Consider the following 139,269-nt stretch of genomic DNA (forward strand, 5'->3'; position numbering starts at 1 on the left):
TGCTGTCGTAAAGCTTTTTTTTTTTTTTTTTTTTTTTAAGTACATAAATTATTACTATTATATTTTATTTTTTATTGTTCATCAGGCCCCCGTACATTAAGTATTATGTGAATTAAACATAAAAATAACTTAATTACTTGTTATAAAACACATTTACAACAAAAGAAATACTACGGACTCTTTTCTTTTGCTCTTAATATTACAATAACTCTTAATAATATATTACAATAATATAATATTTGAGGGCATCGGAGGCCGCAATGGTTTAGGTGTTGACACGGCGCTCATCACTGTAAAAAAAAAAAAAAAAATGTACAAGAATGCTATTATTCTTGACACCACCTTCATGGACATGGCAGCACTTTGGTTTCCAACAAGCACAATTTTGTTGGGGGCAGCCAAAGTAAACCCCTGGTCACCATGTGCTATAACAATGAGTGTCCTGCAGCCATTACAGTGTCTGTCGCGCTCCAGGAGAAGGTGGTCCTGACTGCAAGAACAAGCAAGATCGGGGGATAATATTGAAATGACAAAGATCTGCCATTTTTCCATGTCCTGTCAGAAGTTGTGTCAGCTTGCAGTATATTCACAGATGAATTATCTGTAAGTGACAGGAGTCTGATGGAAAGAACCCCTGATCAGCTGTCCCTGGATTGAGTTACTCCATATTTCTTCCTATTTAGCCATGCTGTGTTGATTCAGATATCTTTTAACAGCGGATAGAGGAACCTTTGAATATACAAATGGCAAGTCCTCGTTTTGGGAGGCAGCTTTAACCATCCGGTCATGGATCTGACTATCAACCCATTCGAGAGCTTAACTGCAGCAAGTTATTCAGCCTGAGTTTGTGCGCGCGTGCGTGCGCGCGTGTATATGTGCGTGTGTGGATGTGTGTGGGTGCGCGCGCGTGTGTATATGCGAGTGAACAAAATCAACTTAACTTATTAATATTATACTTGCTAGTATAATTTTTTTTTTTTTACTTGCTGCCTGTTTTAATTAAACGTAACATATAGTTAAAACACTAATTATTTAATAAAAAGAGGTTTTTATTATATGTATTGCGAGTTTGTTTTCGCAAAATCATGCCCATAAGTTGGCGGGAAACTTTAAATAAAAATTAAGACCCTTGTAAATTCTGTAGAAGTCATCTTTGGTAGTGACTTGTACACCGAGAACGTAATGGCGGCGAAAACTTCAAAAAAGAAAAGAAAAATTGGAAGGCCAATGCGATGAAAGGGGTCAGAATCGGCTCCTACACTTCATATTCAAACTGAAACGAAAGAAGAAAGAAAAAGGAATAAAAATCTCGTAGTGGGAGAAAGAATCCGATTACCGAAGGCTGTAGAAGGAGAAGGAAAAAGCATGGAGGGGCCCAACAGGACAGAAAGGAAAGAGGGAGAAGAGAAAGTCCAGTTGGCTTTCAGTGGATACTTCAAACGAACTGAATGTCAAATCCATGAAAAGAACTAGTTTTCTTCTTTCATTTCTTCTTTCTTCACGATAAAATAGTTCCATTCTAGTCCTTTTCAATGTACAGTTAGGGTTGATTAAAGTTCTTCCTAGAGCAAAGTTTCAATAAAATGGTGTGACAAAGTATTTAAAACAAATACTTTTACTTACAATGCTTATTTTCATCGTTATCTTATTCATAAGTAAGTAAAACTTTTAATTTTTATAATTGCACTTTCGTACAATTTAAATTTAAAAACGTTATATCACATCTTAACAAGTTTCAAGAGCGCAGGATTTTGTAAAATTAATTTAAGTATTGTTTTACTATTATAAAAATTTATAGATAGTTTAGTATTTTATATAGTTTATAATTTTTTTTAATAGTACACGGATGGGTTTTCAAAATCCGCACGGTTATAGTTGGCAAAATACAGCCGGCCCAAATTTTGCCCACTTTCTTCACGGAACTACCCAAAGATTAGCGTATTTCCCATTTTGAAATCCATTCCAATAATGAATCACATTATCAGCCAGGGGTCAAAACATTCAATTATTTTCGAATCACGATGTTGTTCAAAAGTGGGAAATATAGAATAATTTATTCGCGAAAGCGTGACAGCAGCATTCCACATTCTAATTATAATAATTCGTACCAACTCATTGGTACAGAAATGAAAGTGATCTCGAGATAATTTTCTTTAAAATAAAAATACAATTTGCCAATATTTTACTACTAAAATTACGTGTAGCTTCAAAAGAATTACAAATTAATAGCGTGCAACTTCATTTTTTAACACAATTTGCTTACAACCTTCTGGAAAACGTGTACATTTTTTCATATACAATAATATTTTTGATTACAATATAGGCCGCACAGGTTCTTCGCCAAGCATGCAAATTTCTCAAGTACAAAAACTACAATAATAAAGTTCATTTTAATAACTGCCTTGTTAAAATATGACAATTTTGCAAAAAAATTAGCTCGTAAAAATAATTTAATTACAGTAGGTGAGTTAATCTTGTTTTATCCTTTTGAAAATGAGTCATAAGATTTGTAAATTTTTATAAAATGCTGGTGAAAATCTTTATCTCCAAGATAGATACTACACTTTGATCTTAGCCAAAAGCCAAGATAGATAAAACGACACGGAATGGTCGTGTCTATCGAATCGATCCATTTTTCCTCTAAATTGCCAGAGGATAAATTGCGAAAATCCTTGATCGCATGACCTCAGAATTGCCGTTAGGCCTTGCAACTGGACCAGAAGTTGGATTATCTCATAATATTCTATATCCGCTTAATAAAGGCCCTTGACATTTCCTAGCTGAACTGGGCGGAAAAATGGTAAAATAGGCGGTTGCACGAAATTTTTTTTATCGTGTCGGCTTAATTAAAACTCTCGATAGCTGAAGATAAAAAGGCAGAAGAAAGAAATAGAAGTCCTTTGTGTTTGCGAGATGAGAAACCCAAGTGTCGAAAGGGCCATTGTTTCTACTCTTTTTTTTTCCTCGGTCTTTTTCCATTGTTCATCAGGAGGCCGTCTGGAAGTCCGGTACTTAAAAGAAGATACAACTCTAATCATAGAAGGAAATTTTATTAAGAGTTTATTTTTATGTTTAAATGAAGTAAAAAAACCAAAGAAATTATAGTATCTGTTAACATGAAAAGTAGACCGTCACTCACGCTCTAAACAGAAGTGTGCTACCTTCCCTAGGAATTGAAATCACCTGGATTTTAGTGTTTTCTTTTCGAAAATCCACCTATTTTGAAATATTTTTCGTACATCTATATTTCTTCAGTAAGGAAAGCGTTTTTATTTGTTTTTATACAAAGTAGGGTCTTTTAAATAAAATTGATTTTCGTGATAAACACTTAACACCTAAAAATGTTAACAAGAAGTCTACCGCTTTTTAAATGGTCAAATATGAGAAATTGGTCAAATTATTGGACTATTTTTATATATTAAGGTCTTTTTTATGTTTCGACGAATTGGTCATTTGACATAAATTCATCACATACACCTAAACAACACCCACAGACGCATGTACGCACACAAAAATCAACAAAGTCCACTTTGTGACAACTTATACTTTGATATAATTTATTACTTTCCTGCTTATTTACCAGTGCTTTTAACAAAACGGCCAATTACTGGTAACATTAATGAATTATTTGAGTAGTGTATAAATATGTTTTGCCATTGCATGCAATAACAACGATGAAAACTGAAATAATTATTAAAAAAACACAAAATTTCCCGAATTTGTAAAAATGTTGAAATTGTTCGAATTTAATACTTTTTTTTTTACAAGACACACAAAATAATACTTTATTTATGATTTACATAAAAAAATATGCATAAAGCATAAACTTATAGTCACATGTCATCCTGTGCTGAAAAACGCACAGACCAAGATGGTGAACCATCTGACAGGCTAAACTAGTAGTAAGAAAGTAGACCAGGAGAAGATCAAGCTATTATTTATTTGAGTTACTTTCCTTGGTTGAGGGCTTTATTTTTCTTATGAGGGTATTGTAAGTATGACAGGGCCACTGGATTCAAACCCAGGACTTTTACCTTACAGGGATGTAATTAACCATGTCAATGCCTTAACTGTTATGGCCAGAGGGCCCTAGGGGATTATATTTGGTGAATTAATCAACCATTTTTAATCAATCAATCAAACTTTCCTCCATAAATTTAATAAACAAACAGTTCCTTGTAGTTCTCAACAAAATACCTCATAAATACCTCATAACAAAATACATCAATGCCAAATGAAAACTTAAACTACATGTACTGTACATGATAACATCAATTTATGTAAATAAATAAATAAACTTAAAATATATACTATAATACACCAATATAAAGCACATAAACATTTATTTATTGATTTATTATTGATCATTATGATTTATAGAAATATATAGAAACATATGTAATCATGTAATAGGCACTTATTATATCTGATGAATTAATCAACCATTTTTAATCAATCAATCAAGCTTCCCTCCATAAATTTAATAAACAAATAGTTCCTTGTAGTTCTCAACAAAATACCTCATAAATACATCAATGCCAAATGAAAACTTAAACTGTACATGATAAGCAAAACATTAATTTATGTTTATTATTCATTGATTTATAGAAATTTATTGATCATTATGATTTACAGAAATGTATAGAAACATATGTAATCATGTAATAGGTGGATATGAAATAAATTTCTCCAAGGCATATATTACTAGGCATTCATAGATTATTTTGAAGAAGAAAAAAAAATATTGCAATATGATTTTTCAGGTCTGACCGATTGTGAAGAATACAAAGGGAAATTGATAGGTAAATTGAACTCGTATCATCATCAGGTGGCAGGGGATGTTTATGCAGTCGATGAATTCACGCTTCTCCTGACTGGCTTTAGCTACGATGGAAACGGCGCTGACACGTTCTTTTGGGCTGGAGCAACGAATCGTCCAGGGCCCCAAGGATTCATTGTGCCAGATCAGCATGGAAAGTATGGGAGCGTATTGATTATTTAAACTCAATATAAAAAACTTTGTTTAAAACATTCATTGTAAATATACGGTTGTATATTCATATATTATTTTTTATTTCCAGAACAAATGTTCTAGATAGATACCTGAATAAAGACTTCACCCTTGTTCTTCCAGAAAAGAAGAAATTAACAGATATAAAATGGTTTGCCATTTATGACCTGTCAAGTCAAGTAATTGATTACTCTTTAAAAAATTGACAGATGATGTCAGTTATTAATTGGTTTTTATAACTTGTTATAGAATGCATTCGGTGATGTTTATATGGCAGAGGAATTTGAACCACCAGCTACGCAAACTATCGGCCAGCTCAGTCGGAGATCCCACGGTGTTTCTTCAGGACCTATTCAGATCCTTGATGCTAAAACAATATTGATTCCAGATTTCACATATAATGGAGCTGGAAAAAGTATTTTTGTACCTTAAGTGTATTTTTAATTGTGTGCTGTATTTTTTAAACTCTTTTTCTAGATACTTATTTTTGGGTCGGTGTCGGACCTCAGCCTTCAACTAAAGGCTACAAAGTTCCTGATGAATACGGATAGTGAGTCTTGTGTATATTTTTAGCAATATCGCAAATTCAACTAATTTATTTCATGTAGTCTTGAGCCACTACGATTGTACTCTACAGAGACAATAAGACTAGAACTACCAGGAGATCTCACTATCTTTGACATAGACTGGTTCAGTGTATACGACATTGAAGACAAACAGAATTATGGTGCTGTGCTCATCCCTGATAGTCCTAATGTCCCTCCAAGCCTTGTAAAAATATCCGTAAGTTAAAAAATAATAATATTTAAATTTAATTTTTAATTGTTATAATTGTTTGCAGAGTCATAAAAATGCACTGCCCAATTGCATTCAATTGCATAAAAACCTACAAGCTAGTTGGGAAGTTTTTGGGCCACAAATTACAATTCAGTTAGCAGGACGAGTTGGTAAATATATTTTACTACTGATGATGATAATATATAAATATTTATATAAGTTGTAAACTAGATTTAAGGCTATTCTAAAAATATGAAATATTTATTCAGAAATCGTGAGATGCAATCTGGTGTGATGTAGGTTTCAGAAAAACATTTTCTTTATCGTACCAACGTTTTGACCTTTATTGAGATCATCTTCAGGGCCTGGGATTTACAAACATTGTTTATATTTAACAAATACATGTAGGATGTGGAAAAAAGTAAATTTATACAATGCAAAATATATAGAAATACTTTGATTGAATATTAAAATATATATTTTACATTGTATAAATTCACTTTTTTCCACATCCTACATGTACTTTTTAAATGTGAACAATGTTTGTAAATCCCAGGCCCTGAAGATGATCTCAATAAAGGTCAAAACGTTGGCACGATAAAGAAAATGTTTTTCTGAAACCTACATCACACCAGAATGCATCTCACGATTTCTGAATAATTATCGATTAACGGTCACTAACCACACAAATATGAAATATGTTGAACATTTTTTTAAAATTAAAAAAACAAATTGGGACAAATAATATTTTAGAAAAGTTTTTTCTAAGAAGTTAAGAGCAGGATTATCCTTTTACTAAAAAATATTATGTTTAAAATACAAAAACATTTAGCTCCTGTATGTTTTTTAATATAGCTTTCGTTTAGTAATGAAATACAAAAATGAATCAGTAGAATAATAAAGGAAGATCAGAAAAGACAAACCAAAGGTGTAACAACCAGGGAATTGAAAGAGGCTGAAATTACTACATCCACTTGCAATAAGAATGAATAAATTGTTTCTAAATGGAAAAATGATAACAAAAGATAAAATTATGGTTTTGTAAGAACTGCAAGAAAAGCTATGAAACCATTTTCAAAAAGTTAAAGATAGTAGAAATTAGTGATCAAAAAGTGAAAAATTTACAATAGTGGACTGTTTACTATGAAATGCACAAAAAGATCTCAATTCTGTCACCAATTTTATTTATACAACTATAGAAATGAACTTTTTTTTGTATGTAGAAAAAATCTCTTCTGATGATCAGAAAAAATAGGAAAAACAGAAAGTGGTGTAAAATATCATTGTTATGTCTCTAAGTGAAACCGCTTGCATATTTTTGTTTAAACTAGTGTTTTTGTTGATTCCAGAGGAAGATGAATACATTGCATTTGGCCAAAGCGGTTCAAATCACAAATTGCAAATGCTAGGTGCTGATGTGACTGTAGCATACATAGATGGATACAGAGGATATGCCATAGACTACAATATAACAGCAAATTCACCAGTAATATTTTACCAAATTTTTTCAATAATCTGAAATGATGATGAATTACAATTTTGTATTTAAATCATATAAAAATTGTAACATAAATCATATGAAATTCTAGTGCGTGAAAGTTTTGGGACAGTATAAAGGAGTTTGCAAAGACAGTCTGGTTGGTGGTATGGATGACAACCAGCATCATACATCTTCTAGAGAAGATGGTATAAATATAATAACATTTAGGAGAAATTTGAAATCAGGTCAGTATGGCATTTCATAATGTTATAACAATACATATAGTCATTTATGATCTGCCTATTCTTGCTACTTTGGTCAGTCAAACTAATAACTGAAAAAAATTAAATGGCAAAATGCTGAAACATGTCTGAACAAAGCAGCAAGCTTAAGCAGATGATTAAGCATGACAAAAATACAGGTTTAATGCCTTGCAAAACTTAACAAGGTATTATTTGTTTTTGAAAGAGATTTTGAAACATGGGGGGGATTCATTTTCCTTAGATTATCCTGATCTGGTTTAGTCTGAATTTGTTGAAATGCCCAACATACTTGAAAAATTAAATGAACAAGAATAAGGAGACCAGGATGATCTAGGCTGGGGCTTCCAAACTGGGGTCTGCAGTGAAGTTCAAGAAAAATTAATAATTACAAAAATAAACGTAGAATTAATGAATAATTTCATTTTATTTCACTCTGCAATATTTGTTCACAATATAATTTGATGAACATAGATATATTTACAGCTATTTACATATATACATTACTGGGAGCAAATAATCAATATTATTTTTCCATTTCGCTTCACTAATAAACTTCACCACCTACTCCTCAGAAAGTAGGTCGTGACCTATTTCCTCTTGAGACGTCTTATGGGATTGTAGGGATGGGTTCTGTTGGACATGGCTTAGGCAAGACTGTTGGGGTGATGGGAGAGATTATAAATAAAATTTAAAAAGTAATAACAATGTGTACTGAAAACAAAAGCTTTTTATGTTTATTTATTTTATTCTACATTTATTTTTGCAAAATATGCAAGGTAAATGAGGCAGAAGGGACTAGAGTGGTAGGTTGATCGGTTTCCTAGAAATTTTATTGTTGATACTGGGTTCCTTCATTACTGGAAACTGCTGCTTCTGGAACACCCTAGATTTTTCTCATTTGTTCACAAAAAACCGTTGTTTCTTCAAAATGTGAAATTTCTCTCGCGAGTGCACTACCTGTTTCTCATTATCATTGATCAGTTATTCTTTCCAATATGGGTCGGTGGCTGAAGTCAGGATCTTGCCCTGCATTTTGTTATGTGCAAGGGGTCCGCTAGCTAAAAAGTTTGAGAAGTCCAGAGAAGAAGAATAACTGAGAAAATATTAATATTTGTTTATTCAATGTTAATTTAGCCGACCCAGGAGATAAGGAATACAGAACCGAAGGGAAAACTCATTTAGTTTGGGCAATTGGAAAATTGGATGCAAACCAAGAACCTTCATTTCATGACATCTACCCCAGAAGTTCAGCTGTCGTCGAGTTTGGAAAGACACAAGATAATTGTTTTCCTTTTGCAACAAACGACAAGGAAATCTTGGAACCGTGGGATCGTCCAAAAATAATTGACAAGGGTCTGAGGGTTTTCACCGCGACACTCGGACCCTCAGGGGGGAAACGAGGATACCAGGGGATCACCGGCATGCCCTCCCCAGGTCTATCTTGGTACATCAATGGGTTGCTCATCCCAGAAATATGGATGAGACGAGGTTTTACATATGCTATTAGAATATTTGGCGGAAACAACCCTCACAGTGCAGAGCTGTATAACCCCTTGATTATAACAGATGAGCCGCATGGAGGTTTGGAAAGAAGAACTGAAGAATCAAATAGAAATATAAGAATTTTAGCAGGGGTTCAGTATACTCTCAGAGGACAGCCAAGACCCACAACAGGTAATTTCATAAATAAAGCTTAACAAAACTCAGATTGTGACCACAAAGTTTTGTATCTAGTTGGGCCTCTTTGCCTCGCAAGACACAACGGAGTCGATCGAAGGTTGGATGACGATTTTCCAACTTTCAGGAAATTCAACAAATCCCTTACAGTCACCTGTGAACCAGGTAATTTACAGTTAGGTACAACTTAAGCAGCATGTAATAATAATTTTTTTTTTGTTTTGTTTAAGGGGAAGTGGCGATCCTAGAAGTAACGCCAAACTCCACTTGGCCAGATATAGTTTATTACAACAGCTACACTCACATCAACATGGGATGGAAGATCCATGTTGTTGATAGTTTTGCAATCCAATACACATCAGGGGTTTCGAGTTTTGCAAACCAGGCAATCACATTAAGCATTGCAACGCTGTGCTTTCACGTTTTATTCTAGTTTGAAAGAATTATTTGTATGAATGTGTTAAAAATAAATATTTGTTTTCCATATTTTTACCAAGAATTAATACCTTGATTAATTAATACCTTTTTTTTAAAATTCAATATATATAAATATTATATCTTTATCATGGCACGAGTTTTGAGTGGTACTTGAGATTTAAAAAAAAATCTACGACTAAACAATAAGTTCCTTTTATTGTATTAAGCAATAAGTGAACATTTTTCAGTTTCAGTCTATTAATGGTACATAAACTGTACTTTTAACTTTTTTTGTAGGCTTTTAATCGGTTTATTTCGTAAAGAAAATATCGTCTTTTCGCTCGGTAGAACGAAAGGAAAGTACTAGGTACAGAAGGGGGAACATAGAGGTGGGGCGTTTGGTCTCGATTGTAAAAATACACGGCTTCATTCCAGTAAGAAGCTCGGTGGCACTGAAGAAGAGACCGCGACGTCCATGACTCGAATTCGAAATTACGCGTGACGAAATAAATCGTGTGTGAAATACCAAAGGAAGAAAGATGTACGTTATGGAATTAAAGGACCTCCTCACGGGTATGGATTTCCTTTCATGATTCTTCTTCGGGGTCGAAAAATTATAAAATTTTCGAGGGCGTGGCTGTCAATTTTCTTAAGCATCCTGTCAATATATCTGGAGCACGGAATGATGAAAAGACGTCTTGCAATATCTTTTAACATTATAATAATGTCAGTTAAATTTGTGGTTTTACATGCGGTCACTTATTCTAATCCTTACATAAGTTTTAAACAATTTTTTCTTCTTGCTTCAACGTTCTTCATTGACTTCTTAAAAAAACAGGAAGAACGTTTGAAGCAATTTTTGTTAAAATTTTAATAACAGTAAGGATCTCTTTACCCCCTTCGCAATCTTTCTTTACAGCTTAACTCGCCAAAAAGCACAACACAGCCAAACAGCAGACTTAAAGAGAAATTTCAAAGATTATTACAATTCCTCTCATGTAAAGTTGTTCGCCCTGGATTTAGCAACTTCCTTGGGTTTTTTAAAGAAAGACCGTTTTTTAAAAAAACAACGACTAAATTACAGTTAAAATAATCATCTCAGGATGTGACATTGTCAACGAGCCATGCTCTGAATAACATAATAACACGCCTGTACATATACCGTTTTATGAAAAATAATTGAAGTACTATTTTGAAATAATTGTCACATTGAGAAAAGATTAACCCGATGTATCTATTATTATTATTATTATTATTCAACTTAAAACAAATGAATCCATCCATAATTATTGAAAGTACACAATTGCAATGTGGATTTTTATGACATATTTTTTGCTTTCTAAAATAATTTCATGCGTAAGTATTTGCCATTTCATCAAATATCTTATCCATTCAAAAGTTTGAAATATAGCAAGTTTAAAAAAAATTCAACTGACATATTAACAATTTTTTAAAACATAAATATTTTATAAAGCTTGAAATTGAAACTTTTCATAGACAGAAGATGTACTTGACTTGACCTCAGACCTATTTAAATTTTTTGTACATAATATTTTTTACATTTTTATTTGTAGCATATTCATATTTGTGCATATTAGAAATGTGATCATAATACTTTTTGCCATGGGCATAACACTAACACCAGCGTTACACCCGGAGAAAACATGCCATGTCTGGCAATCAGTGTGAGGGATTAAGGGGCAAGGTCTTGAGACCATCGCCGATAAGGCGACTTGACGGGTTTTAAGGATGGGAATCTGTAGTGTGCTCGAACGGTTAGGATGGACGTAATATGGAGCTTTGAGGATTTGTCTGAAGACTGTTGAGTGGAAGAATTGGATGCGCTGGATGATCGGCTTGGCAGAACCCCACAGTACCACTCCTTATGCCAAAGTGATCGGCAGTAGTCTTGTAAGACGGTCTTGACGGTCAAGCCGGATTTCGGTCCTAGAATTTTCGTAGTTGTCCAAGTCTTGTCGTTGCCTTTTAAGTCTTGCGTGGGGATTCCTGTCTGTCTTAGTAAACCTAAGTATTTGGCATGATTGACGATTGATGAAGACCGTATCTCTTTGTTATTGATGTACAGTGGAGGGCAAGACTTTTTCAATGTGAATGTGCACTGAGAATATTTTTCTTCATTCTTGGCCTTAACTCTTTGCAAGTATCGGGTGTGCAGTTAAGTCGGCAGTATAGATGATATAAAGGATGAGACCAAGAATACTCCCTTGTCGGACGCCGGCTTGTATCGGTTGATTTCCGAGAACTAATTGACGCACCTCACTCTGAAGCAGCGGTCGGTCAGATAGGATTTCAGGATAAGATAATAAAGAGTGGGTAGGAAGCGTTTAAGTTTATAAAGCATGCCCGGGTGACAGACCCTAATCCATAACAAATTGAGCGATTGATCAATCGACGATAATATTGGACCTTCAGTGCGTTTCGTCCAATAAATTTATTTGTTAAATAAAATTATAATAATCTATTTGATAAGTAAAACAAAATAATATAATGCACAGTTTAAAAGTGTAGAACGTTTTAAGATCTAATAATAAACGGATGTGCCAAGGTTAAAGATTATCCCTGGTTTTTATTGCCTCAAGAATATAAGTTGTAATATAACTTGGCTTCAATTTGATCAAAAGTGATGGTACTGCGCCCGTGTAGCTTTCCCCAATTTTCAACGGGGGAATAGAGAAAAAAAATTCTCTGCTACTGATTATTGGTTGTGAAATGAACTGCCCGGTGTGGATTATATGTTTGAGGAAGAGGAAAGTCGCCCTTCACTTTCTTTTTCACTTGGATTTCAAGTAAAAAACAAATACAACAATAGAAGATTCACAGAGATTTTCACTTTCATTCGATTCAAATTATACCGACGGGGGACGGGTGAGTGAAGGGATTCCGATTGTCTGATGGGAAATTCTATAAGATTCTATAAGAAATAAGACTCTAAGTCTTCTTTCTTTCAGAACTTCAGACCTTCAATTTGAAATTCCAGAATTTTATCAAACTGATACTTTCATTTGCCAATACACGACGAGACAAATTTATCTGACATTCCAGATGGGGTGGGGGCTACATTATTAAAAAACATCCAACATCTTAGCGCAATTAGTAACATTAATGACAAAAACCACCAAACATAGACGAGTCGAGAAGCGGACGTTTTAGAAGTAAACTCTTTTAGTCAATCTCTCAAAAAAAGATCGCGGGTCTTATGAGGAAGTAGCGAATATTGTCAGAAAGTGGCCGGGAGGAAAGTTGCATTGTATGAGGATTACAGTGTGATTACAATTTTGGGTGAATTTTTTTTAACCATCTCGCAACGTCTTTAATAAAAGGGATTTTTGAGTACTGTTAGAAACGAAATGGTACATTAACAATAGATCTCAGCGTATATGATTAGCAAGGATTGAGTTTGAAAGGTTTAGTTGAATCCCACATTTCAATTCCATAAGTCCTTATAGGTTTTAGCATGGTGGTATAGATGTCTTTTGTTGTTTAGGGACAATTCGGATTTCTCTTGTCAAGTAAGAGGTTTAATTAGTAGTATGAGGGTTCCAGGTGAGTCCCTTGATTCATCCCAAGGTAAAGGACGAAGTTTCCATTGGAAAGCATTACAATTGTAATACCCTGGACAGAGAATGATGCGCCAAAGATAAATTCCTTTTGGATTTAGAGGTGTTTAAAACCACTTGTACTGCCCTAAGGAATAGAGATGAGCATGTTGGTTTCGTTGAGCTTTGTCGGGATTTGATGATGATATGGCAGTGCCATCAGGAATTGTGAGAATTGTAGTGTCAGAATGAAAAGGGATAAAAGGGAAAGGTGTATACCGTGTTTAGGAACGGGCATAGGACGCTACTCCATCGAACGCCTGAATCGATCCTACGCAAAGGAGAGGAAGCATATCCAACCCTAGCTCTTAAAATATCTATTATCTATACAGGATTTGCGGATTAAAAAGTGTGTAATGAACAGGATGTCCTTGACTTTACAGAATAAATCCTGATGTCGATCAACAGACTGTTCCACATAGAGAAAGCGTCCAAGCAACACTTAGTAAACCACAGGTCGCCGTAGTGTGTGTTGAATAAAGGGAGAGAGAGAGAGAGAGAGAGAGAGAGAGAGAGAGAGAGAGAGAGAGAGAGAGAGAGAGAGAGAGAGAAAGGAGAGAAAGATCAATCGAATATCAAAATTGCCTGCCATATAATTTGTGTATACTTATTATTTGTATTTGTTTGTTTGTGCGTACAGATNTGTGTGTGTGTGTGTGTGTGTGTGTGTGTGTGTGTGTGTGTGTGTGTGTGTGTGTGTGTGTGTGTGTGTGAAATAGTGAGTTAATTGTGAGTGGGTGAAGTATTGAATAGTAAGAGAGTGAGCGAATTAGCGAGTGAGAGAGAAAGAGGAAAGAGAGTCAGAGAGAGAAGAGAGAGAGACAGAGAGAGAGAGAGAGAGAGATCTTATGAACGATGAATGAGTGAATGTGTAAGAGAGTGAGTGCGAGAGATTTTGAGTGATGAATGAATGAATGAGTGTGTAAGAAAGTATGTGAAAAAGAGAGATTTTGTGAGCGATGAATTAATGCCTGAGTGAATGTGTAAGAGAGCGAGTGAGAGAAAGAAAAAAGTGAGAAAGAGAGAGAGAGAGAGATATCTTGTGAACGATTCATGAATGAATACACAAATATAACTTCAATGAATAAATAATTTTTTTTTTCAATTCGAAAATAAGTAGGAAATTATCAAATTTACCAGGTCCCACTTCCTTTAACTTCTGAGTGCGTGTTTGTTGTGTGTTATGGTGGCGCGTGCGTGTTTTAATGTAGTACTGAATCAGTTGATATCCATAATATTCCAAAATTATCATCTAAGGTTGAAATTGGCGTTTATCCAAATTAGCCTTTTAAACCCGTTTAAAACCCCTTTTAACCATTGACCTAACGTCCGTCTATTTTTGGAAAATCAGAAGACCAACGTTGAGTCCTTTTTTTTTCTTCTTCCCGATGTGAACTATAATTACGATTGAAGCGGTAGTGCCCCGGTAAAAAGGAAACGAAGGGACCAACACGTCGACATTCAGACATTCGTCTATTTTCGATTGTTTGGAATTTGTAAACCCAAACAAAATTTACATACAGAACCTTGCCCCGTGGACGGTACAAATGCGACGCGGTCCCAAGACACAAAAAATAATTTGTGCATATGCATAAAAGTTGAACGAGCAGGGAAGATACCAAACCCATCCATTAGTGCTCTTATGGAAGAAAGATTGTCACTGAATTGGAATCGCTCTTTTTCAAAACCTTTTCAATTTTTTGGATCCAACGATTAAAAATGTAATTCATTAGACTGTCAATAACAAAATATTACGTAATAAAACAACAATTTTAGTAAAATTATAAAATAAAATGTCTATGTAGAAGTTTTAATACGGAATGGAATTTGATCTTGTTGGGTGTGGATTTGGAACAACGTATGTTTTGTATGATACTTGGCTTTTTTACTAACATATACATATATAACTATAATAAAAGACTAATTTTTTTTAAGTTTCATTTTGTCTGTACTCTTGCTACAAACATGTTTAAACCTACAAATTCGTTTTTAAAAATTATAAATTTGCTAGCTTAAACTACCGAGGTTCTTTTTCTGGTCTCAACCGAAAATAAAATTTGACTCAGTAAAACACCCTTTTGGCTTCCACTCAAGTCATGCGGTTTCTTCTGCCCTGGTGGATTTTACCAAACGGGCAAAGCTTGTCAAATACAACAAGTTTCAAATCCTTGACATGCATACGATTAATTTTCATTCCTTTTGCTCACTCGTCGCTTACTTTCCTTGACCTCGTCGTACTCAAATGGGACGACTTCGTGTCGAAGCGTATGTCCTATTCGGGGACTTTTTTTTCTCGAGTTAAGACGGCAAAGAAACAAACAATAATAATCTTAAAAGATATAAAATATACTGAAAGAGAAAGAGAGAAAAGAGAAGAAAGCTGGGCAACGGGTAGAGTGTGTGTAAATGGACCATATTAGGCCATAAAGTTGTTAAGTTTATCCTTTTCCGTTTGTATCGAAAGATTGAACAAAAATGGAACAAAACATTGATAATCAACCAATGGATAAACATTACGCAATGTGTAAATTATAATGACTATTGTTTTAAGAAAAGGAATGTTTTTCATTTGTGTAAATGATGGTTTATACTTTTCAAAAAAATACATTTACAAAAAGTGAATCTACATATTCACCCCACCTTCATCATTTCTAGGATCGTTCTTTTCCTTTAATATTTGAAAAATGATTGAATATAGAAGAACACGTGAATACACAAAACCTACAACTGCAATATTCCACACATGTATATGCAAGACTGAAACTTTTTTTTAATACACAATAAAATTATATGCTAAAATTTCTAATATAAAAGTATTCATACATTTGGATTAAAGATACATCAGTCTTTATGATTAGACAACGTGTTTGGTGTTCTTGATTATTAAATTATTCGATTCGATTTAAATATAAATATAAATTCGATTTAAAAACTTCGTTCATTGGGGTTGTTTGGTGCTTTCAACTCTGGTTTGCTGTTAAAGCACAAATGCTTCCTTTCTTTTATACACCTTTGGTTAATTTGATTAAAAATATATTTAATTAATCTTTTGTAACGTATTGATTGAGATAAAAAAGTCAGTGTCACGAGCGGGATTCGAACCCACGACCTTTGGCTAAATACGCCGCTGCTCTACCACTTGAGCTATCGTGGCTTCGATTCACTCGGACACTAACTTCCCATCTCAACCCAACCTTTCGAATTTTCCCTCCTTTTTGCCATTTTTTTATCTCAACCAGTACCTTACATAAAGATTAATTAACTGAAAGGTGTTATTTGGTCAATCGGATCACGAAATCTAATGGATTTAATATTAAAATCCTTTTGACAGACCGGTACCGCCGCATCCCTCAGAGGGCTATCTTTTCTTCTTATATTTCCATTAAAGCGGGTGTTTCTCAGGGCAGCATCCACGGACCCTTCTTATTCACAATATTCACAGCCGACATGCCTGTTTTCCTTAACAATGCAATATGCTTTTTTTGCTGGCGATCCTTTTACCTAATCCTGATCCTCCTCTGGCTAAACAAGACTCCCATTTCCATTTAACTCCAGTCTTGGTTTCGCAAATTAACGAAATTAAAACTCGGAAAATCCACCTGTCCTACGGTTTATTTCAATCAAACCCATTCCACCCTCAGATATTGTGCACTATCTGGGGCTATTGACAAAAGACTGGCGTGGAATCCACAGGAGTGAAAAGACAGAGAAACCGACGCTACAAATTTCTCCTTAGATTACTTGGCCACAGATCTAACTTTAACTCACCATTTAAATGACTACTCAACTACAATATCTAATTCTACAAAAACTCAATACATCCACTCGAAAGTTCCTATTCCTAACCTAAGTTCCTAAATGTCCTTCTAATCCCATTTGTAATTGACATTATTAAATCCCGAAACAAAAACTTTCACAAAAATTTAAACCTTTACCCTAGTGGATACTAGCCCAACAGCTGTTGTCTCGGCCGAGAGATCTTTTGAGAGATTGAGTGACTCAATGTAAGGGAATGTCACTAAATGGGTGACTTCTATCAAGTCTAACATATTAGATTGTCACTTTATATATGTATGTTTTCTCATTTTCTTGTTACCACTAAAAATCGCAGATGTAAAAATCATAATAAAAAACAGAACATGGGATTCTATGAAACAATTTCAACTACATAGACACTAAGCAAAGAGTATTCGAAGGACATTGCCAACAATGAGAAGAAACTTGCATCGGCTATCAACCAGAGAACTTTTTTGTTGAAATGCAGACAACACAAGGCCCTGAAGATGATCTCAATAAAGATCGAAACGTTGGCACGATAAAGAAAATGTTTTTCTAAAACCTACGCCACACCATACCGCATCTCACAATCTCTGAATAATCATAAAAAAATAATATAGTATGCATAAAATATAAAATAATGAAAAAGTCAAAACGTCATCACAAAAAGTTTGAACTTTTATACAAAAAACCTTTTAGCTTTTTAGAAGTTATACTGTTGGTTGAGTGCTTGAATTCAGCAATTATCAACGCAATAAACAAGTAATGGTTGGTATTCTCGGTTGAATATCACCTTTATCGAGAATTTCTCCTTGTACTTCAGCAAATCTTACAATTCAGGATATACAGCGATAATCCGGGGAGTTGATTGTGCCTCCATTATGCTGGGTTGACTCATTGTTTTTGTTTATAATCCGCTCGGCCTTACCTAAGCTAACGTCACCCGGTCCGTTCATCGAATTCTTTTCCGTTTCAGTAATAAGCCCGAAGTTGGTAGACGGTTTAAGAAGAATAAAAAAAGAAAAAAAGCTCACTCTTTTTACACCACTTCTTTCTTCTCCTTTCACAAATTGGTCGAATTAACGGTGTCGGGGACGATTGACCCTTTCAATTAGGACCAAATGGAGGAAATGGAGAGAACGGGGGTTTACTTCCAGTCTACATATCTGCCCCAGGACTAAGAAAGTCCACAATAATTCACAACCTTTGTCTTTGGGCACTTACAAAATTTGTCTCTATGAAAATGATGCAGTTTATGTTTTCTATCATAATTATACAGTGTTATCATTTGATCATTGATTGATTTTTCTAAAAAGTTTGAACCTTTTTATTTTACGCATTAATGGAGTGTTTGTTTTGTACTATATTTTATAGACTTTATAGAATAAAAAGAGCCCGTCGTTCTATATTTTCCATATCTTCCTATTAAAGATAAAGCATTATGCATACTGGTATCGTACAACAGATTAATTGTGCAGTGAAAAGTAAAAGTAAAGCAATTCCTGTCATGCAAGAAAACAGCTTTCAACAACACATCGGACAAATAATTTTGCATTATTACTTGTTAACATCGTACAGAATGCACGCTATAACTTTCTCATCGTCTATTTAAAAAGTAGGTGAGTAAAGTAGTTCCTTGTGGGGTTTTGCGGGATGATGAACCTGTTGTTCGGCCTGTCAATACGGCGATGCTATGCAGACCAAAATGATCTGGATCGACCAAAGTACAAGATCCTTTTTTTAAAAGATAGTTCCTTCTCACAGTAAGTTGTTTAGCAACGATCAGGATTTCGAGCTTTTAGCTCATCAGGTTGAATGGAGAGCTTTAGGTTCAACGTCAGGTTTAGATCGTGCTTTTTCAAATTTTGATTCGTTCAAATTCAAAAGGAATCCTGGAATAGAGCTTAGGACCTCTACGTTACAAAAGACTAGGACGCGCTGAAGATCAAGGCAATTGTAAAATAAGTTTTGAAGTCGCTCCCAAGGTAAAAAAATATTTGTATTGTTTATTATTAAAATAATAAAATTGTCTGCCATCTATCGAATAATTTTTAAATTAAATTTTACAATCGTTCCCTTCCTGTTTCAAAAGATTTGTCTAGGCCCATTGTTCGGCTGTTTCGAAATAAAATTATCCCATTGTTTTTCCACGTGCGTTTTATGGGGTTCCGTCTTTAAGACCTTCTCAAAATCCACTTTGTAAATCCTAGTAGTAATAAAAAAAGTTTTGGCCTTAAAAATTAAAAAAAAAAAAAAAAGAGTAGGAAGTAATAGGTGTGAAAAAGACCGAGATCAGTGAAAGTGGCTCCATGAAAGAAGAAGAAATACGAGTTACATGAAGAACGTCAGTTTTATTAAAACTTTCCTTTTTCGGTTATCGAACTCAGCACAGAAACGTCGTTTGACTTTTTTGTCTTGTTTAACTACAATTTTTATTTGGAACAAATTCGCCGAGTAAAAATTTTATGCAGGTAAAAGTACAATGACCCGTGCAAGAGTTTATTCTTCTATGGCCTTTATTAATTAACCGAGGAAAACACTTTTGTTCTAAAATGGAGAAGGTCAAATGATTTAAACCGTGGGAGATGTTTAAGGTTCTTCCATTCCTCCTAATTCTTGATATTCCAAACTGTATTATTTTACGAATACGAATATATTTTTATCAGGGTTCGCTTTCAAACAACTATGTTTCTGTTATAACAAACAGTTGAGAATGTTTCAAACGTTTGTAATTGTTACTTCGTGTAACCGATAAAAAGAACTTTATATAATAATTTGTTATTGTTTTTGAAACTTGCGGTCAACGACCAATTGAAAGCATAGTGGTTGAAATTAGGAATGCAACATTAGTTTTTCTCTTAGTTAGCAACGAACTAACCCATGCCACTAACTACCGTTATGTACCATGTTTCTCTTCTGTCGCAATGGCGTCCCAACTAATGGGGTTGCACACTACTTTAAAATACTATTATTTATACAATGTTGAATATTTTCGTTGAGCATTTTCGTTTCAGCCCATTTACCTTCGCGTTGTACCGAAAAATACGCAGTTTTGACAAATAACCTTGTTATAAACGGTTTTAAAAGTTTTAATACAAAATTTCGATTTTTCCCAATATTATTTTTGTTTTTAACTACTAACTTTTATAAATTTGAACTCTTTGAATGTTTAAAATTGTGGTAACGCCAAAATTTGTTCCATTATGTTGCTATTTCTTCATAATCTTTTTATACATTTTCTCTTTTTTTATTATTATATGGGTCTCTTGATTGTATAAAACTGGTATTGATAAATATATGCAAACATAATTGAATGACAAATTCAGGCTTTTATTAAAATTCAATATCCAAAATACAAAAAATTCGTTCACTCAAATTAATAGTCACTCATAAACATGAACAACAACAAACACAAAATCAATTTTTTATAAATATACTTTATGGATTTTTTAAAAACAAATAAGAAATTAAAGAAACTAAGCACACCAATTTTTTTCTAGTCCATTTATGCACCATTTTAATCTAGATCTTGGTTTAAAACTAAAGTAATTCCTGTCTTACAGGAATGCTTAATGTCCAACTACATATTGGGTTTTGCAGACGAAGGAACAAACCGCTTTACAATGCTTTCTACACATTATGATCGATTAAAAAATCATGGGTTAAGATGGGATTTGAACCCAGGACCACTAACATGGATAACACGAGTTGGACACCCTAACCACTTAGTCACCCTGAGTCCCCTAGTTCTTGGATTATTAAACAGAAAAATCTTGTATAAACATTTCAACAAATAATTTATTTTCTATTTTTATTTTGAAAATTCTCACAGAAAAATTGAATTTAAAAAAATTGAAAATTTATACATAAGAGAGCGGCCAATGCTGATTTTTGTTGGTTAATCACAATATTAATTTCTTAAGCTGCTTTTATTTATATTTTGTTAATTATATAATTTGATAATTAATTATTTTATTTGTATTAACAAAATATAAACACTTCAAATGTATTCATAAAATATACATATATTTAAATAAAAATTATTAACTTATATACTTAGAAATATTATGTGCGTTTATTGAGCAAGGTGGCTAAGGCGAGGATGTCCAACCTGACCACCATATTCCAGCCCTCTGTCACTAAAAATGCTTAAAAACATGATTAAAAGTATGTGGCAGCATCAGTGGGCCGAATCGGCAGAGAAGCTTTCAAGTATCAAGAGCAATGCTGATAGGTAGCCCTCAGATGATCTTTCTAGTAGAAAACGGGTCGTCCTAACCCGATTAAGAATAGGCCAAGCGAACTTATCATGTCGACACTTAGTTTTGGGCCAAAGCTCATGTATTAAATTAATTAAGGTAAATTAGGCAAAAGCTTGAATTTCCAGCGTACTGTGAGAAGTGATAAACTCATCTGTGTACACAAGTGTATGTATGTGAAGTATATGCAGAGTTGATCTCATATAAATCAGCAATCAGTAATAAGTTTAATGAAGAAGAAAATCATCTTAAAAATTTGCCACTGTCAATTTTGATTTTATTCATTATCCATTTTAAAAATGAACCAAAAATAACTTCTTTTTTTTTAATTTAGAGTTGAGAGTGTACCTGGGAGAAACACTATCCTGTGAGAAACTGAGTCCAAATGCTGAGGAAATTCGGCAGAAACTTTTTATAAGACTGAGTCAAACGACTAACATGCCTGCGAAACCAGTTATGAGCACATTGCACAATAGTGGGACTTACTTAGACATGAGCCGAGCATCCACATTACCTTCTATCTCAACACATTCCAGTAAGTAGAAAAAAAAAAAAAAAAAGAAGAAATCATTTCAATTTGTTTTATTCTTTAAAATAAAAATTCAGTTGTGAGGTAACTGAACTTTTAGCTTGATCATTTCTGATCACCCTCGTCTGCCTGGTTCACACTACACCAGTAGAATTTTCATTTCAAACTGACAAACAATTTGTTTGATTTTACCAACTTATAACTCAAGAGTATCATTACATGTGAAAGAAAAAATTAATAGATAATATTAAATTATAATAAATTAATCATTCTTTGAGCTAATTAGTACTAATTTTTTATATTTTCATTATTCAGGTGGAGATATAAATTGTTACGAAGCAATGTCTGAACCTACATCAACCTCGTGCGTTGCCAAAAGTGGTAAATTGGGTCGAAAGGAAAGGTTTCTATGGTTGGGACAGACCAGGAAATGTTGGGGAGTTCTAATAGGGCAGAAGCTCTCACTTTACTCGTCTCAGGGTGAGACAAGACCCAACTCTGTTTTGAAATTAGAAGGCTACCAAGCCAGAGAGTCTAACTGTAAAAATGGCCTGGTCTTAGAGTTGTTCTCACCTGGAAATAAAACTTATCAGGTAAAGTTTTGTATTAAACCGTTGCTATTATTTGATTAATTGTTTTATATAGTTTGTAGTCCAAGACAAAGAAGAACTGAACTCATGGATAGAAGCAGTGAATGAGCATTGTGGGAAGCGTATGCTTCCACCGCCCCCTCCACCATTACCGTCTTCCCCACCTCCGGTTCAAGAACTTTATGACACCCCAGATTCTAGAATCCGACCAGTCACTCCGAATTCAAGACAAGAATACGAATCGATGAATGATTCATTTTATCACATTATTCCTGATCACAAGATTTCTCAGGTAAACTTAATAAACCAACATGTTTGTATGTGTAATTTGAGCATTTAATAATATTTTATTCCTGTAAAAATTTATATTGCAGGAGGTGCTGTATAAAAACTTGATGCAAGAAAATATAAAGGAAGAACTTGAATCATCATACTACAATCTCGTGCCTAGACGGACTGAAGAGATTTACCAGACAATTAGTGAAACAGAGAAATCGACTGGAAAGAGCAAAGAAAAAAGCTTCGAGAGAGGAAATGAGAATCGTATTCAAGCAATAATAAAAGCAATGGAAGCTTCCATTGCTGAGGCACAACTGTATGAACCTGTAGAATCATCTCAAGAGCTTTCGAGATAAATAAAAATTGATACCCTTGAAGTTTAAATATTATCATTAGAATAATTAAGTTAGGAGAAAAGTTCACATATTTAATTTAATGTTTTTATATTTGTGCCTTTAAAATATTTGTTTTCTCATTATCAGATTCACTTCTTAAAATTGATTTTTATTTTTTAAATAAGTATATGTTTTATTTTCTCTGCATATTAGCAGCAAAATAATTTTTTTTATTTAGTTTTTATACCTTGTTATCTGTTGTTTACAGTTAAAAATATTAATCAGTTACTTTTGTGAGTGTTAATATTTAAGCCAAAGATTTATTTTGTAAATAATCCTTCCTAATATTTACAAATTATTATAAGAGAAATGTACATAAGCTTATTCTAGAATCATTGTTTTGAATTAAATTCATTTATAATAGTATTAAAGAGATTTTTAGAAGTGATAATTTTCAATAAAATCAAATAAATTTATGCCGAAAGTACTGTTTTTAGTTAATAACCACCTCACTTTTTATTTTTTATTTTATTTTACTTATTTATTTATTTATTTTTATTGGTACCAGTACTAAATCAGTGGTGGAAACCGACTTTGAGTTAATTTTAGTAAGCTCTGTTATAGTAATATCCACAAATAATCTGGATCACGGGATGGTCTTGATGAAAAAGCAAATTCAATATTGTTACTGCCAAGCTTTTGACCTATTTTAAGCTTATCATCACGGCAAAACAATTTCAAGTTTTTAATATACGATTTCAAATTTCTTTGAAGTCCCAGCATCGCTAAAGAAAGCTTGACATAACAATTTATTTTTTTTAATATTTTTTTTAAATTTATTTTTTTTTTTTTATTTTTTTTTTTTATTAAGACCATACCATGATTCAGATTATTCATGGATATTAACTATAACAGAACTTATTAAAATTAACTTAAAGTCAGTTCAATCGACTGCTGATTTAGTAAAAAAGTAGTTGACACATGTAACACTTAAAATAGTTAATATCAACCTTCAATACTAAAACTCATGTATAAAACCAATATGAAAATATAGACTCAGTTCCTTAGTCAAGTTTTTGAGGAATACATTGAGCTCTGAAATTATTATTAATAATAAGATTAACAGATTATCATCTATTTTCAATATTGAAAATTCATGGTTTCAAGCAAATTGAAATTAAGAATTGATTTTAATGAATGAGATGCAACACCCATCAATTCTTGGTTCTGCTCAGAGACTAGAGTGTCTGAGCATCACCAGAACAATGAGAACAAACCTTTTGTTTAAGGTACTCTTTGATAGTGTGAATTCCCAAGCTCAGGTCCTTTAAGCAGTACAACAGCCCCTTTCCTTGCAAGGGATGAAGTGATTTGTCTGCCAACATTGTCATTGTTATATTGCTATCTATCAGCTTTTCAAATGCTTTTATTAAGAAAGATATTAGGCTGATTGTCTAGATTTGGGTAGTATAGGGTTTTTTTCTAATATTTTGGGTATGAACATTACTTTTGCTCTACGTCAGGTTCGGCATGTAGCCTAGTGCTAGGTTGCATCTATATAAACACCAGTTACCAGGAGTTATTATTTTTGCTCCTTTTTGTACCAAGATGGAAAGGATCCCGTCTACTCATGGCGCTATGTGCTGAAAAAATTAATTTCCCAAAGAATCTTTTTCTCAGTGCATATCTCAGCTGCTATCTTCCAATGTTTGTGTGTTCTCGTATTTCCTAGGGATGGGTTGTAGGTACTAGGTACACCTTGGTTGAAGTAGGTATCACCAATGGTCTGAACTTGGCATGTTGGCCAAAGAGGGAGCCAGCATGGTCTCTCTAAGTCCTGAACCCTACTGTGACCTAGCATCTTGCCACAAAAAATGTATCCTTAATGAGTCCAAAACCTGCTGGAACAGACATGAGGGACGTGAAGAGATTCATAGAAGGGTATATACAAAACTTACAAAGGAAAGCACTGGAAGGCAACAGCAACTGAACCAGGATTCTGGTTGGACTCCTGATGGCTCTGCCACCTAAGAAGGCACGTACACCGATTAGAAGTACAAACAGAAGAAACACTGTGCAGATACTGCCAGGAAGAGGGGAAAACACCATTTTATGTTTTTCTGAAGGTCTTTGTTGATTCTGCAGGAGAGGAAAAGCCACAAGCAAGATCCTACACTAAGGAGCTGCTGGTTGATTAACAACCTGAAGCTGGCCAGTAAGTCATAAAAAAACAGAGGTGCACAATAGATCTACCGAAAAAGCAAATCTACTGCAAAAAACCTTTTGCTACCTCTTTTATCCCTATCCATATCCCAGGAGGAAAATGTGTACTTAGAAATAGCATCACTTTTTACTTTGCATCTTCTGTGTATCAATTGTTTGTTTACTTCAGGGCAGGGTTTATATCTATCTACTCTGTCTTTTACTAGTGTTTTATGTAGTCGAGATGTTGTTGATACTGAAGATATTTCTCCGCATAATTTGCGAAAGTTTTATTTTTTTGTCCCGTGGGTGGTTTGATTGTATAAAATGAGTAGCCTCATACTCTCCCCAGTTGCTTGTTGCTTTGTTAAATGCCCTACTGGCATTGACCCTTAGTTTACCCAGTTCTTTATTCCACCAGGGTGGTTCTTGCTTTCTTTTGAGTTCTTTCACCAAGCAGCTTGACTTATATGCATTAAATTATAGATATGAATGAAAAATGTTTAAAAATATTTTTAAGGAATCAATTATATGTTAAACAATTATGATAAAAAATACTCAAGATGTTGTTGAGTGTGGCACCGTTCTTGCTGTGGAACTCCATAATGGTGTTTTTTTTATAAATAAATATATATTTTATAAATTAATAATATGTTAACATTCTCATTCATGTTCAATGTTAACATATTATTAATTGATAAGTAGTGTTATACGAAAAAATATAAATAACAAGGCTGTGAGTTAAGGGGCTGAAGATGATTATAAAATAATTGAAAAGCTTCCCATGTAAATAAACCTGCTGGAACTAAAGGCTTATATTTATTTATAAAAAAACACCAATAAAAAATACTTTTTTTAAATAAAATATAAGATCGTTTATGGTGATGGATAATTACCGATAGAATGTTTTCTTATAGCTTTGCTTAGATTAAATATAAAATGGATGAAAATAGTAAGTTACATGGGAAAAAATTATGCTTCATTTGGCTGCACTGTGGTGTTCGGGTGGTAGCATTTTTTTCTGTGAAACCCTAAAATAACATCTGTATTTCCGTTTCCAACCTCTGGAGGCTGGCCTTTGACCAATTCACCTCAGTGAATTAGAATAAAATATAAAAGTCATAAAACTAGTCGAAAAAATGCCCCTGTTCGGCTTCAGTATGTTCGGTAAAGTCGTGCCGAAGATCAGCGCCCAGTCTGACGACGACGAGGAGTTGGTCGACCCTCAGGTGACTCTCAAGGAAAGTTGCGAACCGAACTGCAAATCGTTTAAAGACAGATTGAACGAATGCTCAGCCAGGGTCAGCTCGAAATCACAGACGACGGAGACCTGCGTCGAAGAACTGATGGACTTCGTCCACTGCGTTGACCATTGCGTCGCCAAAACTCTATTCACCAAACTCAAGTGAAGGAAACACCGAGAACTAGTTCGGAGAGGTGAACCGCCTATCTTTCCTTTTGTATTTATTTAGTTTTCTCCTCTGTACAATATTTGTTATTAAATAAAATGGTTATGTAGTTGACAATTATCCCTGTTATAATTTTTATTCACCTCGAAAGCTCTAGAATATCTTTAAGTCATAACAGCCAAAGACTTATCTATAAATTATGCTTTTTATTAACCACCTTAACACGGTTCTTTAAAGGCATGAATCCTCACCTAGGAAACCTTCACAGAAACTTAAAATGTGTTATGTGGTCTTCCTGGCAGTATCTGCACAGTGTTTCTTGTCTGTATGACGATTCAAGGCATAGGCAGCAGTGCACTGTCAGGAATAAAACGTGTCATTCTGGAACAACACCCGTATGTGAGGATGTCTTAACGACATCCGTAACAAAAGTGTTAAGATTGACTGGTGTAATCTGTATGCGTCGCTTGGAGATTGAAATTTTCCAGAATTTTTTTCACATAGATTTCTCTTTAAGGTATATAGGGTGATGAACTATGGTTTCCAATCCAATCCTAGTTTTCTTATCATTATTGTTTTAGTTCTTCAGACATATTTCAACGTTGGCCATCTTCGGTGGTTGGCCTGTATTATTTTATCATGTTCCTTTTTATAGTTTGTCTTGGTCTACTTATCCTTACTGTTAAGTTCTTCATACACATTTCACCATTATACCATTTTCATTATGGCTATTCTTGCAGGTTTGATCTGTAAGATGTGTTTCAGAGTTTGGTCAACTTCAGTAGTTTGTCTGTTATTTTATCATATGCGTTCTTTTTATAATTTATGAAACAAGGTTTTGTCAAAATCTTCATTCTATTTTCTAGGCCTAGGATGAACCAGTAGTTTGGATGTTGCAAAACAGCTTATTATATTTATTCTTGCTGTTAGATCCTCGATAACATAGCCTTGCCAGTTGCTCCTTAGTTCCTCTCCTAGTTGCAAGAATCTGCCTATACTTTCACAAAAACGCAAAACATGTTCTGCAGTCTCCTCTTCTTTCTGGCAATACTTGCACAGTATTTCTTCTGTCTGTATTCCTATGTGGTGCATGCGCCTTCTTAGGCGACAGTGCCCTCTCAGGAGTTCAACTAGAATCTTGATTCAGTTGCAGCTACCCTCCAGTAATAACTTTGTAAGTATTGCTTTGGCACTTCTTGGATTTTGGAGAAAAAATCCATTTTTCGGTGTCTCCTTTTTTTGTGGCAAGATGCTAGGCCACCCGCCACACTAGGGTTCAGGGCGTAGAGAATTCATATTGGCTCCTTTTTTTGTCTAGAATAGGTCTGGCAGATAAAACCAGTGATAGCAAGCAAAGTAGGATACAGCTATAAGGTACTAGTTCATCACATAACATACCTCACTGCTATTTTTAATCTTTTTAGCCTTATTAATAAAAATTAAAATATAAACAAAACAAATAACTACCAAACACCACTGGCATCAGGAGTGCACTTTTTCTGTTAAATATATAAATTATCTTCCGAAAAGAAAATGTTCTGGTGTATATGAAATTTTTGTATTATTATACAGTCAGATATTAAAACCATAGATGGTTTCACTGGAACAAAGTAATTAGTAGTATGATCTAGAATAAATATGAGAGATTGAATCTTAGAATTTAACTTGAAAAACGTGTTATTATCAATGATTTTGTTGATCCCATCAACTGGTGCACAAAAATCGATCTGCTATTAACATAAATCAGGCAAATACCCTTGACTTTTATTCTGTAAAGGTAAGTTAATTACTTATAATATTTACATATAATATTACACTTATTGTAATTCTAGTCATATAGGAGGGCTTGTCCAACTCTGTGGTGTCACAGATGCGGGTCAAACAATTTTACAATATAATCCATTAAAAAACCATGGGCTCTGCTAGGATTCGAACCTAGAACCACTAGCAGTACATAGCTGGCAAATACAAGTTAGACTTTACAGATTATATGTATTCAGTTGTATTCTTTTGGTAATTAATTGCAGTAATACGGTTGTTAACAATCATCCTGGTCTGCCTACTCTTGCTGGGCTGATCTTTCTTAAATTGTCTTAAAGATTAATTTCAATAAGTACTTATTTTATTTTGATAATATAGGGTTTTTAATTGGTCATTTTTTACTTTTCAGATCTTCTAGGCTATGATGTATGATTTAAACTTGTTTTTTTTAAATGTCAGAAAAAGCAGAGGCATTTTCTATCAAAATTAAGATATAATGAGGCCAGAAAAAGAGATATTTTCTGTTTCTCCATTCCAATTTATTAATATTAATATTTTACACATCACAGTCACTTGAAATTAAATAAAAATTGGCTAATCGAATTATTTCTTTTTACTTTTGCTTGATTTCTTGTTATCAGTTGCTTCCGGTAAATACACAGCGTGCCCAGATGATTTTAAATGTTTAAAAAGGGCGTTTTTCGAGGGGAACTCTTCATTGCACGTCACACACAGGTTTTTTTTCACCTCCTCTTCGGGATTCTCTTCTTTTGCCTTCTTCTTTTCCTTGTCTTTTTTCTTCACTTTTGCAGGTTTTTTAACAGGTTCTACTGTTTTTTTCTCATTCCTTTGCCTTTCTATTTCTTCGAGGGATAAATCGACATCCGAGTTGTCAAGTTCAGGCATAAACGCTTTCTTTTTCTTTTCCTTCTTCTTTTTCGTTTTTATTTCCTCATCCTCTGTAGAAATGGAAATATCGTCTAAATCTTCTTCCCCGTCAAGAAGATCATCATCGTTCTCGTCTTCATCCTCGTCTCCATTTTGCATTAACAATTTTGAGTTTTCCTGATGTTTCTTTGATTTTTCATGATTGTGAAAAGCTTTTGTAGTTTTAAAAAGTTTATTGCAAGCGGTGCAATAAAGGGATTCTTCTTCTTCATCCTCTACTGTCAACTGCGATTCGATCTGCTCCAACTCATCAAGAACATTCGTAAACTTGGACCAATCCGATTCGACATAGCTCTTCATTTTTTCGTTTTTTTCTAATATTTGCTTTTTTCTCATTTCATTTGCTTTTTTCTCGTTTTCTAGGGACTTCTGTTCAAGCAGTTTGGAATATTCTTGTACTCTTTTATCCCTTTTGCGTACGAAGTTTACCAATGCTCTCACCTCTTCATTACGCTCTTTTCTCGCTTTATCTCTAATCTTTTTGTTTTCTTTTTCCATAAGCCTTACGACCCGCCGGTTCGGGGCTTGCCTTATGTCATACTCGTCCAGCCAGGAAAATGTCTTTTTGGTCGAGTAACTCTGCCAGTGGGAATAGAAGAGGTGAACAACTTCCAAGTAGGGGCTTTTCGAATCGCCGAATTCAGGGATTTCGACGTCGTCTGTGCAGAACTCCGAGTCTTCAGCTGCGATAGTCTTAAACACCTCGTTGTACACCGAGTAAAAACCGTTCTCGTCGTCGTTGAACCCTTTGTAGCAAGAAGTGGTGAAATAGGCGTACACGTTCAAGCTGTCGTCTTGGTAATTCTCTCCCAGACCACCTTTAAGTATTGAATCTTTGTGCCTGTCGTACCAAGAACGTTCCTGGGGGTCGCTGAGGACGTCGTACGCCTGCTGCACCAGCTGGAACATCTCTTTCGCCTCATCCGCCGTCTCCAGATTTTTGTCCGGGTGCCATCTGAGGGCAAGTCGCCTGTATGACTTCTTTATGTCCTCGTCGCTGGCATCTTCGTCCACTTCGAGGACTTCGTAATAACACTTCATTGTGGATTTTTCAACGTCAAACCATTTAAAATATAAAACTCAGCCAGAGGCTGAGTCGCTGAGACCTAAACGCTAAGTTCTAGTCGCACGAGGTTACATTCCTAATTTTGTATTTCTGTGCCATAGTTCGTACTTCGAGGTATCGATCTGTGACATACAACAACGCTCCAAAAGTGAAATGAAGAACTTAACAAAGAGGCACTTCTTTATATACAATTTAACATATATATAATTTTATTTAAATTTACAACATGCTTTTGTCAATGTTTAATACTTAATAAAAAGGATAATGATTTCGATTTTCTCCTTCATGGGAAAATTACTCAGAGTTGAAAGACAATCTTCATAGGTTTCTGCAAAAAATATGTCAATATAAGAGAAACAAATGCCTTCTTCGCGTTCGATCTTCTTTGTACCTATCCCTTGCAAATAAATTAATCCTTTTTCGGCATTATTTCACTTTAACAAAGGTAATTTTAAAGAACCAGCAATTTAATTATCATTACTGATATGGCCCACTACATCTCAGGTTTGCTCTCCAAAGTCAGTCTCTACTTTGTATTTTTTGTTTGTTTTATTTTACTTATTTACTATTGTGTAGTTTGTGTTGCTTCGTTTTGTTTTTTTAGTTTTTTAATTAATATTTTTTTATTTTTTTTAGTTTTTTCTTTTCTTAATATATTTTCTTTTTAAACTTTCATATTGTTTTTTATGATACCAGCAACAACCTCCATCAGATGGTTCTAATCAATGCTTGTATACTTATAAATTTATTTCTTTGATTTAGTACTTCATCTTTTGTTGTAAGTGAAAGTATCTATCTATCTTGTCAGTGTTTAATTTAATCTGTTTTCTTGGTATTTGTTTAATTCCTTTTAATCCCTTCGCATTTTTGAAACTTAAAAAAGAACACAATTGACAAAATCACACGAAGACCAACCACTAAAGATGGTGAAATATCGAAACTCTTCTGAAGACAAAACCTGCAAAAGGCAGATAGGATCAAAGTATAATTTACTTAAAAACACCATAAGTTTTGAGTCTTATAAATTAAAATTAACTCAACATTGTTTGCTTTATGAGAAGATTTTAGATTTGGATTTATATATGCTCAAATCTGCACATGTACCGAGTTGAGCCTATTCGCTTCTTGTACTCCACCAGCAATTCCAGCTTTTGCTATTTACAGTAATTTGCCAGCAGAGAATGATGGCAGTATGGGGTAGACCACAGTCTTATCCGTCCAGCCATCGAGGTTGGGGGGTGTCAGCAGCTAGGTCAATTCAGCAACCAATTCATGCATTTACAAACCCATTCATACTCAAATCCATTCTTAAATACATTCTTTCCTATTCACATACCATTCATTCAATTAGGATGATGGGCATTCCCGCTAATAAATACATTCACTCTGAAGACAAACTAGGTATATACAACTATTATTACTGTATACAATAGAACAACCCTGTTTCCACTAAGAATCGGAACAGGGAAAATGCTTGTGCTCAAGCACAATTATCAATCCAGACAGCATTCCTGCATGCTCTCTGTATGTAGCCAAGGAATTGCACCCTTCATTTAGGTGTGACACATCAAGCAACCATTCTCTGCATGCCGGATACATATGCAGGCTTTGGCCCAAAAGTAAGTCAACCAAGTGTCAACTTTGTCTGGCCTATTCTTAACTAGGTGAGGATGTACAAGTCAGATCCTCTGAGGATCTTGCTTCTATAGCACAGGATTCCACCAATACTGCCACATTTTTTAAATCATGTTTCTCTATTACATATTAGTAATGGTAACAACCAGATTTATGCTAATGAAACTACAGGGTGCAAGACAAATAAAAGTTGGTACGGTTAAAAAATCAAATCAACAGAATCCTATCCTGTTAAAAATGCTCCTCACTAACAATAATACTCTGCTCTTTGTTAGTACTCTCAGACCATTGAATACCCTCATCCATGATCTTTCTATTCATATCCTCCCTACCAAACCGATTTTCTAAGGAGGTTGAAGGGTTGTAGGCCTTGTGATCAACCGTGCACATAAATCCATCCATCGAGTGCTTGTCGTGCAGTCAAAGAGGATGCCTAGTGCTGATAGCTTAAATTCACACTTTTTTTTTCACATCCAAAGAAAGAAAAAGAAGCTTTGAAGATAATCAAACTACAGGTTTATCACCTTGAAGACCTTCACTCACCATAAAGTATTTGTACTAGAAAATTTTTGTGTCGGATATGGTAAAATAGATTTTTTTTTCTTGAACAGTAGCAAACACTAGATTAATTTAGTTTTTCTCAGACAAAAGCATCTCCATAAAATTATATTATTAGATTTACCTACTAATAAATTAAGGTAATAAAATAATTATTAAAAAAGTCCAAACTTATTAAATTTTACTTAACACTATACATCTTAATATTGCACAAATAAAATTTACAATCATTCATATTAAAATTCACTTAGAAATATAAAAGATCTCAAAGAAAATCAATTTTGCTTTTTCAATTATACTATTATTACTTATTTAAAAAATAGAACTCTTTTGAAATGGTTGTGACATTAAATAAATTCATATAAATATTAACACATTTAAATATCACATGTAGAAGGTTCTAGTTTTGAAAGCCTCTAATTCACACCAAAAAAATATAAATATAAAACTTGGTTTTAACAAAAAAAATTTAAAATTAACTTACATGTAGTTATAAATTTATCTTTAAAATTTCAATCACCATTTTATATGTTAAATTCTTGGGTCTGTAGGCTTCAGCTGAACTAACTCTTCACAGATTTCCCAATATTTTTTCGCTTTTTCCATGTCCTTTGCACCCGATGAAAGATTGTGCTCCTAAAAATAATAATTGTTATTGCTGTCAGTTATTGATTGGTTTAAAATTTCACACTTACTCTGCAGTCCATAAAGTATTTGCCGTTCATGCCGTCGACTTCATCGGAAACTGCCAAATGGACTGAAGTCTGTGCGCCTTGTTCAGGATTCTAAAGAAATTATTGCAGTATGAATTTTTTTATGTTAGTTTTAAACTTAATAAACTAACCTTGAAAAATAATTTAGCGATTAGTTTGATTGGCAAATTGAGCGGGAAAGGGACATTCCTCCAAATTCCTGAATCAATCATCCCCGGATGGAGGCAATTAGCTGAAACTCCTTAAAAACAACGTATTAGTTTAATATATTAAATCTATTTACAAATTTAATGTGCTTTACCAGTGCCTTCCAAGCGTCTTGCAAGTTCGAGAGTAAACCAAATGTTTGCATACTTTGAGACGTAGTACAGATATGCTGGAAGGCTATTTACAGGATTAGGATTTTCTAAGTTGACAGATGCCAGCCGGTACAATTCAGACGCCACTACAATTATGCGGCTCGGTTTGGATTTCTTCAACAGATCTAAAAGCCAATAGTTTATAAATATGTAATGGAAATCATGCATGATGGTGTTACCTATTAAAAGGTGTGTAAGCAAAAACGGCCCGTATTGATTTGTGGCCATTGTCACTTCAAGACCTTCGTCTGTGACATGTTTAGAAAATGTGTTTGCCATTCCTGCATTGTGAATTAATACATCGAGCCTCTCTTCAGTCTTGTTTATCTCTTCTGCAAACTCCCTGACTGATTTGAGACTACTCAAATCCAGTTTCCGTACAACAATATTTTGATTTTTTGCCTTCCTTGCAATTTCATCTGAAAAAAGAAGCAAACTGGCCTGTAAATTAATGTTTATTATAATTTGTTATGCTTATTATTTTTCTCCTAAAAATAAGTTAAAATTATGTTAGATTTTATTTGTACACCACATTGTAGTTCAATATTTTATATTGGTTATATATTTTAAATTTCCTTGAAGAACGAAATCACTGCAATCCAGTTCTCTGAGACTAAATATTAATTGAAAAACATGATTACAAAAAAAGTGGCACTGTTGTTGGGCCAGATTGGCTGAGGAGCTCCCTGTTGATAGGTGGCCCTTGAGGATTTGACTCGTAGAAGAAGTGTAATCTTCACCCGATGAAGGATAGACCATGCAAGGTTGACACATGACAATTTTGTGACAAAGTCCGCTTATGTGTCTGGCAAGTGGAGAAAATTGCTCAATGTTACGCACTTAATTGAAACGTTCTATTCTTTGGCTCCATATAGAGAGCATGTAGGACCACTGGATCCCAACCTCGGTAGCTGAACGGATAAGAGAACTGCCAACAATCCGGTGTAAATTACACAAAAGCTAGAATTGCCGACAAGCTGCAAGAAGTGATAGGCTTAACTCTGCACACTTGTGTTTGCATGAACATGCATATGCAGATTTGAGCTAATTACAGCTAGTAATCAGTAATATTCTTGAACATGGCCAAAACTAGTCAGAACATTAAAATATTTAAAAAAAATATTCTCCATTCATTCATTTCCATTTAATTCATCCATTTCTTGGGTTGAGGGATACATCTACCATCACAAGCACTTGGGTAATAATAATTGTCAGCAGTGACTTGGAAAACAATTTAAGAATACAGTCAATTTTAATATTTAAAATATGTATGTATAAATAAATTATTTATTAATTTACCTCGAGCTACAACTGCAACCTCTAAATTCCGACAGGCCATTATAACCCTTGCACCTCGTTTTGCCAAATCAAGCGTTGTCTCATATCCAATACCTAATTTTTTTAAAAATAAATACAATTATTTAATCTTTTAATAATATTATTAATACTAAAATAAACTGTAAACTCCAGAATGAAAATATTTAGGAAAAATTAAAGGGAAACTTAGTTTCCTACTTTGTCATATATTTCAGATGTTAAAGTATAATGGAAAATTATTGAAATGTTTTAAAATTGAATTTGTATTATTAGATAAAAAGTAAATATGTAAAAATAACTTAAAAAATTATAATATTGGCTGTTTAGAATGTCGTAAATATTTTAAGTATACATAACAAACTCAAGGTCAGCAAAAAAAAAAAAAAAAAATTTAACAGCAAATAATTATTAGATTTAATTTAAAATGCTTGCTGATTTTGTATATTATGTACTTAAAAATAATTTCAAATTCCAATATTTCAAAATTTGTAAAAAATTTACCTCCATTCGCACCAGTGACTATGACTGTCTTTCCAATCATTTTAGCATTACTGTTACAAACCCCTGTCGTGTATTGCACATAGAATTTAAGCGCCGCAAGCAGAAACAGGAGCAGCGCGACCAGTCCTCCAAGAAGCTGAATGAGTACAGTAGACTGCAAGAGCTCTGATAATAGACTAGTCTGTGACATACCCTAGAAAAGGTTGAAGAGAGAGGGTATAGTAAGGTCATGCACTGTTAACAGACGGAGAGCCTGAATTTTTTATGGTGGGAGTTGGAGCATGAGGAGAAAATCTGTTTTTCAAGTAGCGGGGTATCACCAAGGTCACCAAGAACCAAACTTGCAACATCGGAAGAATTTTTTAATTTGTTTTTACTTCCCTAAATCTCACTGTGTTTATTTCAAAAATATACTTTATATTTAACTTTAAACTTCCAAAACATTATATTGCTTAAGAAATAAATTTACTTTCTCAAATTAAAATTAAGTAAAGACTGTATTTATATACAATATATATTATGAAATGTTCATTTTTTATGTGCATGAACATCTACAATGAAAATAAACCCAATTTATAGTATTATTTTTATTTATTTATTTTTTTATGGAAACAATAAAATCAGTATTTCACTTTGCTAGTTACATTAATTATTAAGTCAAGTGCTTTATTTATGCCAAATTTAATTAAAAATACAAATATTTTCAAACTTTTATATTATAATTTTGTGATAGACTTCAATTAAATATTTCCTTATATTGACTTTAATGAAATGCTATTTTTGGAACCATTTTGAAAAATTGATATATTTTAATAAATTTTTTTACGAGGGGTCGCAACAGCAGAGGTCATATAAATCCTCGGGATGTTGGTTTTTGAAAAAAAGCCTGTTTAAGTTTTGTCGAACCTGGAACATTAAACTTACAGTGATGAGTACTGTGTCAATGCCTAAACCATTGTAGCCACTAATTTATGTTTTTAAATGTTAATGTTCATAAAATAAAAGCACTAAGCATGTTTATAGCTTCATCTCTGATCACCCTGATTTTCCTATTCGTACTGCCTTCGCCTGGGATGGTCAGTAATGGCCAAACTAGAGGTCACCAACCTTTTACCAATATTTCACAATCAATTTTTGTTCAATATTATATTTCATCCACCAACGGCTTAGGCCATGGTGTCAGTAGCTTAATTTGTCTTTTACAAGCATTGCAAAGTACTTTAATATAATTGTGGTTGTTTTTTTTTGGTTTTTTTTTCAGTTGAACAAAAATCAATAATTTATTTGTGATATTTTTTTCCTAGTGTTAGATAGTACTAAGCTAAAATAGCAAATTATTTATAATTTTGAAGTAATATTTTCTATGTTATACTTTGGTTTTACAGGACATATATTTGTTCCTTTTATAAAATTAATAAAAGTTCAAAATATTTCAACAACATTAGGCATACAAGAGCAATAATATTTGACAAACATTTATTCCATTTAATTTTTTTTTTCTTGTAGTTACTTTAGAAAAGTATAATTTCATTATTGTCTGTTGTAATAGTAATTAAGTAATTTTTCAATTGTTTGGTCTTAGGGCAGAGGCCAATAGAAAGTTTGCTGAGAATTAGTGAATGCAATTAAAATTCTCTTTTCCCACCGTCTCTTTTTTTTTTGTCAAATAAAACGTAGTTGTCAAGAAAGAATATTAATAAAAAGTATGATACAACTTAAAATAGCCAAAAAATGAATTTTTAAAAAGAAAAATATATTTATATTCAGGTTATTTAAAAATAAACAAGTATTTTCAAATGAATTTTTCTATGAAGAACTAACATAAGTAGTTGAAAGAGAGTTGCAAAAACTTTATTACATAATGGATATAACTAAATAAGAAATTTAAAAAGTAAAAAAAGTGTTTCCTGCCATACAGGAGGGTCACACCATTTTACAATACATTTTTTATAGTATAATAATAATAATTTAATAATTAATTAAAAAGCCATGGGCTCTGCCGGGATTCAGAACTGCTAGCGTGACAAGTTGGATGCTCTAACCACTTGGCCACTGAGGTCCCCATTAAGTGTTTTTGTTTTAATACTGTAATAATTTACACAATTAAAATCTAAAATATAATCGAAAGCTAAATAAACCGTACTATTTTGGAGGGACGGAAACATATTACTCATAATTGTCGCATAAATACAATGTTCAGTAATTGTGAATTTTGCAATAAACTTCTATTCCACAAAGTTTTAATACCACTAATGTTTGATTTTGCAGATTTTACAAGTCGTCGGAACAGGAGTATTTTACAATAGACTTATATTAAATTGAGAAATATTGATCACCTTAGCCTATTTTTGTTTAATTTCTTTCTGGTGTGTTTTCCCAGCTTCAGTGGTTGGCCTGCCCTATTTTGTTGGTTGTGTCGTTTTTATATTTTTTAAAATGAGAAGGAGTGTGTAAACATTGTCTTTATTCTGTGGCAAAAATGAATAAAAAATAAAATATGTGGTGAGTAGTGACTGTTAGTCGATAATTATTCAGAAATCATGATATGCGGTCTGGTGTGATGTAGGTTTCAGAAAAACATTTTTTTTATCGTGCCAACATTTCGATCTTTATTGAGATCATCTTCAGGGCCTGGGATTTACAAACATTGTTTACATTTAACAAATACATGTAGGATGTGGAAAAAAGGGAATTTATACAATGCAAAATATATTGTTTTTATATTCAATCAAAGTATTTCTACTCACTCAAAGTGTTAGTCTTCTGTGTAATTGTGTCATTCTTGCGTGTCGTGTTGAGAGTGCCAGTGAGATATTGCTGTTTTATGTTTATATACGTTCTTCAAAATCCAACATATATAAACATAAAACAGCAAAATCTCACTGGCACTCTCAACACGACACGCAAGAATGGCACAATTACATAGAAGACAAACGCTTTGAGCCCTGAAGATGATCTCAATAAAGATTGAAATGTTGGCACGATAAAGAAAATATTTTTCTGAAACCTACATCACACCAGACCGCATATCACGATTTCTGAATAATTAGAAAATAAAATATTAGAACTTTCCATTGTTGAATTTTACACCATAAAAAAATAAAATTCAATAATTTGAACATTCTAATCTATCTGTAAAGTCAACAATATAACATGTACATATTAAAGACACAGAACTGCTCCTATTCTATTTTTATAGATATTATAAAACATAAAAAGTATCAACTCTCTTCTCACAAAGCAAGGGATGTTTTATTTTGACTCCAAACTTATATGCTACACTTACAAAAAGTAAACGTGTACTTTGATCATTTCTGATCATCCTATTTCCCTACTGCCATAGTTTTGATCTATCAGATGCATTTGAGAATATTCAATGAATGGCTTGCGTGATTATGTGCAATGGACATGTCATTCAACATAATTATTTAATAATCTTTATTAAACTTAAAATATTTTTGTGAAAAATAAAACAGAAAAACCCACTACTGGTATACACAATTAGTGTTATATTAAATTATATATTTAAGCAGCCCTTATTTTAGAATAATGTTATTTTTCAATATAGTTGTTGTGGAATAAAGACAAAGGATCAAATAAATAAACAAATATAAATATTTTTTAAGCTTCTACAATACATAAAATCCTAAAAGAGATATGAGTATAATACACATGTCTGGATTATATAAAATATGAATTTGTGTCTTACACAAACAAGTAATAGATAAATATAATTGGTAAACAATGACAATAATTAACAGGTACTCACAATTCTTTGTTTTGCTACTGTGAGAAGAATAGACAATAGAGAAGGATCTTAAGACTGATTATGGCTTAGTGAAGGTGTTCTTATGTTTAAGCCTCTTGGAAGGGAGAATGAAATCCGTAAGTAAGCTGCTATTGATGATTGAAAAATGCAAGGAGGGAGAAGGAAGAGCAGGTGGCTGACCTATTGATGGTTGGCCGGCTTTGGAAATATTAAGGAGTAGGGATTAAGTGTGATATGATGTTGGGTGAAAGAAAATTCCTAGGATAGTTGAAAGTGAAAGCATTATTGTCTATGAACTATATTTAATAAAGACTTTCACTAATCTTTTACTCAACCACTTGGTTAATGGGCTAATGGAGGAGAAATTTCTTTTATGTTTCTTAACTTAAATATATGATAAATTTTCTATTTGAATTTTTTTAATAATTAACATAATTGTATAATGTAACGCATTAATAATTAATTGAATGAATTTTATATGATACATATAGATTTTTTAAAATATAAAATGTTACGTGTTGTGTTTAGTGACTGTTACTTGATGATTATTTGGAGGTCATTGTTGGCACAATAAAGACAATATTTTTCTAGAACCTACGTCACACCTCACGACCTCCAAATAATCATAAAATGTTACAATAATTATTAGGGGATGAAATATAACTCTTTTAAAAGTGAATTTGTTTTGTATAATTTAATAATAAAACAAATTTTAAAACTTTAATTAATTATACATTATAGAGAATACCGCATTTTCTTTTATTTAAATTAATTATTCATTTAATAGAACAAAATTTTTGTGTACTTGTTTCATTAGACCACCCTGTACAGATTTAGTTTCTTAATACTGAGTGTCATGTTTATTAATCAGTCATCTATTATCTAATGATCAATAAAGTTAGATATTGAAGTTTAGTCATTACCGATCTCATCTTGGTCTGATTTGGCAAATTTTAGCATTTCACCATTTTTGATTTTTTTGTGACAACGGTGTAACATTTGGCCGATCACTGAAGAAACCAAACAAGCACGGATAACCAGTCCAGGATGATAATATTAAAATAATTATAAATGACAATATTTTTTAAGGAGCTTAAAATAACTATGTCATAAATAAAATTAATTTCAAGCTTTAATTGTGCATTTAGTTCTCAAAAGAACACATTTATAAATGATAATTATAAATGCAATAAAAAAAAACATGATAAAAGAACTGGCAGTGTTAGTGAGTCAGTTCACTATTCATAGGTGGCCTTTGGAGGACCTGACTTGAAGAAGGATCATCCTCACCCGATGATAAGCCCAATTTATTTTTGGGCCAAAGTATTTTTTTTTTTTTAATGGTTAAATTGATCATCAATGGCAAGCGAGGTTCTGATACAACGGGGTTACTGCAACCTTGGGATGTTCATGCACAGAAAGTTTGGCATGCAGAGAAAAGTTGCCTGATGTGTCCCGTCTAATTGAAGGGTGCAATTCCTTGACTCATAGGAATGCCACCCCATATGATTATGGTACTTGAGCACGGCAGTGAGTATGTGTCCCTTGCTTCAAATCTTGGAAGAAACAGTACTGTTTTATAGACAGTTTAATGTCTAGTTTGTTGAGTGAATGTATTTTATGACAGGGCAGATGGCAGAATATTGAGTACTCCACCACCCTTAACCAATGTATGTAAATAAGAAAGAATTGAAGAGTAAGTGAGAATGTAAATGGGTCTGGATTTTGGAACTGATTGTGTTGAGGACTTAAATGATCTAGCAGTTGGACCCAAGCTTGGCAGCTGGATGGCTAAGACTGAGGTCTGTCCCTGGATTGCCAATGCTTGGGGTAGTTTTTTCTCGAGTCCTTCGGTAATTTATTGTCAATATCAAAAGCAAGAGTTGCTGGTAGATTGCGAGTGTGTTATATGTACATGCATGTGCAGATTTGAGCTTTTATAAATCAGCAAGCAGTAAACATTAAATGAGTTTTTAATAATTAAGTTTAATAAGTTGGAAGGGTATTTTTAAAAATAAAATTGTCTTTGTCAAAAACTTAAGAGAAAATATTTTTCTCTAAACTCATACCCTATTTTAAGAACACAGTATTTGTTTTCAATTAATATCAATTTAGGTTTGTAAACGAACTAATGTACTTATAAAGAATATTTATTTATTTACAATAAATGAGAATATTTATTATTTACAATAATAAAAATTATAGATATTATATAAGTTTTGGCCCGTGTATTTTCAATCTATTGTCAATAAATTCGAATAACTGGGATTCTTTATCTAACTCTTTGTCTAATTCAGTTTCATCGACTGCCCTCCTAAGGATATCTTTGAGTTTTTTTATTTCAGTTTCATCTTTGTTAATAGCCTGTATTCCGATTATATCGCGGAATTTGAAGGGCACTTTTGGCCTCAGCTCTTCAGGTACAGTATTGAAACAATCTGAAAAAAAAAAAAAAATCAACCTGATAAAAAAACAAATAAATAAATTAAATTAAAAAATTACAATTTTTACCTTTTAAATTTCCAATGCTTTTTTCAATTGTGTAAAATGTTTCCTTGGCTCGGGGAAGATCCATTTTGTTCACTACAAGGACAGCAGGTTTCGTCAGAAGCTCCTCCCTGTATAATTCCAGTTCCTAAAAATAAAAAAGTCTCTTGTTTACTAATGGCCAGTTATATCTAAATAAAAAATAAATTTCTTTTACTCATTACTTTGTTTAAAATTACAATTGTTTCTAAACATGATCTAATATTATGACGCACACTAAGTCTAAAGCCTGATACATCAACGACAACCAATAGAATTTTTGTTCGTTCAACATGTTTTAAAAACCTAAAAAATTAAATATATTTAGTTAAAAATAAATAAAAATAAAATAAACAAAATAAAGAACAAAAGTTCATACTTAAATCCCATCCCAATATTTACATGAGCACCTTCAATAAGTCCTGGAAGATCTGCCATAGTTATTGTTCTTAAATCGTTGTATTGCATTACTCCTATGTTTGGTTCTATTGTTGTAACTAAAACCAAACATTACAAAAATGAAATCCTAGATGAAAAAAAAAAAATCATACAACTTACAAGGGTAAGATGCAATTTTTGGTTTTGAATTTGACAAGATTGAAAGAAGTGTTGATTTCCCAGCATTAGGGAAACCAACAAGCCCTATGTCAGCAATCAATTTGAGGTCCAACGTCACTACTTTTCCTTCAACAGTCCTACCGCAGTAATCAGTATCCTGACAACCTCCGATACCTCCTTCAGATAGAAGCACTTTTTCACCTTCTTTATTTACTTCCCCTAGATGGATCAAAATTAGATATAAACAACCATCACTACATATACTGATGGACTTATGTAATGGGTAGTAAAATTTACCAATTTTAGATCCTGCTTCATCATAAACTGTAACACCGAGTGGAATTTGGATTGTCAAATCACTTCCTTTCTTTCCTAAGATCCGTTTGCTACTTGAATTCTCACCATGTCCCGCAATAAATCTTTTGGAACGGTTTTTTTTAAGAATATCTTTAAACGTTGCATCTTAACAAATTAAATTACAATTCATTAATTACTGAAATTCAAACAATCTTCAGAAAATAATTTACCTTTTAAACCGTTAGCAATTACATCTCCTCCAGCCCCTCCAATTCCACCATATTTTTTTAATCCAAATCCTCCAGAACCGCCTTTAACGTATATTCTTAGGCTGTCCAATATTTTTCGTTTACTCTTTCTAATCAGCTTCTTTAATAAGAATAAAATTCATTAATTACTTAACTTACCTTCATTGCTTTTTACATGTATTAAATTTATTTGTATGCAAAAATATCGTGAAATTAAATTTAAATTATTATTAATGTGTGGTCACACCAGACCACATCTCATGATCTCCAAATAATCATAATTATTAATCATAAACATATATACTTATATAATTGATTTTTTAGAAATTCCTTCAGCCATGTTTTAATTGAAATATTTAAAATAAAAGTTATGTAATTGGTTATTTGACTCAAATTTATGAAATACAAGGCTTACATAAAATATTTAAACTTTCTTTCTGCAACGTTATCCAACATTATTTATATTAATTTTGTGATAATTTAACAAAATAACAATTGTATCAGTTCCATTAATAAGACAATGCAACATTAAAATATTAAACATTTCAGCAATTAGACTCTTTTTAAAGTGGTGTTTTATCCATTTCAAAGACACGCATAAAAAGGCAGCTATCTTTTTTAGAACATTTCATTGTTATGTTTTGGGCAGCTAATACACATCATTTGGCTGATATAAAAGAAAATAATATTGGTGCCTGCACCCAAGGCCTGGCTATACCCAGGGGCCTACAGCTTCGTAAACAGCTGCTTAACCCATGGCTTACAAGGTTCATAACCAGATCCCATTACTGGCCAAGCCAGAGTATAACACTGGGTGGTACCAAAGTCCGAGTTTCAGTTGAGATGGAGTCACACATAGAGACCATTAGTTACAGTCAGAAATAGAGAGGTAAACAGTGTTAGAATCAGGACCTGAGTAAGAGTATGAGTGAGAATCTGAGTGATCTGAGAGTCAGAGTCAGGACCTGAGTTAAAGTGAAGAACTGAATGATAAGAGTCTGACAGTGAGAATTCATTGACTTATTCACCTAAGTCCAGAGTCCAGAAGTCTTCTTCCTAAAGAATTTGTAATCAGAAGAATTGCCTACAGATTTCCACCATCTATTTCAAGACCTATGACCAACCTGACAACTTTCCTCCCTTACATGAAGACTACACCAAGCAATAAATCTAATTATAAGCTAGGAACACCATCCATTTGAACCACTTTTGGGCAGTGCATTCACTTATTGTTTCATCACCACACGCAATGCAAATTTTATGAGCTGAGTGAGAATCTATACTAGAGCCAGTCTAGTACCAACCTAAAATTCACACAATAAGCTTGCACAAATTATGGGTTTTGAAAACATAAACAAAAGTTATAGAGAACTTTTCAAGACATTTTTTCTTTATGAACTGACCATTATCCTCTTGGCATTATGTGAGCAACACACATGTCCACCTATATAAATATAAAGGTTGATGGATGATATTAAAACAATAACAAATGAAAAACCACATAAACATTTCTGGTTACCTAGTATTTTGAATTTTTTGGACAAATGGTCCAAGATGGAATATTTTTATTTCTGTCTTTATACAGCACTCAATATCCCACAAACGAACAGCTGAGTGTAATTCTTAAATTATTCAGTTTTCTCTCTCCACGTGGTAGACACTTGTTAAGAGAGTTTCTTTAGTGTCTGCTTCCAAATATGCCTTCACTGACAAATTTTACACAACATTGATTCATGTTTTCCACAATAATCCAAAAAGAACCACCATGTTCCACCCCAGTACACTGTACTTGCATTAAAAAACGCAAAAGAACGTTGAAAATATCAAGGGGTGGATCAACCGAGAAACTCTTGCAAGTTAAGAACAAAAATGGCCTACCGAAGGTCTGAAATGTAAGAAAGGGATCGTATTCACCCATTTGAGGATAGGACATACCCAATTGACACACAGATCCCTGATTCTGGAGCAAACTCTACACACGTTTCCTGCCACTGCCAAATTTTATACAACATTGAATCATGTCTTCCACAACACTCCAGACACGTTTCCTGCTTGTAGAAAGCTCAGCGTGACACACTTGGTCGAGTGCCATGCCTCGGCCCCTTACAGGGAGCGAGAAAGCATGGCACGAGTGGGTTTTTGGGTCTCATGTTTTGATAAGTAAAAAGATAAATTAATAAAAGGGTTATATTTATTCAGCAGTTGTAGGAGAATAAACAGTTAAGTTGACCCTTAGCAGACATGTTTCAATACAATAAATTTACGTCAAGAAAATAATTAAAATGTTAATTTAGTTCATACATTAAACTTACTTCAGACAACAAACACATCGAAAGGAATACCATGTTTAATTTATCTGTATTACAGTTGTAAATTCATTTTTTTGAAATGCTAGTTAAATGGTGCATGGACATCACAAGGTTTCAGTAACCTCGTTATATCGGAACCTCGCTTACCATCGATGATCGATTTAACCATCACAAACATTATATTTGAACTAATTAAGACGTAATTATTATAAATTGTACAAATATAAAAACAAAATGCAAAAAAATCTCGTTTTCAATCTTATATTTTATCTTTTAATATTTGGTTTATGAAAAATAAAACTCATTATGGAAAAAAGCTATTTTCAGGAGTTTTCAACTTCCCAATGCAGAGTTCAGCGTGGTAGTTGGTCTTCGACTTAATACTTAGCTTGGCTCCTTTCACAGCGAGGCTATGTTAGCATTCCACGTTTCTACGAGTAATTAGTTTTTGAACTTAATGAAAAATTATCCGACGAGTTTAATTACATTATTTGTAATATAAACCGAGGAGCCAAACCCGTTTCAAAATGGTACGTTATTAATTAGTTAATTATTAGTTTTAAATTATTCCTAGTGGGCACGTGGTGGGTAATAACAAAACAGCGTTTCACTATGCTAACGATTCAATTTCTTTCATTTTATTTCAACTTAGAATTATTATTTATATTATTTTCGTAATAATACATATTGCGAGTACTCTGCATTAAAATGATTTTAATTCTAATATTGCCAGTTTTTCCATTGTTAAATGTGATGTTTACAAGTTTATAGGATTATTATTTGTTTGTATCTGTTATTTTTTCTTTTACGTATTTTCCTATTATTTTGGGTGTGCGCATGTTTTTTTTGTTTTTTTTTCAGTTTTCATAAAATTCGACAATTTTCAAAATATAAAAGTTTTTTATTTTTAAATTGTTAAGATTTCCTCATGTCTGTGGGGGAGATTTTATTTTTTTAAATTCAAATGCATGTATGTTTAGTAGTCTTAATTGACAGTATTAATTATTTTGATTAATTATACTTATTATCTAAGGGCTTGTTCTGATGAAAAATTATAATTAATTAAAATAATTTCCTTAGTTTTCTTTAACACATTGCCAACATTAATATCCCATTTTCTTTGTAAAAGTCTGATATATATTGGGTGTGCGTTTCCCCCCCCCCCCAGTTTTTAGGAATTTACGCAGGGACAATACTGCCCTTGATGTCGATGGAAGCGTTTCATTCTTGCGAACGATCCTTCAGTTTTTAACATTTTGTAAAGGGCCCATTTTTTCATGTCCAGTGACCAAATAGGAAATTAAAGGAACTTAAATTACCTCTTTCAACCGTCTAAACCGGTACTCAACATGAAATGGATAGAATGTGGTCCCTATCTTCAATTGAACTTATTTCTTTTGATGGAAGCAGAAAATAAAGCTTCCTGGAATTTGATTTTCGTTGGCACAAAATTCAACATATTTGGAATTTTAAAAAAATTGTTTGTAGTTTAACTAAAAGAGATGTACTGAAAACTAAAGCTTGCTGAAGAAGCATTAACATGAAAGGTGGTTATTTTATGGTCTGATACAATTTCATATTAGTAATGGTCTTGTAAATCCTTTAAAACTTTTAAAGGAACATATTCATCCAGGAATATAATATGTATATTAAAAATATACATTAAATTTGAAGTATTTTTTAATTTCTGAAACATAACATCTTTATTATTATTTAATTGTTTTTACACTGTGCTATTACTTTTGTTTTGTTCATTTTACATGTTAACAATGTATAATTGTAAATTTTGTTTGATCCACAGAGCGAGCTATACGTTTTGTATGAGCATGCCGCTGGCTACGGGCTCTTTTGCGTAAAAGAATTTGAAGAAGTCGGCATGCTTTTACCGCAAGTTGAGCAGTCTGTTACAGAGTTAAAACGGTTCAATCAGATTGTTAGCCTCGTCAGTTTTCATGCCTTTAAGTCTGCATTTGTAGCACTTGAAAATATCAACAGTGTTTCTGAAGGTATGTTAAAATTTGTGTGATGGATTATGTACAGTGCATTTATTTATTTCTTTAATGTTGATAATAGGCCTTTTGACGGAGAATTTACAGCTTTTCCTTGAACAGAATGTGCCTAAAAAAAAGAAGACTCAGTTGGGTGTCGCTGATCCAAAGTTAGCAGCGACTATTAGCGAGACACTCGGCATATCATGTGTGACGACTGGCGTAGTACCTGAAGTGCTTAGAGGCATCCGTTACCACTTCTCCAACCTTGTCAAAGGGTTCTCGAAAGAAGCGTCCAGCGTAGCGCAACTCGGTCTCGGACATAGTTATTCCAGGGCGAAGGTCAAGTTCAATATTCACAAAAATGACAATATGATTATACAGAGCATCTGCCTCTTGGACCAGCTTGACAAGGACATTAACATATTCGCCATGAGGATACGCGAATGGTATTCCTACCATTTTCCAGAACTTGCAAAACTCGTCCCAGAAATGTACTTGTATGCCAAATGTGTCAAATTTATCAAAAACCGTAAAGAGCTGGATGACAGCAAAGTTGATCAGCTTGAAGAAATTGTTATGGACCGTAGCAAAGCTGAGGCCATTTATGATGCTTCAAAATCTTCTATGGGTTCGTTCAATTATAATCATTACAAACTATTTCAACTTTTTGTCCAATATGCATTAAAAAAAAAAAAAATAGAATTATAATTTATTTTGTTTAACAGGTATGGACATATCACCCGTTGACTTGTTAAATATTGAATTGTTTGCTAGTCGTGTCATCGGACTTTCTGAATACCGTACAAAACTGAGTAACTACTTGCATACAAAGATGGAAGGCATTGCGCCCAACCTTGCCACGCTGATTGGAGATCAGGTCGGAGCAAGGTTAATTTCTCATGCTGGCTCGTTGACAAACTTAGCCAAGTTTCCAGCCAGTACTGTGCAGATCTTAGGTGCCGAGAAGGCCCTGTTCAGGGCGCTGAAAGCTCGGAGTACCAAAACTCCCAAGTACGGTCTTCTGTACCATTCCAGCTTCATATCAAAAGCTGAATTAAAAAATAAAGGAAGGATATCTCGATTTCTTGCAAACAAATGCACTATTGCTTCTAGAATAGATTGCTTCTCAGGTATGTCGTTTAAATCAATATTGAATAATGTCCGCGAAATAATATTGCACTTGCCTTGCAGATGTATCTACTTCTATTTACGGGGAGAAATTAAAAGCCCAAGTGGAAGACAGATTGAAATTTTATATTACTGGTGAAAAGCCCGAAAAGAATGTAGATGTTATGAAAGAAGCTGCTAAAGAGATTGAGGCTGTTATTGCAATTAAAAAAGAAAAGAAGAAGGCCAAGAAGAGGAAACACAAAGAAAATGGTTAAATTACTATCCTTAACTATTTTCTACTGATTCTAAAGATTGTCTTAATATTTTGATTTTTGTTTTTAGGTGTTAATGAAAACAGTATGAACTTGAGTCAAATAGAAAACACAGAAGAAGTTGCCGAAGGAGAAACCACAAAGAAAAAGAAAAAGAAGAAAAAGAATAAAGAAAAGGATTTAGAAGAAAACGGGGAGCAAGAATGAAATCCTGTATAAGAATTCTTTTGTTGTTTACAAGCTTTTATTTTATTTTTTGATAGTAGACAAATTTTAACCTCCCACAATAAATACATTTTTATAACATACATTTCTTATTTCAGATCCTCTTAAATCATTGTAATCAAATTTATCAAAATGTACAAAAAAACAATTTTAAAAACACCTTACGTTATTTTTTGTTTTTCTTTCTTAAGGCAATAAAATAAATAAGAGCTACTAAATATATTTACAGTGGTAGTTACTTATTTTTAAAAAGAAGAAAGTTGTAATATTTCAAGCATTAAGGATTCAAATTTGCATTTATAAGTTTTCTTATACCAGCCATCCAACTGCTGCACAGCCTCGAGTGATTGACCATCAGAACCCTTTGAAGCCTGTTGACTTCTTCTTCGTTTTTTTCGGTTAAGGCTGAAATGGTTGGTTAAATCTCAGCTTAAAAAATGTATGAGGATGTTAAATTAGGATCAGATTTAGGCCAAAACCTACAAGGGTGTAACTTGAGAGCAGAGTATGTACCTTTTCTTATTTTTGCTCTTATTCTACTGTTCCTTAACAAATAAAGTATTCCTTTCTTATTCCTCATTTGGAATAGCAGAGATTTCTCCCTTTAGCACTTAGCATGACTGTATAAGATGCAATGCATCATGCCAAGTGTATTCCGGTTGTGTGGACCGCACGAACTGCACCCTCCCGTTAAACTTATCCCCCACTTCACCTTCACCTTCTAAACGATTCCATTAAAAATTCTAGGGGTGCCTCAGGAAGGACAAAAGTATCACTAGCCATGGTCTGTCCCCCCCCCCCGTGATTTTTTATTTATTCTGTGAAAACTAATTTGCTTTTCTGTGTATGTGTATTTTAGTTAATTATTTATCCATTTTGTATGATCATGTAAAATAAAGGAAAAGTTATTGTAGAAATATGTAATGACTTTAACACCCTTACTTGACAAAGGTTCTGAGGGTGCCTACTTCATTTATTTAGCGCTGTAGGAACGTGACTGTTGCGTCATATAAATTTATATAGCTCAGAATGTAAAAAACATTTGTAAAAAGTCCAAATTTTTAAGTACCGGGGAGCTTACATGAAAAATCTGGTTCCACCGTGCGCAACCAACATGCCAAATAGGATGCAATCAACGTGTCATAAGGATTTCCTGTAAAATTTTCATTTCTTTTATGAGGTAGAGAATTCTTCTCTGGGGTATGGCAACTAGAGCAGTATGGCTCAAGTAGTTTCTGTCTTCTAGACATAATCGATTGGTCATTTGTTGATAGTCCCATTTTTTAAGGTGGTATTTATCAGAAACATTTCCAGTAAATATACCAGAGTTTTTAATTTCTTTCTGTTAGTTAGGTAGGATTTTCTCTTTTCTCCATTGGATTGTTTGTGCAAGCAGTTTTTTTGTTTGCTTCATACCTAGTTCGCACTTCCAGTATTTATTGTGTTCTTTATTTTCCCGAGATTCTTATTCCATATTATTTTTTTTAATATGGCTATGGTTTATGCCACAAAATAGATTGTGCCTATGAGTTGTTCTTGTTAGCACATATATTTGCTGCTGCCTCTAATTCCCTGGTGACTATGGATCCTCTTTAACACTAGGTTATTTGAATATCCCAGTTTTTTCAGAGACTGTTGGCAGTTTAAAACAATTTTTGAGGTGATCTCATAGGCCTGGTAATCTGACTCGCTGTCTGAAATAATTATTATTGTTGCACCTATGAGATTTTTATTATTTCATGTACACATATTTCTATGGCTAGCTTGAAAGAAGGTGCCAAGGGCCCTTGTGCTCAAAATTAGGCCCCTTTACACCCATGACCATACCATTTCCCATCTTTTAGTTGTCTGTATACCATAAAAGAGCTCCAGGTCTTATTTTATGAAAATAACTTAAAATCTTGTTTCATTTTTTAATATTTACTTTACAATGTGGGCTTTCTACAGCTACAGACTTTCTTCCAAGCCACAAACTGAATTATGTTCCCCTGTTATGTCATACTACTACACTAATCGTTCTGTTTGTTTGAAAAGTGGTGATGCTATTTTAAAAAAAAGGACATTTACGTGTTTCATCATGTTACGTGTTATGTTATTGCGTTTCATTGATTTCTATCGTATGTTTGCACGAATTACTCTGCCCTCAAACTTGTTTGATTTGACCTAAAATCTGATCCTAAATAAAATACTGAAAACATAAACACCTATTGACATCGAATAGATTTTCTTCTGGACGTCTTTTGGAAAACTTCCGTCGATCCACATCTTCTCTAATATGTCCAGTCGTTTTTTTATTTCAATACTGTCTTTCTGAAATTGGTGAGTTACACGATTAATAACGAATCGATCTAGGTGACAACAGTTATTTTAAACCATTAAAAAGTAAATAAAAAATAATAATAATTACTACCAGAAAACATTTTGTCATTTTCATTTTTTTAATGAAGAAATATTTTATTTTGCATTTGTAGTTCTTCTTGTACATGAACTGTTTCAGTTTAAATGCAAAAAATTGTTACAGTGTGTGCAATAAAAAGCAAAAAACAATAAAAATCTGCCAATGTAACAGGTTTTCATTGTATAAGTTGTCTTTATTTTACAAATTTAAACTTGTAATAAAGTATGATAAAATGTATCGTGGTTGATTTTTAATTATTTGGTGTTAATCATCTATGACTTTTCTTGTATTTAAAGCCTTGGTAAGAAGGCTTCAAATTTGTTATTAATGCCATTTGGGGCAAATAATATGTTGATATAGTAAAACATATAAATACCCTCTTTTTTTTCACCTTAGAAAACGCAGCAACTTCCTTACAACCACTTAATAACAATTATTTCTAAGAAAAACATGGTGCACAGAAAACATTTAATTATTAATAAAACAATATTTAGAACTGGTCAAACGTTTTTTAAAAATTCTATATTTTATTTACCTGTCAAAATTTAATTGTCGGTCCCTTTTAATTAAATTAATTCAGTCATTGGAAAAAAAATAAGGAACTATTTTAAATATATATTTTAATACACTTAGTAGTAAAGAAGTGGCCACCCTTAATATTTTTATGTCCTTATTAGTCTAATATGGGTAGAGTAATTGAGTGTGGTTATTTCTTAACATTGATATTTTAAAAATGTGGCAAGGAGATAAATTACGTCTGGCAGACCACCTTGCAAAGACTATTTCACTATGTTTCTTAATGAATTGTCTTTCAATTATTACTTTATATTTTTAGTGCCACAATAATTTCAAAATGCTACAGAATTAGCTACACTAATTAGCATCGGAAGTCAACCGTGTGTGGCCAGGATCAATATTACAATTATCAGAAAAGCTATTATGGAAAAAAGGTCGGCAACTGAGACAATCTGGTTCCAGTCATCAGCAATTGTGATGAATCCTCCTCTAATCAACTACACAGTTCTAAAGAAAAGCAAATGTCGCCTGAACACTGTAAAGGCACGTTCTCTCAATTCAATTTTTATGTGTTCAATTTTAGTTGTTCAGTTTTGTTCACATGTTTCAATAGAAACTGATGAAGTTTTGATTTGCATACTATTGAATATCTTTTACACGGTTCCAACAGTCTTAATTTTGTTCTTCAAATCAGGATTGTGAGTCTTGCAATTTTCTTTTACTGTAGAACTCACATTTTTTCTCATATCTTTATTTTTATAACTATGAAGTCTCATCACCATTGCGCAAAAAGGACGTCTTAATTTTCCAATAGTAAATCTAGTTTACTAGTTGTTCTCCCAGTTCAATTTCTTTGACACTATAACTACAGCATATGGCAATGAGGAGGCGGACAGCCTGGCCAAGGAAGGTTCAAATACTGAGTTCGTCGGACCACAACCGGTATTACCCCACTCTTTAAGCACAGCAAAAGAGAATATAGGTAGCTGGGGCATGAAACAATTCCTTAAGGAATGGAATATGTCCCCAGGATGCAGACAATCGAAGGAGTTTCTGAAGGAAATCAAACCTAAAGAATCGAAATGGCTATTCTCTAACTCTAGGAGGGGAATAAGGAGGCTGATAGGTATCCTAACGGGCCATTGCCCCTTGAGAAGACACCTCTTCATAATGGGTACTCTACCAGACCCCTTCTGCCGCTTCTGCGAAACAAAAGAAGAAACGGCCCGACACTACCTCGCAGAATGCGATAGGTATGCTAGGGAAAGATTTAATACTTTCGAAGGAGAGGACATAACCAAAACACTCCCCAGGATAAAATGGTCCACAATCCTGGGGTTTGTGAATAGGTCCAATAGGTTTATACAGGACTCGTGAGCCGACCAGGTCCCGGACCTTCTAGGGATGGGGTACGGGCCTACTCAGGCTTTTAACCCCTCGGGTCCTGGTCGCCCGCCCTGTGTAATATATATAACTACAGCATTTTCTCTCAAATATGTATTTTTTATATAGTATATAATGTATGTTATTTAGTGACCGTTAATTAATGATTATTTGGAGAACTTTCTTTATTGTGCCAGTGTCTTTATTGAGATCATCTTCAGGGCTCAAAGTGTGTGTTTTCTGAGTAGATCTGTCATTGCTGTGTGTCGTGTTGAGACTGCGCATTTCACAATATTCAAATAATCTTTGTGTATAACAGTACAGTATACATATGTCGGGAGAAGACTTTTTTATAGCTAGTTAGTTATGTAAGTAATTAATAAATTGTGTAAAGATTTTAGTATATACTAGTTTTTGTATTAATTTTTTTAATTTATTGTATTCGTTTTTTATTAATTTTAAACTTTTTGTACTAATAAAGATAAGTCAAAGCAACTTATTCCATGTCTTCCTTGGATGCTCAAGAATTCCCTCCAAAGAAAAACTCAAGAAATGCAAAATGGTAAGGCCATAGGGTAGTAGATGACATAGGGTAGCAAAACATAGAGCCATCTGAGGAGTTGCAAAAAAGCTAGCACTACCAAAAGGTAGGCATAAGGTTTATTAGTTTCCTTGTGAGGAAAACAGTTGATAGTTTTCCCCCCTTTTCTTGGTATCCACCTATAAGACATAGCCATGACACTGAGTGGGAGGTCCCATAGTGCCCAATGTCATGAAAAGAGCCACCAGTTATAACATCCTTCCCAAATTAGTATTCTAGGTACCAGGGTAGATACCTAGGAGAGGTGTGCAAGGGGTGCCAGCTATCCACACCTATCCCGGATCATGGAGGTCTGATGAACTGTTGATAGTTAATGGTTCTTTTGGAATTTTCATCATTTGTCCCATTGGATTTATGTATCAGTCACATTTGTCCATTATTTGCTTGCCAGCCTGAACATAATGACCAACTGTAACAACAGCAGGCTGACACGCCCCTTGTACTTCTTAACACTTAAAAGCTTATAAAAGGACATAACACAGGATGAAATGTCACAGATGAATAAGCAAAGATGGTTACAGGCAAAACCAGCGAGAAACTTCAAACTAAGATCATCGGTGATGATAAAGCTGTAGTTTTATCACCTCGCAGACCTCATTACAATGTTTTACAATGGAAATGAACATAGTGTACATTTAAAAAAATAAGGGTGGCCAGTTTTCTTGTCCCTCAGTGTAGTTTATTTCTAATAACTTTTATGATTTGTATGGGTTTCTATTTTATGGTAATTTCTCTGGTTGTATTGTTATCCTAACTTTACCTCATTTTGTTGTCTAATGTCTTCCAAAACCGCTAGGAAATTGTATAAAGTATCGGACAGAGAAACTTCTATGTCTTCTTTTTCATCGTCAAAGGTGTCGACCGGTTGTTCGGTAGGTGGTGTAGTTGACTTTCCTTTAGGAGGTTTATCGGGCAAGACCGGGCTAGTCGGAGGGCCATCCCCCGAGAACTGGGAACGCTCCATGGGCATCGAAAACGTATGAACAACCCTCTTATTCAAATGTGACTTTCCAGACTTGTTCTTTTGCTCGTAACTCGTGTGCTCGTAACTGAAGTAAGGTGGGTCGTTCCAACCAGGATCGCATGCTGAACAAACAATAAAAACTTTTAAAATTTATCAATACAAATAGATTTTTTTTCTCTTTATGCTAGGTTCCCTTACCTTTTGCATCTGTATCCTCCGCTCCCGACATCACTACAATAATAATATGAAAAACAAACTTATCAGGGATAAATATAATAAATTAATGTTTGTGGAAAATAAGTTATAATTCTAAATTTTGACGTTGATATATAACCTCCAGACTGGGCTACCTCACGGTTTTGGGCCGAACCCAAGAACAGTATCGTTTTACATTTCAATCCGACATTCCTAAAATATACTTTTCACCTGAAATTTATTAATTTTTTGCTATAATTACTTAGAAATACAACAAGAAAAATTGTTTTTTGAATTTATAAATCTGGTTAAAATTATTGCACGCGGTTGTAAAAGTTTGTTGGAAAACAATAAGATTTATTTCTGATTGAATTTCCCTTATAAGTTTTGTCACTTATTCTCTCGCTTTTTTCATTCAAACACGTAATTATCGAAATTTATGTTATTAAAGAGTTTAACCATTTAATTTATAAAAATTTAATAAATTTAAAATAATTTAATTTTATAAATGTAATTTATAAAAAAAATAACCATTTAATATTTCAATTTGGTTTATTACATATCGATTCAATATTTACTTTTGATTCGAGAAATGCCTTTTTATCTGTTGAACAGGTTGAGTATGGTTGTCATTTGTAAATAGTCCAAGTGTTTATAGGTCTGTGCATAACACGGTGTACATAAAAGTGGGTGGTTTGTTTTCTTGTCTGTCCTTCCAGTCCGATTTCCATGCCCGTTGCCTCTGACATTAAGTCTGAAATCGCGTTAAAATGCCCGGCAAGTTAAAAGTGAAGATCATCGCCGGGAGGAATCTCCCTGTTATGGACAGGTCTTCGGACACGACGGACGCTTTCGTTGAAATTAAACTCGGTGCGACTTCCTACAAGACTGAGATATGCAGGAAATCCCTCAACCCCCAATGGAATTCGGAATGGTACAAGTTCGAGGTAATACGCCTGTTGCATTCTTTCTAGTTTATAAATATCTTACATTTATTCTTAAGAACAATACTATGACCTACGATTGTTAGCGATTGGTTGGATCTAACTGTCAGATGGTCAGCTACATGTTTCCTACTATGTGATATGACAGTCGGATCTGGCTGACAGCTGGTGACACATTTTCTACTGCCATTACTGACTGGTTGAAGTGAAGTATTAGAAGAGCCAACAGTTAAATGGCTGGCTACCCATATCGTACTATTGGATTTTGAAATGGATTTTTTGATTTATCAACAGACAGCCAGCTGCATTTCACAGCTGATTGTCAGATCTGACATTCAGATGACCATCTATATCAGTGGTGCCCAAAGTGTCCCTACGGACCCCCAGGGATTCCTGGTATCATTCAGTGTTCGTGAAAAATTAAAATTTATTTGGGGGTCTCTGAACAACGTCAGGGGGTCCGCGCAAGGTTTAATATAAAATAATATAATATGAATAATAATATAAAATAATATAATATAAAACAGAAGTACGTTGGTTATCTAAAAGTGCATGTTTAAATCGATTTTATGCACTCTTTGATTCAGTTTGGCAACCAAAGACAATGATTTGCGACACAATTTAATTAACTCAAAAAATGACATAGCCTTTGTCTGATTTATTTGCCAAATTTAACGAAACTAATTTGAAACTACAAGGTGACCAATTAAATTTAATCAAAACTAAAAGTGTAATATCTGCATTTGTTGCGAGACTTTTTCTTTACAAACAAAACTTGGGAAGAGGAGAATGCTCTCAGTTTCCAAATCTTTCAAAATTGCAAATTAGAGATGAAGATTGCTTGCTTACTTCAACACTTAATGGCTCTTCACACAGACCTAAAACAAAGATTTGAAGACATTCTTCATTTGGATATTCCCGATTGGGTGTTGAACCCTTTTGCACGTGGACAAACTCAGATCTAAAACACAGATGAATCCATACTAATACAGGAGCAGCTTATTTAAATATCCACAAATGAGGAACTTAAACCAATGTTTGAACAAGGATACCTCAAATTCTAGTTACAAAAACAGATCCCAATTTTATATCCTGCATTATGGGCTAATGTACAGACGTTGTTGACTGCTTTCTTGATCCATTTCTTGACGTTATGAACCTCATCACAAAAGAAAGAAACTAATTAGAAATTATACACTCATAACATCTCATCCCATTCATCCAAGTTACATTTTATTTTAAATAAAAGTAATTAATATTATAATTTTTATATATTTATAATTTCAAAAATATTTCTTCAACAAAACTTTTTTTAATTTGTAATTTTTATATTATGCATTTATCTGGCTTTTTCACTTGGTGGTCCATGGGAAATTTTTGACTATAAAAAGGTCAAAAAAGTTTGGGAACCACTGATCTATATGTTTTCTACAGTAATTGTCAGGATCGGCCTTTACAGTGGCCGGTGACATATTTCCTTCGATCTGATATGATTGTTGAAATAATTAGTCTGTTTGGGAGGCTGACTTGTTCCACATTTTCCAGTGTGAGAAGAAAGTTCTAAAAGAGTAGCTGGATGGCCTGCTGTATCTCACAGCTGATTGTAAGATCTGACATTCACATGACAGTGTGTATGATTCCTACTATCAGAACCAATTGAAATGAATTACTGAAACTGTCTGCACATATTCTACTATTACATTCTGAAATAATCATACTGGAATCTGCTGTTTTGATGACCAGTCGCATGTTTCCTTGGATCTGATTTAATTCTGCGAAACTATAGTTTTTTTTTGGCCGATGAACAACTTGCCACACATATTGAGAGAAATAAAGTTCTGAAACCGACAGCTAGGTGACCTGCTGTATTTTACAGCTGATTGTCAGATCTCACGACCTCCAAATAATCATTCACATGACTGTGCACTTAATTCCCTCTATCTGATCTTATTGTATGATAGTCGGATCTAGCTGACCTCTTGTGACACCCTTCCTATCTATCAGAACCAATTGTCTGGATTGAATTACTGGAACGGTCTGCACATTTTCTACTATTGCATCCAGAGATTGTCTGGAATGAATTACGGGAAATGTCTGCCCATATTCTACTACTGCATTCTGAAATAATTCTGTGGACCTGCTGTTCTGATGGCCAGTCACATGTTTCCTTGGATCTGATCTAATTGCGCAAAACTGTTGTTTTATTTCGCAGACAAACAACTTATGACACATTTCATATTGATAGAAGTAAAGTTCTGAAACCGACTACTAGATTTCATAGCTGATTGTCAGATCTGTCATTCATATGACTGTCTACATGATTCCTACTGAGTGATCCGATTGTACGAAATGACTAGTTGGATCTGAGTTGACAACTTGTTTCATATTTTCTACTATCCGAACCAAATGTCTTGAATGAATACTGAAACTGACAGACAAATATCTATCTGCACATATTCTATTATTGCATCCTGAAATAATTTTATGGATCTACCATTTCGGTGGCCACGCACATGTTTGTATGAAACTTTTGTTTTATTTGGGAGGCAGACAACTTGTGTCACATTTTCTACTATCAGTTCTGAATCCGACAACTAGAAGACCTGCTGTATTTCTCAACTGATTGTCAGATCTGACATTCACACGACTCAGTACATGATTCCTACTGTCTGGATCTTATTGTATGAAATGACAGTCGAATCTGGCAACTTGTGACACATTTCCTACTTTCTGACCCGGCTGTCTGGAATGGATTACTGGAACTTTCAGACAAAATTATTACTGCACTTACCCTCCTACTGGATCACGCAATAGATTTTTGATTTGGAACCTAAATGCAAATTACAACTAATAAATATATTTCGACAACCAGTCTCCTATTTTTCACTATCTTATCTCATCATATGAAAAAATTGTTTGATTTGACGGTCATACAGTCTGTGACAAATTACTATGATAACTGACTGTCTGAAAGTGTGTCCTAGCCTGGACACTCCAGATGGCTTCATTCTTCTGATTATATCCAATTGGCCTTACCCCTAATCTTTTTGAATAACAAATTATCTGATTGTAATATCTGGATTCCTAGTATCAAAACTGATTGTTTGAAATGATATACTGAACTTGACGACTACTATTGGATCCATATATTTTATATTATACAACAGATTTATCCATGCCTAATATGTTGTCTGAGGGTCCTACTACAGTACTGATTTTAGAATGTCATTGTCATTTCCGTTTGTTAGAACCGGACAGTTTGTGATGTATTTACTATTATCTAGTACTAATGTCAGAACTAACAGCCAACAGCAGGATGCAGATTGACTACCAATAGATCAGTTTGTAAAATCGTACTTGCATATGATAATTCACTTTGCTTGCATTTGGCTTGGAAGTGTTTTGGCAAGTTTACAACTGCTCTAAATTAATCCATTTTTCTTTACACTTTCCTCTTTAGGGTATTTTCTTTGTATTAGGTAGAAGACGCCGAATTACAAGATGAGCCTTTACAAATTCGGTTGATGGATTATGACACTTATACGACCAACGATTCGATCGGCAAAGTCTATTTGAACCTGAATCCACTTTTAATTCCTTCTTCACTCTCAGTCACACATGACAACAACACCGGATTAAATAATGTAAAAGGTACAATTTTATATTTTGATTAATCCATTTATGTTTAGTTGTCTAATTGACCATATTAATTATTTCCATTAATTATTCTTTATTGTAAGGTCTTGGTCGAGATGAAAAATGGCAAAAAGAGGGGAAACTCGAAAGGTTGTAGGTTTGAGATGAGGAGTTGGTGTCAGAGTGGATCAAGCCATGATAGCTCAAGTGGTTAGAACAGAGGCGTGTTGAGCCGAAGGTCATGGGTTGGAATGCCGCTCGTGACACTAACTTTTTAATCTCGACCAAGACCTTACATAAATAGAATAATTAATTGAAATAATTAATATTTTGAATTGAGCGCAAACTATTTTCAATTTTTTTTTCCATTTGAATTTTGTGTTTATACGTATTTTTTATAATAGCTATTGTTTAAAGGTATTACAATCAATGGATGGCTCCCCGTGTATGACACAATGCATGGTATTAGAGGTGAAGTCAGCATAGTGGTGAAGTTGGAGTTATTTGAGGATTTCAATAAGTTTCGGCAATCGTCCTGTGGTGTTCAATTCTTTTCCAGTAAAACTTTATTTACGACAAACTTTTTTTTTTAAATAATACAATTATAATTTCATTATAAATACTATTTAAAGGCCCTGTAATACCCGAGGGCTATCGTATGAAAACCGTCCATGGTTTTGTTGAAGAGCTAGTCTTTGCCGATGATCCAGAATACCAATGGCTCGACAAGATCAGAACTCCCAGAACGACAAACGAAGCCCGACAGACATTATTTTTTAAATTGAACGGTGAAGTGAAACGGAAAATTGGCCTTAAAGTATAATAAAAACAACGTAATAATCAGCATTTATTTATGACTCTTTTTTATTCATTTTAGGTTTTGGATCTAGGTGCAAATGCTGTCATAGGCTATAAACAGTGTTTCGATCTTGAAGGAGATTGCGGTGTTGTCGTGAGAGGTTTAGGAACAGCAGTTACACTTGATGCCAAAGCCACACTAGGGTATGTTTTTTTTTTCTACAATTTGATAATTGTTTCTATTTCTAATTTACAAAATTCCATGATTTTAGGTTGTTTTCCGAAACCAAAAGAGAAGTATACGATGAAAAGTCATCAAGTGAGAAGGAATTGTGCCGTCGGTCTTCCGATTCTGACTTGAATGTCATTCCTAGAGGTATGTAACAAGTTTAATTATTTATCAGAAAAATTGATGAAAGGAAATAAATAAATAAACTGGAATTCCTCAGAGATATAATGAAATTGTGGTCAGTTTTTTGTATAATAGTTAATGCAGTTTATGTATTTCCAAAATGCTTCTTAGGGATCAATAACAAAAGTGAGTACACCTCACGGAAATAAATGTTGTTTTTATTTTATTTTTAAAAACATGGAACAAACAGTAACAAGGTAATACGAAAAGAGAAAAACTGTTGAAACATAAAACATTTTTTAATTTTTTTTTTTTAATCAGTGTACATTTTTTAAATGTGGTGCATGAAACACCAAAAGCATGTGGACAACATCAAGGATCGATTAGGAGGATTTTAATTTGTGGTTAATATCAGATTTCATGCGTTTTCTGAATGTTCTTATGCCTGCGTTTCCTTACTTTTTTTTGTCATTTTTGTTGTGGTCTTTTTGAATTATGTTATTTTCTTTTCATTACACTACTAGGAGTATATATTTTATTGGTGTTGCACTTGGAAATAAGAGTAGAAATGTTTTCAGTTTAAGTGGTTTTCCTTTAGGGTCAAAAACAAAATCTCAAGAACATGTTTTGTTTCTGACCCATGTTAAAGTATACAACTTAGCTTCTGTTTTCTTTTTTTTAAAACCTTTTTCTTATTTATTTAAACAAAATTTTGTTTTTAGTTACTAGGAATGTCCATTTAAGCAATAAATCTTTTCTCTATCTAATCATTTATTAAAATACTGAAAAAATGATGAACCGTTTCTTTTATTTATTTAATATATCTCTTCGGTATGCTCTCAGTTATGTAATACATATTTATTTATACCATGGATATTTTTTGATAATTGAAAAGTCGGCCAATTTTGATAATATTTACTGAAAATATTTATTTGCAGGGAACAGTTTGAGTATAAATGAAAAAGTAAGCAACAAACTGCATATACAGCCGCAACAGCGCCCTTTGGATACTCTCGACATGGGCGAATATCCATTTCTCACCATGACAAAATATCCACCGGGCTTTGTACAACACATAGGTATTTTTCAAAATTGAAACATACTGCTCGGCCAATTTGATAAAATATTTCAATTTTTAGCCGGTGTCGTTAGTGCAAGGGGTGTTAAATTGCTCGGTGGAGATGAAGCTGAAACTAGGGATTCTTGGTGGACAGAGTTGAGACTTGAAGTCCGTTCCCATGCACGAGCTCTTTCGTGTAATGCCGTAATCGGTTATTCTGAGCATACTACAGTTTGGTTAATATTCTTGTTTTTTTTATTGTTTTTTTTTTTTAATTCTTTATTTATAAGGGTAATTAATTGATATTGTTTATAGTGAGGATGTTTGCATTTTAAGTGCGAGTGGGACTGCTGCTGTTATAACCCAAAAAGAATACGATTATCCAACATCAGTAAGTTATTTATAAATATTGGGTGTGGGCATAAGTTTTTCGGTTTCCTGGAGGGGGGGGGGTTAAGCCTGATCTTGACGTTGTATTCTTCTTGCAAATGGTCCTTTGGCGTTTGGCATTTTTATAAAGGACCCACTTTTTATCCCCAGTAACCAATAGGAAATAAACCCTTCCAATTTATTATGCAACAAACCATGTTTTTTATTTTCTCTGAGGGACAATTTACGGTGAACCCATCAAGTTTCAGAATGAAATCCAGAATTCATTCTTCTTTGTATTATTGTGCGATGTACCCTATAATCTGATGGCTTTGCTATAGTTTATTTGTCCTCATCCTCTAATGCCACTTGTAAGTCATCACTTTTAAGCTCATTAGGCCTACTACAATGAGGCTGGTTTTGATTTGTCTCTCTCCATTATGAAAACCTCAGAACCACTGTTGACACATGTTCAGTTACTAAGTTATCACCATAAATCGCATATAGTAAGCAATGTCTCAAATTAATTTTATCTGCTTCCGTGTCTTATGAAGTTTATTCTAGATTGACTTTGGGATCAACTATCCCTTTCTTAATAATTTCTTCCATTAGGGCTTTTTCCACCTTAGAGCTTGTAGGGCTTAGCAGGTAATAATGTATCTCCTTTATAAGATTGAAAAAAAAAAAAGATAAAAACTTACCCACACACTTAATATAATTGGTATTACAAAATGATTAAGCTATTATAAGATTAAAAATTTATTAGGTTGAAGGAGAAGAACACGGGTGTAAAGTATACCACATGCCTTATAATGAAATTAGCCATCCTTTTCGAATGAAATTTGCAAAATGTGCTCAGTGCAAGTAAGGGACAAGCTCTTATCTTTAAAAATATGGACTATTCTTTATTTTTAAAAAAATAGATTTTTTAAATTTGTCTATTTTTTTACAGGAAAGGAAAAGTTGGTGAGATTTTAATGACGACGACTGAATTAGTTGATGGCATTTCTTTACAAGGGAAAGGCAGTTTAGTGCAAGCGTTGGTATGCCGCCATAAAAGAGACTGCAAAGGAGAGCTGAATGCCAAAGAAGTGTCAGACGCGTTACCATTTTTAGAGTACGAGCTTCATACACAATTGATGCATAGGTTGAGTGCTGTTGGAGCCAATGCCATTGTTGGTCTCCGAGTGGAGTTATCTTTGGGTGAAAGAGTATTGGTCGGTCACGCTACTGGCACTGGAATAACTCTCGAGGCCCTTCCTATACCGAGATTTCCTTCCGATCATGTAAGTTAAGCCTTACCCAATACTGTAACAGGGTGTCCTTTTTAGATTTGACTTGACTATTTTCTGTGGGGCCATTTAAAAAATAGTGTCTACGCCAATCATAACCCAGCAACCTCAGTTGAAGAACTGCGGCAAAGGAGAGAAAATTCTTATCTATCCATCTCCCCTGACTCTATCCCTTTGAGCACCGGTGAAGAGTGGTTGTTAAAAAGAGCAAATCTTTGCATCTTTACACACGGCAGGCAGTTCGAACATCAAATGTGATTTATTAATATAATATTAATTAATAGCAAACCAAATGACTGGTTTTTTTTTTCAAAACTTAGTCATTTTTTTTTTACCAATTAAAATCCGAGTACCATTGTTTTCAGCATAAAAACACTTTAAAATATGTCAGGATGAATAAGGTCGTATTTGAAATTTTGAAGTTGAACTGGCCTCAGGTACCCTGTATAATTTTTCTCCAAAAAAGGTAAAATCCTGAAACTAGACTAAAAAATATTAAGCACGTATTTTGTGTTTTTCTGATGGCGTCATTGGTTCTAGAGAAATTCAGCCGGGCCATCTAAAAAGGACACTCTGCATAATTATTTACCTTTTATTATTATATACATATATATTTTTTATTTAGAAAAACGAATTGGTCAGTTCTGATGAAGATGATTCAGAAGATCAATTACGGGAACTGGATTTATCAATCGGAAACAAAGATACATGCCTTCTTGAGGTAAAATAGTTTGCTTATTTATGTTTTAAAATAATTCACTTTTTTCTTGGGTGTCGGTGGTTATCGGTTAAGGTGTTGACACAATGCTCATCACTGTAGTTCAGACCAGCGGCTCTGAATTCAAAACCGACGTACTTACAAATGGGCTTTTTCTTTCAAAAACACTGGCACCTTGAGGGTTTCATTGACCTTGTAGTTGAAATACCCTTGTTTAAAAAAAAAATTAAAAAAAAAAAAATAATAAAATAACATGAAACTTAATGTTAAAGGTGCCAGATTCCATTAGCTGTTCTGGGCCAATAGGAACACCACCGGATGGTTATTTAATCAGCACAACACAAGGCATTCCCGGAGCATTTGTGGTAGGTCTCACTCCGGTTAGAAACTTGCAGATGTTTACACAAATCTGGAAGGCAAGAATGTGCCCTCTTCCGTCTTCGATGACTGTTTCGTCACAATTCCATCGGCTTCTTCAGGTAAATTTTGTTTCTGCTATAAACCCAACAAAAAACTGTTTAATTAATTATTTTTAGGGTGTTTATTTTAAATTAAGAGCTATGACGCCCTGTGCCTTAGTGAATGTACGTTTCAAAGTGGATTTACCGCAACAAGATGAATTGCAAATATCCGTGGTCGGAATGGCTGTGGGGCTGGCTGAAAATGATAAACGCTTTGATCTTCAGAACATCGATATCGGTAATATTTAACTACTCGCATAGAAAATTTATTTATGTTAAATTAAGAGCATCAATTAATCAATACCTTCAGCTTTGGAAAACATAGCTAAAATGGACAAAGTCGAGGAAGAAAGCTCATCAAAAAGTACACCGATAATGCGTCCTGTCAGGAAGTCAATTCATGTAAGTACTTATTTCAAAGTTTCAAACGGTATTCTTAACGGAGAACTTATTTCAGACACCACCTCGCGAGCAACGATACGGTGTCGATGTGACTCCCCTTTGTTACGTACCAGGTGGGAAAATTATATCTTACCTTGGAAACTTGAATTTCTTTTTCATAAGAGAAAGCTCATGCATTCGAGAAGTAAGTATCTCTGTTAACACAATTCAAATTAAAATATCAAGAATAAAATTTTGTATTTTAGTATTAGTGGTAATTATAGAATATTTTGTTTCAAATTAAAGGCAGGTCTTAGCGCTTTTGTGCATGGCTTCATAGCGGAAGTTCTGGCTATCGTTCGAGCTCATGTTACAGCTATTGGAGGAAATGCTCTTGTTTCTTACACTATGTCTGAATGTCATTTGACAAACAATGCCCATAAAAACCAAGTAATTAAAAATCTGCAAATTTCTTAACGAAATGAAAATTAATTTTGTCATCATAAATATTTTCCTTTCTAGGCCCAGTGTCTGGTGAATGTTGGAGGTGATGCAGTATTTGTTTCATATTCTGAGTCTTGACTGAAATTATAAATATGTGCCAAAAAATAATTTATAGATCTTTTATTGTAAATAAATGGATTTTTGTATTTACAAAATAATTTTATACTTTGAGAGCGGTGTTTGCATATTGGAAATCATTGGACTCTTCGTAATCTGCAATGTCCAGGGCGACAAGACAACTTTCTCTCACCACACGGCTTTTATCGTTTAAATATTTTCTCAGGACTTCCACACAATCTTCGGTTGCGATTGAACCGAGCGCTTCGGCACATTCGTGCCTCACCATCTCGTTTTCATTCTCGTCGGCGAGTGATTCAACTAAATAAGGCACACTAGACGCTTCTTGCATTTGGCCGAGAACAAACGCAATTTCGTGTCTAAACAAGGCACTACCTTTTTTCAAACCTTCAAAGAAAACAAATTATTATAAATTCTGCCTATTAATTTAGTATAAGAAAATCACCTTGACAAAGCGCTATTATGCTTTCTTCACTGTTGATATTTCTCAGGGCGAACATCGCTTTATACCTTTTATAAAGATTTTCTTTATCATTGAGTAGAGTTTCTGTTAATTTTTCTATATCGTTCATGGATTCTGCCGGAGCAGGATCGACAGAGAGGTATTTACTATTTGTATTATTAGGTTTTTCATTTGAACCTTTTATCCTTTCTATTGCTAATTGGCAGGTTTGCGCTATTTCCAACTGTGGGTCTTTACTATATTCTTCCAAGAGGTCAAGTACACTACTACAGCCAATCGCTCCTAACGCTTCCCCTGCAATAACAAAACAACAATCGTTACAAAGGTAATTAAAATGGTTTATAATTAATAAAAGGAGCTTTGGAATGTCCATAACCATAGAAGAAATTAAAACACTGAAACTGGCCCGATTAATCAAATTTCTTGGTGTACTAGGACTCTCTGGCGTGCTATAGGTACAGAACGGGGATGATACAATAGCTCTCTGATGACAGTAATTACAACATCCCAAATATTACATCTACAGAAACAACCTGTTCAAAAGTTACAGCATTTTAAGTAGAAATAGAATCCGGGTTACATTTTCGTATTAAAATCAAACAAGGTGTAAATGTGTCAAGGCAGACTGGTTTACAGTGGAATATCTCTCTGTTATGTTTATTTTGACTATGATAGCTCCTAATTATCTGTAACTAATGTAGAAAGATAATGGATTTAATTTTAAACTAAATCAATTGAGTGGTGCATTAAATCTGCCCATCAGTATAAATACTGCACAAAAATTACTAGGGATATTTGTGATTTATTATTATTCCATTAATTTTAATTAAATTAACTGATATATTCTTGTCAGTTGGATAAAACAAAACATAAAATACAAACAAAAAATTTGTTAATCCTCATTTTTAATAACAGATTTATTTAAGAATAGTAAACATGAAAATGCATTATAAATTTTTTCTGCTAGTGTGTATGAAATTGTTGGCACTTTTGTGATTTCATTCAGGTTGACTAATGATTGGTATTCAGGTTAACTGCGTAACACACCACACATTATTTGACATAATTTATTATTCTAAATACGTTTACTGATAATAAAATTAAAGTATCGTGTTACATTTTGTACATGTACATTTCGTAAAGAAACACTTTTTCTCGCCTTTTCTTCATTTTAATCCAGTTGTATTCTCTTTAACCATGGAAAGACATCATCTTAAACCAGAAATTCACAATATTATTGTGATAATGAGTCATCGAGGTCACCGGCAAGTGGATATCGCAGAGGCAGTCAACGTTTCTCAGTGCGTGGTCTTTAGCCTGATTCCAAGAGACTGGAAGTGCCAAAAGACCTGGTAGTGGATCTCAGCGTATTATGGCGGTAAGGGAGGACTGAAATATTGTCACTGCTGCGGGACGGAACCCTTTCCATTGTGCCCACCAATTCGTAAATGAAGTACAAGATGTTTTCACCAACATAAACGATTTGTAATCGTACATGGAAAGTTGGCCTTACATCGTATGCCCCATTGAGACGACAGCAACTCAGGAGAATATGGTGCAGTGATCGCCGCATAGAATTGAAATGGTGTTTTTACAGTCTCGTTTCTGTCTGTATAGCGATAACAGAAGAAACTGAACTGAAACTCAGACTGGATTAAAATGGAGAAAAGACGAGAAAAGGTGTTTGTTTATGAAATGAGTAATCTTCATGTTTACTATTCTCAAGTAAATCTGTTATTATAAATGAGCTTTAACAATTTTTTTGTTTTTGGTTTGTGTTTTCTATTCTGCTTTATCCAACTAACAAGAATATATTGATTAATTTAATTAAAATTAATAGAATAAGAATAAACTACAAATATACCTATTCATTTTTGAGCAGTTTAATTAAAAGTACTTATAGGGGTGGATGAGTATTTTTTAGCTAGGCATGATTACAGCCCTGCCTTATGCTTTGATGCGCATTAATTTTTTAAAAATAAACACATAGTAGCAAATATATATATATTTTTTAGACCTAGAAAGAAAATTATAATAGTTGCAATGTGTATGATTAGTTACCGGCTTCGTGCCTAACCATCGGGTTTTCGGACTTGTCCTCGAGGACACCGACGAGAATCGGGATGGCCGTTTTGTCCTGCATCTGACCCAGGCAGTAGGCCAGTTCGTGTTTGAGGAGTGCGGATGAATCGCTGAAACATTCGCCGATCGCCTGGACCGCCTCGGGGCCGCCGATGTTCCTCAGGGTGAAGAGGGCGCGGAACCTTTCGGCCAGACTCTTTTCCGGGTCGTTGAGCACTTCCCTCACCCTGGGCACTTTGTTCACCAGACCCTGCCCTGATGACATTATCCAGTCGACGAATCCTAATTCCAATGAATTGACCGCCGATTAAATAACCTCAAGGAAGGTTATAACGTCACCTTAAGGACAGGCCTCAAGGAAGATAATTTCTAAGGAGAGGGATTGGTTATAAAAGGATTATAGACGTAATAATAATAGTGTATTTTACGAAATTAATCAAATTTACAACAAAAAAATGTTTAAATGTAAAAATATATAATATAAAAATATGACAATTTAAGAGCAAAACTAAGAAAACAAAGGAAAAAATTACTTAAGTATTAAATATTATTATTACTTAATTATTTAACATTATTAAATATTATTATTAAAGTAAGGAAATAGCTTGAAAGAATGTTTCATATAAATATACCTAAAAAGATCACCTTTATCATTGTTATTTTAAATTTTTACATTACCATTGAAAATTAATATAACATTTTAAGATTAATTAATTGAAAAAAGTTAATTGGTCACGACCACAAACTGTAATGGATATTTTAAAATATTATATAAATAATATTTGAAAGTAATTACATAAAAACATGGATATTTAGTTGAATTACATTAGTAAAAGTTTTAATTAGAAATAATATAAAGTTAAATATGGAAGCAAACATACACGTACAGAAGTGAAGTTAAATAATTTGTAAGAAAAATATTTTATTGTTATAAAAATAATGAAAGATAATTTAACTTAAAATATACTATATACTGTATACTAAAAAAATACTATTATACTAAAATAAACTACATTTGCAATAATTGAGCTGTGTGGTAAATTGCAAAAACATCTTTGTCAATGTATGTGCATTTTTAAAAATGTCATTATGTATGTGTAATTTGATTATTATGACAAATTAAAGCTTATTCAACTACAAAAAATCTTTACTTCATAATTAAATAATAGTATCCAAAATTATTCGATCAAAGTGAATATTGTTGTTAACAAAAAGTATAATTAGATCAATATTCACCAATGAATAAATTCGTTCATTACATTATGTTGGAACAAATGAGCTGTGTGGTAAATTGAAAGAACACCTTCAAAAAAAGTATTTTTATCCATGTCATTATGTATGTGTGATTTTGATCATTATGACAAATTAAAGCTTATTCAATTACAAAAGTCTACTTCATAATTAAATAATAGTATCTAAAATTATTTGATCAAAGTGAATATTGTTTATTACGAAAAGTATAATTATATCAATATTTGCAATGAAGACGTAGAAATACATTCATTACATTTTGTTGGAACAAATGAGCTGTGTGGTAAATTGAAAGAACATCTTCATAAATGTATTTTTATGCATGTCATTATGTATGTGTAATTTTGACTATTATGACAAATTAAAGCTTATTCATCTAAAAAAGTCTTTACTTATATATTTTACTTATAATAGTATTAAAAATTATTCAATCAAAGTGAATTTGGTTTATTAGAAGCATAAAAATTAAATCAATAATCAGCACTTAAAACTTAGGAATACATTCATCACTTTATATTAATAATAATTCCCTAATTTCGTGGTCCGCTTGACCAATTAAATATTACAATTAATTAAGGTTTTTAGTCAAGATGAAAAAAAGTTAATGGCACGAGAGGGATTCGAACCCACAACCTTCGGCTAGATACGCCGCTGCTCTACCACCTGAGCTATCGTGACCTCGATCCACTCAGACATCAACTCCCCATCTCAACCCCATGTATTTATTTGTATTAATAATAATAATAGTACCGCGCAGGTGCCCCTTATGCAGAGAAAGGTTGCTCGATGTGTCCCACATAATAGAGGTGTTTCATGCCTTGGCTCCATACAGAGAGCGTGTAGGCATACCGCCAGACTTAAGAAGAGTTCTCGACACGGTAGCGAGTTTCAGAGTCCCTGTTCCGCCTTTTAGGGGAAATTGGGTTTTTTTACTGTATATAATATGTCTTATGTGGTGTGTCTATATGCTTTGTCTGAGTGCATGTATTTATTAGCGTGAATGGCGAGGGGTGAGGGTAAAATATAACGTCATCGCCCCTTGAACATTGAGAGCGTAAGAGTGTGTGTTCGGGGTCGATGGCAGAATATTTATAAAAGTACTCCATCGACCCCAATCTAGATTAGTTTAAGTATAGGTCAGTGGAGGAATATCAAGTACTTCACCGACCAAACGGAATGAGTGTACTGTATGAATGTATTTATGTGTATGAATGTATTTATTTGTATGAATGTAGTGTTTGAAAGGGTAAATAGATAGTTGGGGGCTGAAATGACCTAGATGTCGAAGCCCCAGTCAAAAAAAAAAAAAAATAATAATAATAATAATAATGCTAATAAATTTTATAAAATTAATCCTTTTTTCAAAAATGTTTAAATATAAAAATAACAATATATAAAATACAAAAATACCAAAGTAAAACAAAGGAAAAAATTACTTAAGCAATAAACAATATATAAAGCAAGAAAATAGCTTGAAAGAATGTTTCATATAAAAATTCCTTTAAAAAAGAACACGTTTAGCATTGTTATTATAAATTTAAAAAAAAATTATTTTGACAAAAGTAAGTAAATCAGAGCAAAGTCAACGTTTCTCTAGGGGAAGTAAATTAAAGTACTGTTCAAATTGTCTATAGTCGGTAATAGTTACTTAATTTTATAGGCAAGAATTTTGAGGAATTTAAATTTCATCGATTGATAGTTATCAATAGATTTTGCAGTGTAGCGATTCCAAACAGGAAAATAGTATTCAAGCACTGATCTTACAAGCAATATGTAAATAATGGTCTGATGATTTGCAATACTGTTACAGTCCTTGGCAATGTTGGGACTGAATCGGTCTTTAAGGAAATTTAAGATTGCCTTTCTTTATAAAAATATAATTCCTACTTACTGAAGATGATTCACTCCTTCTCTTGAGTAGTTCTAACTTTTTATAAAGATTGAACAACATACTCACTTCACATTTCTATTAATTTGCTGGTCAAAGCATTAATGGATTATAACGCAATTAATAACTCCACTTACTTAAAATCAGCCAGTAAACAAGAACTCTTAAAACTTTATTTTTAATAGAAGTAGTGTATGAATTCATCTGGTCCAGGTGGTTTGGAAGTTAGATGACGAAAAACAATTTCTAATATGAAATATGTCGAGTTAAAATTTAATTTAATCTAAGTTTACGTGAGGAAAGATTTTTCCTAAAATAAAATTAATAATCTCATAAATGTAAATGACCTTCTGAAGGAAGTCCACTGATTATGTGTAAAAGATAGTACAAAAAGTGCAGTTGCAAATGAAAATTCTTTCAAATTTCATGCTTCTTTAGGTGTATCTCAAGGCCTTCATCTTAGTCCACTTTTGTTTCCTCATTTTATTAATGACATTTTATTGTTTTCTGATACTAAATTTCCACTTTTTGCTGATGCTCTTATAAGGCCAATAAATCAAGTTTTTTCCCCCCTGATGCCGCACCTCATTCAGCTTCCTCCCTTCGTGACAATCGTTCATAGGCTAAAGTTTCACAGCGGTTCAGCAGATGTGTTGTCATATTATCTTCACCACATGCAGTACAAGATGGTAAAAATCAAGTTTTAATTTAATTCAATTATGGCTGGCTGACATACATGAGTTGTAGTATAAGTCTTTAGTTACAAGTAACATGTATAGTATTATTATATAGTTATGGTTTTTGATTTTGAGTAGTCAACTAATTTATCATTGACATGTTCAAATTGAATCTTTTTTTAAATTGCTTTATCTAACTTATATTTCAACTACAATGAGTCCTATCGCTACTTAAAATAATTAAGCAAGTTTCATTTAGGTTCATTTATTATAATAAAGTTGACATATTCAAGTGGACTGCGGCAACATCTTACCAGTCTACGAGTGTGTCGCGATAACCGGTCTGATCGCTTGTCAGGTGGTTGTCGTCAGTATTGTCAAGGTCCATCTCGCCGTGGGCGTTAGCGTTAGGTGCTGTACCTGTCAGGCAAGGGCCTCACTACCGAGGGTGGGGATTATTTTGTACACTGGAATCGTTCTAATTTCCATTCACGGACATGCAAGCCGGCGTTGAATTAAAGGCGATCTAGAAAAATCGGCTTTTTTCCTTTGTCCAAGAGTTAATCAGCCCGGCCGAGCTTTTAACACTGCAATGGCTGTTAATCTCGACAAGTTCAAAGTGGATATTGTGAACGGTTGGAAGGACGTCTTGGACGACAAGACCCAGACGAACTGGTACGCAATTCTCCTAACGCTATAACTAACTTTCCCTCTTATTCCGGTACCTTACTTATTTTCCTGTGACGTTTTAAGGGCCCTTTTCGGGTATGAAGGACAGACGAACAATCTTCAATTCGTATCCAAAGGAGGTAAGAAAAAAACTAAATATATACATAAACCTATATTATTTAGATTTTTAAGCTTAGTCTTCATAACTGAATAACGTGTGTTACAAGGAATCAGCTTACATATTAATTTTTATCCATGTAAGCCTGCTGACATTGACAAGTCACTTCAACCCATGATATGTTAGTATTAATCCAGATTTTTGTTTTTAGATGGAGGTTTGGAAGAACTGAAAGATGAGTTGAATAGTGGTAAAATAATGTATGCTTTTGTGAAGGTGCTGGATCCGAAAACAAGCCTTTCAAAATTTATTCTCATTAATTGGGTAAATTAATTATTTTTGTCGTATTTTACATTTTAATTACGTTTCTCACTCGACCGTAGCAAGGCGAAGGGGCACCTCAGGTTCGAAAAGGCACTTGTGCTAATCATATCAGAGATGTGCGCAATTTATTGACTGGGGCACATTTGACCATCAACGCAAGGAATGAGGAGGAGGTTGAGGAGGATGTAGTCATGGAAAAAGTCGTCAAGTCGACTGGATCCACTTATAGTTTTAAAGAAAGGATTGGTGACGCTGACCGCCAAACAGCACCAGTCGTATGTAGCTTATTTTTATATTTTACACTTTTGAATCTATTCGTGAATTTTTCAGGGGACTGTTTATAAAAGGGTGATACCCAAAAACGAGATAAACGCCGTAGAAAGGGATAAATTTTGGCAAAAGGAGGAAGAAGAGGAAAAACAGAGGCTGGCGGAAGAAAGGAAAAGGAAAGAACAAGCTAAACTTGAAGAAAAGGAAAGGCAAGAAAAAGAGGTATAATTTAATTACAATATTTTATAATTTCAATAAATCACTTCCCTCCAATTCCACTCCAGGCGGAAGAAATGATGAGAAAGAGAGAAAGTCCAGAAAGGATAGTAGTTAAACGAGATTCTATACAAAAAGAGGCCGAAGAGATAATAAAACAGAGAAATTTTGACGCCAGGGCTGTATTTGAAAAGAACACATCTGCAGGACAGATGAATTCGAGAAGATCATCTGTCAAAGAGAATAATTTCTATGGTAGTATACATTGTACATTGTTTTAGAATGAAGAAATAATAAAAGAATAAAGTTTCAGATGTTCAGAAGAAATCCTGCGATCCTCCAAATTCAACGGAAAAACTAAGTGAAACCCAGACAACAACCACTAGTGTGAACAACGAAAAAGTAACTTTTTATTTCCTCTTTTTCAATTTTAATTTTCAACAATGTCAAACATCAATTGTGACAAAAATTAAGATTTTAAATTTAAAGCTTCGGGGCATTGTTCACGATTTAAAAGCTGTCATTGAAAAATAAAATTTCTTGTTTTCTGATGGCAACGTGGTAAACTACAATTTTATTTTAGCAAGTTCTTGATGAACCACCCAAAGAAGTACCTAAAGTTGAACAAAATCCCACAGCTGAAGATGAACAAAATACATATTTGGACCCTGGGTTTTTAAATGAAACAGAGCTTCTGGAAGAATTTGTCAATTTGGGCATCAAGGCTGAAGCCCTTTATGACTATCAAGCTGGTAATTTTAATATCTACATGTACTTACATAAAAAAAATCTTAACTCATTACCAAAATTCCAGCGGATGAAACTGAGATTTCCTTTGACCCCGGAGACATAATAACGCACATAGACCAGATCGACACCGGCTGGTGGCAGGGGCTCGCTCCCAACGGGACTTTCGGCCTTTTCCCTGCCAATTACGTGCAATTGTTATAAAATATTGAAAAAAAAATTTTAATTATTATAGTTAGATAATTTTACAGGATGACCCTGTTCAGTCAAACCCTAAACATTATTAATGTTTTTCATGAGCAATGAGTTGCAAGACTGTTATAGTATACATTTTATATAATCCTAAATTTAAAAAAAAAGTCAGCTTGCAATGTTACATTGTTCTTCCCTTAAATTAATGGTTGATTTTAATTAATGGAATGTTGTATTAATAATTTACTCCAATATATTATTTGAATACAGAGGATAATAATTCAATAATCTGTAAATTATTCTAGGGCCATAGCAGCCTATTATTGTCCTAAGATTTTATTGTGTACTTAATTTTTATTTATGTTGTACTGATTGATCAAACTTTTTTAACAATAAAAAAATTAAATTTTATAGGATTGTCGCTTTCCTTTATCCTTGAAATAATGAGAGATGAAATAGGAATTTTGTATATATAAAAAAAGTATCAACATTCAATTTTTACACCAAAAATAAAATTTAAAAATATATCCATTACATTTGTTTGTCATAAATAATTTATGTTTATTCAAATAACTACACAAACAATCCCTACATTGCTAAAATTCGTGATTACACTTTATTTTTGGATTCCAGAAACAAGGAGAGGAGGAATCAAATTTCAATATAAAATATATTTATTTACAAAAACAAAAAAATTAGTATTAATCTTTTCATTATTTTACACGTTTAAGGCAAAAGGTCATGAAGAAAGGGAATTATTTTTAATTGCTTAAATTTCACAGTATATAAATTATTACAGTTATAATTTGTAACAAAAGTATCTATAATATAGTCAACAATGATATTTTCAATAATTACAATTTGTTGCTAAATAAATAATTTATAAAACATACTTCAAACATCTTACACAATATCACCCAAATTTACAACCAAATTTAAAAAATAAAATTCCTATCGTGTAATTAAGATTAATTTAAAGTTCATCAATTCAAAATCAAAGGTTAAATCAAATCCGAATCAACTGGATACAATATTATATTCCACCTTCGCTATAATTTACATAAATATAATTACAAAAAATGATGTCATACAACAAATAGATGTGTAAAACAAGGAAGCAGAACATAGATCACCAAAGTTAGTAATAAACTTTCTTTTCTTTTTTTTATAACCCAAAGACCATTTATTGTCTTTCCAAATATAAAGTATGTATGTCGTATGAGAACATATCTGATTTACAGAATGAAATGGAAATGTGTTATCAGTTTAGAGTCTAATGATCTTTTTAAAACACAATTAACAGCTTAGTTATTGCAGCAAATATTAAATAAAGATTAATGAGCATGAAAAAAATGATTACTGTGTCAATGGGAGGGGGAAGACTGACCAAAATGATCAGGGAGAATCAAACACATTTAGTATAAACATTGGGTTAAATCATTAATTTAAAAAATATATATATTAAAAAATGTTAACATAAAAAATATACTGGTGTACTTCTAATAGTTATAATATAATAAAATTAGAGAGAAACTATTAAAATAAACTAAGGAATTCTAAATTAATTAAAAAAGTATCAACACAAAATTTGTTGTTAGAGGAAATCATACAAAACAGGCCCTAATGGAAAATCACTGATCAGTCATGACGATATGGAGAGTGTGAAACTTTGGCTAATAGGGGAAAAAAATAAACAAAAATTGTTTAATACAAAATACCGTTCAATGGAAGAAACCTACTCGGTATTTAAAGGAAAACAAGGGATCTCCTAAATTTTCAGATAAGAGAGAATATTTAAGTAATTAAAAGCGAAACATTTCATTTACAGCGGGGAGGAATGAAGATCACATAAAGAACTCTTCAGTTGATTCGGATAAAGAAAGTCACGTCCTAGACACAAGTGGTTGATCCAGAATCGATATCTCTATCTGCAGTGGTTGATATTAAAGAAAATATTTTTGTCTAAATTTTATTGTAATTAGTAAATAAAAATTCACAGATGGAAAGGATACAACTCGAAGACCCCTGTCAACCGGATTGGTGAGGAGAAGCCCTCTCGGCTTATACACCCTTTCATTTTGCTCCTGTACAAATTTTGCTACTTTTCTCAGACACTGAAAGTGAAATTTTGTTTAAGTTTTAATAATAATTATAAATAAATGTTAATTTAAAAAAATACCTTTTCATAATGTGTTTGGGTACAAATATACATTAAATAAGCAGTAAGACAAGCCATACAGCCTTCACAGTATGTCGAACAAGTACCCTCTTCAGCTTCTCTAAAATATGCGTTCAACTGGCTGACAGTGTTTTCAAAAGCTGCTCTGTCCAACTGAAAAATATAAAAAGAGCCAGAAGTCAACAACTTAAGAATATTTAATTCTATCCTGATCATCCTGGTCTGCCTATTCTCACCAGCTTTGTCAGACAAATTTTGGAATTTTGCAATCTTTACATATTCAACAACTGAAAATAGTGTAATGCTGAAAACAGAACAGGATGATCTATCGGGTTGTCCGGAAAATAATGCAGGATTTTGGTATTAAACAAAAAAAAAGAAACTAGTTACTTTAAAGCAATGTTCTTTAATCAAAATAATTTCCCATACNCTTAAAATCCTGCATTATTTTCCGGACAACCCAATAGGTCATAGACCTCAGCACAAATTATAAATAAATTGATGTGTTGTTTCAAAGAAAAAAATTCATGAACATGAAAAATAATTTTAGATGTAGTTTAGGTATTTCCGATCATTTTGGTCTACTAGGTGTGTCCGTAATATAACAGGTCTGATATATCCTGCAGATCATAGGAAGAAATCTCACAAACTCGATTATTGAAGCCAGCCGGCAATTTATTGTACATTGCAAGAGCTGGAATAGCGGTGGAAACAATAAAATTACCCTCGCGTTCAGGGAAGAGGGGCAACGAAGAGGCTGATAAACTGGCTGAGGAAAATTTGATGATGTACTAGCCCTGAATCCTTTTGTGGCATACCAAACTGCCAAAAAAGTTGATCCATCAGGCAATGGATTAAAAATAAGTCCTCCACTCAATGGGAATGTAGCCCAGGGCAAAGTTCATTAAAGGACCAAAGCAGAACCTAACGATAGAAATACTAAATCTAGGACGTGTTAGTAGTGTGGCCGAGGAGTGGTTAGAGCAGTGATTCCCAAATTGCTACTTACTACGAAAATTACTACAAGCGCACCACTAAAAAAAAAAATAANATATATATTTTTTACAAAAAAACCCTAAAAACTAAGACCCTGGAGGCCATCCAATCTCAACATGGATGTTAACGAGACAGCTGCAATTGTGTGTTTTATATTATTGGACAAAAAAAATTGCTTTTATATTGTTGCCATTAAGTGCGTTCAAACTGCAAGTTTTTCAATTTCACAAGAAAGTCAGGAGTTTTGATTATTTATTAAATAAAATTGCAGACAAAATAAGAGGTTTAGATATATCAATGCTTTTCTAAATTGGAAACGAATTACTGTATTATCATAAAGTTCATGCTGATATACAATTTTTTTTTTTTACTTGGGACACCGCAGAAAAATTATATGGGTGGCAGAAAAAGTTTGGGAATCAGTGGGTTACAGAGTTCAACACATATTTGCCAGACTAACAGTTCTGGGTTCGAATCCCAGTGTTTCCCATAATTTTTTAATTGATTATAGTATGAAAAATGAATTGTGAAGTGGTTTGACACACAACTGTTGAAAGGTCCTTCATGACAGAAATTGCTTTATTTTACTTTTTTAACTTAATAGTTGGATTGTGAACTGGACGCTGCAGATTCTGTAGGCATATGTATAGGACTTCGAGTGGCAGAAAAAAGCCTGTGATATGGCCGAGAAGAAGAAGAAGCAGTGGACCAGTCCTCTGTTGGTGCAAAGGCTTATGTAGGCTGAGATTCCTACTTCTGGAAGAGGAAAAGCCCAGGCCTGAAGAATATACATGAGTCTTTAAAAAAGCTTTGGGATCTGGTAAAAAAAAAACCTTAAGCTTAATGAAGAACTCTAGTCAACAATGGAGATGCATCACAGATCAATACTGGTCGCGATGCACAGAACGTAAAGAGGCTGATTCCTTCTCTAATCTAATACAACATATAAAGAATACAGAAAATAAGCAAATGAAAATAAAATGCTAAGTGGATGCAGACAAGTTTCAAGGCATTGCTTTTTTTCATTCCCGTACGATAATTCTGCTATCTGCCCACACTTGTAACAAGTTACCTTTCCTTCTAGCTCTGGTGGAAACAACGCCTGGAATTTCACAGTCGTCCCATCTCCGTAATCCCTTTGAACAAACACTTTCATGCACAGTTGTGTCTGCGGAGGCCTTGGAGCTACAAGGTCCATCGGGCCTGTATTATTAGCCTAAGCGACAAACAAAGACACTCAAATCAAATTTATTTTTTTTTTTTATTTTTTTTTTTTTACAAAGTGCTAACAACAAAGGATTGTACACAACACTTACCAAACCTTTTCCAGGCTTCATATTGCTCGCCTCGTAAAAATAACAAATAAATAAAACGTATATACATGTGAAAACAATAGTTACGACTAACTGAATTCCATTTCTAGCCCGCTTGGAATGAAAATCGACGGATCCCAGACTTGGAAAAAAAGCATAATACTCGTCCAAAACAGAACAGAATCTAGGAACAATGATTGTGGTTTTGACGTAAGAATAAGAACAAGAACAGGGACTAACAACTTCTGGTTATAGAAGAGTAGACCCACTGCCTTTGAGATAGCGAGGCCTTGACGTCTAACGCTCACCCCGCATACATAATGACATACATAAAAATACATTGGCAAAGATGTTCTTTCAATTTACTACACAGATCAATTGCTCCAGCATAAAGTGATGAACATATTCCTATGTTTTCTATGTTGTGATCTTTTTTAGGTATATTTATGTATATTAAACATTCTTTAAGCTATTTTCTTACTTTACGTATTTATAATACTTACAACATAATGTAATGAATGAATATCTACCTCTTCATTGGCGATATTGATCTAATTATACTTTTTGTTATCAACAATATTCACTTTGATCGAATAATTTTAGATACTATTATTTCATTATGAAGTAAAGAATTTTTGTAGTTGAATAAGCTTTAATTTGTCATAATAATCAAAATTACACATACATAATGACATGCATAAAAAATACATTTATGAAGATGTTATTTTAATTTACCACACAGCTCATTCGTTCCAACATAATGTAATGAACATATTTCTATGTCTTCTTTGGCGAATATTGATCTATATTTTTTGTTATCAACAAGTTTCACTTTAATAATATTCGAATAATTTTAGATACTATTGTTTAATTATGAAGTAAAGAATTTTTGTAGTTGAATAAGCTTTAATTTGTTATAATCTCAAAATTACACATACATTGATGAAGTGTTCTTTCAATTTACCACAAAACTCAATTATTTCAAGTTTAGTATATTTTAGTATAATACTATTTTTTTAGTATACAGCATAGTATATTTTAAGTTAAATTCTTTCGTTATTTTTATAGCATTAAAATATTTTTCATATAAATTATTTAACTTCACTTCTGTACATGTATGTTCGTTTCCATATTTAATTTTATATTATTTTTAATTAACAATTTTACTGAATGTAATTCAACTAAGTATGCTTATTTTTATGTAATTGCTTGCAAATATTATTTATATAACATTTTAAAATATACTATATAATTTACAATAATTTAAAAATTTAATTTTTTTTATTAATGTAATTTTTATGTTCTGTAATAAACCAAATTTTCTTTGAAAGAATAATTTTAAATACTATTATAACTAAAGTATATAAGTATAGATTTTGTTTAGTTAAATAAGCTTTAGTTTGTCAGCATAATCAAAATTTCACATACATTAAAATACGTAAATATTGACGAAGATGTTTTTTCAATTTACCACACAGTTCATTTGCGCCAACATAATGTAATGAATGTACTTCTACGTCGTGTTCATTGGCAAATATTGATGTAATTATACTTTTTGAAATCCACACTATTCAATTTGATCGAATAATTTAGATACTACTATTTAATTATAAAGTAAAGACTTTTTTTTTAGCTGACTTAATTTGTCAGAATAATCAAAATTGTTTTATAAATAGTTATTAAAGTTACAATACATAACATTTTAGGAAATTATATTTATTCACTTGCAAGAAATAGTATCCTGCTTGTACCAAAGGTCTAAATTTTTAAAATTGCAATCCTGAAAAGTTTTCTTTTGTTTTTCTTAGCAATTTTTCCCTGAGTGTGCAAAAATATAATTAGTACTAGTTTTAATATATTATTGCATATAAGTTTAATGGTCATAATTGATCATGTTAATTATTTTAATTAATTATACTTTTCATCTCAACCAAGACCTTAGATAAAAAGTATAATTAATTGAACTAGTTTGAATATGATTTGAGGACTTAATAGAAGGTTGCCATTCCTTGGCTCCTTGTAAAGAGTGAGTAAGAATACCCCAATATGAGAATTGGCTTGACAACAGCAAGTATCTATTCTGATTCTTGGAGGAAACAAGGTTGTTTTATTGCAAATAGTGTTGACATTGTTGTGTGTGTTGAGAGTGAATGTATTTATTAACATAAATGAGCAGTATGAGAGGGTCGATGGCGAAATATTGAGTACCCACCAAGCCTTAATTAGGTTAGTTATATAGTAGGTGTCAAGGGTGATGGAAGAATAGTGAGTACCCCACAACTTTATCTGAGTAAATGGTATGTAATAAGAAATAATGTATTTAAGAATGAATGAGAGGGTGAATCAAATTGAATATGGAGAATGATTGTGTTGGGGGATGAAATGACCTATCTGTTGATAGCCCGTCATAAGATCGGCAACCTAGACTGCCTACACATACACCTGGGGTTGGTGATTCTCATGGCTTACTATCCAGCTATTCAGACTTCTTTTTCATTTCTGTAACATTTTCAACTTTTCAATGGATTCGGTTTGAAAATGTGTCAAATGGAAACAAGTTAGGAAAACCAAACCTTAAATAAATTATAAATTTTACTGAAGAAATTATATACATAAAAGTCTTATAAAAACAATGTTAACGTTTAATTCTTGGTTTTAACCCCTTTCGCAAATGATTTCGACTACACTTGGTTCCATGAGAACCGGGTTTGTACATCTATTAATAGCACTGCTCAGGATCTCATCAAGAAGTAGATGAACAATTCTGAAAAAAAGACAAACACTGTAAGTATTTGACGTAGTATAAAAAATATATATTACTTTTCATCAGAAACATATCTCCAGAGGTAAAGTTGCAAGTAATGGACGTCAATCTGAATTTGCTGCAGTCCGTATTTGCTAAATGTTTTCAATCGCACACATTCTAAAAAGGTCTAAGAAACAATAACAGATCAATTTACGAAAATATGTATTTCTAATTGTAATATATACTTTTAAACCAATTTTGATAACACCAGTCAAAACTGAAACTTTGGTCAGTTCGACGGGAGAGAATATTTCTATCTTATCTGAAAATATCTTGTTGAGGTTGTGGGTGTAGCTGTGGCCAGTGGATGGCGACCAAACTGAAGGACCGACAGACCTGTATCAAACAGATTATTAAAAAATTAAACATTTAAAAATTAAAATTAAGTATTAAAAAAAACCTATGGTGGTGGTGACGAGAACCAGAACCAGGTTCTGTTGGCTGAACCCCCTCCTCAAACAAAGAACCAACAGCTGAATCAGATGAAGCTAACTCTTCCATCACTCTCTTCATGACCGGCCTCACTGTCCTCGGCTCAGATCCAGTGGCCCAATCTCGAGTCTCAATTGACTTACGAACCATCTGAATTTCAATAAATAAAAATTAAAAAATACTTATTTCTTTTAAACTGGTGGATTTTGAAGTCTGACTGACACGGCTTATGATGTTCCCTTGCACCTTGACATAATGATTGATCAGCTCTTGAGCATCTGTTTGCATCTCCTTGCACAATTCCTCTTTCTGAGTGTTAGTTTGCGCTGTCGGTTTTGTGTTAAACCACTCGTCAACAAGACATAACTAGAAATACATTAAAATCATAAGCGATTGAGTTATTCGACAAAATAAATAAAAATTACTAGATAATTGATGTGTGTCGACGAAAATTCTAAACAGACACTGGCCAAAATAAGAAGTGTAGAAAGTGAAGGTGTTTGGTTTTTTGTGAAACCCATAACTGTTTTATTAATATAATGGATGAAATTTATAACCAACGTATTCCTCATTGAATTTGCAGAGAACTTTGCAATGAAATTTTTGTCAATCGCAAATGAAAGTTCTGGTTGAATGAATAGCTGAAAATTTCATTTATGTTGAGTAAAGTTTCTAATTAGAAAAATACTAATTACCCACGGTGAAATGGCCTAAAACACCTTTCACACTCTCAACAATGTTCAGTACTAAATTTGTAGAAAGTTCACTAATGTCGGTCTGTCCTTGGGCCACACTCTGCCTCACGCCGCGGATCAACTCGTTAAGTTTTTCCTCAAGCGTTTCTCTCTGTGAAACAGCTTGTTTTTCTCCAACTTCGATAATTAACTGTATACCCCTCCTAAAATTGTTAATTTACAAGTTTGTTTTCAAGATAATAAATTCAATGTAATACTCACATAGCAAATTGATTATCATTAAAAAGGGTGGTAACAGAGCAGAGCTTTGAGTAGAATATATCTAGAGACTGAACTAAAATAGGAATGTCTGATCGTTCCAGTTCGATAAAAACACGTGCCCGTATGCACTCTAAAAATTTTTCCATTTGCTCAAATATAAATTCACTCAATCTTCGACCTGCATCTTCAGCATCCTCATGACTGGTACTAAAAAATTCTGAATAAACAACCATAAAGTAATTTTTTACATTATACATACCCATCAGCTGGGGTGGAAATAAATACATTCTTATAAGACGTCACAACAAGGCAGAGCTCACAGAGAAAGCCTTTATTTGCAATATTAACAAAATCCACCAAATCCTTTAAACAATTACAAAAATATATATTTGCTTTATAAACATTATCGTTTTAAAACTTACATCACCAGTATTTTCAGATTCCAGTATGAAAATGTTATCATGGAGCCTCGAGGCTGCATGCTCCAAATACTGAGAATAAAGACTTTGTACAGGCTCGTCCAACTTTAAAAGAAGCTCAACACTTTCCGTCAATTCTTTTGGTGTCGCCTGAAAAGGAAAACTTTCAACGTTCTAGGAAAAAACTGACTACAAAATTGAAATTACTTCTTTACTCTTGAATTGTTCATGCAATTTTTCCTTAAGTTGATCGATAATGCTCAAACAATCCGTTCTGATTCCACTGAAAGACTCCAAGTGGGCATAATGATCCAGAACGTGCCGGGTCTGCATATAATCTTGAACAGCCTAGATAAATTTATTATTCATATAATGACCATATATTTTTTTTAAAAATATATTTTGTAAGTCACCTGGGAATAAGATCCTTCCTCGATCAATATTTTCAACTTGTTAGGAAGTTTGAAGAGAAACTGCAACCTTTCCAAGAGGGAATGGGTTGCTGAAAGTTTTGCTATTTGTTGCCTTGTATCCTATATTTAAAAAAAAAATCTAATTTATAATCTGATACTTTGAAATATAATTAATTCAAGTAATTTTACGTGAAGCGTGTTAGAAATTTGCCCAGAGAAAAGTGTTATCGAATCCATGTTTTTGCCCAGAGAGTCCATTTCGGCCTCCATTTGTTTAAAATCAGTTTTCATCTGAAAATCCATTTATTAAAAATTTGAAAGTTATTAAATCAATACAATACAGTACCTTTCTTATTGTGTCAGTCGCTGATATAAACTTATTGTAATTTTCATACACCAAAGTCTGCATGTCAGAATGTAAGCTTTGGGTGTCTTTGACAATAATGTCTTCTTTGTCAATTACTTCCCTCAAATCATTTTCCTGTAGTCATACAGATAACAATATTATGTTATACTTATTAATTTTTAAATATTGAGCGCATATATAAACAATTCATTAGCTCCAGGAAGTTCTGAACAAACTGCTCGAACAATATTAAATAAGTATGGATTGATGGCGTTTCACCTATTCAGAGAACCAGAATTCACCAGAACACACAGCTTCATTTGGCCCGAGACCACCAACAACTGGAATTTATTCTAGTCATGAAGTAGTCAAATATGGTGTACTTCAGGGATCCATTTTAGGACCTATATTTTTTGTGATATATTTAAATGACTTAAAAGCTTTTGTAAATAGTACAGATAAGAATATTTCACACTTCCAACTTGCTGATTATACTAATTTTATTAGTAAATAAAATATAAAAAAATTGACAAAAATATTAAATGATGTGGTAATTTTTATGCTAACTTCCTAGCTATACATGTGAATAAAAATCACTTCATCAGTTATGATATTGAAAACAAAACTGTAAACTTTCTAGTTTTGTACTAGATAATAAGCTTAAATGAATTGGCACAATCATATTGACTATATATGCAGAAAACTTGCCTTGATCTGTTTTATACTAAACATAGTGATAGTATGATATCCATATACTATAAACTGTATATTTATCATTATTTCAAGGAATTGTAAATTAAGGCATTAGATTTTGGCGAGGAGAAACATATGCAGAAAAATACTAAAAATGAAAAAAACACTAAGAATAATCTTTAAGAAAAAAACGGAAGGATGATAGTAAACCACTAGCCAAGGAGCTGAAAGCAATGACCGTACCTGCTCTATACATTTACTCTAGTCTAAACTATATTAAGGAAAGCCATATTATTGAGACTCGCTTGAAACAACCAAGATAAATACTAGAAATTGTAATAATTTAGTAATACCTTTCTGTTTAATGAAAAAACAGCAAATAGCCCAGAAAACAGTGCAATTCGGACATACAACATGCTCCTCAATAAGATCCAATAAGATAAAATCATTACTGACTAATAAATTCATAGCATTTGTAAAAAAATTATTAATAGAAAATCCTATATGACCACAAGGATGAATTCAAGGTTGTAAAAAGCAAATAAATTGTATATTTATTTTTTGATGTTGGTACAATGAACTTGTGAACACAATAGGGATAGGGATAAAAGAGGCAGCAACAAGGTCTACTGCACCTCGACCTGAATTGATCTATTGTGTTCCCCTGTTTTTTATATTAACCAGCCTCCACAGCTTTGCCAGCAGCTCCTTGGTGTAGGATCTTGCTTGTGGCTTTTCTGGTAGTAATTGCAAGAACCTGGACCAACATAGACATTCACAGAAACATAAAATGTATTCTACAGTCTTCTCCTCAGCACAGTACCTGCACAGTGTTTCTTCTGTATGTATTCCTATCTGGTGCATGTGCCTTCTTAAGTGGCAGTGCCATGTCAGGAGTCTAACCAGAATCCTGGTTCTGTTTTCAGTTGCCTTCCAGTAATTCTTTTGAAACTTTTGCGGATGGTCCTTCTATGAATATCTTCACGCGCCTCATCCCTGTGGTGTTGTTCCACCAGGTTTTGGTCTCATTAAGGATCCATTTTAAGATGTATCCTCTTTTGTGGCAGGCTGTTAGGGCGCAGTAGGGTTCTGGGCCAAGAGAGTCCATGTTGGCTAACATGTCAACCTTTTCGTTGCTCTATGTTCTGAGTATCCAGGGATCCATGCCAGGTTCAGGTGTGAACACAATAAAAACTATTATATTCTGTGTATCGTTTAGTGATCGTTAGTTAATGGTTATTTGGAGATTGTGAGATGCAATCTGGTGTGATGTAGGTTTAGAAAAACATTTTCTTTATCATGCCAACATTTCGATCTTTGAAAGATAATCTCAATAAAGATCGAAATGTTGGCATGATGAAAGAAAATGTTTTTCTAAACTTCTCACCACACCGCATTTCACGATCTCCAAACAATCATTCTATTGTATGGTGACAAGTCTGGAGTACTTCAACATTGAGGAAGTTGAGAAGGTACACACCAGACCACCCTCTCTATATTAAAACATCTATCTACCATGACGATTTACAGCTAAACCATGAACTTTCATCTATAATACATCAGGAAAGTATCGAGTCAAACTACTAGTAGGTGATGTGGCTCCTGGCAGATGTACTAATATACGAAAGACAGTACAAACATCTGTCAGAACTAGGGAGACAGTCAATAATAGTAAGCTACATGTTAGATTGAAGTGTGACTTGGTCGCCCGCCTATCTATGCTTATCTGGATTTAGACCAGGGCCACAGCTACATATACGGTCTCCATATGATAACTTAAATGAGTCGCTCGTCGTCAGAGCAAGGGGTGAATTTCTGTAGTTGAACCACCAGCCATGGAGACCATATCTTTACCTGTTCACTACATAGTCTCAATGTACATGGCAGTGGCTTGATCATCAGGAAAAACAAAAGAAGAAGAGAGAAAACAAACAATCATAAGCAATAGCTAAATTTACTGTATAGGTTCTAGATAATCTAGAATATATAATAATCTAGGAAATTTAACTGCATAACTAAATCTTCTGCGTGTCCTTTAAACAAATCTGAAGAAATTTTAATTTGTTCTTGTTTTAATGTTTTCCAGGTCCTATATTATGTCTGCATGATAGATTTTAGCAGTATGGAAGGCTGGGGTTGAATATTTTCTTACCTTCTATAAGGATGAAACCATATTTTAACGTACCTTAAGCAGTTTTTGAAGGAACATGTCAGGATTGAAGTACTGTCCATTAATGTCGTACGGATTTCCCAATTTCCCTTTTCCTTCCATTTTTTCCATATTTGATTTACTTACTGAAGAAAACCCAGGGTTTATCAGTTTATCAGTTTGACATTTTAGAACAGTAAACACACGAGTGAGGTTTTTCTGCAATCCCAGCAGACATAAAACTTTACAAGGATCCCCCAAAAAATTCCCTTTTCCAAAACAAAGTACCACAACTTTAGAACATTCATTAAAGACCATTAAAATAATTTTATTGTGAAATTTAAGTAAATAATATCACAAATATATAAAAAAACACAAAACTCTTAAAATAAAACAATATAATACATTATATGAAAATATGTCAAACAAACAATATTAACATGTAATAAAAATAATGTAATACATACTTATTTTTCAATTGAAGTGGAAAATTAAAAATACAACAAAACAATTAATTTTTCTTTAATGATTTTTAACTATTGACGAGGAAGTTAATTTTAATATTTTTAAAAATTAAAAAATTTACATGTTTCAATCTAGGAAAAAATTGATATACATGTTACTTTTTGTAATTTAATTTTTTTCACAATTCTAATATCTTGTTGGTCCACCTTCAGTATTAATTCCTGCTTGAAGTCGACGAGGCATACTCTTTATAAGCATTTTAACGCTTTCTTGTGACACCTTTCATTCTCTAGAAGTGCTGATTGCAGTTTATCCAGATCTTTGGAAGGGTATTCCAGCATAAAATCCTTCTTTGAAGTTGATCCCATGAATGTTCAATGGGATTTAAATTTGATAAGCAAGCCGGTCAATCCAGGCTTCGAATTTCTTGATCTTACGAGAATTCGATTACGAGTCTAGCTCTGTTAGGTCTAGCATTATCAATCAACAATCATGGTACTGTACAAATTTTTATTCATCCGTGAAGAGACAATTAACCCAGTTTTATCAGTCCATAAGATTTGGATCTGAGCAAATTGAAGTCTGCAAACTTTATGCTGTAAAGTGAGCCATGAAAAATGCAAAGGTGTAATCCATGCTTTATCTTTTCTTGGGTTATGACTGTTATATATACTTAGAAAACTTTTGCACCTTACAAAAATAATTAAAATATTTGTGTGATTCCATTCTCCTGACTGAAATGTCACAGGCCGAAATGCATTGTCAGCAAATAATTTGATTTTCTTGTTTTATGATCACCTAACTCTGGAAGTAAAAATTAAGAAAAAACAGATTGTATACAGAATCAATGAAATTACAGCCTGGATTAAGAAAACTTCAGCTAAAAATACCAATTCTTTAAATCATACTCTGGACTGGTTTTAACTTCACTAGTTCATTATGAGGATTTTTTTTAGTTACTGTGTCCTATAAACTGAGAATAGTGACATTATTTAACAAATCAAAGAGATTGAATGGCAAAAAATTTTTTTTTTCATGCAAGGCCTTTGTAATAATACCTGGGTTATACATTAAGAACATACTGAATCTATGTTTACATTAAAAACAAAATTTCTTTTTGTGAGCTTTGTTTATTTTATTTGCTAGTTGGGAGTGTTTTTGTTTATTTTGATGATATAATTGGTACAATAGGAAAAGAACGACACTTGATAGAACAGAAATGTGTTTAAAAGGATAAGTTATGGCAGTACAAACACAAGCATAGGAACAGAGTGTTATGCCATCTTCCAGTAACACAAACAAGACTTGTATTCCTAAAATAAACACAGTTTTAATTACTATTTTTAATCTACTGTATATACATAGATATTTTTTACCTGACTAAACTTCTGCTGTACATGCTTGTGCAGAAACACTTTCATTAAGTGGTTCCATGTACTGCTCGGGATTTCTTATCACTTGCACGCTCTGCATATCAAGCTGTGCAACTCGGGGGTTTTCAGCCGTAGGCACAGCGGATATAACCCTAAAAACAGGAAGAAAATTTCATTACATATTTAGGAAAGGGGTAAATTAAAAAAAAAAAAAAAACCTTGTCTCCGGTATGAGGAAATTCTGCAATTCCGGTTCAGGAAGAGCATCAAAATCTTCAACTTCTACCTCAAATTCAATGTCGTCATTCTCTTCAATTCTAAGAATTTGGTATAAATAAAGATTGATAATCCAAAATTTGAAATAAAATTTAATTTTTTTATATAACAATTTACCTTCGAAGCCAAGCAAGGTCATCGTCCAATACATTATCTTCCATGCCTGGGTCAGGGCTGAAAAAATATATTGTTATCAAGATCAAGAAAATAATTTGGGTACATCAAATTAAACTAAATTTTCTTTATACTTAAACAAGGAATATGAATATGCCTACCATTCTGATGATGTTGAATCAGATTCAACTAAACTGAAATATAATTTATATTGATTAGTCATAAGGATATTATACATTTGCAAAAAAAATTTTCTTACTCTTGCTGCACATATGCACCACGTCTTCCCCTTAGTTGAGCCCTTTAGTCAATTGCAATGCGAGATTAGTTAATTGTTAATAATTGTCTAAAAACATCTACTTACATTCTTCGGAGGAATATCTCGGGTTTCGGCCTGGATCGCACCTTAGGAGGTTGATATGAATATTGGTGTAATTCAGGCCTAGGTGGACACACATCCATTTCCATTGGGGGAATTTCTCGGGGTGAGCATTCGGGTGACAATATCGAATGTTCTGCATACCTGAAACACAGTTTACATCAAATAGGATCATTACACAATTCTTATTTATTTATTTTGGGCTTAAAAGACTGTATTTATTGACTTTTTCTTTTACTTATATGAGGGAATACTTCAACCATCTTATGTTGGCTCTATTTTTTTTACAAATTGCTTGATTAGTTTATTTTAATGGTATTTTATTTTTTTAACTAAAAAATGACTTAGTTTTAATATAAGTCATCCAACACCAAAATTGATCATTAATTAGTACTATTTGTAATCATATGATTTTAATATTACAAAAAATGTGGTAACAAGTTGAGATATTTTACTAGAACAATAAAGAGTACAAACCTAGAATCCAACTGATATTGAGGTCTAGGGCTTGGAGGTCTAAACACAGGAGGTGGTGTGCGCACAGGACAGACTTCAGTTTGTGTTTGGACATTGATAACAGTTACACTTGCAGGATCAATTTCTCCTGGTCTTATTATTATCGTTTCAGGCTTTTCCCCTGTGACAAGGAGAAAAAAAATAGTGCCAAAAAACAAAGTAATTTTTATAATTTTTCATACCTGCTTTTGTAAGGCGTTCCACTTCTTCTTCCCAGTCCATTATCGCGTTGATCATTTTGGTTTCAGGAGGAATGTTATTTGGATCAGGGCATTGCGACAATGCCCACTCCAAACAAGTGTACAGCATAGTGTAACGGATATCAGTCACTACAGGGCAAGGAATCATCTTATTTATCATTCGCTGGGCCGTTTCGATTATGGGATTAACCAGTGGAGGCCGTCCGATTTGATCAAAGCACTTTCTTTCTTCATGTTCAATACTTCTTTCTTTTATTTTCTCCAAGGAACTTTTATAGGAGAAACTTTTTCCCTTTTGATTGCGTTCTGAACAAACCCTTCCTGTGGGCTGTCTACCACCTTTAGTTCTCGTTCCTCCTCGTGCCACTGGCATTCCTCTTGCTGAACTGCTGCCTCTTTTGACACCCGTCTGTGTCTTCCCTCTTGGGTGTACATTACCTTTCTTCATACTTTGTGTCTTCTGTCTGATGGGTTTTTGGCAGTTTAAGTCTTGTGATACAGTAGATTGTGTAATTTGGTAATCCTGTCTGTAATTGGAAACATTTGATTCCGAAAAATCCTTTTCTTTGTTAGACTCTAAGAGAGATCCGTAGGAGTAGTTGTGCTTCACAGCGTGCTCCCCGATTTGTTGTTCGACGTTATCAATAAATTTAAAGAACTTCTCCAATTTAGATAATGCAGCACCTTTAAGAAAACAATTAAATTACTTAAAAGTTAAAAATTAAAACAGTACATATAAGCTTTATGTGTAAAGAAAATAATAAAAATTTTATATTCATTACCTTGCCTATATTTGTGATTTTGTTATGTAGTTGTGTTAAAGCTATACAATTTTTAAATATGTAGTGTATCATGTATAAAAGTGAAACATATTTTTCATTAAAAAAATTACACATGTGTTGCAATGAAATTGCTCATGTAAAATTGTAAATCCTGATCTGTATGTACTTGCTTATTCGTATGTATATTTTTTTTTGGGGTTCCAAAAGTTTTCAGCAATATTAGACAGAAAAAGATAATCAGAGATGATCAAACAGTAGGTTGATCATATCACAGACATATTTCATAATGTTTATTTAATTTATTTTTAAAAATTGTTGACCTATTTATAATAGTCAGTTTCAAAAGGTTTTAACAGTCACGTTATTGATCAATGTAAATTTGACACACAGTAATTAAATTTTACTTTGTGTTGAATTAAGAAATAACGACCAATGATTACAATAGTCTGGTTCTGTGAACAATGGTTCTGTCCTAAATCCTGGCATAAGCCCATTGAATTTGAATTGTAAAATTGCAAAGTGATTTGACCCCTTGTTTGGACTCAACAGGTTGGTGTTAAGTACTTCTGTATCACAGGACTTACTGAACTTTTTTGCTTTTTATATTTTTGCCCTGCATGTCAATATGCCAATGAAAAAATTAAAAAAAAGAAGTTATTCCTGTTATTTAGGAGGGCTTAACGTCCAAATACCTATTGAGTCTTGTAGACATTAAAAATACATGGGTTATGCCAGATTTTGAACACAGAACCGCTAGTGGGACAGATGTGCGTCGGACGTTCTAAGCACTTATCCATTGCGGTCCATTTATCAATGTGATAACATAATACATAATTAAAAAAACTTACTAGGATGTTCATAATCTTCTCGAGTTGGCAGCAACTCATCTGGTATTGGAAGATTTTGACAGGGATCACAACTCTCTAAGATTGATGCAACATCTGGATATTCACGTTTATCTCTCTCTATAAAACATGATAAATTGTTAATATATTTTAAATAATGACATTAATTAAAACAAACCCTTGAGAATTTTTTTATTAGTGTTATTACTCTCTTATTTATGATATATTTTTAGTCAAATTAGTTACTAACTTTTTTGTTTACAATGATCTCTAGAGTCATCAGAGGTTTGCGGAACTTGACCCGTTGTTGCTATAAATAAAAGATGAAAACAATGCAAAAAATTATTAATACAATAAAAAATTTATTTCCAATTAAATTTTGTACTCATAAAAAGGAATAGATTCTTATAATATTTACAACTATATGTCGGGCAGTAAACAGTTTTTCCATATCGATTTTTGGCTGTCTTCGCCTTCGTAGGATAAGTTACACGTATAGGAGGACTTGGAGGTGCGTACAAGTCTTCTGAACTTATTGAAAAATCTGCAATAACCCGTTAATATAACTTACAGCAATTTAAAAAATATATAAATTTTTGGGGTTTATGTTACTTGTGTAAGTATAATGTCCTGTACTTGTACCGGGCATGGGTTGATAATCTTCTGCTGGCTTTCTTGGGGATTTAGGCCTATAGGTGATCGGTTCACAAGGAGGGGCTGGCTCGATAGGAGAAGCGTCCCTCCTACGAGGCGATTCACAAGTCTTTGGACTGGTGCCACCAGCCAATGAACTGTTCTGTTGATAACCCTCGGATTTATTTGGGGCGCAAGACTTCAATGTCGAAGCACCAGCTTTGGGTTTACATCCAGATTTAGGCCTCAGATAAGTCCTAGAAGAAGTCTTTGTTGTACGATGAGATGCACTTCCAGGTCTATATCTAACTGACCTTTCTATAACTGTGCTTGACGCTTTCGGATGTAGAAATTTTCCACGATAAATATTGCCTTTTGTTTGCCTATTTGCAGTACCTACTCTTGGAATCGATTTACTCTTGGTGAGCACTTTGGAACCAACACTGTATTTTTGTCTTGCCATTTTCACTCTATCTGGCCCAGTGACCGTCGAAGGAATGTCCAACACGACACCAGCCGTAGCTGGTCTGCATTGATTTTTTGAATTAAACACCATCCTTTGCTTTGTAAGTTCTTTCTTGAGTTCTACATAGAAATCATAATAATATATAGTTTTGTTTTTTTATTTAAATAATTTTAGATTTAGGCTTTAACCTGCTGCTCTTCTTTCATATTCATTTCTTCGCCTTGTTGACCTCAAATTACAAGGTGAAAAAGCTTGCTCTTTACAAAGGAAAAACATATTAGCAAAAATTCCATTTTACACATATATATTACCCCAGTTATAAATATAATATGTCAATAATATTTTTTTTAAATATCAAGCATCTCGATGTAAGTATCAATACAGGGTGTCTCTGAGCCAATATATTAGTACATAAATTTTCATTACATATAATTAACAATTTCAGTATAAACAAATTGGAACATATTTTTGTTTGATATTGGGGATTATTTTGTTGCTTATAAAGTCATCATAAAACTAAATGCAGATAATTTATATCCTAGTTTTCACATTATTAATGATTTATAATTCTGAAAAAATATGTAAAGCATAGACATCCTTTTAAAGAATATGGTCATGGTGCCATTATTGGATATGTGTGCTTTTTTGTAAACAAAATCTTAATTAAATATATAAAAAAATCTAAGACTTGCTAAATTGTAATAATGCCAAAAGAGGACTACATAGACACATTCTAAGTTTGAAACTTTCAGTACGTACTTCTTCCCTGTGTATCCCAGTCTCTGTACATTGTGCTAATTTGTTTACAAAATATATGTTCTTAATAATTGTTCTTAATTTAGGACCTGCATTCTGTTAGTGAAATCTACTGCACATAAAATTTTGAAAGTAAAGAAGCCAGAATATTTTCTACAAATAAAAAACTTAGTGTTTAAACATGTGAGGATTATAAATCTTTTAGCAGTGTTCATAAAAGCACATGTTACAAAATTTGATAACTTAATATTTTGTTTTAAAATAAATATATTCAATTGTGCGCATCAATGTCAATTCTATTAACAATTCCTATTCTTATTTGAATAATTATGTTTGGTTTCAACATATCCTCAATTAAACAGAACATATTGTAATAAAACTAGAAGTCAATCAAAGTACATTAATTAATTTATGCCAATTGTTCAGACAATAAAAGTGCAATATAATGGTTTGTTGTGGCAATATAATGTGGAAAATTAAAAGGGTTTTGTATTGTAGTTTACAACTTTTTAAGTTGAGAAAAAGCAAAACAAAATAGGAGGAAGTGGAAAGCACGTTTGAAATAGCATTTGCATTTACAAACAATTATGAGAAGGTCAGACTTGCTCAACCATATCCGCTGTGCTTTGACCAAATTTTTCACTCAATTATAACCAACTCTAACATTGCTAAGATTAATAAATTCCTGTATACTTATCTACTTTTCTTATTTGAAAATATAATTCATAAAATAAACTAATACAAGCACTTTAAAAATTAAAAATAAACTAATATCCCTAATGGTCAGTATGACTTCAAAACATTTTATCACGCATATCGTGTGATTTCTTGACAACAAAAATGTTAAATTTTCAAAATAAGAAACAATTCTCTCAATCTCTTTAAGAAATTTAGCAAATTGGCAGTATACAAAAGTAGAAAGTGGGAGTGAATTAATAGGAATAAATTTTCTGGATTGGTGTTTCCTTTATTAAGTCTCACGGCCACAGTCATTCCATTCTTTGATCTTAGCGAGGAAGGTTGGAAAGTAAGTGGGAAACTGAAACTATACTAGCTTTTATTAAAATTTCTCCTTTTTATTGGATCTTGTTTTGATCTTTGTTAATTAATTTAAAAAAAAAAACCAGTATCATTGATAGGTCAATAAGCCAAGCAGTTTTAGATAAACATTTTGATTTTTCAGCCAGTCGTTAATCATGAAGAACTCGGTGCAGTTGTTGTTCACTCTCATCATCATATCTGTAGTGTGCTCTGTTTTCGGTAAATATTAATCAACTAGGTTTTATTAATGTTAAGATGTTCACATTCTATTTTCTTGCAGCTACACACTGCTATCGGTGCATCTCATCTGGAAAAAAAGGAAATTGCTGGCAGAAGAGGCAGGACACTAGCAGAAACAGTACCTGTTCATCTGACTGGTGCCTCATCACAATTCAGAAACCAGTGTCTGGTAAGATTCGACTAATTAACGCTAAATTGACAAGTTATTGAAAAACTGTGGCAATTTTTGTAACTAAAGTATAAAAATTATAACTGATTGAAAAAAATTAGGTGGAAACACTGATGCTGTTTTAACTGGAAGGGGTTGTGCAACCCGTGCTGATATCGAAGCAGCAAAAGCGGGTTGTTCTTCAGCGCCTATGAAAGATGGAAAGACAGAGGTGAAATGCTTGTGTAAAGGTGATTATTGCAACAACGGTGAAATCACAGTCTTCAGTGGTGGAAACGATGCAAACAAATTCGTCAAAACTTGAAAACCAAGCTTGGTCTTTACAAATGTTTAATATAATCGAGCAATCTGGTTATGATATTATATATTTTACGATAAATACAGTCTTATAAAAAGCAATGTTTCTCTTCTCTAGTAGTCATCCTTTTTTTTACCCTCCGATTCTGAAATATAATATTTTCATCTTTAATAGAAAAAAACAATGGAAAAAAACTGAATTTAAGTTGTAAAATTTACATTTTTATTAAAAAGCAAAATCATAAATTTTGATAACTGAAAAATCAATAAACAGTGAAAATGCAAAAGAATGTGTGATGAGATTGATTTGGGATCAATGGAATAAGATCAAAACATTTGAATTTAATGTTTATTTAAGTTTAAATCTCTTTAAAAAAAGAGATCAGTTATTAGTCTGGCCTTTTAACCCTTTATATAACATTTTAGTGTTATATTATTATCTTTTAGACTGGATTTCTAATTGTGTGAATTTTATCATCGACGTTATCTTATTTATGATAATGAAAAGATTTACATGAACTCTTTTATGTATTATATACACTGATTATTAATTTATATAAGATCAAATCTGTACATGCACGTACATATGTATTTGCACGCACAGAGTTGAGCCTGTCATTTCATTCATTCTCAACATGCTCTAGGGTCTCAAAACTATCAGTAATATATACAATAAAACAACTCTGCTCAAGCACAGTTTTCATATCATGTGGCATTCCTACGGGCTCTTTATATGGAGCATTGAAGCTGTCAATTAAGTCAGCAACCTTTCTCTACATGCTGGACACACATTAACTTCGATACAAAAGTAGGTGTCCGTATGTCAACCTCACATGGCCTTTCTTTAACTGGGGAGGATGACCCTTCTTCTATGAGTCAGAGCCTCCGAGGGCTGCAATGCTCTTGATACATGAGAGCTTCTCTGCCGATCTGACCCACCCATGGCGCCACTTTCTTCTAATCATGTTTTTTTTTTTTAAATTGCATTTATATTTGAATTCACTATTTCAAATAATAAAAAATATTACAGTTCTTAAATACCTATTCAATCCAATTTGTAAAAGAAACAGTCTTGTCCTCTTTGACTACAATAAAGTAAACTGATGAGTATTAAATGGAAATGAACAAATGAGAGAAAAAAAGAAGAGAATCTCAGCATCAAAAGTAAAACAATTCCTGCCTTACAAGAGGGGCTTTAAGTCAATGTACTTAAGACTGATGATGGTTGTTGGGAAAAAAACATGATTGTGCGATATCTAAACCCACAAGAAAAGAGACAAACCCAGTCCACTTTTTTTTTCAAATTAATCTCAATTAAAATTCTAAGGGCTTTGCAAAGAACTGTTGGCCTTCAAATACAAGAGTCAACCTGCAATGACTCACCACTAGCACCCAAATACGGCTATTAAAAATAGTCAAAGATGAAACTTCCTGTGGCAGTCTTCCATGGCTGAAGCTTTGTGTGTAATGAATTATTATTTAGAGATTGTGAGATGTGGTCTGGTGTGATGTAGGCTTAGAAAACATTTTGAATTTAATGAATTATAATTTATGAGGTTGCTGAACCAAGCCTTTTATGAGATATTGCATCGCCTGTTTTCTACCTACACAATTGGTGAACACTAATTAATTTCCCTCCCTTTATGCTTTCTCTCTGGAGAAGGGTAGCGCTACAATTTGAAAGTAGGTTTGTTTGGATTACCTTGGAGAATTCACAAATGCAGATTTGGCCTGCAGTACAATGCAAAATTGTAGGACTATAGAAAAGTAATTTTATCTTTATGTCTCGGTCCGCCTATCCATGCTGGGTTGATCTATCAGATGCGTTTTAGCATTTCACCATCTTTAGAGGTTTGTCCAGCAAGGATAAACAGTCCAACTACAGGTTCATCACCCTGCAGACTATAAGAGAAAATCTCAACTATAAAAAAGTGCTCAAATTCAATAAAAAATTACAAACTTCCAACAGCATGGACATCAAATAGGATTATTCCATAATAGGGTTCGATTGAAATAAAAGTAACACAATAGAAATAATTTAGGTGAAATGAGTACATCAATTAATTTGTTGAAAAACTATGGTTCTACTCATAGTAGTTTTTTCACAGTAACCCAGATTTGAGAACTAAACGTTCATTGTCAGACTGATATCCACAAGTACCTCTTTTGTACATAAAGATGTACTTGTTCATTTCAGTCTGGTGAAGAGCATTTAGTGCTAAATATTTGGATTATTATGAGAGAAAAAAAACTGAGTAGAACAATCATTTTTCATCCAATCAATAGTAAATATTCTTATTTGAATGTAGATCAATGTAATAATTAATATAATTTTGTAATGAAAATAATCAGTGATATTATAAACAAAAGACACTTTTAAACAAATTTATTTGTGTAGTAAATACAAAATGGTAAGAAATGGAACATGTATTGTGTATTATCTTGTGTGTCACATGTAGTATGCTCAAGTAGGTTTGTTTTTCTTCTTTAGAGATCTGCTGTTTTTTTCGGATGAAGCCTTTTCTGAACCTTTACCTAATTGTTTGTCATACTTTTCACACGGCCCGTCAACTTTGTACCAGTTGCACCAGCCGCCTTCCTTGTCTGGTGGTAAGTCTGCACAAAAGTCGTCCCATTTGACTTTGGGCTTTATCTCTTCTTCTACAGAATAGCCTTTTTGCCTTTCTAAGTTTAATCTAAAGGCCGAAACCTGGAAATGGTGGTATGAGAGCATTGAGAAAGAAAAAAGTCGTTTTTCTGCAGTTTATAATTTACCAAAGGCAGTCTTGCATTCAGACCCTCTGGAGGGCGGGAAATCAACCAGACTTTATCTACTAATCCAGCTTTTGTTGATGTTGCATTTCTAATTGCCAAGCAAATTAACAAAGTTTAAAACTGTTTAATATGTACAAAAAATATTTTAAAAAATGGGTGGAATGAGAGCGTTGAGTAAGAAAAAAGTCATTATTCTGCAGTTTATAATTTACCAAGGTATAAAGGAATAAATAAAAACGAACAAAAATATAAAGTATATTGTATTTACAATGAATAATGTTTTTATTATTACCTATGTTAATATGATCAATATATAATACAAATAAACAAGGCTTGACACTTTACCTGTCCTCACATGAACCTTCGACAAAGCTGATAATCATATCTCTTGTGCTACCCATTTTGCTCACAATAGATTATTGCACGGCTAGACCATTTCAAACGTGTACGTAAATAATAGTGTTATGCTTGTATAAATGTTGATACATGAATTTCAAATCAAAGAATTTGAACAGACAACAGCTGTACAATTTATAAAAGAAAATTTACTTTTGAATTAATTTTTTTTTTTTTTTAACAACAAAGAAAAATAAATATGTCATTAACATTTATGTACAAAAATTAAAAAAAATGGGTTACTTTTTGAAATTAATCGAGTAACCGCCCGAATTTGGGTCTTGAACCATTTGAAAGTTGTTTGTTGAAAGGCCGAATGGTTTTAGAATTATGTTTCCCAGGTCCTTTAATTTTCCTTTAAAAAAAGTCAAAATTATTGTTTAAATTAATATATTGCATAAATCAACTGTATTTACCTAACATTTCAGTTTTGAGTTTTTCATTCCTCTCATTGATAATAGGTGGTAGCCTCTACAATAATTAATAATTAATAAATGGCTTAATTATCTAAATATATTCAACTTTCACATACAAAATTTCCTTCTAAGGCATCTTTATTGGTAGGATCAAACTCAAGGATCTTTTTGTAGTCTGCTAACGCCTCATCTAGTTTATCACTCTCCTCATATAACTGAGCTCTTCTTAAATATGCTTTTAAATAATGATCATCTAACTCTAAAGCTTTGCTACAGTCTTCTATCGCAGATTCAGTTAGGCCCTATTAAATATTTAATATAAAAAACAGAGAAATCTATATATTTTGTTTTTGTTTTGGGCAAAGAATTACCAATTTAACTTTTGCAGCAGCTCTATTTGCATAGAGTACTGATCTGTCTTTTGAAATACTGTATGGACATGTTCGCAAAGCTAGTGTGTATGTCAGAGCAGCTTCCTTGAATTCTTTAGCTTTGAATTGATCGTTCCCCTTCAATTTTAATGCTTCTGCCTCCTTTTTATATTTCTGAAAACAAAATTGGGGGGAAAAAAAAGTAACACAATGAAAAAATGTGTCATAATATGCTGGAAAATTAAAAGGAAATTGAAACAGTTTCTCTAAACAACCATGTATCCAATTGTCAGTACTGAAGTCAATGCCTTCTAAGGAATATTTTCATGGTTAACACAGTTTTATTCTCTAATTGTACGTTGTAAATGATCAGTAAAAGACAATTTTGACAACAGATTGACCCTAGGTATCATGTTATCAAGTACCTGGGAAGTTGATACACACTTCCTTGTGTATCACCTTAATGGATAAATCACTAGCATAGAAAGAATTTGTACATCTGTTGACTATAATAAAGTGTGTAGTATTTAATGCCCTTAATTAATGATTATTTAGAGATCGTGAATACGGTTTGGTGTGGTGAAGGTTTAGAAAACCATTTTCTTTATTGTGCCAACGTTTCGATCTTTATCAAGATCATCTTCAGGTCTCAAAGTGTGTGTTTTTTATGTAGATGTGTCACTGTTGTGTGTTGTGTTGAGAGTGTTAGTGTAAAATGGAACATATATATTACAAATCTCTCACACTTTATATTGGGTACACCAACAACCTGGTGAAGGCAACAGAAATGCAGTACTTACAACAGTCCACCTCCCAACCTTCGATGGCGAATTGACCAAGTGGCCGACATATAGGGATACTTTTAACATTCTCATACAAACGAACCCCGAATTGTCAAGAATTCAAAAATATCATTATCTATGGTCCTTTCTACAAGGCTCCGCATTACAGGCGATTTCCTTAATACTGCTAACGGAGGTAGAATATCCGCAGTCATGGTCAACCTTTTTGAAATGGTACAACCTAAACCAACAAGCAACTAATCTCACCCGAATTTTCAATTACCGATCTGTAATGAAAGACAATTTGAACTCCATGCACCAGATAATGGAAGAGGTTTTGGAGAGCGTCACCTCATTTAGAAATGAAGTTGGAAGACGAAGGAGAATTCATCCTTCTCACCTTAATCTTCAGATTATTAATGCCGTCATTGCGCCAACATTTCAAGGCAAGCAGAGGGCGTCCAAGCACCATTCCCACTCTTTCAGAACTCATAGAATTTATCCATCAGCATAACACTTGAAAAATGAACAATACACATCGCCTGTGAATTTTGGTTTGACGAAGGGTCGGATGTTGCTCTGCCCAAATGCCCATAGTGTAGTCAAATCTACTTATTGTTCAAGCGCTCCCAATTTAACCATTGCAGCGCGGCTACTGACTTTTCATCCCTGAAATCACGAGGAAGAATATGTTTTAACTGCATGTCCGCCACACACTTAACTTCTTCATGCAACTCTCACCGTGGTTGTTGTATATGTGGAAAATGACATCACAGGCTCCTTCATTTTGACAAAAATCATCCTCTTCAACCCCATAAAATACCGCAGAGTAATAATATAAAACAGGTTGAAGCGGATAAATCCATTTTATCAATGCCACAAGCGACACATCAGGCTCTCAACTGCTATAGAAAGCTGGCTGAATGTGCTTTTGCTTTGCTACTACTGCAAATGCAAACATTCATGATAAGAACGGGAAATGGCGTTCAAATGGTCATTGATGTGGTTCAACACAACACACAACAGTGACATATCTGAACAGAAAACACACCCTTTGAGCCCTGAATATGATCTCAATAAAGATCGAAACAGTGGCACGATAAAGAAATTTTTTTTCTAAACCTACATCACACCAGACCGCATCTCAGGACCTCTAAATAATGATAATAAAGTTTTAGCGCTATTGGAGGCTTCTCTTTAAAGTTTATATGAAAATCTCTTCAAAATTCATTACTATTAATTTAATTTTAAAGAAGAATTGTACAAACCTGCCTGTCATCTTCGGAATATTTTGTGTCTTTTTTCTTCAGTTCGTCTTCATCGATCAGGTCGTCGTCTTTGGGTTTCCCCTGGGTCTCGGGTTCTCGAGTGTCTTGAGGTTCGTCTGCCTGGGCCCCTTCGGCCAGGGTGCAATCCGCCTCGAGATCTTTGGTCAGCTCTTCGGCAATCTCCTCGCTCGTCGGGATCCTGTCTCCCTCTTTCAAAATCTCTTCCAAACTTGTTGGCATCTTGAGTTTCTCCCTTTTAGGCACGTTTTTTCATAACTCGTAGTCTTGAACCGGGTCCGATTAATTTCTGAAACTATAAACTAGCAAATGTAGCCGAAATCAGCAAGTTTGCACGGTCGGGAGGTTTCGTTGTATGTCATATCGCATACGGGTTCTAGCCCTTTACAAACCGGAGAGGAGCAGTTTCATTTTCCCCACAATTTACAAAAAAGTATACCCCAAAAATAATAATAATACAATAATTAATATAAAGTTTTAGTAGGTTAAATAAATTCTGATGTATCATTGTGTATTATATAAAAAGTAAATTTTTTGGTACTTCGCTACGAGCGATTACAGTGAAATTTTATGTTAGTTTCAAGGCAATGCCCGATATTATTGTAGAATTAATTTATTACAAAAACTTTGTTCATTAAAAATACAATTTTTGTTTTGTCTAATTAGATTACATCATCTTAGATTTGAAAATGCAATAAATGACTCCTCGTTGTTTTGTAAATTTATATCAATGGACGTTTTCATCTTTTTAATATTAAATATAGTTATAATTTTTTTAAAGCATGAATCAGTATATTTAACATGAAATTACAATGGTTAAACAAGGCTAAAAAAAAGATTTTCTTGTAGTGCGAACTGAGCGATTTTTTTTCTCTCTCATTTGATATCACTTCTTATCAATGTTGATCTGGATTCTGAAGGGCGACTTTTGAAATTTCAACATCCCTCGTCCTGGGTCGAGGCAGGGTATGTTCGCCCGAAGGATCATCGAGTCTCCTGGGATCTGCCTCAGGAGGTACAAACATGCTGTTCCTGAGAAGATGAAGGAAATCGCCTCCGGCCCTGGCCTGGAAGAATTCATCAAAGGGGAAGTCGAAGAAAAAGACTGGAGTTCATATAAAGGTAGGGGAAAAAATTCTTTATTAACTTATCAGTAGACATCTGTAATTCTCTTAGTTACTAGTTTTATTCTTTAAAAATTTTCAAAAGGTAAATTGAAAAGAGAGAAGGGCGAAAAGGACAGGCTGAGGCTTCCACCATGGTTGAAGAAGGAGATACCGATGGGTGTGAACTTCTCCAGGATCAAGGAACAGCTACGAGGCCTCAATCTACATACGGTCTGTGAAGAAGCAAGATGCCCCAATATCGGGGAATGTTGGGGCGGAGGAGAACATGGCACTGCTACGGCAACGATCATGGTTCTTGGAGATACATGCACCAGAGGTTGTAGGTTTTGTTCTGTCAAAACGGCTAAAAATCCACCACTGCCTGATCCGAAGGAACCTGAGAACACTGCCTCTGCCATATCATCTTGGGGCCTGGATTACATCGTGATCACTTCTGTCGACAGGGATGACCTTCCAGATGGAGGGGCGAACCATTTTGCTGAAACCGTCAGGCAGATAAAGAAAAAGAATTCAAAAATCATGGTCGAATGTCTCGTTCCGGATTTCAGAGGTGATCAAAACTGCGTGAAAATCATCGTCGATTCTGGATTAGATGTATTCGCACATAATATCGAAACTGTCGAATCTCTCACTCCTTTCGTACGAGACCCGCGTGCTAAATATAGACAAACCCTTTCTGTCCTTAATTCCGCGAAAGAGTTCAAACCAGACCTGATAACCAAATCTTCAATAATGCTGGGACTCGGAGAGACAGATGAAGAAGTTCAGCGTACTATGAAAGATTTGAGGGCTGCAGGCGTCGACTGCGTTACTCTAGGACAGTATATGCAGCCCACAAAACGCCACTTAAAAGTTGTTGAGTACGTTACTCCAGAAAAGTTTAAAAAATGGGAAAACGAAGGTAGCAAACTTGGGTTTTTGTATACAGCAAGTGGACCATTAGTCAGAAGTTCTTACAAAGCCGGTGAATTTTTTATAGCTAATATAATCAAAGCTCGAAATAAAAACTAATATCCATTTTTATTGTTTAGTTTTCTATTGTTACTGTTGAAATGAATTAAATAAATATATTAGTAGTTTTTGTTTATTTTACCATTTCAAACAAACCCTTTAAATCTAGAAAAGAATAACTTTGACACATCATATGCTGATTTATGCTTAAGCATAAATTAAAAGTATGTGTCATATGGGCAATGTTCTTCCAAGTTTTTGGAAAATGTGTACATATAAGAATAAATTATTGTTTTATAAAATATTAGTCTCCAGCTATTGTAACTACTGTATATTTGTTCGAGGAAAAAGAAAACTGAAAATATGGCAAATGGAGGGAAAATTCAAAAGGTTGTAGGTTGAGATAAGGAGTTGGTATTCGAATGGATCGAAGTCACGATAGCTCAAGTGGTCAGAGCGGCGTATTAGCCAAAGGTTGTAGGTTCGAATCCATCTCATGACACTAGCTTTTCCATCTCAACCAAGCCCTTATATAAAAAATATAATTAATTTAAAAAAAAAATTTTATTCAACATTTTCACAATCTACAAAACAATTCTTTCAAATAGAAGAAGAAATTAACTGAAATCTAACAAGGTTAATATAAACATAGCAACTATTATGAAACATTGCATTCAGTACATATATATTTAACAATATATTTTTAAACTGAGAATTAATTCATACACCACCTGACCCGTAAGTTTCATCCCAGATAATATACTGTGTTAAATCTTTGGATGAAACGCTCGATCTCACACGTTTTAAAGCAGCTTTGAAATCGTCCACATGTACAGGTCTGACCTTTGAACAGAACATTGTCAGTCTTATTTCAGTTTTGATAATAAGCCTAGTACCTGTTCTGCTGATATGTTGAACATCATTGTTGGTCCTATTGCTCTAATTGGACCAAGACAAGCCTCTTGGCATACATTTTTGACATCGGCGCCCGAATAGCCGTCAGTGAGTGTAGCGATCTCCATTATGGCGTCTTCTGTTAAGCTGTTCCTTTCGTTTTTCATCAAATTGGACACAAGTTGTTTCCTGGCCTGTAAAAAGAAAAAAAAATGTTGAGAACCCATTTCTATTATTTCATATAGACACTTACTTCCAAATCAGGTAGTGGGATGTAAAGCCGCTTCACCAATCGTCTTCTTGCGGCCTCATCAAGCTCTTGAGGCCTATTTGTAGCACCAATAACCAAAATTCTATCCTCTTCACCAGTTGTGGCACCATCCTTTAATTATTATTATTTGTTTAAATTAAATTTGAAATAATTCAAGTCATAAGGAAACTCACAAGCTGTACTAAAAATTCAGTTTTAATTCTTCGAGAGCTTTCATGTTCACTATCGCTACGTTGGCTCAATAATGAATCAATTTCATCGATGAAGACCACAGAAGGTTGGTGAACTCTGTGATAAAAAATCTTTTAGTTTTAAGAAATATAAAAACGTTTCTTTCACAGCATACAGTACATTTAGCTAGATTATTTATTATTTTTAGATTAATCCATATTTGCTTAGTGGGCATAATTGATCATATTAATTATTCTGATTAATTAGTATTAGTTTTTATACCTAAAGCCTGGTACGCACTGGAATTCTTTGTTCGGACTCTTTGCCGCGGAGATGCGTCGGGTATTCATTTTCTTGCATCCGAGACATTCCGTGACAATGAATCTTGAATCTGGTGTGTTGCATTTTAGTATATTTTGAATCCCATCTTAAATGGGATTCTTTATTCAATGTTGTGCAACATTGATTCAATGCTGACACAATTTCCGGAGCAACAATATTGCGGGGTAAAGAGTCTGGGACATCTATCCGAAAATCTCTAAATTTTTTTCTGTGAAACAATGTCTCCTCTCATCAAAATATGTTTCAATTTAGAAAATGATCGTTCACTTCTCATAAGAGGGCAATTTTTGTAACAACTTAGTAATTTTTTGGTCTTTTCCACCTGAGAAAATAAACATTTCTGTTCAAACTATCATTAAATTTTTTGAGAATTTTGTATTCAGGATTTTTTCTAAAAATTATTTGAATTTATAATGAATTATAATTCCTTTCTCGCTTTTAATTTTAACCTTCTCCAATGATTTTCCAAAATCTTTCACGATTTTTATTTGGTGGCTTACAGTAAGATTTCTCTCCTTGAGTTTTTTAACGGCAATTGGAAAATGTCCTATATGTGAGTTGTGACCGTATAAAAGTCAGACAAAATTGATTTTATGTCAAAGGTTGTGCAATGTCATCAATCTGGAATATCAATTCTTTAAATTTTAAAAATTGTCGCAGCAGAATAAACGGCTTCCAGCCAAGTTCCCTAGTGTGTAATTAAATTTTCAGGAGAAAGTTGACAGTCCATATTGGTTTTGTATTAACAGCTCAATGAGGAGCTTTACGTTTTTTTGTTTTGTTTGTTTGCCATTATTGAGCCGGTTGTGAACTTGAGGGAATATTTTGCAAATTCAGTCCATGGGCCATGCAAGGCCTGAACCATTTACTGGTAGAATGCGTGTAAATATTGTTTTTTTTTTATCATATAAGGAGCTGTGTTATTAAAAGTAAAATTCGGTATTGATTGCATCTGGGACAGAGGTTGTTAAAGTGTCATTTGTTTTTTCAAAAATTTCAGATTGCTTAACGGTTTGGCATTGTTTTAGGATCAAGGATGTTGATTGCTAAGGAGCAAATGTTTATACCACGAGCGATCATGTTTCATCAACCATTATATAAATTAAATTATTCAACATTTTTCTTGATTTTGACAACTGTCGAACTGAAACAACTGAAATATACTCCTAATTACATTGTTCTAAGTGAACTCTCTTCTGCAATATTTTTCCAAAAAATCCTTGAAAGGCCTGAAATTATCTTTGCTCAAAGGGATGTTTGAAGCTACCATGGAATGATAAAAATCTGTTAAACATTCTTTCTGATTATTTTTCGATAATAACTTATGGACAGAAGACTGCTTGTTTTTTTTTTTTAAATTAGTAACGCCAAGTGAGAACCTAGTTTACAAATGAACACAATTCTGTAATTTTATATCAAAAAATATAAAAGTAATAAGACTAGTGGTACAGCAAACATCAATTTAAGATTTTCTTCCATTTTATTTTATTTTGCTATTTTAGAAGATTTATTATGTACATCCAGATTTTGGTGTTTTTTTTCATTAAATAAACGTATGGATGCTTGTGTTAGATGCAAAATTTAACTGAAATATAATGAAGTTCATAGGACTATGAAATAGAGGAGTTTGTTTAAAGCAATAGATTCACTGAATTTTGATGGGCAATTTTTTTTTTTTAATTCCCAATCTAACTGGAAATAGATAAATAACTGATTTTGCGATGTTCCGAGCAGCTTAAAAAAATATGCAATTGCACAGGAGTCCACGCTCTAGACATAAGGGATGTCTGATAATTATAAGTGTCCATTTGAGAAAGTTTTACTGTACATTTAAACTAAAGAGTTCACAAATAATTTAAATAGTAACCTTGCTACGGCGAACAGTGCTCTGACCATTTTTTCACCTTCTCCTATCCATTTTGATGTCAGGGAAGAAGCACTAATACTGAAAAATGTAGAATTTGACTGGGAGGCAATACATTTACCTATTATTTAAAACAAAATTAAAAATAAAATATATGATTTTTTGTTAAAGAACACTTTAAATACCGATCAGAGTTTTTCCAGTTCCCGGAGGGCCAAATAAAAGAATGCCCTTTGGAGGCCGTCTCAGGCCTGTGAAAATATCTGGCCGCAACATAGGCCAGACGACAATTTCCTATTAAAATTAAAAAAAAAAAATTACTTATTAGTGATAACAAAAATTTCCTCTCTTACTATACCTGAATAGTAGATTTTGCAAAATGAAGTCCTGCAATATCGTCCCAGCCAATCTTTGTTCCTTGATCCATGATTTCATTTCTTATAAGCTCTACCATCCGTGGTTCAATGTTTTTCAATCTTTCATCTACCTCTTCCTGGCTCTGGCTATCTTCAGATTGTGAGCTGTCATTTCTGTTACCTGTTTCCTCTCTGAAAACAGAAAAAATATCTCATTATAAAACATTCTCACTTTATTGATGAAATAAATCTGGAAAATAAAAAATATTTCTTTACCGGTTTGAATTTTTAAATGGAGGAACAAATTCTTTTCTAATTGGTCTCTTGCCTCCCAAAGTCTTCTTACCAGGGTTAACAGGTTGGTAACTTGTCCTATCTTCATTTTGCTGATGATTTCCACTTTTCTTTTGATTTTCCAGCAGCTTAAATTTCAAGATATTAAATAATAATTAATCTCGTATGTTGTGCTAAATACTTACCAACTGTTCTCTGGCAGTCATGAAACAATCTTCAACATTCATAGTAGGGGTTTCTTCCGGACTGTGATTACCCCTCTTTCTATATCTCCCACCAGTACGAGCAAAGTATTTTCTTGATGTACGGACATCATCAAAATCATCATCAATGGCTGTTCTCGTCCTTCCATACACCTGTAAAGGCGATGATGAAAATCTCCATCGAATGTTTAAGAATAATTATTTACTTTTTTCGTTTGACTGCTTGTCCTCCCGTTATCAAATCTGTTTGGATTTTCTAATTCATTGCTGCCACTCATAGACCTCCCTTTAAAATACTTCGATATATCTAAAAATAAGATATCCGTGATCAAGTATTGACTTACAAACAAGCTTATTATCACCTTGATTTTGCCTGCCAAATTGTTTTTGATTATGATTAACAGACTCTTGCCCATACAAAGAATATAATTTGGGCTGTTTTGGGACAAATCCAGTTTCACTTGAACCTGGAATTATTTAGCTTTGGTTAGTTTTACAGTTTCTTATTTATCCAAAACAAATTACTAAGGAATTTATGAAGCACAATCATTTGTGTGAAATATTGTCGAACCTTCGAGTGCCATGGACAACAGTCCAAACAATGACCTTTTAATAATTTTTTTTTAATAATCAAGAGGTTCTTGAGTTTGGTATGTTATTTTCAATTGTTCTCAAATTAAACAAGAATTTAATAAAACTAAAACACATATGGAGAAAAAATACAAATAGATTACTTTTTTGAGTGGAGAAATATTCTTCATTATTCTTAGGCTTCCATTCAGCCAATGGAGTGGTAGAAAAGGATTTCTTGAGTTTAGATTCAGACGGTGTGAAATTTGCACATCCCTCATCTTTTTTGTTGTAACATTCTCCAGGAAGAGGCACCAACAAATCTTCAAGTTTGGGCCTGTTTAATTTTAGAGAGCTTTTCCATGATGAACTATCTGTTATAAAAAGAATAAAGATCAGATTTTTTTGTTGTTGAAAAATATAATATATAACCAACAAGTAAGCTTAAAATATTTGTCACAGATTATTAAAATCTTTAAATTATTATTTAGAGATTTGATTTACTACCTTCTTATTCTTAAAGTTTTAAAATATAATTGAAAATGTATGACAGCAAAAACTGATTTCAAAAATGATGGATAATGTTTAGAATTTTTTTTGTGCCTTATATTTATATGGATTGTTTAATACCATCAACTTATTTGATAAGAAAGAAAAAAAATGTTTATAAAGGTTATAGTGATTTGATTTATTGAAATTACCGATCTTCAGATTAGCAACAAGGCCGAGTGTTGCATGAGCAAAATTATTAATTCCATTCCTGTCATCAATTAGGTCACAGTAATCTCTCAGGTCTTCTTCCAAAATCTGACAACTTGTCACATTCGAATGGCTAAAATATTCGATAAAGACTATAAAAATTACAACTTTATATTCAATTATAAAAACTGTATTGCTTGTCTCTGATAATCCTGGTTCACCTATTCTCACTGGTTCAGCATGGATGATCAGAGATGATCAAGCTACAAATTCACCACCTCTCAGACAACACTATAATGCTTATATTTATATGTAACGATTAAGTTTTAGGAGTTCCTGATACAATTATTTCTTGATATTATTTAATTTATTTTAAAAATGCAATCAGGGATGAGGCCAATCAGAAAATATACAGTTCTTTAGTTGAGTATTCGAGGAATACATCTCCTTCATCAGGATATATATATANATATATATATAATATGTAACAATATGAACATCTATTCATAATTTTAAGACCTATGGTTTCAAGTAAATAAAATAAAATATTGATCACATATAGAACCAGATTGATCATGACCAATGCATTCTATCCTTAGTATTTACTGGTCTCCTGGATAGGTGACACTACCTTATTTACTTACAAAGGTCCTTCATGTGGCCCTTATTTCTCTCTAACAGAAGTCTAGAATGGTTCCTATACAAGAATTGCTGTGCGGCCTGCAAGTTGTGACGTCCATGCTTGTTTGTAAATTAATACAGTACTAATAAACACATGTCCCCCAGGCAAAAACGTTTGATGTATCCTACATAAGAGACATATTGTCTCCTTATAGAGAGCGTACACCACTTAATTTAACAGCTTGAACCTATAGTTTCTGGGTGCCATTTTGGTTTTAAAAGGATATAAGGACCATTTATTTTATAAGATATATTGTTTTTTCGTGTGTACGAAAGTATGGTGTGATGCAGTCAATGGCAGCAAATAATATTCAAGTTGTATTGAGTTCTATTCTGCCCAACCATTCTGAATAATCATCACAGCCTAGTTTTGTTGGGCAGGTGGTCTGAGCCCAGGCTTCCAAAACCAACATAGAAGATTCTCATGAGCTGCCATTGAATTTTATTAATTTTTAAGCTATCATTAATCCCATCAAACTTCCATGTGTAATTATTTATGCCATAATTGTCTGTCAGAAGCATTTTGCTATTTTCTGTTGCTGAAAGTCTTGTGAGATTTTTTATTGAGGTCTGCAAGGTGGTTGGCTTGTATTTTGGACATTTTATATCATCCTGCCCTGTTCGTTCCATCAAATGGTTTTCAGCATTTTGTTTTCTTGAACGGTGGATGAGTTTCTGATTAACATAACAAAACAGTTATCCCATGTCCAGTAACTGGCATAGATTTTTCTGTGGTTGAGATTCTCTGGGGACCACCTATTGATCATGCTCTAGATACACAAGTGTCTTGGATGATCCAGTCCACTGATGCTGCCGCCTTTTCATTATCATATTCTTTAGCATAAGAGGACAGGTATGATAGTAAGGTCTGGAGGGGTGGGCCATCTTGGCTTTTGCCTCCTCATTCACATGTTTGTCATCATCCAGCCTTGTACTCTGTATTGGATAGACTTCCTGCAAGAGACAGGTCTCTCCATCTGAAACTTGAAAAGTTTCAAAATCTCTTCACTACTGATTTTTACATGGTATTGTTTTTATTTACTTATTTATATGTCCATCTAAATATTTCTATGGAATATCTAAATAAGCCATTCTTTATTACCTTATTTTTATCTGTTTTTCTAGCTTAATACAGTGAACGTGATCCTTACTCTTGCCTATGCTTACTGGTCTGAGCATTTTCTTTTATGATTTAAACCCAAGGTGAATCTTTCTTCAAATTTCTCTCTCTTTGGCTTTATGTCTGGTGCCCAAGTTAACTAACTAAATTTTTCTCTAATCTATTTCAGGTCATTCCTGAAAATTACTACTGTTTTTCTGAGATCAGTCAGTTAAAAAGAAAGGATGAATCCTCTCAGGAATGCCCAACTCCAAGGCCATACCAGATCAGAATGCATACAGCTTGGCCAACACACTGCAAATATGGAGGTAGAGTCCGTCGAATTCAGCACACCTTCTCCGGTCTTAGACCCGTATGCGAAGATGATTCGAGAACTGGCATACCTTGACCTAAATTCGAGGAATTTAGTGAAGTAGAGATATGGCAGCGATCGATTTGGACAGGGTCCCCAGATCATCTCAGATGGCTTGTCAAAATTGAACAATTTTGACATGTAACTGGGCCAACCATGGTGTACAGTTCAGTGTTGAAGAGATTGAATATACTTAGTGTAGAAGGGTTGTGATGGGTTTCATAATTCTTGGATATCTTAGAACAGAATAACCATTGCTTACCTTACCAAGACAACCATGAGTGGTTAGAAGCGTACCTACACCTTCACACATCTCTAGGCGACACAAGATCTTCACGTCGAACAACTGATTAACAATTTTTAAACCTAATGCCCTTTCTTATCAAGGGTGGTTTTTCAGATTTTCAGAGATAAACGGAAATACCGAGCCATTTAAAATTTATGCTGCTCGTCTGTACATTTTTTTTCATATTTACCTTTCGTAAGAGAAGTACTGTTTAATGAAAATGTGACGACGTTTCAGATCGGATGCACCGAAAGGATCTTCAGGTGGTATTTTGGAATTGACGTTCTGAAACTCCTGAAGAAGTTGGGAATAATCACTATGACGCATTTTCGTGAGGCAAAATATGAACTTTTTATTCTGTCATTTGTACTGTCGGAATCAATTTCTAAAAGACAACACAACGAATTCCCATATCACGAAACTTATCAGTCCCGCAATGGATTTGCCGCCACTTTACCCTAAAGATTCATACAGACATCGATATGTGTATATATTTTTGTTTTAACTATTATAAAATATATTCCCATTACTTTTTAAATTTATAAAAAAACCACTGACCTTTAAATAGCCTCATAAATTTAAAAAACGACATTAAGCGAATTATAATTGTAAGATCATGTTATGGAAGAGGACAAGAGGAGGGAAAAGAGGCGCCCCTCCGAAACATTAGAAGAGAACCGGCGGCAACACTGGGACGGTTGGCAACGCTGAGGGGTTGGNTTTGGATACCAGGACATAAAGGACACCATGGCAATGAAGAGGCGGATAGCCTAGCCAAAGAAGGCTCTAATGCTGAGTTTGTCGGGCCACAACCGGTATTACCTCACTCTATGAGAACAGCGAAGGAGAGTATTAATAACTGGGGCATGAAACAATTCCTTAAGGAATGGAATCTATCCCCCAGACACAGGCAATCGAAGGAGTTCGTTAAGGTTATCAAACCAGCAGAATCGAAATGGCTATTCTCTATCTCAAGGAAGGGAATTAGGAGGCGGATAGATATTCTGACGGGCCACTGCCCACTGAGAAGATACCTCTCCGTAATGGGTATTCTACCAGATCCCTTTTGCCGTTTTTGCAAAATAAAAGAAGAAACGGCAAGACATTACCTCACAGAGTGTGATAGGTATGCTACGTCCAGATTTGAAATCTTTGAAAGGGCGGACATCACCAAATCACTCTCCGGGATAAAATGGTCCAAAATCTTGGGGTTTGTGAACAATCCAAGAGATTTTGCAGGACACGTGACCCGGCCAAGTCCCGGACCTTTTAGGGCAGGCATTTAACCCCTCCGGTTTTGGTCGCCCACCCTGCGTAATATATATATTGTTATGGACGAAGACAAGTGGAGGGAAAAGAGGCGCCCCTCCGAAAAATTAGAAGAGAACCGGCGGCAACACTGGGACGGTTGGCAACTCTGAGGGGTTCGTGTTGACGTCAGAGAGCAGAGGAGAAAACGGCGCAGTACGCACGGAGACTACGCAGTTGTGGTTGTTTGGGACAACCGCGTCTTGTATTCGAGCGATTTCTAATTAAATTACTTTTATATAAAATTGATATTTATTTTTAATAATCCTTACATTTCAGAAGTGGGATAAGCTCACGGAACATAAAGGCGATTTGTAGTATGTGGGTTGGGGGAAGTTCAGACCGAGAAGACATCTTAAACCTTGAGGCGAGCGAAGGTGAGATGGATTCGGCTTCTTCAGGCGAATCTCAAGGAAATGTCGATTCCGGCCCTAAACCAAATGCTGAACTGCCGGATTGTGCCGCAGCAATCATTAGGCAGTTGCTAGATGGCGGCCTAACAGAGCAAATAAGGCGGACAATTTAGCAACAGACGGCGTTGGTTTTGGGCGAGATGTCCGAGTCGTCGAAGTCGACTGATGAAGAGACTTCCGGGTCTACAGAGGGAAGTAAGCGTCGGTTCGCGGCCAGTGGCGACATCATCGATCCCTTTGACCCGGATGATTCCGAAGTCAATGTCGACAGGTGGCTGAACAAAATAGACCAACTTGGTCGAATTCATGGATGGTCTGAGAACCATTATTATGCAGCAGAAGTTGGCGAAAGCTGAGAAGAAGTGTTTCAATCGTCTTGACAGGTACGATTTGACTTGTGAGGAGTGGAAGGCGGCGTTCAAAAAGGCGTTCCCTAGGCGATATGATTTTTTCTGCTGTCTTGGAGGAGTTGGTTTTGAGGCGTAAAGGTCCAACAGAGACCATGACGCAGTATTATCGAGCAAAACTTGAATTGTGCACAAGATGCTGCATACAAGGCGAGAATGCAGTATCTTGCATAATTCGTGGTCTTCCTGAAGAATTGAAGGCCAATGCTCATGCGGCTAAGTGTCGAACACCGGAAGCACTTTACAATAAATTTTTAGCCAGTATGGAGACATACTGTGTTACAGGTGGAGACTTGATGGAAGAGACGACCCGTCCACAGGCGAATTTTCCTAAAAGGCAAGAGTCTGTTAGGCAATAAAGAGGCGGAAGGGAAGAGAGGCTCATCAGGTGTTACAACTGCCAACGGTTGGGCAGTCATCTCAGCCGGGATTGCCCACTACCCAAGATGGACAGGTGTATAAATTGTGGAGCAGAAGGACATACGGGTCCCGCCAGAAAGGGGTACAGATGGAAATTAAAAAGCCTTCTGGCTCAAGTTTTCAGGTAGAGATGATTAATATAAATTTTAATGATACTTATTTGCGTGTTGGCACCTTGTCGAATGGTGAAAACATCAACATTTACATTGATACCGGAAGTGCATGCAATATTGTTAGTTTGGATCTTGCTAGGCGGATCGGTTATGCCTCCAGTCAATCACCTATGATTCTTGAAGGCTTTGCAGGAGGCGTTGAAATGTCACTAGGTGTTGCATGTTTTTGTGTATTTATTGATGATGTGCAATTGCAAATTCAGGCGGAGGTCACTAAGGGTGCATTGGGACTTGTGAATTTAATCCTTGGACAGGCAGGTTTAAACTCTTTAGTTGTTTCATTAGTTCTGCAGAATAGAGTACAAAGAGTTGTACAGGCAAACAACTTAATGGAATTGTCTCAGGCAATGATCGACTTGGACATTGTGGGAAGTAGGATTCATGTGGTTTTGGCTGAAGATGTTAGAGTTAAGCAGTTAAGTTAAGAACAGCAGCGGCGATAAGAGTTGATGTTATAGGCGGACAAATTGGTGACACAGTGGTAATGAATCCTAAGCTAATAAGTTATGATAATGAATCTTTAGCTGTTCCAGGTGGTACTTTTAAATGTGGTGAGTCGAATAGTTTGCTTATCTTTAACCTGTCAAAGGGAGAAATGAAGATAAAGAAGGGTAGACTGATAGGCCGAGCGGATAAGCTGGAGCCTACTAAGTCCGTCACTGTAATTAGAAAACAGAACTTTCAAGAAGTGATGATTGGCAACATTGGCGATGGTTATAGAGAAAAACTGCATGTCTTGTTGTCCAGGAGGGCTAAATGTTTTTCTAAAAGCAGTGAAGATTTAGGTGTGACAGATCTGGCACAAATGGAAATTAAGTTGACTAGTATGGTTACTAGTGGCTGGTGCCTATTTTCTACAGACCTTATCGGCTTTCGTTTTCTGAAAGTGAGTTGGTGCGCCAACGTATAGAGAGTTGTTGTTACGAGGAATCACTCGAGAGTCTAACTCTGAGTTTGCAAGTCCAGTACTATTGGCCCCTAAAAGACAAATGATGTTCGTCTATGTGTTGACTATCGAGCTTTGAATGCCATTACTTTGAAAGATAGATATCCCTTACCCTTAATCGCAGATCGAATAGACCGCTTGGCGAATAAGCGATTCTTTACTACCCTGGACTTGACACAGGGATATCATCAGGTTCCTATGCATCCAAACTCAATAAATAAAACCGCATTCATTACACCAGATGGTCAATATGAATACCTTCGTGTCCCTTTTGGATTAGCTAACTCCCCAGCAGTGTTCCAACGCATGATCAATAAAATGCTTGGTGAATTGCGTGTAAAAGATATGTTAGCATACATGGATGGTATATTAATTCCATCAAATGATATAGATTCTGGATTGGTGTTGTTGGATAAGGTGCTAGATCGGATAGAGAAGGCTGGAATAAAGCTGAAGCTAGAAAAATGTTCTTTTCTTCAGGAATAGATTGAATACCTTGGGTTTGATATCAGCTCAGAAGGCGTGCGACCTGCGAAAAGGAAAATTGAGGCTGTTGCTAAATTTCCAATCCCTGCAAGTGTGCATAATGTCCGTCAGTTCATAGGATTAGCTAGATATTTTAGAAAATTCATAAATAGTTTTTCATTATTGGCGAAACCCATAACAGACCTGACAAAGAAGGATGCTACTTGGCGATGGGTAGAGGATCAACACCAGGCGTTTAACAAATTGAAAGAGTTGCTGTCAAGTAGACCAATCTTGGCGATTTATGATAGTCAACTTGATACAGAATTGCATACTGATGCAAGTAAATATGGAATAGGAGGTATATTACTGCAGAAGCAATTATCAGGCGAGATGAAACCAGTGTCTTATTTTAGCAGGACGACGAGTGTGCACGAGCAAAATTATCATAGTTATGAGTTGGAAACAATAGCGGTGGTAGAGTCAATTAAACACTTCAGAGACTATTTGCTAGGTATTCATTTCAAAGTTATAACTGACTGCTCAGCAGTTAGGAGTACACTGCTAAAGCGAGATCTGATGCCTCGTGTAGCTAGGTAGTGGTTAGCGGTACAGGAATATGATTTAGAAATTGAATACCGACCAGGTGAAAAAATGCAACATATAGATGCCTTGAGTAGAAATCCTGTAATGGTTGTGAACATGGCGGAAGGTGAATGGTTTTTAACAGTCCAGTTACAAGATCCTGTTACACAGGATATTGTAAAGGTGTTGACTACAAAGGCTGCTGATTCTGACATCCGCAGTAACTATAGACTCAAGGAAGGGCGACTTTATAGGATAACTCTAAAAGGCGATAAATTATATGTTCCTAGGATGGCGAGGTTTAATTTAGTTAAAAGACATCATGATGATGTAGGAAATCATGGGTTTGATAGGTGCATGACTTTGGTTGGCGAAACATTCTGGTTTCCTAAAATGAGGCGTCGTATATTGAAGTATGTAAGATCGTGTTTGCAGTGTTCCTTTGCAAAGGCAAATTATGGGAAGGGCGAAGGACTGTTACATCCAATTAAAAGGCGTCCAATCTCTATGGATACAATCCATATATATATAGATGGGCGGGATGATGGGCGGATGACTAGCTGGACTGCAGACGTGTCGGTCCGAGGGGCATTTGCTTACTCCATAAATCCTCCGTCCCTAAGTTCGAAGCTCCTGAGAAAGAAGACAGTCCTTTAGAAACAGACTCAGGTGTCGGCTGAGACGCCACTTCTTGATGAGGACCTTCTTTATGGTGACGGCGAAAATAAACGAACATGACAAGTATTGACAGAATGCCCATACATATTAAACATAAACATAAATGGTTGAAAATATCGAGAGAACATCCAGTTGAGAATAGTTCCAGTTATTTGTGGATTAGGGTTTTTATACGTTTTAAAGAAATGCTGATTAAGATGATGGGCGGGCGTCTCGACCCGCCTGACTTTGTTGACGTGTGGTCTGAGGGGCAACTGGTTACTTCATAACTTGCATTAATAAAAAACTCGGTAAAGAGGTTTGTGTTTCACTGAGTTATGGCGTCGTTTGCCTAAATGATTTTCCGAAGTGGCGAGTGCTGAGAAAACATATAACTGTCTAGAGAAAAATCGAAGATACTTTAGGCTGTAAGTCAACAATACGTGGAATTTTACAGGAATATAACAAATAAAAGTTCGAGTTATAAAGAGGGGAAGTGGCTCAAGTTCGATTTATAGTATGACCTCCCCCCTCCTTTATGAAAAATATGAACGTTTCGAATTGCATATAACTTGCAAATAACTAAATGGAAATAAAGTAGAGTGGGGATTCCCAAACTGTGGTCCGCCGACCCTAGGGGGGGTCAACTGTAAATTAGAGAAAAATTAATAATTTCAAAAATAAACGTAGAATGAATAAATTAAATTAATAAAACTAATAACAATGAGTAATGAAAACGAAAGAATTTTATATTTATGTATTCATTCTACGTCTATTTTTGCACACATAAGAAAAATACGTAAGAGAAGTGAGACAGACGAGGCTAACCTGGTCCTTCATTGCGGGGAATTTTTTCTGAGATGCTCATCAATAGTGTGGGTTTCTATGCCACAGAAAGGTTTTCTGCACTTAATAATGTTTTCAAAGAAATAATTGAATCACTGGAAATATATTTTTACATTACTAAAGTTAGATTTCATAATTTCAGAATAAACAAGCACAAGGGATATAATGTTTATATTATTTTTGCATTGATTTTATATGATATCCTTTGAACTCGTTTCGATGTTAGAGATATTTAAAATAATGTTTTATTCAGTAATAATAATATATTTTTTTACAAAGGAAAAGGTAAGAAATACTTAATAAGGAAAAAAATTAAAGTAAACAATGAAGATAAAAGAAAAACAAAGATTCATTAAAAATTGAATTCCATCACTAATTCGTGCCGGTAGTGCCGGGCCGGTCGAGCATATTTAATTAAATTCCGAAAGTTATACTTAAATAGAACAACAAACTGGTCTTTTGCAATTACAGAATAATTCAAGTGTAAACGGCGGATCACTGACAAAATGGTGCATTCAGCCAAAAAATGAACAATGTTCTCCCTAACACGTGAATTATATAGAGGACACGATTCATTTCCTAGAGACGGAAAGGGGCACCATTCACACATAAAAGATCACCTTTGATCTTGAAAAGCCAGCGAAGATCACCCAAAGACAAGCCTTGTGAATTATCTGTTATTAGCTGCTACCTGACTGTCTGTGAAATAAGAAACGTGAAGTAGACGAGACTCTTTCCTGGTGCGCACAAACAAATTTTAATTTTATATTAGCAAGTATTTCTTTAAAGATAGGGGGCCGAATTTTTACATTATGCGGAGAGAAGAGTTCGCATGACAGCTCATTAGAGAGGTCTTCCACAACCTAAACCAGAGTACACCACAATTAATGATTTCAAGGGCAACTATTTTTGGCAAACGACAATCTGGGAGTTTCATGATTTTCAATAATATTATGTATTTGAAATGGAGTTGCAATGTATACAAATACAACTGGCCTAGTTCGGTTTTTATATATAACATGTAATTAGGTGCTTGTTGTAGGTAAGGCAAATAACTTTCTTATGAAGAAGCGTTGAATCTTTTCTAGCGGCTCAAACCTTTCGTAGCCCCATACTTGAGCAGCATAAGAGTGGATCAAGCGGCATATTAAATTAAATAGTTTTATTTTTGTGGGCAGGGGAATCACATCTTGTGAGATGAAGACATGCCAAATGCTGTTCAGAGCCAGTTTTGTTGTGGATATTTTCTGTTAATGTGATGGCAGCAATCATCAACATAATTTACCTGATTGGAGCATATTTCTAAAATTCGTAACTTATTCTTTCATAGGCAGGAGCTTTGTTTTGTTTTAATTTTCATAAAACAGCTATAAGTTTTGGTGATTAAATTGAGCTTCCAAGTAACTGTCAAATGGCTCTGCATATTAGTAAGTATTAACGACCGTGTAATGTGGGTTAAGTAACTGAAATAAGACAACCAGGTATCCATTGTAATGTATGTACCGCAAAGAAAATTTTTATTTTTAAATTTGTTAACTATTTTACAGAATGAACTTGAGTCCCTAGCATGTAGCTCGCTAATTGTAGAGCGGAGTAGCTCCTTTTATCTGCAAAAATTTCTTTGTATTTCTTAATAGCAGTCTTATACGCGTGTTGCACGCATATAGACTTTGCTTCGCGAAGTAGAGTTAAGAGACCAAAAGACCTCTTTCTGCCTTGCTTGAAGGCACTTGCTGTCCACCCACAGTTGCTTCCTTTTGGACTTAACAAAAGAGGATTTAGAATTCACAGAGGGACATGCAAGTTTAACAACTCCCACTAGGGCATTGGCATATTGTGGATCTGTAGGAAAATATTTAATATTGTTTAATGTCAAATCGATTCTTTTTCTGTACAGCTTTGAATTGCTCTCAAGCCAGACTGCCTGAAAGAGGAGGGGTAGAGCTTTGTCGTCTGAGGAAGTTTGATATAGGTATAGAGAGGTGAAGGGAACGGTGGTCAGAGAAAGGTTCTGGCAGTACCTTGAAATCATCAATCGCAAACATGCACTGCAGTGGGACACAACAAAGGACATTTACTGATGAACCCATGCTTCCTACAAAATTCACCTTCGTCAACGGACAAAAGCGTTTTGTCGTTCTAACAACAATTTACCCACGTTATTAACAACCTCATTTTTTGATAGTTAAACCATCTGCATTTATAATTATTGACGAACAGATCTTCAGGGATTATTTGTGAAGAACCCACTCGTACATTACAATCACCAATCAACATAATAATATAATTGTAATTTACATGTTCATTGAGAAAGTTAATTAAATCCTCAAAATCGCCTTCCAGAAATTACAATTTAAATAAATTGGTAATATAAACAATTCCATTTCATGTGTCTTAATACTAAACAGAGTTTTACATCCTAAAGTATAAAAGTTGCAGGTTTTATGTAAATTATAGTTAATACCATATAATGGAAAATAAAATTAAGGGAAAAGATATTAAAATCTTTTCTGACAGTCAGGCTAGTCTTAGGGCATTACAAAAAGATTTGTCAACCTCACGACTGGTGGAGGAAACTATAGATCTTATCAATAGGATCTCTTCCAGGTTTGAGAACAAGGTAACCTTTATTTGGATACCAGGACATAAAGGACACCATGGCAATGAAGAGGCGGATAGCNAGAGGACATAACCAAAACACTCCACAGGATAAAATGGTCCACAATCCTGGGGTTTGTGAACAAGTTCAAAAGGTTTATGAAGGACACGTGAGCCGACCAAGTCCCAGACCTTTTAGGGATGGGGTACGAGTCTACACATGCATTTAACACCTCGGGTCTTGGTCGCCCATAAATGCCCTCCCATTGCTCTACCAAATTTAGATTTTTTTTTTTTTTGCTGGCACCAAACTTAGTTTATGCTCAGAAAAATAACGTTCGTAGTAATTATATTTATTTACTTCAATCAATGTCTCTAACAAAACAATACTGTAATGATTAATAAATTGTACAAATAGTGGGTCAGAAACTTTTGATTTCAGACCATTGATGTTATATGAGAGAAATGAAATTAAAGGAGGAGAGCTTGCAAACTCAACGTGACGGTAGACCGAACCCAGGCAGAGTTTGGTGGATCGTTGACAACTTGTGTAAATTGCTTATTTGGACAGTATAGAACTCATGACAGTTGATCAGAGAGATGTAGAGTCCGAGGGATGTTTTGCTGACAGTGGATTGATGCAGAAAATATAAACATTCTTCCTAATGCCTTCATTGGTTTCCACACTCATTCCGCCTGTGCGACTCTGGCCAAAACTATTGCTACTGTAGTACAGTAAACGGTCCTTTATCTCTGTGCTCATTGCTGCAATGAACTCCGAGAAGTCGTGGCCGCACACCTCATTCAGTCTTAAAGGACTATCTTCATTGTCCCATCTAAGCCCTCCGGTTGAGTTCCAGTAGAATTTATTATTTCCCACAAGAAACGAGTCTTGAAACACAGCTACCTTAACATTGTTTATACCTTTAATGACCCTCAAAATTTCTTTCCGGAGGGCCAGGAGTTTATTTATTCTATACATCATCCTGTGAGATAGATCAGCCTGAATAAAAAAGCCTGTTCTTCTTAGCTTTTTCCTAGCCTTATGCACAATTGAAATCTTGGAAGTGGATAAAAGGAAGAAGTACTGGCCTCCCCAATGAATCCTTTCCGCCTAGGGGATATATTTGGAGACACGTATAGTCAATACTTATATCCAGTGTTTGTTCACAAAATTCCATGCCTAATTATTTCACATCATCACTCACCGTAGACCTTAAGCTTTTGAATATTAGATTATTTTTATGTAATTTGTAATCTAACTTTTCAAATTGGTCACGTGTATGATTTAGGTCGCTTTTTTAGCAAGGCCAGCTCAGATTTAGCTTGTTTGTTCTCTCTCTTAAAATCTTATTTTCTTCTATTAGCGAATTTATATCGTAGTTAGTGGCAATAGAACTCAATTTGGGGTGAAGATGGGTAATAAACACAGCACTTAATGATTTTGTTAACTCCTGCATTGTCATTTGGCCAATTTGTTTCTTTTCTGTCTAAATGCGCCATAGATGTACAAACGAAACCCTTTTGTTAGTAGCTGAAGCCTGTTCGGGAGAATTTCTTTGTCTTTACCAGATTCAGCACTGGAAGAGAAATATTGGTTGATTTTCGGTCGCATATAGATGAATGATAGGTGATGTGAAAGCGGGGTAGTATTGTCGCTGAAAAAAGATAAGGAAATATGAGGAGAAAGGCAGCACCCAAAACATCTGATAGTTGTTGATGTCGTGGGTAAGTGTACCACAAACGGATTAACAGATTACCTCCCCAGACAACAAGGTCTTGGGGAATCTCAAATTCTTTCGGCAATTTTACAATATGAGACAAACAACTTTCCACTTCCAACTGCCATGTTGAATTTAGTATTTATTCATAATTTTACCTTCTTCCAACGCTATGTGAATATCACCTTCAGCTTACTCGTACATATCTTCTAATTGCCTATTCACTTTGGTGTCCGATTTTCATGCCTTTTGTTTCTGCCTTTTGGCTATAGATTACTGAATTTCTTATCCGTTCCAAGCCCAAATTTTGGAAAGGTTTAAAACGTAATTTAATATCTTTTGTCACCTATCAATGGGAAACTTTCATGCAAATGAAAAAAATTCTAAATTTCTAGTGAGGTTATGACATGATAATTGATAGTCGATTATTTAGAAACATCAAAATGAGAACTTCTTTCTATTGAAACGTCATAACAACCTTTTTCCGATGCGAATTAAAACTTTTTTTCAGTTTTTTGCTTCTAAAAGTGAACTTTTTTCTCAGTTTTATTGTCCTGTTCTGATAATGAATTTCTAGAATTATTAGGTATATGCTTGTGACAGTTAAAGCTAAAAAATCGTGAAACAATATATATTGGGTTGTCCGGAAAATAATGCAGGATTTTGGTATTAAACAAAAAAAAAGAAACTAGTTACTTTAAAGCAATGTTCTTTAATCAAAATANCATACAAATGAGTAATCCTGTAAACGTAAACAGAATATTTTATATAGATTTTTTTTAATGAAAACTTAAAATCCTGCATTATTTTCCGGACAACCCGATAGTTTTGAGGAAAAAAAATTCAATTTTTTATAGAATGAAAACTACTAACTTAAGAAATGTCTTGGTCTTCTTTCTGTTTAGGCCCAAATTCACAAACATGTGTGTAAAGTATTATTCTAATTAATCAAAAGGTTTTTGAAGTGGACGGCGTGGAGTAGTGGTTGTGTCTTACTCGTATTTGCCAAACTAGCGGTTCTGGGTTCGAATCCCATCATAGCCCCCGGTATTTTAATTGAAAACAGTATGAAAAATGTATTGTGTCGTTGTTTGACCCTTCATCCGCAACATCCAACGGGTAATTGGACTTTAAGCCTACCTCTAAGACAGGAATTACTTTACTAAAAGATTTCGAGAAAAGATTACAATTAGTTTATATCATTTAGTTAAGGAGTAAATAGTGTCCGATTCATGTCTATCCCACTTAGTTGTTTTGGGCATAGTCCTTGATATTTTTTTAGAGATTCAATTTGGAAAAAGTAATGCAAAATGGATCTGAACCCACTTTTCCTCAACAACCAACGTATTTCCTTTAAGACACTCCAAAATCATTATAAAGTGAAAAATATCGTTGTTTTTAAATTTTATTTTTCAAATAATTGAACTATTTTAAACTACATGTTCTAGTTCACTTTTCGTTTCAAATGAATAAATAACTTATTATTATGAATTACTGAGCATATTGAATCCGTCTATAGACCGTAGTGTAAAGTATTTATGAATTTCATCTTCTTTATGGTTTGATGTTATCCGGGTGCTCTCACTTTAATTCGTCGACTCCTGGGGACGTGTAAGTTTCCCATTTCCATATAAATTAACCATTATTTTATGTCGCCATTCTCAGCTAATAAATGTCAAGTGGGTCGAGAACGCGAGCTTATCTAGGCAAACTTGATTCTAAAAGTAAAGAACGCTTTAATTCATCCGGTCGTATCGATTTATTAATCTTCAACGATTCTCACCCGCATTATTTCCCGATGACGGATAAATATCATGAGCTTGAAACCATTCTTTTTTAAAAGGTTCTAGATTTTTCACAGTTCAACATATTGATATATTTCGCCATCCACGGTTCAATTATTTACAAAAGGAAGAGGATTTTTTCTGGAACAAATTTTTCTATCAGATGTACCATATGTCAGTAAAGTCAGTTTCTGAAATTTAAATTCTTTTATCCTTTTAAATACATCAGTTATTCCCGAAGAGCTTGTTTAATATTATCCCTATAGAAAGTCATTCGGTTGGAAAATTCTTTATTATCAAAGGTATTGGTTTTTCTGTTCTGTCTTCAGTAAATGTTCTGCCTCACAACATAGTCACAAATTAGACACAAACAATACCAGACTTTGGATGAACTATTGTAAAAACAATTCATATCGACAAATGGTGCATGGTAACGGGTCCTTCTTTCCCCCTCAAACTGTCATTCTCTCAGTTTATCGCTTTGAGCTTTTCTCTCCCTCTTTACACTCTCATTCATTCGTCCATTCACCCTTTCTCTCGCTCTCACTCTCTATCTCTCTTTTCCTTCTCCCCTCTCTCTATATTACTTTTCTCTCTTTCTTTCTCGTTCTCTCTATCTCCCGTTATCTCTCTCTTTCTCTGTCTCTCAATCTTTGTCTCCCTCTGTTTCTACCTTTTTTAGTTCACTGTCTACTTTCCGTTTTCTCTCTCTCTCTCTTTCTACCTCTCTATCTCGATCTATCCTTCTATTTTTCTCACTATTTAGTCTCTAAGTATTTGACCAAATTCGGTTAATCTAAACAAAACTGCATACATCCATTCAATACTTCATTCGCGTTTTCCTTCTCACTCTCNCACACACTCATTCACTCACTCACTCTCTCGCTCCCTCTCTCTCTATCTCTCTCTCTCTCTCTCCTCCTTCTCCTCTCTCTCTCTCTCTCTCTCGCTCCCTCTCTCTCTCTCTCTCTCTCTCTCTCTCGCTCTTTCTCTCTCTCCCTCGCTCTCTCTCTTTTCTTTTTTCTCAACATCTTTCCCTTATTCTCTGTTCTTCTCTCTCTCCCCATCTCCTCTCTCCCCCATCTCCTCTCTCTCTCTCTCTCTCTCTCTCTCTCCTCCCTCGCTCTCTCTCTTTACTTTTTTCTCAACATCTTCCCCTTATTCTCTGTTTTTCTCTCTCTCCCCTTCTCCTCTCTCTCACTCTCTCTCTATCTCTCTCTCTCTCACTCTCTCTCTCATTCTCTCTCTCTCTCTCTCTTTTCTTTTTTCTTTTTTTCAACATCTTCCCCTTCTCCTCTCTCTCTCTCTCGCTCTCTCTCTCCCTCTCTCCCTCGCTCTCTCTCTTTCTCATTCTCTCTCTCTATCTCTCTCTCTCACTCTCTCTCTCCCTCGCTCTCTCTCTTTTCTTTTTTCTCAACATCTTCCCCTTATTCTCTGTTTTTCTCTCTCTCCCCCTTTTCCTCTCACTCTCTCTCTCTCTTTTCTTTTTTCTCAATATCTTCCCCTTTTTCTCTGTTTTTTTTTCTCTCTCTCTCTCTCTCTCTCTCTCCCTCGCTCTCTCTCCCTTTTCTTTTTTCTCAACATATTCCCCTTAAAATATTAATATTTTTCATCCCAGATGTGTTGGAGTATCTAAGGAGGATTTCATGAGTTTAAGGGACAATAAACAAAAATGGACCTGCCCGAACTGCTTGAAAGTAAGATGCGTATGTGTTAATGACGAAATCAAATGCGCTGCGAAGGGCTCATCGGAACATTCGGCTCTCCTAAATGAGATCAAATCCTTCAGAGAGGAGTTAAGGGAGATGAGAAAGGATTTTATCTCATCCCTAAATAAGTATTCTGATATAGTCGAAAAAAACTCAGCCCTCATCGAGAATAATGCAAAGGAGATAAAGGAACTGGGGAAAAAATTGATTCACTAGCAGAAGTTAACACCAATTTGCAATTAAGGATGGAAGAAATCGAATATCAAAACAGTATGTTAGAACAAAATTTGTTGTCTAATGACATGGAAATTCATGGAGTTCCAAAGGTTGAAAATGAGAATGTGCTAAACATTGTTAAGAAGATCTCTGGAATTATCGGCGTTCAAATAAGTGATAACAATATTAGCGATGTGTACCGAGCCAGAGGTAATCCTTCTACTAATTCACCTGGTATAATAGTAGTTAGTTTTGTGCGTAAAATTGATAAAATAGAAATTATGAAACTATACAAAAAAAAAAAATAACATTACGAATCGCGATTTAGGAATGATTCATGGAGATCTGGTTAAATTTTTTGTAAATAATAGGCTTTCTTTTCATAATAAAAAAATGCGTCATAATGTAAAAGTTATTCAAAAGGAAAAACACTTTAAATATGTATGGTTTAATAGTAACTTTAATCTATGCGTAAAACCGAAGGCAGACAGCAATATAATATATATCAGAACAGAGAAAGATATTCTTAAACTAACAAATGATAGGTAAAATTGTGTGTTCACTCAAAAATAATAAACTATTGTCTTGCAAGTTAAATATATACTATCTGCTTTCTTAGTACTTATGCATGTGATTCGGAATGAATTAATGTGTCTCATTAAGTTCTGTCGATATTATGGCATTTTTTATAATGTTTGTATTTTTGGTTTCATTCGTTTCATTGTTTGATGCTTCGATGTGTATACTATGCATATTAGCCATGTGACAATTCATATTTATGTGTTCAAATTTGGGGGGGGGTTATTGTGAAAAAAGGGCCAGAGGCGACGGTGGGAATCGAACCCACGACCGCGGCGTGAGAGTCTCTCATGCTAACCACTCGGCTACCGCGGTCCCCATGTGTACACTTATTATGATGAATTAAGTCAAATGGTGGAATAGTTTATTGGATTTTTTTTTTGGATCTTGATTGTTATCATTTTTGTCTTGTTCTGTTTATCATGATATGACGTTTGACACAAATATTAGAAATGCTTTTATGCATTGTAAAAAGCATATTAAGATAGCACATATAAATGTAAATTCTTTAGTTAATCATAAGCTGGAGTTTGGTCAGATATTTGAGTCTGGTATGGTTGATTTAATCTGTATTACAGAAACATTCTTAAAATCACCGCTTCTTTCGAGTGATTTTGCACTAAAAAATGACTATCTAATCAGAAATGACAGGTATGGTCGAAAGGGTGGAGGAGTAGCAATATACTATAAAAAAGAATTTAATTTAAAGATTATTTCCAAATCGCCAAATGAGTATTCACATAAAGCTCAATTTTTGATTTGCGAAATTAAATATAATTACTCGAGTCTTCTACTAGCTGTTGTATACCGACCTCCAAAAGCAACTCATTTAAAAGATTTCTTTTCTATTATAGAATCGCAAGTGCTAAATTATGAAAAAATTATTCTAATAGGGGATTTTAATCCTGACATGAACTGTAAATCGGAAAGTTTTTATAAAAAGGAACTGCTTAATTTAATATTGGGTTGTCCGGAAAATAATGCAGGATTTTAAGTTTTCATTAAAAAAAATCTATATAAAATATTCTGTTTACGTTTACAGGATTACTCATTTGTATGAATNCTTCTCTCTCTCTCTCTCTCTCTCTCTCTCTCTCCCTCCCTCCCCTCTCCCCTCGCCACTCTCCCTTCTAACTTCCCTTCACTCACTCTTTCTCATTCTCTCTCTTTCCTCACTCTCCCTCTTTATTAGTTTTTCTCGTATTTACATCGATATACGTTATTTGCGTTCGAAACCGCACTGTATCCCGCCATCAACCGGAATAAAATAATATTAACAAATCGACATTTATCATATCTATTTGGTTGAGCACCAAGTTCAAATTAAAAAGGACAGCAGTACAAGACTTGCGTCACAATGCTTAAATATAAGATGAATGATGATTTTATGACTTTTAAGAGTCGAAACCAACAGAACGGTATTTTTATTCACTCTTAATTAATGGCGGAAATATGAAAGTACAATGTTATATGTTTTTCGCAAATATTAGATTTTAAATAGCATTTTATGTGCAAGGATATTTAGTGATAAATAAATAATTTTTATAATTTTTCGAAGTGCAGAAATTTTTCCGTTGTGCTTATAAATTTCGCTCAGAACTCCACATTTCTTCTCAGTAAAACTGAGCGTGTTAGGCCAGAAACGGAGCTGGATAACGGCCGCCTAATGGATGTGGTTGAGTCCCTCACCAACCCCCCCCGCACCCGTCAAGAGAATTAGGGGTGCAGCTTGGGTAAAGTGCCTCGACAATTTATAGGCAAGTTTAGGAGTTCGGAAATTTTAAAAAGGAGAAATATGAGTATCAAAGGGGGGCAATTAATCATTAGTGGTCATACGGTAGGAAACGTGCTCTTGAATATTGCTACGAAGCAGTTGGCGAAAATAAAAATCGTTAATGAAAATATCCCTTTGCAAGCATTATATAAGAATGTTGCATATAAATTCTCATCCGCAGTTTTTCTCTTTACTGGATGAGGTATGTCCTGTGTAGTAAAAAACCTTGTACTTTTTTAAAACCAATATCGAAAAATTCAAATTGGAATGAATTGCAAAAATAGTAGTCACTTGGTACAAATATTATTAAGCCGGGAACACACTACCCGATGCTACGCCATGCGACGCTACCCGACGCCTAGCCACGTTTTGGTGGGGTGTGCACATCTATCCGACGCAAGCACACGTCGCGTACAGTCCACAGCGTTTATCACAATAATCACTATCACAATCGCAACGCATCTTTTGTACTTAATGCACTATTTTGAGCAAAACCTTGTAATAAATTGTTAGTTAAATTTTATGAGCACAACCATCTAATAAATTGTTTGTTAAACTTAATTGTTTTAAATAAAGTTACTCCTAACCATCATAATTAAACAATGTTTATAAAAACTTATGCATTTTTGATCTCGTTTAATTTGGTTTACATTAAAATAACATGTTGTAATTAATATAACGACAAAATTACATGTACTTAGTTTGAAATAAACTACAAAAAATATGAGTGTCCTGTTCTGATGCTACCCGACATTACAAAATGGTGTAATTTTACGAGCAAAACTATGAAATAAATTGTTAATTAAATTTTATGAGCAAAACCGTGTAATAAATTGTTCCAATTTTAGTATATGTACCGCCGAAGCGAGTACAATAAATTGTTAGTTAAATTCATTATATCAAAAAATCGTATTCCGGTGTTTTGATTAATTTTCTACCAAACCATTAAAATTAATTTTTTAAATAAAAACTAATTAATTTTTAATCACAGTTAATTTGGTTTATATTAAAATAAGTATGTTGTAATTAATATAACGACAATAATACATGTAGTTTGAATAAAAATATGAGTGTCCGGTTCTTTTGTCTTCGACTGTACTCGATGCGACCCGACGAAAATCTGGACAGTGGGGATCGCAGAGCGTAGAGTAGGGTAGCATAGCATAGCGTTGCACGGGGGTAATGCAACCTTATGGAAAATCGGAGTTTGGATTTGCGTCGGGTAGCATCGGGTAGCGTCGCATGGCGTAGCATCGGGTAATTGTGTTTCTGGCTTTACCCTATTCTGCCAATACCGTCTAAGAACATGTTAAAATCACTGATTTGGAAAAAATCCTTACATTACAAATAAGTCCCGTCTTTTTGATTATATCTTGTTCCTCCAATTTAAGGTTGGGTAATTTTCTGTCTGTTATTTCTCTTCTTTATATAATGTATATATACGATACTTTATCTTTTTTAAGACATGGAAAAACCTTTTGTTACGCTTCAGTAGTACCGACTGTTTTTTTTTTTAACGAATCCTGACCCAACTATGGAACAACTAAAAGTAAAACCATGTCCAATTAACGTTTTGAATTCATCAGAAACTAAAATATATAACAAGGGAACTCTAGCATCTAGAATAAGACGAAACAAGCCTGGCAGTATGGAACACAACAGTCGGTTTAGCATGACATAAAATAGGACAGGAATCCTTCACAGAATTCAAGGATGATTGACGGCCCAATATTACATTAATATTTTAACACACGCTTTTCTGAGAAGAATAGACAAACGCAATAAAACCGTAGGTAAACTCATCTGACAGAATTATAACGGTATTTGAGAACGACGAAAGTACCTTTCAGATCAAAGAAACAATAGGATATAATAAGATTTAATTATCGGTTATGATTTTTAGAGGGATTAGGAATATGGACGTTTTTATTATGTTATTACTTTAATTATTATGCAAAGTATGGAGTTGAAAAATTAGTGACACGAGCGGTACTCGAACCCACGACCCCAGCGCTTCTACCACTTGAGCTATTAATTGTGACTTCTGTCTTCGAATTTCGATAACAACTAATCATCTCAAGCCACGACGTTTTGCACTTTCCTCTTTCGAGTCCTGCTCGTGACGCGATTTTTTCCTAACCATTCTTTGCATAATAATTAAAGTAATTGTTTTCGTTAATTGGACTTTCTTAATTAGAAAGTTTCGATAAGTGTAAGTTTATAGCCTGAGAGGATTATCCAATTGTGGCCATTCAGCTAAGAGTTTAGCCCATTTCTGGAGGCGTTTTTCCTCCTCTAGCAATTGATGCTCCGACGTTGACGACTTTTAAATAATACAGTCCACTCCTGCAATTGACAAATCCTTAATTCTTTATTGTTATTACTTTCAGTGCAAACACCCAACAATGTCTAATGAGCTGCAATTTAATATTTTTCTCGTTTAAATCACAAGCTGTATGCTCAATGCTGTAACACGAGAGGAATCAGATGCCATCAATGCTCTCCCAGCTTTTCTCCGTTTCAGTCGCCTGACTGGTTTATGCTGGACACGGATCGGGCTTAGATTTGGATTTGAGGATAGTTTTTGTGGTCTGTAGAAAAATTGTTTGGGATTATGATTTTTAACCACTGGTATTTGATAGCGTTAACAATTGTTCTGAGTATTTTGTGTTGGAAGGTTTACCAGTCCGTCATAGTAATCCGATTCCAGTAGTGTTATGTTTTAGTATGAGTTGTGTTTTTTTTTCTATACGTTTAATATTTATTTTTATAGTATCCGAAGAGCTTGTTAAATTTATTTCTTTTGCCGCTTGTAGCGGTTCAAGGTTAGGCCGAACTGAGATATAACACGAGGTAGCATACACAGTCAGGTTTTGGAATTGACGATTTGGAGTATTATTGAGGAATACGGTAAAAGTGTTTTTTTTCTGTAATTAAAAGTTACATGGACGCATTTATATCATTCAGTACAAAGCTTGAATCTTTAGTTCTCCCATGCAATTCCAGAATGTATGTTCAGTTGGTAGCTAGGTGAACTTCTTTTTTTTTTAAACGCGGGTTCGCAAGGTTATATCAACCCTCGGGGTGCCGGTGTTTAAAAAAAACATTTGTAAGTATGTCGGGTTCGAATGTATCTTTGTTCTCTCACAACACCTCTATCAAACAATATTTACATATTCAAACTGAATGTTTTCATATAAAAAATAATGATATTTTTCCTCTACATACCCATGGATGGCTCTTGGTTTGATACAATCTTGAACAAGTTGAACCAACAAAAACATATTTAATAATAAGAAAAAATCAAATTCACTAGTTTCGTGGTCCGCTTGACCAATTAATATATTACAATTAATTAAGGTTTTCAGTTGAGATAAAAAGTCAATGGCACAAGCGGGATTCGACATTTGAAAAATAGCAAAAAAGGAGGGAAAATTCAAAAGGTGCGGTTGAGATGGGAAGTTGGTGTCCGAGTGGATCGAGGCCACGATAGCTCAGATGGTAGAGCAGCGGCGTATCAAGCCGAAGATCGTGGGTTCGAATCCCGCTTGTGCCATTGACTTTTTTATCTCAACTGAAAACCTTAATTAATTGTAAAAAATGAAATCTTAAAATTTTAAAATATGTACTAATATTTTAAATATGTGGTTATATGAATCCTTTGGGTACCGATGTTTTTGAATAATAGCCTATTTTTAGGTTTGTCGGGTTCGAATGCCGGGCCGCTGGATGCGAACACCGGACCTTTACCTTACCGTGGCGACGTCTAAACCGTTGCGGCCACCGACGCTCTATTGGAAATTATGAACATTTTGACAAAAAAAATCCTTGTTGTGGTGATCAGCGACAAGGTTTATTTTATGTCAAAATGTTAATAATTTTCATTCAACCTATGTATTATTCTAAGGGGACACTCCAGCCCTACAATTGATTATTTTTTCTTCGCCCTTTTCATCTTCTTCTTAAGTGAGGAAATTCGTTGTAGCGGGTAGTACATCTTCCAGACCTGAGCAAATTGTCATTTCCTAATCGGCTTTAGTTGAAATTATATTTTATAATTTTCAATCAATTATCTGCAAAAGGAAGAGAAACCAAATGGCGGCACTAGGGTTATAAAGACCTCCCTTTAAACAAATTAAAAAAATATTAAATAATTATAATAGTGTGAAAATCGAATACAGTTTACGCCTATTTACTGTCAATGATGTGTCGATATTATTCCATTTGTTTTAGTTTGCCACAAAAATTAAGTATTAGCTTTAAGACACCTTGTATATAATCACCCTCTATATTTTATTAAGGATTGTCCAATTTTTTAAATTGGACCATTAGAAGTTGTAGAGGCTATAAAAACGAGCTTGATGGGCAACATACAAGATATCTCGTCCAGCATTTTGGTGCAATGTCACGTGTAATTCTGGTATCTTGTGTGCTAACCACTTGTGTTAGCCAGGGTTGACCCCTGGGTATTGTCTCACTCTACAATGCTTCTCCCTGACATATCAGCTTGACCTGTGAAAATGAGAGTGACACCCTCAATTCATAGCCGCTCGCAAACCAGCCCTTAGGCCGTCCCTCTCTCATCCACCCTCCGGGCCAGTTGCAAGATTTAATCCTCTGGTACCCATTAAAAAAAAATACGGTATCGGATACTGGAGAAGTTTTACACCCGTTTTCATATTGAAGAATGTTCCTGGTGACTATAATGTCGGCAATTACTAGAAAACAATTACTGATGAGTTTAATTAATTCAATAGGGAAAATTTGTCAAAAATCTTATTTCTTTTAACACAATACTACGATTATGCTTTCTAAATAGGGAAAATTTGTCAAAAAACCCATTCCTTTTGGCCCAATTTCTTTAAATAATTTTCAAAATTATAAAACCCAATTAACTCTAATCCACACTTTTCTTAGTCATGCTAATATTTACCCAATTATTACATTTCTTGTCGTACTTAAACTAAAAAAAAGTCTATACAATATATAAAAAAATACAATTGAAACTGTTAAACTGAAATATGTGAAACATTTCAGGCTACGATTCGGAGATGCCTCCCCGAGAACGTGAGCCGGAAACAAGGAATCGTCCTTGCACGATTAAGAATAAGCCATACACGGTTGACACACGGGCACCTGCTCTTGGCCAAAGCCCGCGCAGGTGCCCCTTATGCAGAGAAAGGTTGCTCGATGTGTCCCACATACTGGAAACATGCCATGCCTTTGCTCCCTACAGGGAGCGTGTAGGCATGCCATCTAATCTGAAGATGGTACTCGAGCACTGCAGCGATTTTCGGGGTCCCCTGTTCCGCTTTTTAGGGGAAATTGTTTTTTTTTTTTTATTGTATATAATATGTCTGATGTTTTGTCTGAGAGCATGTATTTATTAGCGAGAATGGCGAGGGGTGAGGGTGAATATAACATCATCATCGCCCCTCGAACGTTGAGAGCGTATGAGTGTGTGTTCGGGGTCGATGGCGGAATATTTATAAAAATACTCCATCGACCCCAATCTAGATTAGTTTATTAAAAAAAAGATATATTTTGTTATTTAATAGCGATTAAATTGATCTGACAAAAATCATACACTACAAGTATACACATACATACTTGTATAACATTAAAACAATCAAATGTGCGAAGGCCGTATTTTAAGAATTTATGAATATTTGACGGAACCTCACCCACCGACAACGTGTGCATAGATCCCCTGCCTCAACCCTCGATTACAAGAGAGGGTCGAGACCAAACATTCCTTTAAAAAAACGGAAAAATCCCGTTTCACCAATTTAAATAAACAAAAATTGTCAGAGGCGCACTCCGATCGTTCCCATGTTCCACCGGGGTCTTTATTGATAGGGCGTTGCGAGAAAACAAAAACAAAAAGGGCATTCGGAGGTTGGAGCTCCATGAAAGTAATTGGTACCATCCAGTGAGCCATATTCCTTTTTTCTTTCAAAGGAAATAATTTCCTTGACTATTTTCCCGGAGTGCGCCCGCTCCTTTCATTAAAAAAAAATCATATAAAAAATACATACACTTTTGTTTGATAAAATAAATTAAAATAGATTTTAATATTATAATTACTTAAGGTTTTTAGTTAAGATAAAAAAGTCAATGGCACGAGCGGGATTCGAACCCATTTTTCAATTTTTCCATTTTGCCATTTTTCACTAAAGCTCTCCGTGGCCATTTCATTTGTCGCCGAGAATCCAATCCGATTACACGACATTTGAAAAATGGCAAAAAGGAGGGAAAACTCAAAAGGTGGGGTTGAGATGGGGAGTTGATATACGAGTGGATCGAGGTCACGATAGCTCAAGTGGTAGAGCAGCGGCGTATCTAGCCGAAGATCGTGGGTTCGAATCCCGCTCATGCCATTAACTTTTTTTCATCTCAACTAAAAACCTGAATTAATTGTAATGTATTAATTGGTCAAGCGGACCACGAAATTAGTGAATATAAGTAGGATAAAATTTTCTGCGGTGGCGCTCGGTTCTCCGGCCTCATACCTGCGTCTAGTGACCTCCTTTTCTTCCAGTCCACACAACTATACCAGAGCTTAAATAACCTCTAATGCTGAAAAAAAGAAAAACAATCAGACTATGCTATTAAAACACATAGCACATAGATCATTTAATATGTGCTAAATATGTGAATTATGTTGCACGGAGAGCTGAATTGTCAATTGGATCTCAAACAAAGACGAAATATAAACGATATTTTATTTTTATATAAATTACATAATAACCTTATTGATAAACCTGTTGTTAAAACCATACTTGTTCATAAAATAATTCTTAAATGTTCCTCAAAAAGATACCAGAAATGTTGATCTATTTTTATTAAATTTTGTGAAATCAATTATTTATGTCATGGGCCAATCAGAAGAGCATGAAGCCTCATGAATCAATACGATGTAAATATATTTTTTAATCATTTAATTTTTTTTAAAACAAATTATTGTTATCTATTACATAATGTGTATTCTCTTGTTTTGACGAAAGCCGTTAATGAAGATTATTATTATTATTATGAAATAAGAAACTATGTTAAGCAAGTTTAATGAAGCGTAATTAACCTAATGCGAATAAACTAAATCAATACAACACACGAAAAAGGTGGTATAAAGCTCGTTAAAAAAGTAACTCCCTTCATTATATTTCCGTAATAATAGAAAAAGCCCCCAAAGAAGAACTTTCAATTAGATTTTCCCGGATAAAAGTACCAAGGGTGAATTAAAAGGCTTTTTCGTGTAAATAAAAGCACAGTGCTAATAAGGACTTTTTCCTGTTTACAGTGGATGGTCTATGTAATGAAACGTCAAGCCAGGTGATTTTTCCAAATAATTACATGTTTTCTTTTACAATACAACTTCAATCATAACTAAAAATGTTAAAAACTGAATAATACACCGCGGCTTTCTCAACAAGACTAATACAAAGATTTAAACAACCTTTATTTTCAAACATTCGAAGTATTACATCCATATTTCAATGTGTTAAAAATATTCAAATTATTTTTGGATTTTATCATCAGGTCCATTCCGTTTTATAAAAAATAATGAAAACCGTTTGAAAATCGGTTCGAAAAAAGTAAGTTATTGTAAAAATAACACGACCACATCGGATACTGCAAAACACTTTATCATTATTTTTACGTCAAAAATGAATTTTTGATAAGCATTTTTGTTATTGATTATTCCACTCAATTTTAGGTTGTTTACCAAGTACACTCATTTCAGCATTATCTGCAGAACTATGTGAACCTCCATTAGAAATCAGAAGAGAAAAGTTGGCGGGTAATTTTGTAATTAAGCTATATTCATAAGTTAGTCCCATCTTTTCTGAAATCAATCAGTTGGTAGTCAAAGACCTCACAAATTTGTTTTGGCAAAAAAAGAAATCCCCTCTGTTGGTTTCCTCCTTTCTCTCTTTAACTCCCCTTATATTCTCTCTATACAAAAGCATTATACCTCCAATTTTTACCCTACAATACGAGACAATTGTAAGAGAAATCGATTGTTACACGTTCAGGGATTATTCCGAGTTTCCTCCTCTACAAGCGCAGAAGGAATTTTTAGCTGATGTGAATAGGTTATTTCCTGATTTTCGACTAATTTTTACGGATGGTTCTCTAATAGATGCGCTTTTTTCGATCCCTTAAATAAGCATCATAAACAAGTTTCTCTCCCAAAAAATTTTCTATTTATTCGGCCGAAATCGTTGCTATAATCAATGCTTTATGTTATGCCACAGATATTTTGTCAGACAAAATCTGCATCTTTACGTATTGTCTAAACGTCATTCAAAAAATTAAAAATTTCAGTCTAAACTCTAAATGTGAATATCTCATTATCGAGATTCTTAAGAAACTACAGNAAGTCGTGCAAGAATTCTAAATCGTGTCATAACCTCCTGACGTTTCAGTCTTGTGTGAGGATTCGACGTGGGGCGTTTGTCGATGTACAATCCGAGGTACCGCACCTTGTCCGCAGTTGGGAGGGGAGTATTGTTTGCCAATTTCGGGGGTTTGCCACAACGATGCTGCTCTACCGAAAGTGGCGCTACTCTTGACATGTGCTATACTAAAGGAGATCTTAAAAATCACGTTAAAAAAATATGTTCAGAAAAATGGCATTTTGTACAATTCTCCGGAAGCTGGGAAACATTATCGAGCTGTATTTTCCAACATTCAAAAGCAACCCTGGTTTGCGTCGGGGGTAAGTGTAAGGCGTTCTACTCTACTATATCTCGCCTTAGGACAGGGCACGGTATATGTGGAGCATATTTGTATAAAATAAATTTATGACCCACCCCTAATTGTGCTACATGCGATGAGGTCAAGGATCTCAAACACATAATTTTGATCTGTAGCGAGTACGAAGTTCAGAGCGCGAACTTATTACGGAATATTTCTGGTTGTAAAAGTGTTGAACGACCTTTCAATTTGGACACTTTAATTGGTACTAATCATATAGATATATATACTCATATATTTGATTTTCTGGTGTCATGTGGCATTGAAATTTAAATTAGAGGATTAGGCTAGGTTGGGTGAGGCGGTTGTGGTCGGGGCGCTTGATTTTTATAAGGCCCTTTTGTCCCCGCTGGGTTGTGTTGGGCGGCTTTGGTCCTCCTCCTGGCCCCTTTGGTCGTCTCCGCCTCATCGGGTTTCATATAGTTCTTTCTTTGGCCAATGCATAAAGTAAGATCTGAAAAAAAATTATTCCACTCATTGGCTTATAAAAAAGAAACATGTTGCTTGACGTGGGCTGGGACTTGGAGAATTTAAGGGGTCACAAGGTCTCGAGACTATCGTCGTTTAAGACCCGGAATGGAAAGTGTACTACTTGGGCAGTAGTGTTTGAATGCATCGAGAATGCCCGTTGCACCAACGTGGTTCAGTACAGAACCTAGTTCACCTCAAACATCGGCGGTTTTTAATTTATCTTGAACCGAGTCCAAATGATGATCCTGGTTCAACTTTGAACGGCCGTCAAGGATGGGTTAAACGGAGTTTCTTTTCATATCGAACTCACTTTACATAACATAATCTCTTTGAATAATTGCTCTGTTCAGCTAAAACCAACTAAAACATATTGCTATAAAAAAAGAATATATAGGTAGAAATATAATAAAATTGTTTATTTTATAATTAAGATTTTTCAATTCGTCAAGGTTTAATGAATACCGACTTTTAAGAAGATAGTATATTCCTTGTTCCAACATTTTATATACATACAAACAGAAATGACAGATATCTAAAAATAAAGCAAGGTTATACATATTTCCTTCACTAAAGCCATAACAATTGTGTAAAACAGACCCTTTGGCGGTACCAAGTAAATACAATTTAAATTTAGCAAATTTGCTAAAGCTTAGCTCATCTCATTAGCCTATTTGCTCCCAGTCTAATGTCTTTTATAGGGTGTCCTGTGTTGGTTGCAGCGTTCAATATGTTGGTCAAAAAAGCAAAAAATCAATGTTAGAATGAACCAACACAGATTAGATTGGATACATAAAAAGAAAGCCACAAGTTTGTCCACGCATGCAATAGAAAACGGATATTTTTCAAATTGGACTCTCCGAAAATTTTGGGTCGAGAAGTTGATTTTGAGATGAGACTTCTATTGGAAAAGGTACACACATATTCATGTAACACAGAACGCCTGCAACCTGCAAAGTGACAGACTGGGTTCCATCTCAACATTTGCGAGATAGATAGAAGTTTACAAAAAAACGGAAAAAGGAGGCGACCATTAGAGAGCGCACAATTGAAAGTTTACAAGGCTCGGTAACCTTTACTAATCATAGCAGTCCAACCGGTGGCGACGGGGTTCGTCCCTCTAGCTCGCTCACTCTCTCTCTCTCTCTCTCTCTCTCTCTCTCTCTCTCTCTCTCTCTCATTAATTTTTAAGCCTTTCTACATAGTTTCTGTAAATAGCTGCAATTTACTTTTAAATATATTACAAAAAAGCAATTTTTGTCTGCAGCGAGGTATTGTTTGACTTATAAATTATTGTTTTCAATGTCAAATATAAATATTACGTGTTAATAATTACTTATAATTTTATGTCTTTTTATACCGACTTCCTTCCCCATCCCTTCAAAATCCAATGTATATAAACATAAAACAGCAATATCTCACTGGCACTCTCAACACAACACTTAAGAATGGCATAATTACGCAGAAAACAAACACTTTGAGTGAGTAGAAATACTTTGAATATAAAAAATATTAAATTCACTAATTTCGTGGTCCGCTTGACCAATTAAACATTACAAAAATGGCAAAAGGAGGGAAAACTCATAAGGTGGGGTTGAGATGGGGAGTTGATGTCCGAGTGGATCGAGGTCACGATAGCTCAGGTGG

The 139,269-nt window shown here is 34.0% G+C and overlaps 18 protein-coding genes across 24 annotated transcripts; 8 read left to right on the forward strand and 10 right to left on the reverse strand.

The window, feature by feature from the left end:
- The first annotated feature begins 1,212 nt into the window (after positions 1-1,212).
- Positions 1,213-9,707, forward strand: LOC106669820 (protein Skeletor, isoforms B/C). The gene is made up of 12 exons (XM_014399588.2): positions 1,213-1,655; positions 4,764-4,977; positions 5,082-5,190; positions 5,261-5,426; positions 5,489-5,561; positions 5,620-5,794; positions 5,853-5,958; positions 7,138-7,274; positions 7,378-7,513; positions 8,666-9,205; positions 9,266-9,373; positions 9,439-9,707. The coding sequence occupies exons 1-12, from the start codon at positions 1,625-1,627 to the stop codon at positions 9,639-9,641; spliced, it is 1,998 nt and encodes a 665-aa protein (XP_014255074.1). The 5' UTR covers positions 1,213-1,624; the 3' UTR covers positions 9,642-9,707.
- Positions 9,708-10,053: 346 nt separating this feature from the next.
- Positions 10,054-23,065, forward strand: LOC106670471 (src kinase-associated phosphoprotein 2-like). Of its 2 annotated transcripts, none has more exons than XM_014400866.2 (5): positions 10,054-10,198; positions 21,613-21,813; positions 22,123-22,400; positions 22,453-22,689; positions 22,772-23,065. In XM_014400866.2, exons 1-5 carry the CDS (start codon positions 10,165-10,167, stop codon positions 23,030-23,032), a joined length of 1,011 nt encoding a protein of 336 aa, XP_014256352.1. In that variant the 5' UTR covers positions 10,054-10,164; the 3' UTR covers positions 23,033-23,065. The 2 variants fall into 2 exon arrangements, with proteins under 2 accessions (XP_014256352.1, XP_014256361.1); XM_014400875.2 differs by lacking the exon at positions 10,054-10,198 and adding an exon at positions 19,098-19,490.
- Positions 23,066-26,241: 3,176 nt separating this feature from the next.
- On the forward strand, positions 26,242-26,742 carry LOC106666813 (cytochrome b-c1 complex subunit 6, mitochondrial-like). The gene has a single exon (XM_014394280.1). It carries the CDS (start codon positions 26,353-26,355, stop codon positions 26,620-26,622), a length of 270 nt encoding a protein of 89 aa, XP_014249766.1. The 5' UTR covers positions 26,242-26,352; the 3' UTR covers positions 26,623-26,742.
- Positions 26,743-28,869: 2,127 nt separating this feature from the next.
- LOC106670424 (dnaJ homolog subfamily C member 21) lies at positions 28,870-30,496 on the reverse strand. Its single transcript, XM_014400753.2, has one exon. The coding sequence runs from the start codon at positions 30,370-30,372 to the stop codon at positions 28,987-28,989; it is 1,386 nt and encodes a 461-aa protein (XP_014256239.1). The 5' UTR covers positions 30,373-30,496; the 3' UTR covers positions 28,870-28,986.
- A 2,258-nt stretch (positions 30,497-32,754) lies between these two features.
- Positions 32,755-39,412, reverse strand: LOC106670485 (retinol dehydrogenase 14). The gene is made up of 8 exons (XM_014400904.2): positions 39,250-39,412; positions 35,481-35,673; positions 34,962-35,054; positions 33,842-34,081; positions 33,605-33,787; positions 33,435-33,544; positions 33,286-33,375; positions 32,755-33,226 (listed from the first exon to the last, which is right to left on the reverse strand). The coding sequence occupies exons 2-8, from the start codon at positions 35,668-35,670 to the stop codon at positions 33,122-33,124; spliced, it is 1,011 nt and encodes a 336-aa protein (XP_014256390.1). The 5' UTR covers positions 35,671-35,673; positions 39,250-39,412; the 3' UTR covers positions 32,755-33,121.
- A 2,029-nt stretch (positions 39,413-41,441) lies between these two features.
- LOC106667390 (GTP-binding protein 10 homolog) lies at positions 41,442-45,324 on the reverse strand. The gene is made up of 8 exons (XM_014395307.2): positions 45,191-45,324; positions 42,861-42,999; positions 42,631-42,795; positions 42,334-42,552; positions 42,155-42,272; positions 41,961-42,081; positions 41,761-41,884; positions 41,442-41,687 (listed from the first exon to the last, which is right to left on the reverse strand). The coding sequence occupies exons 1-8, from the start codon at positions 45,221-45,223 to the stop codon at positions 41,458-41,460; spliced, it is 1,149 nt and encodes a 382-aa protein (XP_014250793.1). The 5' UTR covers positions 45,224-45,324; the 3' UTR covers positions 41,442-41,457.
- A 188-nt stretch (positions 45,325-45,512) lies between these two features.
- LOC106667364 (nucleolar protein 56) lies at positions 45,513-48,864 on the forward strand. The gene is made up of 6 exons (XM_014395273.2): positions 45,513-45,717; positions 46,989-47,193; positions 47,261-47,806; positions 47,904-48,308; positions 48,370-48,558; positions 48,631-48,864. The coding sequence occupies exons 1-6, from the start codon at positions 45,715-45,717 to the stop codon at positions 48,765-48,767; spliced, it is 1,485 nt and encodes a 494-aa protein (XP_014250759.1). The 5' UTR covers positions 45,513-45,714; the 3' UTR covers positions 48,768-48,864.
- LOC106667407 (steroid receptor RNA activator 1-like) lies at positions 48,783-57,666 on the reverse strand. Of its 5 annotated transcripts, none has more exons than XM_014395340.2 (5): positions 57,505-57,666; positions 54,846-54,878; positions 54,444-54,769; positions 50,990-51,095; positions 48,783-49,190 (listed from the first exon to the last, which is right to left on the reverse strand). In XM_014395340.2, exons 1-5 carry the CDS (start codon positions 57,533-57,535, stop codon positions 49,063-49,065), a joined length of 624 nt encoding a protein of 207 aa, XP_014250826.1. In that variant the 5' UTR covers positions 57,536-57,666; the 3' UTR covers positions 48,783-49,062. The 5 variants fall into 5 exon arrangements, with proteins under 5 accessions (XP_014250826.1, XP_014250844.1, XP_014250834.1 ...); XM_014395358.2 differs by lacking the exon at positions 57,505-57,666 and adding an exon at positions 55,864-56,109; XM_014395348.2 differs by lacking the exon at positions 57,505-57,666 and adding an exon at positions 55,421-55,508.
- On the forward strand, positions 55,571-65,499 carry LOC106667358 (C2 domain-containing protein 5). Its single transcript, XM_014395260.2, has 18 exons — positions 55,571-55,789; positions 59,266-59,437; positions 59,840-59,980; positions 60,055-60,239; positions 60,300-60,424; positions 60,493-60,596; positions 61,511-61,651; positions 61,712-61,868; positions 61,948-62,023; positions 62,768-62,865; positions 62,954-63,287; positions 63,919-64,014; positions 64,284-64,490; positions 64,548-64,710; positions 64,783-64,874; positions 64,930-65,058; positions 65,160-65,303; positions 65,376-65,499. Exons 1-18 carry the CDS (start codon positions 55,613-55,615, stop codon positions 65,433-65,435), a joined length of 2,601 nt encoding a protein of 866 aa, XP_014250746.1. The 5' UTR covers positions 55,571-55,612; the 3' UTR covers positions 65,436-65,499.
- On the reverse strand, positions 65,219-68,326 carry LOC106667399 (deoxyhypusine hydroxylase). The gene is made up of 4 exons (XM_014395319.2): positions 67,960-68,326; positions 65,881-66,192; positions 65,524-65,822; positions 65,219-65,435 (listed from the first exon to the last, which is right to left on the reverse strand). The coding sequence occupies exons 1-4, from the start codon at positions 68,243-68,245 to the stop codon at positions 65,418-65,420; spliced, it is 915 nt and encodes a 304-aa protein (XP_014250805.1). The 5' UTR covers positions 68,246-68,326; the 3' UTR covers positions 65,219-65,417.
- Positions 68,327-72,061: 3,735 nt separating this feature from the next.
- Positions 72,062-74,743, forward strand: LOC106667373 (drebrin-like protein). 2 transcript variants are annotated; one of them, XM_024227823.1, is made up of 9 exons: positions 72,062-72,471; positions 72,550-72,605; positions 72,795-72,907; positions 72,967-73,182; positions 73,238-73,399; positions 73,462-73,648; positions 73,707-73,795; positions 73,977-74,145; positions 74,208-74,743. In XM_024227823.1, exons 1-9 carry the CDS (start codon positions 72,389-72,391, stop codon positions 74,342-74,344), a joined length of 1,212 nt encoding a protein of 403 aa, XP_024083591.1. In that variant the 5' UTR covers positions 72,062-72,388; the 3' UTR covers positions 74,345-74,743. The 2 variants fall into 2 exon arrangements, with proteins under 2 accessions (XP_024083591.1, XP_024083590.1); XM_024227822.1 differs by having other exon boundaries at positions 72,071-72,471; positions 73,701-73,795.
- A 748-nt stretch (positions 74,744-75,491) lies between these two features.
- Positions 75,492-79,088, reverse strand: LOC106667429 (golgin subfamily A member 7). The gene is made up of 5 exons (XM_014395385.2): positions 78,824-79,088; positions 78,580-78,723; positions 76,512-76,664; positions 76,345-76,446; positions 75,492-76,260 (listed from the first exon to the last, which is right to left on the reverse strand). The coding sequence occupies exons 1-5, from the start codon at positions 78,842-78,844 to the stop codon at positions 76,216-76,218; spliced, it is 465 nt and encodes a 154-aa protein (XP_014250871.1). The 5' UTR covers positions 78,845-79,088; the 3' UTR covers positions 75,492-76,215.
- A 2,306-nt stretch (positions 79,089-81,394) lies between these two features.
- On the reverse strand, positions 81,395-87,253 carry LOC106670279 (vacuolar protein sorting-associated protein 51 homolog). The gene is made up of 15 exons (XM_014400466.2): positions 87,071-87,253; positions 84,193-84,327; positions 84,036-84,137; positions 83,847-83,966; positions 83,641-83,781; positions 83,437-83,583; positions 83,274-83,377; positions 83,015-83,221; positions 82,758-82,956; positions 82,484-82,699; positions 82,281-82,424; positions 82,027-82,208; positions 81,812-81,962; positions 81,641-81,753; positions 81,395-81,584 (listed from the first exon to the last, which is right to left on the reverse strand). The coding sequence occupies exons 1-15, from the start codon at positions 87,164-87,166 to the stop codon at positions 81,476-81,478; spliced, it is 2,166 nt and encodes a 721-aa protein (XP_014255952.1). The 5' UTR covers positions 87,167-87,253; the 3' UTR covers positions 81,395-81,475.
- Positions 87,254-88,609: 1,356 nt separating this feature from the next.
- LOC106669923 lies at positions 88,610-94,059 on the reverse strand. Its single transcript, XM_014399805.1, has 16 exons — positions 93,843-94,059; positions 93,272-93,340; positions 92,932-93,202; positions 92,597-92,874; positions 92,403-92,528; positions 92,235-92,294; positions 91,988-92,104; positions 90,340-91,041; positions 90,119-90,278; positions 89,627-89,785; positions 89,522-89,563; positions 89,424-89,456; positions 89,266-89,322; positions 89,091-89,189; positions 88,876-89,024; positions 88,610-88,812 (listed from the first exon to the last, which is right to left on the reverse strand). Exons 1-15 carry the CDS (start codon positions 93,871-93,873, stop codon positions 88,880-88,882), a joined length of 2,349 nt encoding a protein of 782 aa, XP_014255291.1. The 5' UTR covers positions 93,874-94,059; the 3' UTR covers positions 88,610-88,812; positions 88,876-88,879.
- A 715-nt stretch (positions 94,060-94,774) lies between these two features.
- Positions 94,775-95,688, forward strand: LOC106666776. The gene is made up of 4 exons (XM_014394210.2): positions 94,775-94,866; positions 95,023-95,099; positions 95,161-95,289; positions 95,391-95,688. Exons 2-4 carry the CDS (start codon positions 95,036-95,038, stop codon positions 95,591-95,593), a joined length of 396 nt encoding a protein of 131 aa, XP_014249696.1. The 5' UTR covers positions 94,775-94,866; positions 95,023-95,035; the 3' UTR covers positions 95,594-95,688.
- A 2,255-nt stretch (positions 95,689-97,943) lies between these two features.
- LOC106670409 (tetratricopeptide repeat protein 1) lies at positions 97,944-101,981 on the reverse strand. Its single transcript, XM_014400713.2, has 7 exons — positions 101,595-101,981; positions 99,545-99,718; positions 99,290-99,475; positions 99,174-99,228; positions 98,707-99,112; positions 98,362-98,449; positions 97,944-98,296 (listed from the first exon to the last, which is right to left on the reverse strand). The coding sequence occupies exons 1-5, from the start codon at positions 101,832-101,834 to the stop codon at positions 98,997-98,999; spliced, it is 771 nt and encodes a 256-aa protein (XP_014256199.1). The 5' UTR covers positions 101,835-101,981; the 3' UTR covers positions 97,944-98,296; positions 98,362-98,449; positions 98,707-98,996.
- A 349-nt stretch (positions 101,982-102,330) lies between these two features.
- LOC106670561 (lipoyl synthase, mitochondrial) lies at positions 102,331-103,762 on the forward strand. Its single transcript, XM_014401029.2, has 2 exons — positions 102,331-102,734; positions 102,822-103,762. Exons 1-2 carry the CDS (start codon positions 102,581-102,583, stop codon positions 103,748-103,750), a joined length of 1,083 nt encoding a protein of 360 aa, XP_014256515.1. The 5' UTR covers positions 102,331-102,580; the 3' UTR covers positions 103,751-103,762.
- A 473-nt stretch (positions 103,763-104,235) lies between these two features.
- On the reverse strand, positions 104,236-112,255 carry LOC106670430 (fidgetin-like protein 1). Its single transcript, XM_024227826.1, has 14 exons — positions 111,984-112,255; positions 109,357-109,487; positions 108,820-109,029; positions 108,448-108,552; positions 108,292-108,392; positions 108,068-108,238; positions 107,865-108,010; positions 107,591-107,780; positions 107,418-107,526; positions 107,236-107,353; positions 105,029-105,143; positions 104,838-104,966; positions 104,587-104,778; positions 104,236-104,533 (listed from the first exon to the last, which is right to left on the reverse strand). The coding sequence occupies exons 1-14, from the start codon at positions 112,118-112,120 to the stop codon at positions 104,411-104,413; spliced, it is 1,977 nt and encodes a 658-aa protein (XP_024083594.1). The 5' UTR covers positions 112,121-112,255; the 3' UTR covers positions 104,236-104,410.
- Positions 112,256-139,269: the final 27,014 nt, after the last annotated feature.

Source organism: Cimex lectularius, unplaced genomic scaffold (genome assembly GCF_000648675.2).
Source record: "Cimex lectularius strain Harlan isolate CLEC.00 unplaced genomic scaffold, Clec_2.1 scaffold209, whole genome shotgun sequence".
NCBI classification, from domain to species: Eukaryota; Metazoa; Arthropoda; class Insecta; order Hemiptera; family Cimicidae; genus Cimex; species Cimex lectularius.

What these genes read in the sequence shown, in the direction of transcription:
- LOC106669820 (XM_014399588.2), top strand. Translation starts at nt 1,625, where the DNA reads ATGCTTATTTTCATCGTTATCTTATTCATAA. An exon ending in TCAGTTAGCAGGACGAGTTG is followed by an intron (nt 5,959 to 7,137) that starts GTAAATATATTT and finishes TGTTGATTCCAG; the next exon opens with AGGAAGATGAATACATTGCA. An exon ending in ACAGCCAAGACCCACAACAG is followed by an intron (nt 9,206 to 9,265) that starts GTAATTTCATAA and finishes TTTTGTATCTAG; the next exon opens with TTGGGCCTCTTTGCCTCGCA.
- LOC106670471 (XM_014400866.2), top strand. Translation starts at nt 10,165, where the DNA reads ATGTACGTTATGGAATTAAAGGACCTCCTCACGG. An exon ending in TTCTATCTCAACACATTCCA is followed by an intron (nt 21,814 to 22,122) that starts GTAAGTAGAAAA and finishes TTCATTATTCAG; the next exon opens with GTGGAGATATAAATTGTTAC. An exon ending in CTGGAAATAAAACTTATCAG is followed by an intron (nt 22,401 to 22,452) that starts GTAAAGTTTTGT and finishes TGTTTTATATAG; the next exon opens with TTTGTAGTCCAAGACAAAGA.
- LOC106666813 (XM_014394280.1), top strand. Translation starts at nt 26,353, where the DNA reads ATGCCCCTGTTCGGCTTCAGTATGTTCGGTAAAGTCGTGCCGAAGATC.
- LOC106670424 (XM_014400753.2), bottom strand. Translation starts at nt 30,372, where the DNA reads ATGAAGTGTTATTACGAAGTCCTCGAAGTGGACGAAGATGCCAGCGAC.
- LOC106670485 (XM_014400904.2), bottom strand. Translation starts at nt 35,670, where the DNA reads ATGTCACAGACTAGTCTATTATCAGAGCTCTTGCAGTCTACTGTACTC. An exon ending in GGTTGCAGTTGTAGCTCGAG is followed by an intron (nt 34,082 to 34,961) that starts GTAAATTAATAA and finishes TTCTTTTTTCAG; the next exon opens with ATGAAATTGCAAGGAAGGCA. An exon ending in TCGCTAAATTATTTTTCAAG is followed by an intron (nt 33,376 to 33,434) that starts GTTAGTTTATTA and finishes TAATTTCTTTAG; the next exon opens with AATCCTGAACAAGGCGCACA.
- LOC106667390 (XM_014395307.2), bottom strand. Translation starts at nt 45,223, where the DNA reads ATGGTATTCCTTTCGATGTGTTTGTTGTCTGAA. An exon ending in AATTGCTAACGGTTTAAAAG is followed by an intron (nt 42,796 to 42,860) that starts GTAAATTATTTT and finishes TAATTTGTTAAG; the next exon opens with ATGCAACGTTTAAAGATATT. An exon ending in CAATTGTAATTTTAAACAAA is followed by an intron (nt 41,885 to 41,960) that starts GTAATGAGTAAA and finishes TTTTATTTTTAG; the next exon opens with GAACTGGAATTATACAGGGA.
- LOC106667364 (XM_014395273.2), top strand. An exon ending in TATCAACAGTGTTTCTGAAG is followed by an intron (nt 47,194 to 47,260) that starts GTATGTTAAAAT and finishes TGTTGATAATAG; the next exon opens with GCCTTTTGACGGAGAATTTA. An exon ending in TAGAATAGATTGCTTCTCAG is followed by an intron (nt 48,309 to 48,369) that starts GTATGTCGTTTA and finishes CTTGCCTTGCAG; the next exon opens with ATGTATCTACTTCTATTTAC.
- LOC106667358 (XM_014395260.2), top strand. Translation starts at nt 55,613, where the DNA reads ATGCCCGGCAAGTTAAAAGTGAAGATCATCGCCGGGAGGAATCTCCCT. An exon ending in GGGCTTTGTACAACACATAG is followed by an intron (nt 61,652 to 61,711) that starts GTATTTTTCAAA and finishes TTCAATTTTTAG; the next exon opens with CCGGTGTCGTTAGTGCAAGG. An exon ending in CTGTCAGGAAGTCAATTCAT is followed by an intron (nt 64,875 to 64,929) that starts GTAAGTACTTAT and finishes AACTTATTTCAG; the next exon opens with ACACCACCTCGCGAGCAACG.
- LOC106667407 (XM_014395340.2), bottom strand. Translation starts at nt 57,535, where the DNA reads ATGCGACTGGTCATCAAAACAGCAGATTCCA. An exon ending in CATCAAAACAGCAGATTCCA is followed by an intron (nt 54,879 to 57,504) that starts GTATGATTATTT and finishes TTATTATTGTAG; the next exon opens with TGATGTCGGGAGCGGAGGAT. An exon ending in ACATTAGACAACAAAATGAG is followed by an intron (nt 51,096 to 54,443) that starts GTAAAGTTAGGA and finishes CACCAATTTCAG; the next exon opens with AAAGACAGTATTGAAATAAA.
- LOC106667399 (XM_014395319.2), bottom strand. Translation starts at nt 68,245, where the DNA reads ATGTCATCAGGGCAGGGTCTGGTGAACAAAGTGCCCAGGGTGAGGGAA. An exon ending in GATGGTTAGGCACGAAGCCG is followed by an intron (nt 66,193 to 67,959) that starts GTAACTAATCAT and finishes TTGTTATTGCAG; the next exon opens with GGGAAGCGTTAGGAGCGATT. An exon ending in CATAATAGCGCTTTGTCAAG is followed by an intron (nt 65,823 to 65,880) that starts GTGATTTTCTTA and finishes TTTTCTTTGAAG; the next exon opens with GTTTGAAAAAAGGTAGTGCC.
- LOC106667373 (XM_024227822.1), top strand. Translation starts at nt 72,389, where the DNA reads ATGGCTGTTAATCTCGACAAGTTCAAAGTGGATATTGTGAACGGTTGG. An exon ending in AATTTATTCTCATTAATTGG is followed by an intron (nt 72,908 to 72,966) that starts GTAAATTAATTA and finishes ACTCGACCGTAG; the next exon opens with CAAGGCGAAGGGGCACCTCA. An exon ending in CTAGTGTGAACAACGAAAAA is followed by an intron (nt 73,796 to 73,976) that starts GTAACTTTTTAT and finishes ATTTTATTTTAG; the next exon opens with CAAGTTCTTGATGAACCACC.
- LOC106667429 (XM_014395385.2), bottom strand. Translation starts at nt 78,844, where the DNA reads ATGAAGCCTGGAAAAGGTTTG. An exon ending in TGAAGCCTGGAAAAGGTTTG is followed by an intron (nt 78,724 to 78,823) that starts GTAAGTGTTGTG and finishes TTTGTCGCTTAG; the next exon opens with GCTAATAATACAGGCCCGAT. An exon ending in CACCAGAGCTAGAAGGAAAG is followed by an intron (nt 76,665 to 78,579) that starts GTAACTTGTTAC and finishes TATATTTTTCAG; the next exon opens with TTGGACAGAGCAGCTTTTGA.
- LOC106670279 (XM_014400466.2), bottom strand. Translation starts at nt 87,166, where the DNA reads ATGGAAAAAATGGAAGGAAAAGGGAAATTGGGAAATCCGTACGACATT. An exon ending in ATTTCCACCCCAGCTGATGG is followed by an intron (nt 83,222 to 83,273) that starts GTATGTATAATG and finishes AGAATTTTTTAG; the next exon opens with TACCAGTCATGAGGATGCTG. An exon ending in TCTCGTCACCACCACCATAG is followed by an intron (nt 81,963 to 82,026) that starts GTTTTTTTTAAT and finishes TGTTTGATACAG; the next exon opens with GTCTGTCGGTCCTTCAGTTT.
- LOC106669923 (XM_014399805.1), bottom strand. Translation starts at nt 93,873, where the DNA reads ATGTACAGAGACTGGGATACACAGGGAAGAA. An exon ending in GGAACGCCTTACAAAAGCAG is followed by an intron (nt 90,279 to 90,339) that starts GTATGAAAAATT and finishes TCCTTGTCACAG; the next exon opens with GGGAAAAGCCTGAAACGATA. An exon ending in TTCCTCATACCGGAGACAAG is followed by an intron (nt 89,025 to 89,090) that starts GTTTTTTTTTTT and finishes TCCTGTTTTTAG; the next exon opens with GGTTATATCCGCTGTGCCTA.
- LOC106666776 (XM_014394210.2), top strand. Translation starts at nt 95,036, where the DNA reads ATGAAGAACTCGGTGCAGTTGTTGTTCACTCTCATCATCATATCTGTA. An exon ending in TGTAGTGTGCTCTGTTTTCG is followed by an intron (nt 95,100 to 95,160) that starts GTAAATATTAAT and finishes ATTTTCTTGCAG; the next exon opens with CTACACACTGCTATCGGTGC. An exon ending in AATTCAGAAACCAGTGTCTG is followed by an intron (nt 95,290 to 95,390) that starts GTAAGATTCGAC and finishes GAAAAAAATTAG; the next exon opens with GTGGAAACACTGATGCTGTT.
- LOC106670409 (XM_014400713.2), bottom strand. Translation starts at nt 101,834, where the DNA reads ATGCCAACAAGTTTGGAAGAGATTTTGAAAGAGGGAGACAGGATCCCG. An exon ending in CTGCTGCAAAAGTTAAATTG is followed by an intron (nt 99,476 to 99,544) that starts GTAATTCTTTGC and finishes AATATTTAATAG; the next exon opens with GGCCTAACTGAATCTGCGAT. An exon ending in ACTCAAAACTGAAATGTTAG is followed by an intron (nt 99,113 to 99,173) that starts GTAAATACAGTT and finishes CTTTTTTTAAAG; the next exon opens with GAAAATTAAAGGACCTGGGA.
- LOC106670561 (XM_014401029.2), top strand. Translation starts at nt 102,581, where the DNA reads ATGTTCGCCCGAAGGATCATCGAGTCTCCTGGGATCTGCCTCAGGAGG. An exon ending in AGACTGGAGTTCATATAAAG is followed by an intron (nt 102,735 to 102,821) that starts GTAGGGGAAAAA and finishes AATTTTCAAAAG; the next exon opens with GTAAATTGAAAAGAGAGAAG.
- LOC106670430 (XM_024227826.1), bottom strand. Translation starts at nt 112,120, where the DNA reads ATGCGTCATAGTGATTATTCCCAACTTCTTCAGGAGTTTCAGAACGTC. An exon ending in ATATTTCTCCACTCAAAAAA is followed by an intron (nt 108,553 to 108,819) that starts GTAATCTATTTG and finishes AAATAATTCCAG; the next exon opens with GTTCAAGTGAAACTGGATTT. An exon ending in CCATTTAAAAATTCAAACCG is followed by an intron (nt 107,781 to 107,864) that starts GTAAAGAAATAT and finishes TTCTGTTTTCAG; the next exon opens with AGAGGAAACAGGTAACAGAA.